The sequence below is a fragment of the Anser brachyrhynchus genome (genome assembly GCF_964034855.1).
Source record: "Anser brachyrhynchus genome assembly, chromosome: 4".
In the NCBI taxonomy this organism is placed as follows: Eukaryota; Metazoa; Chordata; class Aves; order Anseriformes; family Anatidae; genus Anser; species Anser brachyrhynchus.
Genome location: NC_137698.1, coordinates 59,626,126 through 59,770,304, shown reverse-complemented (window position 1 = coordinate 59,770,304; position 144,179 = coordinate 59,626,126). Strand labels below are relative to the sequence as shown.

General features: G+C 37.8%; 2 protein-coding genes across 8 annotated transcripts; both read left to right on the top strand.

The window, feature by feature from the left end:
• The first annotated feature begins 12,623 nt into the window (after positions 1–12,623).
• TBC1D19 (TBC1 domain family member 19) lies at positions 12,624–59,799 on the top strand. Of its 4 annotated transcripts, XR_013949959.1 has the most exons (22): positions 12,628–13,198; positions 22,135–22,207; positions 23,322–23,367; positions 24,350–24,425; positions 30,721–30,795; positions 31,722–31,785; positions 32,684–32,730; positions 35,023–35,133; positions 35,943–36,015; positions 36,764–36,802; positions 38,807–38,919; positions 44,340–44,414; positions 44,910–44,972; positions 48,958–49,042; positions 51,358–51,402; positions 52,651–52,683; positions 55,022–55,131; positions 56,321–56,412; positions 57,170–57,285; positions 58,337–58,407; positions 59,224–59,297; positions 59,413–59,799. XR_013949959.1 is itself a non-coding variant. In XM_080588875.1 (21 exons), the coding sequence occupies exons 1-21, from the start codon at positions 13,100–13,102 to the stop codon at positions 59,056–59,058; spliced, it is 1,557 nt and encodes a 518-aa protein (XP_080445001.1). In that variant the 5' UTR covers positions 12,624–13,099; the 3' UTR covers positions 59,059–59,204. The 4 variants fall into 4 exon arrangements, 3 of the variants coding, with proteins under 3 accessions (XP_080445001.1, XP_080445002.1, XP_080445000.1); XM_080588875.1 differs by lacking the exons at positions 59,224–59,297; positions 59,413–59,799 and adding an exon at positions 59,008–59,204 and having other exon boundaries at positions 12,624–13,198; XM_080588874.1 differs by lacking the exon at positions 59,224–59,297 and having other exon boundaries at positions 12,633–13,198.
• Positions 59,800–75,541: 15,742 nt separating this feature from the next.
• Positions 75,542–139,134, top strand: STIM2 (stromal interaction molecule 2). 4 transcript variants are annotated; one of them, XM_080588871.1, is made up of 14 exons: positions 75,542–75,919; positions 112,097–112,227; positions 120,882–120,996; positions 127,533–127,644; positions 128,265–128,380; positions 130,217–130,394; positions 131,320–131,497; positions 132,092–132,259; positions 132,448–132,548; positions 132,760–132,998; positions 134,648–134,737; positions 136,516–136,717; positions 136,992–137,140; positions 137,517–137,686. In XM_080588871.1, exons 1-14 carry the CDS (start codon positions 75,709–75,711, stop codon positions 137,552–137,554), a joined length of 2,028 nt encoding a protein of 675 aa, XP_080444997.1. In that variant the 5' UTR covers positions 75,542–75,708; the 3' UTR covers positions 137,555–137,686. The 4 variants fall into 4 exon arrangements, with proteins under 4 accessions (XP_080444997.1, XP_080444994.1, XP_080444995.1 ...); XM_080588868.1 differs by lacking the exon at positions 136,992–137,140 and having other exon boundaries at positions 137,517–139,134; XM_080588870.1 differs by lacking the exons at positions 75,542–75,919; positions 136,992–137,140 and adding an exon at positions 76,814–76,853 and having other exon boundaries at positions 137,517–139,134.
• Positions 139,135–144,179: the final 5,045 nt, after the last annotated feature.

Sequence of the window (144,179 nt, the reverse complement as noted above, 5' to 3'; positions counted from 1 at the left end):
TTCATTTAAGTCCATAATAGTCACTACTATTCTGCTCCTGGTCCTTTTCATTAGCAGACCTCAAAGAAGCATATGAAAGAATTTACTTATGTTATCCACGGATGCTATGAGTTTCAATTTAGGGATGAAAAAAATGAAGCACAGGAAAGTGCTTCTAAGAAGAAACCATGCTATACTCATGATGTTAAGATCAAATAGATTTTTAAGTTTCTGCAGAATTAGACAAAGAGATGTTAGGTTCACAACACTGACTAAATTATTAAAGGATTGGTTGTACGGTTAGTAGGGAAAAGCAGAGATGTTATGAAATGAAAATGGAAATAGAGAAAGTCAGATGATATATTATTAAGTGAATTGGTACCACTACGTCTGAAGCCAGAGGTCTAACTTAAGAATACAAAGTTTGTGTGTCTTACTATCTAAGGAGAGAAGTTACTCTGTGTTTCATGACATCTGATATGACATCTACGTTTTGGAGGACTATCAGTTTCTGTAAAAGATGATAAATACCTTTAAGATAATACTATTTTAATTTGTTCATTGCCATCTAAATTCCCAAAGAATCATATAACCCTTGGCTAAAGGGAATTTAAGCTATGGTTAGCAAGAGAAATATTGTTTCTATTGGAAGAATATTGAAAAATACACTTAAAGAAGAAGAATTTATTAATCAACTACAGCAGTTTTTGAAAGCTTCATTTTTTGTAAGAATCATAAGGTTTCTATGAGTAGCAGTCCTCTGAAAATTTTAGGGTATACTGCAAAATATGCCTCCTTTAGAAGGCCTCTCTACCATTACCACTGGTTACAACATATCAACTCCTCCATAAACCCCTACCAGCAATCCCTGCAAAGAAACAATGCAATCTCCCTGAAGGATCTTAACCCAAGTAGAATTTTGATCTAATAAAAAGAAAAACAAAAGATTATGTGATAGCTAGAATTTTGCTGTTTTTCCATCATCATGATTTTGCATGGTAGGGTTGGAAGGTACTCACTTGAGATAATGTGAGATAATGGTCCCATTCAAGTTCTTGGACTCCTAGGATCACAGTAAGGTGTCATGTTAGGCTCATGGTACTCTTAGGTATTTTGTTGTATACAATTTTATATTCTGACTCTTGTTCTTTTACTGTGACAATCTCAAGGCTGTTGTTTTTGGTTTTGTTGTCATTGTTTGCTTGTTTGTTTGTTTGTTTAATTCAGATAACTGGAACTCTGCTAGCTGACAATTAGCACTAATTCCTGAACCAAATAAGAGGGGATACTGGAAGACCTTCAAGAGGGAAGGCAGCTTGCACCAGCTGAAGTTCTGCTGTTGGTCTTAATTTCTGGAATTTTTATATCTATTTGCAAATTAGCCAACTTATCTTTGCATTTTTGACTTCTTTGTTAGATATAACACTGTCCAACAACTGGATGTAGAAAGCTGTCAGTTACATTTTTTTGAGAAACTGAGAGAGAGGCAGGTCATAGTGATGCCAAATACTTGCATTTATTTCAACCATTGTACTAAGTTTTTCTGGGTGTATTTGATAATATTTCCATAGAGAGTCACTTCAAAATATTATTCAAACACTGAAAATAAATAGTAATTTCCAGAGTTGCATCACAGATGGGCTGTTACAAGACAGAATTATTGGTCTTGCCATGCTTTTGTCTATATAATTCTTAAGAAAACACACTCCAAGGAACAATTGCCGTAGTTAGTTTGGACTATTTTCCCATGTTTATACAATATTACATTGTGCAGGGAGTTAATGTGACTGAAAGCATGTAAGTTTTAAATTCATTTTCATTGTTCAGCCTTTGCTTACATTACAAAACTGCTTTAAAGATGCCAAGGAGAACATTCAACTCTCAAAAGAGGAGAGAAGCAAAAGCCCAAGGACAAATTCTGCCCAGAATCCTCTATACTCACTTTTTGCTACAGCCAGCCTCAGTTAGTTGGGATGCTTAGGTATTCCCCAAATATCCAGCAGCTTATAAATCAGACAAACATATTGGAAGTTGGACTTTCGGGATGTAATCCTTATATATGGAAAATATACACTTACTTGATGTACTGTCAATTTTACTTTTACAAACATTTGAGTATTTCAAGCTAATGTGGGTGATTTATTTTAATGCTTTTTTGTGTGTCTGAAGTCATTATTTTATATATGCAATTGCACATATGCTGGTTTCATCCTTCCTGTAATCACCTTCATTGGTGTTAAGTGTGCTTTGCATAGACAAAGCAACGTAGAACAGTCACAGTTTGAATTGTGGATACTGCATTGTTTCTTGGATACCTAATTTCTCCTTGGTATTTTGCCTTTATTTTAAAGTATTCATTTTACAATCCTGCAATATGTGGAAGATGAAAAAAAAATGAGTGGGAAAGGTATTTCTGATGAAACCATTAGAAAAAGATCTGTGGCAGTTAGTATGTTATTTTTATAAGCTTTGTTTATTGAAGTTACTGGAAACAAGCAAAGGATTTTAAAATATTTATATGATAATATTCATATAAAGTGATATGCTAGTAAAATGTTCCCAGATTCTAGTCTCACTCACTCTGTTTTTAAACCTGATGGTACCAGAAGTATAGTCTTGCTCAAACCATAGTCTTACAGTGATCTTATCTCTTTAAATTTTGTTTGCAGTTCAGTGAAGAAAGCCAGAAATGTCAGCTGTAAGTTTATATCTTGTAAAGTCAGACCTCCCCAAAGTCCTCACTTAATTCTTAATGTTTGCTCATAAAAGTTGTTAGAAGTCAAATGGAGATACTGTGGCAAAATAAAGAGGAAAGCACCATTTATTTCATTAGCTGTTAAAATGAGCCGTTTCATGCTGGAAAATCTTGTTCACAAAGACCTTATATAGAGAATGCTGGAAATTTAAAATTTAATTCTGTGGGAAATGTTCAAATCAATTCTAAAAAAAATCAGATCATAATACAAATTGCTGAATATATTTTGATTTTCTGTTTTAAGTAGGAGTAGGTTGTAGGCTGTATACAACATTATCCAAACTAAAATGATTAGAAGCTTTTGTACTTCTGGTCTGTTACTAAATATTCAAGGCCTTCCAGATTTAATGGCATTTGAGAAGAAACTGGCAATATGAATTGATATTTCTTTAATGAAATCCTGCTTACTTATCAAGAAGTCCAAAAATTTCATTTCCCCAAATACCAAAAGGGAGTGAGAAACAAAACAGGATTTTTCCTTGCTTCTTTTCCCCATCACCCTGTTCATTATGTGGTGGCCGGTCTAATTAGTGACATGGTGACGACGACTTCTCCTCTGTTTCCTCTTCCATGCATCTTCATGAGTGATTCTTTAGCTATTGCCCTTTCTGTCTGTGTGCATCTTCTTCTCCTTTAAATGAACTTAACCAGAACTCTGAATTTGCAAATGGCACCTAAAGTCCTGAGTGTTTGTCCCTTGGGCCATGCAACTGAGCTGCAATCAGTACCTTGAGCAGCTACTAAATATTATTTCCACTTCTCATGAGGAAACAAATAGTTAGGCCTCCAAGATTTGCACTGCTTGTATAAAGTTATGAAAGCCAGTAGCACCTTACAGCATAAGGTACTACTTCATATATATATATCTTAAAATAGTAACTCATGTCACAGTTAAAGCTCACGGAAACTTAAAGCCATTGCATGGTTATGGATGGTTTGGGGTTTTGGTGCCCTAAACCACTCTATAACAGTGCCAGTGTTTTTCTAAGTGAGCATATGGTTATAAAGTATATACAAATATGTAAATTTACATAGAGCAGATTTGGGATGTAGTATATATGTCTGGGTCATTTTCTTCTCCAAATCCCTTACCATACCTGCTCTGTAGGCTATTTTAAGTCTTTGTCCTGTTCATATTCTTGTTGCAAACCCTCACAGATATACTTGGGGAAAAATATTAACTACTTTTTGAAAGTAGCTTCCTTCAAAGAATTGGTGTCCTCTCCTGTTATTATTTCTCTGCATGTCAGTACATATGTGGGGAGAAAGGCATCTCATTCATCTAAATCCTTATTATGCTGCCTTTATTATTCATCTAATTAAACTTAAATGAAAAGCTTCATACGTGAGTGGGTCCTCCTGCTGTTCAGCAACCCCAATGAGGATTTTTTCTGCTATATTTTAGGTTGATACTGCACACTATCCAGCAGAAATTTACTCTGCTGCAGCTCTCTGTGGGTGCAAGCCTGCATGCAGTTTCAGACAAAGACCAGAAATTATTATACACATTGGCCACTAGTGTGTAGCCACATATTTATTCAAACTGGGGAGCACCTTTTGTCCCATCTGCTCTGGAAAATATGTCTTTTGGTAAACAGTGGGTAGGAAAGTTGGCTGCAGGGATCCTTCTGATGAAGAAAAGCAATTAATGATAAAAATAATTAGGGAGAGTAGGGAGACATCCCACTGAGGAGGATGGACTATGGTAAGCTCTTGACAATCAGTGGTGTGGACTCCTGGAGCTGGATCAGGGAAAATCTGGCTGTAAAATACTCTCTGCCTTAGCTGTCTAATGTACCACAGTTATCCTTCTGACAGTAGGTATTCCTGCTCTTACACTGCTCTACTCATGGCAATAACTGACAAGCTCAGCTAGGGCAAATCTGTACAGTTTTGCTGAATTGTTTTACCAGTTTCACATCTTGTATCTTCTCTTTTTCTTTTTTTCTTTTTCTTTTTTATTTTTTCTTTTTTTTTCTTTTTCTTTTTCTTTTTTTTTCTTTTTCTTTTTCTTTTTCTTTTTCTTTTTCTTTTTCTTTTTCTTTTTCTTTTTCTTTTTCTTTTTCTTTTTCTTTTTCTTTTTCTTTTTCTTTTTCTTTTTCTTTTTCTTTTTCTTTTTCTTTTTCTTTTTCTTTTTCTTTTTCTTTTTCTTTTTCTTTTTTTCTTTTTTCTTTCTCTCTTTCTCTCTTTCTTTCTCTCTTTCTCTCTTTCTTTCTTTCCTTCTTTCTTATGAATACAAATAATTTCAAACTTCCTTCAGCCCTTCAGCATTATGGAGGGCTGCCTTCTAGTTTCCTTCCCATTGCTTCTGGGAATATGTTGAAATATAGATTGCAAGATTCAGTCTTGTATCCCACTAATTAACAAAATAACACTTTTTTTTTTTAACATAGTGCCTCTGTTTCTTTTTTCTTTTTTTCTTTTCTTTATTTCTATTATTATTATTTTTTAATTTAGCAAATCCATTGTGCATTGGAAAGATTTCTTTAATAAGCTCTAACAAATGATGCAAAACAGAAAACCAAACTGCATTTGCATATTAAAAACATTTTGCCTTCAATGTGCAGAGCTTCATTTGAAACCAAGTTGCCTGGTTTTGTTTGTGCTGAATGCTGTAAAATGCATTCAGAGCTGCATTTCATGTGTGCTTGCTCTTCCACCTCCTTGTTCCACTCTTTTCAAGTTGTTGCTTTGAATTCTTGTGCACATTCTAATTATGCACTTATTTCCACAGTAAAAACTGTTCATTTACTTCTGTTTTGTGCATGCCCAACAATTCCTGTAACAGGCAGCTCTGGTATTCAAACTTCTCAGACCATTTTCTGCTAAAATCTGTTCCTATATATAAATGGAGCAGCTGTGTATAGAAGTTAGGACACAGTTTTACATTTTGACTTAACCTTTTCTGGACTAATACAGGACAATCCTAAGTGTTTTGGCATAGGATTCTTTAGGCCTCTGCCACAGCCTGAGATCTATCAGAGGAGACTCCATTCCATAGTTGGCTAAGATATTTATTCAATCCCCTGTGCTCCCTTTCGATAGAAGAAAGCATTTTTCCATACAAGGACAGAAAAGCATCGTCAGTGGTGACGGAACTATGAGAAGCTTATGAAGGTTCCTGCTTGCTATGTTCAGTCCATTCAGCATTTCTCCTGGGTAGTTTATCTCACTGGCACTTCCAGCTGTCTTTTCAACAGCACAGATGTCAAGTTAAGGAAGCAGAAGTCAAGGTGAAGGATATCTGAACACTCCTAGATGGAAGTGAGGATCCCTGTGACCCAACTTAATGTGCTGCTTTCAACAGTTACTGTATCTGGTTATTTTCCAACCCTAACCATCAGGAAAGAATTACAAAAAACCTACAGGAGTTCTTCGCTTCTGTGTCTTCTTGGCTTATTTACTTCTGAATCTTCTATTTGAAAATGTAACGAACAAGGAAATCAATCAGCCTACTAATCCTTCCTAATGACAATTAAAAAAAAATAGAAAGAAGAGAAATCCACTTTAATCATCATCAAATCTTAATCACAGGAATAAAAAATGCCTAAAATTGATACCCAAGGAGATATCCTTGTTGTGCCACTGAAGTTTATGGGTTTGTTTCTTAATGATTAAGGAGAGGAAGGCTGTGATTTAGACACCAAGTAATACATTCAAAGTGACCTACTGGTTGTCAAAGACTGGCAACACATATGGACATGACTCTACAATAAGTTGTAATAATGATAATTCCAGGTAGTGAACAAAAATATAACAGACAACCTTAAAAAACTGATTATACTTTTCACAGAAAAAACCTCCCCTAATGTAGTAAGTAGGATATGGCGTCAAGAAGCTATTTCAGTGGAGCAATATCTAACTTTGCATAATACATAAACCGAAAATTGGAGTTTTAGATATTTTAAAATAGTACGTATAGAACTCTCCTACAAACATTTTTTTAGGCATTGTTAAAAAGAGAATACCTCTTGTCAGAAGCAAAATTCAAATTCTGACTGTGGTTATGCTATATAGGCTCACTGAAATCAATAAGCTTGAAAATCCAACACAGAATCTCGCCCTAGCATACCTATATGCTAATAAACTGTGGCCTGAAGTTGTCAACTGAAAATCTCCTGAGAGCTCTTTTCAGTTGCTTACTGGCCGATTGTTTAAAGAACCATAAAAGAAGTGGCTAAAGTAAACTAAACTTACATGCCTGATTGGATAATGTTGAAGAATGTCTTCTAAAAGGTTTGGTTATGTGCAATAATTGTGTAAATTTCCAGATAAACTTGCTGATAGGTGAATATACAATTTAAAATTAAGATACATATGCCATGTATGAAGTACATACACTACTCTGAAAATAAGCTGTATCTGTGGTTCAGGATGTGTTTTTCTTCAAAACTGATCTAGGCTAATAGGCTGTTTCTTTTGTAAGCCTAAGAAAACCTGCCTCTGCATAATTATATCTCAATAGTCTTGGTAAATGTGCACACAGGATTTTAAGAACCAGAAAATGCAGAGTGCTACTGCTCAAGCCCACGTTGCTTGATTAATAATAAAACACATGAAAAATGGACTAAAACTAATAAGATTAGAAAAATGAGAGACTTTGTGCATGTTCTATGTTTTACATGTCTGCTAACTGAATGTTGCTACTATGACTCAGCAATGCCATTAAAAAGTACCAGCAATAGATATCATGACCTGAGATACACGAACCTCTCCAGGGAGGATTATACCTATACAAAGCCAAGGTCTGGTAGGAAATTACCTAAAATCAAGAGCTGAAGCAATGTGAAACACCTAAAACTAGACTGACAATCCTTGATGTCATTGGTAGTCAAGTCTGGCTCTCAAGTTCAGCCATGTGTTAGATAAAATATATTACTTTTCATGAACAATAGTCTGCAATAAGAGATGTTTTCTGTCCTTATAAGTAAAGATACATCATCTAAGCTTCCTACATTCTTCAGATTGCATCAGTGGTATATCGACAAAAAATCTCATTACTCTATGGGAAGCAATTATTTTTAAAAAGTACTGAAACTTGTCAAAATATAGTGTCGCTCTTTGGGCAGCAATTTGAAGAAAACTTAAAATTGATGTGGGTGAGTCATTGACAGAAATTTCCTTTTTCTTGCATTTGTAGTTTTTGTTGCATCTCTCCATTATCAGCTACAAACAATATATCCTGGTTCTGATTGTATAAGAAAAGCAGTGGGCGTTGGCCAATAACTGAGATTAAAGTTTAATTTGCATTAGTCTAGTATAAGGAGTGAACACACTGAGCGAAGGACTGAATGTATTCTTCTCCGAAAGAACCTGCTTGGATGAGAAACCTAGGGAGTAGCTATTTGAACTTCATGCTTTAGTTCACGACAGAATTTCTGCTAACAATGGAGGCATGTGAACACTTCAAAAGAGATGAGACATCTAATGCCACAAAAAACTTCTGAGCCACTCAATGACAATAGTGGCAAACCTCCTGTACCCCTTAGGTTAGTGATCACAGGAGAGAAGACTATTTTAGCTATCTATTAAAAATTATTTTAGATTAAAGAGACAGAAAATATAAATGCATGAAGGCAATGTATTTTATTTTACTGTCATATATTTTGCCCTTTGTGGTATCTCCAGTAAAAATATGCAGTTAGGCAAGTTACGGTTTGTCAAAACTATGACTAGTCAGTACTGTGTGTTCATAAATCAGCACAGGTAAGGTAAGGGGGCAATGCCCCTGACCACCCCAAGACCCTTCACCTCCCTTTTCTCCCAGCAGAGAAAGCAGCCCTAGGTGGAAATTTTATGACTTGTTATTTCTAGAAGCAAGAGAATGAGAGTAAGGTGGAATCAGGGCAGCAGGAGTTATACAGTTAGCCAAATGAACTGCTTAGGGGAGGAGAATTCAGTGCTGTGAACTGCTCAGGAAGGAGCGGCTTGGGAGCGGCTGACCAAAAGAGCCAGGATTTTGTTCACTGCTGGGATCTGGGGATTAGGACTGCTGAGATTTTGTTGACCTCCCTCACCCATCACTGTGCTGTACGCGGCACCTGCCTCCTTTGGTGATACCTACAGACAGCCCTGGTTTTCATTAGGTTGACTAGCATAGTTGTGGGGAAAAAGACAAGTTTCCAGGTACTAAATGTTTCCTTTGGATGCTTTTCCTTTTCACTATCTGCTTTATATTCCAAGAAATAAAGTGGTCTTCAGAATTATGAGGAAGCGTTAAAATATATTTTGTCTCATGTGGCCTTAAAAATGACAGTATGCAATTTATGATCTGTTGCTTCAGATCCTCTCCTCTTTTCAACCTAAAATCCACCAGGGAAACAGGGAGAGACTAAGGGTGAAATATTTCAGATACCGGCTTTGCAATTTTTACTTTCCCTTGCCAAATTCTCGATGCTTTCCAGACCTACAGTGGCAGATAAATATAAGACAGTTGGGATACCAGTATCAGTTATAGCAAACTGCAGTAAGTCAACACAAAACACAGTAAAGAAAGATATTACACTGTAGATCACCGCAGCTGTAAGTGGAGGTGAGAAATGATGGGGAAGAGAGTTGGTATTCAGGCTGTAGGTCAGCGATGAAGAAAGGGAAAGATCAACAAAACAAAACAAAACAAAACAAAACAAAAACAAACCAAGCCAAACCAAGCAACCAAACAACCAAACAAAAAACAACTTGAAAACAAAGACACCTACACCAGATGTTCTGCCAAAACCAGAAAGCTGCCTCTGGTATGTGGCACTGGACATCATAAAACCATTCTATGCTGCCTGTACTGCAGTTGCTTACTTGCAATTTAAAAGTAAATCACAATGAAAAAGCAGGAACTGTCAAACACATCACATCAACAAAGTTAAACTTGTCATGGGATCCAATGGGGGTGGGCTAAAGAGAATGCCATTCACGTTGGGATTTCTGCCAATGCTTGTTATTCAAGTGATATTTTTTAACAGTGACCCTATTTTTTCTCAAGCTGCTATGCTGTAAGCTCCTTGTAAGGAAACAAAAAAGAAGCACACACTTAAGCATGAGATTTCTTAACTGGATATGGTAAGAAGACACAAGAAGCAGTTAAGAGCACTCAGTGAGATGCTGTAAGGATGATCTCTTTATATCTCCTTTCTTTTTAGCTTTGATTGGCATTTACAAGAAGCAAGTTTTCCTACCCATATTGGAGACATAACTGACAGCAGAAAAAAAAAAAAAAAACATAGGAGGAAGGAAAACAGACTGGAAATAGCCTGGAAAAACAGGGAATGAAGAATGACAGATGTGCATGTGAAGAAGGTAACAGAGGTAAATTTGGAGTGGAGGTTGTCAGCTGTAGGAAATCACTCATCTACAGCTGACCTTAGCTTTTTCGCCTGTTTTGTTGACCCATAGGACATAAAGATGGCTTTTGGAGACCTGAGAAATCTTATGCTTTACACATGATACTCATCTGTTGTATGCTTCCCATGTATTCCCCAGAAGCAGGAGAACTTGCACTTCTAACCAGCAGAATGTCATGGCTTCTGTCCTGTCCCTTGACTCTGCCATCTAGCTGGATGTGGTGCCTGCAGATCACACAGAAAACAGCCAGACACAGTGCTGTGTTACAGGTACACAAGTACCAAACCTCAGAGTCCTCACGTACCACACAGTCCTGATAAGTGACACACTTGCGAAACGCAATGGTGTTTGCAGTCCCTCCTCCATTTTCGGCCTCTGAGTTCCAAGTATGTCTTCTCACATGTGGCAGACCACAAGTTCTCTGAAAATCTAGAAAAGAAAATGCTGCCAAAGAGTGTGCCAGGGAAGGGAGTAGAGCTTCCTCTCGTACTGGCAGCTGCAGTGTAAAACCCTGGACTGGTAGACACTGAGTTACGGAGCTTGGTGGCATACCATGGTTTTCTGCATGTGCCTCTCTAACAGATAGAGTTCCTACACAAACAAATGATCCTCCTCAAAAACAAACAACAAACAAACAACAAAAAAACCAAGCAAACAAACAAACAAAAAACAATGCACAGCCTCCATGCAAACTCTGCAGAATTTTAATATGAACTAGTACATAAAGCTATTACACTCTGTATACCTCTTCAGTTGGGAATGTAGGCAAACATTTCATTATCTCCCAATACAAGAAGAAAATCAAATGTGCTCACTGTTGCCACTAACTTCATAAATGCATGCAAGCACAGAACTGACAGACAACTTGACGTAACCAGAAGAAGTATTTAAGGCGTTGGTAGACAACTGGACATTTGATTTCCCTGTTCTCTCCATTACTTCAGAGGAGAGATGTCTTCAGTCTTTTGATTTCACATAAGATATTTTTAAGCTTCTTCTACAGTTGATTAAGGAATTTAAATTCTGGCCTTCTTTTACTGTTTTCCTTTAAACTTCATTTTATCCAGAAAAGCTTGCTGAGAAGTCAAGAGGTTGCAGAGACATGAATTCAGGTGCATTTTTATACCTGTTACATCTACTGTTGTGGTTTTTTTTCTTTTATTTTTTTTTTCTAGCAAGGTAGCTGATGATATCTATCTTCATTTCCTCACTTCTGATTTACTTGCATGCAGAGTTCACAGCAATGAAAAAGTTACAACCTGATATTTCAGAATGTTACAACATTATTTTAGAGAGGTATGGTCATCCTCAGAGCTGAAAATGAATACTAATGCTTGACTTTGGAAGCCAATGATCAGTTTTTCCATGTTAACTCCTTGAAGTCTCTTAGATTATTTAATAATGATTCTGTGCTTTACAAAATTAATATTTGGGCTTAGTAAATTAGCTTACTAAGTGAGAATTTGGTTACATAGTGCTGTTACTTATGTAGATAGGAACAGGTTTCCACAGAAGCGATTAGTGTGCTGAAGCTCCTTGCTTCATACCACCCAGTGAGATATACCTGGTGCCACACAGCTGTCCTGTTTAAATGAGAACTGTATTGGCTCCTCATAATGAGCTTGAATTAATGACTTACCATGCTGAGTACACAAAATTTCAAGAGTGCAATAAAACTTTACTGGAGCGCAGGTCTACTAGTATATCCCTTGAAGCGCACAGAAAGAGGCTGTGTAGCTAAAGGCTCTTTTCAGTCCATCTGGATGTGATACCTCAGGCCCCAGACAGCAGCGTTTTAAACTCTCAAGCTTTAATGATGTGAATCCAGCTACCTCACCCTAGTGCAATGCCACTTAAACCACAGCCAAAGATTTTTTTAAGCTTCTCTTTCTGACTGCTCAAAAATGGGTTTGAAGCCCTGTCAGTTCCAGCTGAGAAGCAATTCGAGGATGCTGTATTGTAGCTGTTGATTGTAGCAGCTCAGCTGAGATGGAATCGCTGACTGTATGAGAAACCTTAGTCCTTTTCAATGCAAAGACAGACAAATTAATTAAGCCATAATTAATGATGATGTAAAATACTGTTTTGAGTAGTTATTGAGCTAAATGTGAAATGCTAATAGCCAGTTAATCCATGGGGTCCAGAGGGCAGTGACTAGTGAGCCGCAGCAGCTACAAACACCGCCTGAGGCTGCTGCCGGGAGCCTGTATCCACTAGATGAGCATTCAGGCATGCAGGTAAGGCTGACACATTCACCCTGCCTGCTGGGACGAAGACATTTTGTCTGTCAGCTCAGCCCACACAAAGAGCAGGCCATGTGTAGGAGGAAATTCTTCACTCAGAGGGTGGTGAGGCACTGGAACAGGTTGCCCAGAGAGGTTGTGGATGCCCCATCCCTGGAGGTGTTCAAGGCCAGGTTGGACGAGGCCCTGAGCAACCTGATCGAGTGGGAGGTGTCCCTGCCTATGGCAGGGGGCTTGGAACTGGGTGATCTTTGAGGTCCCTTCCAACCCAGGCCATCCTATGATTCTCTGTGCAGGACCCAACACGAGGTGGCTGGGGCTTGTCACTGGTATCTATGCCTGAGCTCAGGGGGGTGCTACCACATCCCTGGGTCCACTCGTAGGTTTTCCTTATGCTTCCATTTTCTTTCCTAGTGGGATACATTGGACAAAATCATTTAGGAAACGGGAGCAGTGTGGGTTTTTCACCAGAGTTATGTTTAAAATGCAGCCCACGGGCTGGAAGGAGCCTGCCAGGGCCCCGTGGGGAGGCGGCTGCCCCCGGGGCAGCCTGTCCGGCTGCACCCCATGAACAGGGCACTGGCTATCCGTGCTGGGGGGCGAGAGGGGCGCAGTGCCCCCCCCCCCCCCCAAAAAAAACCCCTTTGACGCCGCGGAACTCTTCAGCCGGGAACCATTTTCCACCCGGCCCCCGCGGCGGCGGCCGCCCCGCTCCCTGCGTTGCCTGGTAACGTCCCCACGGGCGGCGGTGCGTCGGCTAAAGCGCTCCGGGCCGGCCCCCGGCGCGATGCTGGACCCGGACAGCGGGCTGTCCCTCACCATAGCGCGGATCGTGCGGCGCCTGCAGGGCTCCAGCCTCCACTCCCAGCTCGAGCGACAGGCCCGGGTGAGCCCCGGCCCGGCCTCAGGCCCGGCTCCCTCCCCCGTGGCCCGGCGCTTTGTGCCCGGCCGTGGGGCGCGGCCCGGGGCCTGCCCTCCCCAACCTCCCCTTCCCCGGCCGCTCCCCGGGGCTCGCTTTGTCCCTCTGGGGACGAAGGGTTTCGAGGCGAATCTCGGGGCTGCCCTCTTCAAACCTCACCCGGTCCGAAAATGACCGGGTTTGGCTTTTGTCTGAGATTTGCAAGGCTTGGAGTGCCCCCCCCCCCGCCCTAGAGAGCCCCCTGAGAAATGAGGGGATGCTGAAAAGAGCTAAAAATAAATGAAAAACTCACTCGGAAATACGTTATTGTAGCTGGGAAAGCAGTTTGTATTTGGTAACTTGTCTGCATTTGAAACCAGCTTTTTGTATTTCAGGTGAATTCCCTTTCAGATAAATTTTATTTTAGATTTCATGCCCATGACAACATAGTAGTGCTGCTGTAGCTATCGTTGCGTGTACTGAAATCCTTTGGGTTGCGTTTTATAAAATCTTGGGGTTTTGTTAATGTTTTGCGAACAATGCTTAAAGTGGCACAGATTTGTTTTAGGATAGGATGCCCATTATCTGCCTTAGTTCTGCTGGGTTTTTAAATGAATTGCGGTTTTCTTCTCTCAGTGTCCCTAAAGCCTTCCCTAGCAAGAGGCATTGCTGTGTGCCCTTTTCAGTTTTGGTCTCCAAATGCTTTTTTTTTTTTTAAAAAAAAGTATATATATATATATATGTATATGTATCTGCCTGGCTCTTTTTCACTGACTGCTCTCAAAAAACGTGAGTAAGCAAACATGCATGACTTCAAGTAGGCTAGATTTATGAAACAATCTGGATGTTGAGTTCCTGCTACGCGTTGGGGAATTCAGCATCCCAAATAGATGGTCTGATGTGAGGCGTGGAGAGTTAAATTCAAGACCTTGTCCTTGGTAAAGGCAACGATGGGTTTTCAGAACAGGGCTCTCTTTTAACAACTCCGTTACTGATTATAATAAAATGTTTGAGCTCACCTCTGCTTTTATTCTCTTTCCTCTGTCTCCTGCAAGGCCTCGTTTCACAGCCGTTTGGTACCTAGCACGTTCATTTTAACACGCGAGGAGGTTTGGTATGGTCAGGACTTGGCAGGGTATTTTCGTGCTGCTGGTGGATGGTTATTTTGTGAGCACCGGGTGGGCAGCCTGAGGACCTTAGCGGTGCTCCTCTGCGATCTGATGCCTGAAACGGAATTTAAATGTCTGCGTCCCTCCCTGATTCTATAGCAGGTCAGCACTGACTCGATACAAGCTGAAACTGCGTAATCTGACAGCATAAGGGTAACCTGTGGAGTAAATAAATCACAGTGTAATGATTACTGCCAAATCTGTCCTGATAGCTTCAGGACAGAAGAGAAGGACTTTGAGAGAAGGAACAGAAGAGAAGAACTTTGTGCACGTATGGGTCAGAAGATTCCATCCATACGAAGGGCAGAGAGGAGAAGACATGTTCAGGTTGATTCTTACAGTAGGCATTTGAAGAATTTGTAGTAGAAGCTTAAGTAAGAGCTATAGCTCAGTATAGTAACCTGAAAGACTGGAAGGTCTTTAGATACACCAACTAAACAATTTCCCAACATTAAAAGTCATCTTTCAGAGCCTGCACTTTAGATTAATAGGGCCAAAAGTACATCTGGAATCTGTATGTTCTACTTGATCTTGATTTTTTTATAGACCTTGCATGCGTTTACGTTTTTTCTTGTACAGTATAGACTTGTTCTATTTATAACGCTCGTCATATTATCTCTGTGCTATGCAATTGCAAAGGCCCTATCAGTGTGTTCCTTATCTTTGTTCCATCCGTATTTATCTGTACGGAATTCTGAAGGTTTCCGAATTTTGCCACTGCCTGCATTAAATTAATGCTTGATTTTTCTCCCATTGCCTGGAGTGCTTCTGAAGTTGCGTTATCAAATTCAAAGTCTTTGCTGTTGCTGTGCATCGTGCCCGAACTCCAGCTGGTCAGTAGGGCATGGTGGATTTCTTTGTTTGCTGGTTACCTTTCAGTTTCTGAACAGTGCTTAGTCTCCGCTGCTTACAGTACTGAGCGGTTGGTGGTCCCTTTTTAGTTAGTTTCAAGTTACTTTCTGAAAGCCATACTGTATTTTGAGAAATCTGTTGAGGCAGTGTATCGGAGTAAAACTTACTGTTATGGATATTACTACTACAGTTATATTTTTACCTTTACAGCAATTGATGTTTATATGTCAGTGTAGAAACATGAGAGTCAGAATGTATCGTAAGGTCCGGTATAATATTGCCTGATACTTTTAAGATGTCATGTAGTCTCGCAAACTTTATTTTAACTTTCAGCAAAAACTGTTTTGTAAACTTATCTCTTCTTTAAAGTCTAGGAAGGAGAGCTCAGAATGAACAGTTTCTTTCACCAGTTAATAGAATCTGGGGGAAAACACAACTTCCTGATGTTATTTGTGAGAGATGATGGAGTAGTCCTGCGGTTATGAACTGATCGCGCCAGCGCTGCGTTGGACTGACACTGGGAGCCCGCGCCTGTGTCAAGGACTGTGATGTGCAATCTCTTTAAAATTAGTTTGGCGTGGGCACCAAATGATTTGCTGTCACAGCTCTGGCTCTGTGGGTATCAGATAATCACATTTTTGTCCCGAGGAGTGAAACAGAGGTAGGGTCATATGCTAGCTAGAGAAGATTGGCAAAAGAAATGCTAGGTTGATTTCCTGGGTTGAGTTTCGATATATTGATGATGTGCCTGCACTTAATGTCAAGAGATTAATGCAGGAAAGAGTGAGTATAGTTTTTATTTTGGGTTGTGTTTGAAAGGAAATAGTAACAGTGATAAAGTACGGAACTATTAGCTAATAGCTTTGCAACGGGTAGGAGTGCTGCTGGGGCCATTGGAGTTTTTGAAGAGAAATCTGATTGCAGTTTCTCAGGCAAAGCTTTCAGAGTGTGAGACTAACCAAATTTGTTTGATTTTGTTTTCATTCTTCCCTTTCTGGAATGTCTTTAAGGCAAAAATTAGAGGTGGTTAGGGAAACATGAATTCTTCAGTCAGAAAATGGAGTTTGAAATCAAAATTTCGTGTAAAACCTTGATTTTTTTTTGGGGGGGGGGCAGAATCTTCATCAGTGAAGTGAGAATAAAAATGGAACAATTCAGAGAGCTGAAAAAAGTGTCACCTTTTAACACAGATATTTAACGGAACATCAAAAATCTTTGCTTTCTCACGAGCCCTAACGGGAATCTGCCCGAGTTGCCTGGAACTTCTAATGGCCGGGGCAAATAACAAGTAAAGTTTTTAAAGAAAAATAAAATGAAAAAAAATAGGAATAAAAAAGCCTAAATAACTGTTCCTAAAACAGGAAGTGAGAGAAAAGTGAAAGGTAAAGGTTCTAAACTATGGTTTAAATCTAGCAAGAAATAGCCACAGAACAAGGAATCCCTCCTGGCGTTTTGGGTGTGGACATTTTCAGATCTGTGTTTCTCGTAAGATGCCCGTGGCAGGAGTGCTTTAAGGAGAAGCTACAGCAGAACAAGCTAGTAGCTGGCTGAGGAGGCTGAAAGTGGAAACGTGAGGTCTAAAGACCTAAATTATCGAGTGAGTGGTAAGGGACTTCACAAGACTTCAGCTGGGGCAAAGAAAGAGAGGAACACCAGGAATGATGCTTGTTAAAGCTGCCTGTGTGTGCTTCCAGAGGGAGTGTGGGTGAACGTTTTAGGGTACTTCATGTGGAGTGAATGATCTGCGAGATACCTGAAGGTGTGGTTTTCATGGCATTTTTTCCCAACAGTTACAAAAAAAAAAAAAAAAAGTTGATACTGATTCCTACTTAAGTAAAAGATCAAATTAAGAAAGAGAATGTTTCTGTGAAATGTAGCATTTATTTAATAAAACTTAGCAAGTAAACATAGGCTCATGAGTCATCAGAGATAATTAATGATTCCTTTTCGTGCATCGCATTTAACAAAGAGCTTGCTATCCCCTTCTGATAGAGCTCATGCTCTGGTCCAAATGGCTCAGCAGTAACATCTGCAGTATAATGAATTTTAAATTGAATGCAATTATGAATACGTTGAACAGATTATGGAGTTCAGAAACAATGCAAGCTTGATTTACAGATTTATTTTTTTTAGTAATGTGGATTGTATATGTTTTACCTTGCATTTTATTTGCAGTGCTAATATTGCATTTAAATAAAACCTAGAAAATTAATTAAAATATCAAAATTGCATTATTAAAAATGTGTCCTGTACATCTTGCGGGAGAACTTAACGTCTGAAGCTGTTGATTACTGTATGAGGCTATTTGAAACTCTGTTTCAACTACTAGATTTTTTTAACTTGTTTCTACTTGTATAGGAGAGTTGACAACACTTTCACCCTTAGTGTAATTACTGTAGGAATGTGCAAGTATTGGAAAAACGTCAGTGTACTCAGGGATCTCCACTTCCTGAAGGTTTAGTTATGCTCAGAAGTATTCGTCTTTTGCGTACAGAAATATATATAATAAACACAAATCGCTCCCTTAAATTTCTAGGATTTTTAGGTATTTAGAGGGTGTTTACACTGAAATCGTCATAATACTTGAAGTGGTTTTGAACAAGTCAGCTCGATCCTGATAAAATCAAGTTATGGCCGAATGGAGTATATGGAAAAGGGAAATATTTTTTAGCCTTCAGTTGATTTCAGTCTGCTAAAGTTGGACTACACTTGGGATAGTGTGCATTACTGTAATTTGGGAAATAATAGCTCTAAAAGCTAAAAATATTGATCACTTGTGCAAAGTCATAATGAGGACTAATAAATGCACTGTTGGTGTGCGTACTTGTCTAAAACAGAAAGGTGTTGAAAAGGGATGATGGAGTGTAGCCAGTAAAAATATTTAGTGTGTAAAGTTAGTTGCAGAACTGTTTGCATCAGGAAAAAAAAGTGCATTCGCCTGATACAATTCCACATTTCAGTATAGATGGACCAATTTTCTGTAGTATTTATTCTTGGAAAAAAAAATAGCACTGTTGTTATGCTGTGATGCTTTATTTTGTTGTACTTCCTCTCTGTAGTATGTTGCTGGTCCTCTAGCCACTTTCCTACACTGCTTTGAGTGCTGTGCCTTAGGGGCTCATCTGTCTTCTCGCATGATCGATGCTGCTTCGATCCTGATGACTGAACGCTATTTCCAAGTTTAGACACTAATTTGCAACTCAATTTGTCCCTTTGTGTTTGCTTCTCTACAAATCAATTTTCTACACCTTTTTCCAACAAGGTCTGTGCTATCCTTTTGTTTGCTTTCAGCCAGGTCAGCGTTGAGTCTCTGGATTTTCTTCCTTGCTGACATGCAAGTGCAGAATCTGTAATACATTTAGAGTATCACTTACGACGGTGACTGCCCAGACTTCAACAGGATACCTTACCAAAATCAAAGCTGTGTGCAGAATGTAAATACAAAGTCTTGCTAGTGGTACCTCATCCGCTTTGAAGAAGTTTTGGCAAATTTTCGAAGTCCAAAACTGTACTTTCTTTTCTGTACAGCTGAAGGATGAGAGTGCCAAGAAATGCCATAATGATGGCTTGGCTTCGGAAGAAATGTCCAACAGACGGTTGCTCCTTGATTTGCAAGGGCTGGCCCAAGACCTTGGTCTCTCTGTGGATGAAGGTGGACACCCAACCCTTGAACCGTGGTGTCCTAACCATAAGACAATGCCATATCCTATACTGCCTTAGACTGGAAAGGAAACCAGAAGGCATTAACATTTTTAAAAAATAATTTGTTATTGTTTGCTCTAATATGCTCCGTTCATCCCTTTCTCATTTCAGCACTCTGTCTTGGCCTGACTGAGCCTCTGGATAGCATCACTTCTTCCCTGGTCTGGCTGTTGTTTTTTGCCCTCACAAGTTTTTGATTTCTATTGCTCCTGCTCCTTTACCCTGCTTTTGATAGACCCCTGAAAGATTAAAAAATAAAAATAAAAAAGATAATATTTCATCAAGATGTGTGTATTGAAATTGGAGAGTCTGTCGTTCTGCTTGTGTGTACCCTGCATTTTGGTCATGCAGGAAATTAATTCAATTCATCAGTACATCACCTCAAGGTGTTTTTTTCCCAATAAACTGTAGGCAGGCATTTTTATCAGTGTAAATCACAGTAATGCTTTCTCTGTAAGAAAATTTTGTTAATGTGTTTTTCGTGCTACCAAAAACCCATAGTGGGTGAAAATGCAAACAGTATTTCAGCAGTACATTGTAACGAGCAGTTTACAAGCAAACAAAACCTACCAAAATACCTAAATGGTTTTCGCAGCATAATATTAAGAACTATTAAGATAATTAACTAATAGGAATAAGTTAGAATCATGGAACGGCTCAGGTTGGAAGGGACCTTAAAGACCATCTAGTTCCAACCCCCGTGCCATGGGCAGGGAAGTTAGAGCAGTTAGTCTGAGGGGAAATAAAAGAGCGGGAGACCTGCCCTAGTAATTTTGGAAGATGAGCTGTCTTCTTGACTCCTTAATTTAATGCCCACAAACACCTGTACGAATTCCAAAGAGGTGCTGTTCTCTTAAGTTACAGCAAATTCAGAGGGGATTTCCTTTGGCCTGCTAAAATAAGTATTTTTGCCTTTGGCTATGTTATGCAGACCTGGGATGTGTTCTTCTGTGTTACAGCTGTCGCAGCCCCGAGCTGGCCTGGCTGCCAGGTTCTCGGGTATCAAATCGATCAGCAATCCAGTACGCAACGAGCCCTTAGCAGCAGCAGCTCGTGTGGCGCTGTGGCTCTGTCTGGCACTGTAGGGGTCTATTGATTGTAATCAGAAGGAACAAAAGGAAAGGTAGAAAGGGGGCTTGGGAAATGGGAAGAGGCGCTAGGGATTGCACCCCAAAATGACAGGAGTGGGACAGAAGTGTCCTCTGTGGAAACGAACGTAATTTGGGGGGAAATTTTCATGTTTCTTATACAAAAATTTGTCTCACTATTTACTATTTATCTCACAGTTTATGTCTGCGGTACCCTGTGGCCGGACGGGGAAAATGGGAAGCTTTCCATACCAGCTGAGCTCCCTTTTCCCCTCTCACAACATCCTATATCAATTTCCAGGAAGCCACGCACACACACACACACACAAAAGGGGTCAGACATTGATACTGACGACCTCCTCAATGAGCCAAAAGCCCCCTGATTTTGCAGCTGTATGTGCAACAGGGAATTGAAATACTGTTCTCCTGTCTGCACGTTCGTCATTGGTACACTGCTACGCTTTCAAGGCAATCAACAAACTTGTTAGTGGATTGTACAGCTTTAACTTGTTGTGATTTATCATCTGTCAATGAATTGAGTTTCTGAGGGGTTTTTGCATATCTGGAAATGATTATTGAAGCATGTATATGCCACAGGACCCACAGATAAATGTCCCATGGACTATGACGTTAAAATTGGCACTACTTAACCCAGAAGACAAAATTTACCAAAGCGTTCAGAAAAAACTCCGAAGTAAGGCAAAAGGTGCCCGGGTTGAAGTATGTTATTTCGAATTTGTACAGGCGAGGCACTAAACTTGCTTTTAGCGATGGTCCTTTGCCGGCATTTCCATGGTGCTGAACAGAACACGTTTGTCATTTGATGTGAGAATTAAGCAACTCCCTACGTTTTATGGTTTGTCTTTACAATGACCTTTCTGTCTCAAAAAGCATGCTTGCAGCCTCTTTGCTGTTGCAGTCAATGCACCCAATATAAAAGCCTTCAGTACCTGTAATAATAAGGTGGGCTAAAAAGGCGAAAAGTTGGTGCTATCAGTGTCTGCATTCTAATCCCTTCCCCTTTTCAGCTAGCTGTGTATGAAGGAGCGAAAGCTTGCCGTGCTGTCAGCAGCGCTGTTAGTGCTGGCACACGGCTGATGAGCTGGCCGTGAGCGTTTATACGCAGCACGATTTATCATAATAGAATCAGCAGCTGATATGGCCACAGCATATTGCTGAGTAGCTTTTGGTAAGCGGTATCTCAGATTTCTAGGTAGCTGATGTGGCCATATGCTTCGAACATGCCTTGCTCTGGCAAGGCTGGGGAGTAAGTTTCACACGGATCTCCCAGTGGTATTTTCAAGTCGGCAGACAGGCTTGCTCTTCTTTCCCAACCCTCTAGATTTATCCTCCAGTGCCAATTGGCTATGGCTGCGCTTCGTGTTTAGGAAACTATGCATTACAGTCACTTCAAGAAACTCCTGGGTTTCTGACTGATGTCCTGTTGGAGCCTTTTGGTCTATTTTTCTTCTCTTCTTGGTCTGTCTACAGAAAGAGATGCTATAGCAGCTGCTTCTGCTGCTGCTGAAAAATCTGCAGCAACGTCTTCATGGTAGTGTTGTGGTAGGGCTGCGGAGCTGGTTGTTGGCTTGTGTCATGTGCATTTTGTTACAAGGGACTGTATATACCTTATAATCGGAGCTGCAGAGGAGAATGTTTGGTCCACAGCTTTTAGCTGAAGTTTGAAGATGGCGCTTGTTACCTGCCAGGTGAACTGTGGGAGGTTAAATGAAAACGTGTGGAATGTTCTCAGTTTGTTCGTTTCATGTCAGTGACCAATCCTTTAATGTGTAGAAACTGGCGTTTGTGCTATGGATGTAGGGTGATTGCTCAGAGTGTTAGGCCTGTATGTCACTGGTAGTCCCTATCCCTTTACCCACGTACAGCTTTTTTTTTTTTTTTATATCACTGATGATGTAAAAACAAAGAGACTGATTTAGGAAAACGGCTGACGTTTTTGGCTGTAGCTACCACCTTCAAGTTAGTAGGAGGCAGTTTGCTGTGTAACACTAAGCATGCATATTTCTTAATTCATAACTTAAAATACACAGATTACTTTCTTTTTAGTGAATGTTTGCTTATTAATTTATTCCTTTATGAATTTTCACATTAGGTTAGCCTACACAAACCAGAAATTAAACTGGAATCACTGAAAGAAGATATTAAAGATTTTCTGAAGACATCAGGTTTGTAATACTTCATTCTTTTTACTAGCATTCAACTAGATGACCTTTAAGGTCCCTTCCAACCCAAAACATTCTATGACTCTATGAAAAAGAAGAAGATAAAAGTTCAACAGTCTTACAAGACTCTATATTTCTACCTGATTTAGCTTACGTATCGATCGTTAGCTGTGTTTTTATATATAAGACGTGGTCAATAGAAGAAAGATTGTAGGTTGCAGAGTTCAATAAATCCAATGGAGTGAAATAACTAAAATTTACAGTAGGTTTATGCATCTGATTGAGACCTAACCCTTATTTCAGCAAGACACATCTTTGTGTGTGGAACTCGTAACAAACAATAGTTGTTATCACTTTAGGTGTGTTGTGATAAATCTAGTTTAAAATTTGAAGTTGTTTTTGAAGTTGTTAGCACTTCAACATGGAGATTGTGTTAATTCTGGACTGTGTGAGGCATTGCTAAAATATAGACAAACGGAACAGGGTTTGTGAGAACTTTATCAGATTATTAAACAGGATAGAGCAAATCAATAGGGAAGAAGTTCTTGGATTACAGCAGCATTTTGAACATGCCATGCAAAGAAGTAATTTTATCATCTTACAAAATACTGCTATTTTTTAAAAAAGTTATGAATGATACAAGAGTTTAGTCACTTTGTAAAAAGGAAAATTAGCATTCATTTTACCCCTAGGTAAATTTCCAATTTCCATTGGAAGTTGTAGGCTACATAACTATAATGTGAAGATTTGATAAGTGATACAAGATCTGTAATCACCGGTAATGCTGTGTCTATTAATATTTATAGTTGTTTTAATAATATGTTTTTGAAAAACTACCAAATAGTTCTTTAACCAAAGATGTATTGTAATTATTTGAATAGCAGTTGGAAGTAAAAAATATTCAACCTTTATACAGACTTCAACTTGTAGTTGTTCCTACCTTAATTAGGTTCATCTCTTCCTGTCTTCATCTCTTCCTGTCTGTCTGGTAGGTAGACGTGAATTGAGACAGGACAGAAAACTCTAATGATTCTAAAGCAACCTCTGATTCATATTCCATTAGTATTAATTCCTAAAGTTGTCTTCTTGATTTTTTTATTTTATTTTATTTTAACAGGTTGGGAAAAGAAGCTTCAGAATGCTGTTTATAGTGAACTCAACGTGTGAGTTTATTTAGTATTTTTATCTAATAAGTTCCATTCACATGATTTACTTTTAATTCTTTTATGTTGTCATACTGATACGTTGTTATTATCTGAAAGATCTGTCATACCAAGGGTGCCAGCCTCATTTCTATTTTAAAGGGCCATTATTTCTTATTCATCCTAGTGAAAATACTGGAGTCAAATGTACAGTTATTTTTTTGTTATTTATTCTGCAAATACAAGAGTGACCTTATCAGCTAAAACTTGGGAAAACTTTGGGAGGCTTTCCCAAAATCATATGATGGGGACTGATTGAATGCATTTAAATAAATGAAAATTCAGGCTATGACAAATGCTTTTGGTAAATTTTGTTTTCTGAAAGATGTTAGAGACAATTAAAATTAAGCCAGAGGAAATGTTTGGCAACAAGTCACTGGAAATAACGTGCATTATTGGAGGATAAGTTAGTGTTGTTTTTAGTCTTGTTCCAGCTTTTATATTTTGGCATAGAGCTGTTCATGGATTGATCCTCAACTTTACTTAGATCAACACCACAAATTTCTAATTTCTTTAGACAGCTATATGTTCACTAATGATTTTTAAAAAGGTCCTTCAAGAAATAGATGGTCACTTGAAAAAAAGAATTGTTTAATGGAAATTATAAAGTTGACATCATGTTAAGAGGACATTATGTGAGAATGTCTGATTTGTTTGTAGACTTACTTGATTTTATTTTGCAAATACTTGAAATGATGAGGTGTTAGTTTTAATATCAGAAGAACTCATGTTGTAATGTTACTAATAGTATTACACATATTTACATTCTCTGTGTCCACAGGAAAGAATGAAGAAATAATTTTTAAAATAATATTTATTTTTAGTTTTGATCGCCATGCGCAATGTTTTTACTAGTGTTCTCATGAAAGAAATTAAGTTTATAAATAATTAATTAAGCAAAATAAAGATCCGGACATTTAAAATGTACTATACTTTCTTCCAGGTTTCCTTCACCCTGTCATCCTGCAGCACCTCCTGAGCATATGAAAGAACCATTAGCTTATATGAGGAAAGCACAGGTTGGTTGTTACCAATTTTACAGTTCTTACTAGATCTTTGGTTAGGCTATTTGACATTTATTTCAATTTTAATATTATTGTACAATTTCTAGCGTTTATACCTTAGAAAAAATATGTAATTGTATGTGCGTTAAAGTTAATAATGACATTGTATATTTGATATTTTACATACATAGCAAAAATGCTCAAGTAATTCTCTAACCATGAACAAAGTAGGATATAGTGGGAGATAGATGAATATTACAGAAAACCATGTAAAACATAACAAGAAGGAGAGTTTGATTCTGTTGAGAAAAACAAGTGTAGATATTGGACATTCTACTTAGAGTTACAAAAATACTATTTTGAAAAGCTACATGTAGGCAGTTTGGCAAAGAATGTCAACAGGCTGTGCAGATCGTGAGATCTTCAGGAAGAGGTATCTTCAGTACTTAGAAATGTGAAAGTAAGGTGAAAACTATAGAGATAAGGAGTTTAAGAAATGTTGAAGGAGAATAAGAGAAACAAGACTATAAAAGATTGAGCAAGGATATTGGATGTCAGGAAAAGAATATTTTTACTTTATTGGATTTTTTTTACATGCCATTTCAAATAAATAAAAATTCCACATAAAGATTTTTTTTCTTTCCTTATTCAAGAATACGATCTAACCAGAATATCTGAGGCGAGGATAAAATTGTATTCAACTCAGCCGTGCCTAGAAATATATTACAGTATTCTCTTACAAGTTATTCAACAAATTGTGTTACTTTTTCAATCATCTTGTTGCTTATTCCAGTAAGTCTCATCTTGCTGCCCTGGGTTTTCAGTCTGTAGCATTTGGGGACAAAGATTGTATTAAACAAATTTTCTTCTGTGTTGTGGAATGTAATGCCACAATTTACTTCCCCAAAATAATCATTCGTATCAATTTACTAATGCAAAAAGCACAGTAGTGTTTATATATGTGTTTATATATTTATATGTTTGTCTGATCAAGTTTTGTTGGTTATTATTTTATAAAGGTGTATATAATACTTACATTACACAATATTTTTAGCACTGTGTGGAAACAGCAGTTCTTCTGATAGTTTAGGAATGAAAAGAAGTCCTGTGTTTACTAGTTTCAAAGTTTCGTAGACCTATTTCAGAGTATTTCAGACCTATTTCAGGCATCCCTATCTACTTTCAAACCCTTTCTTGAAATACAGCTCTTCAATAAAAACATACAAATCCTTTTTATAGGGAAATTCTGATAAATGGTGACAGTTACAAAGTTGCATAAAGACATGGTTAGGGAATTTACATGATTTTTTCTAAGAACAGCAATTTATATGTGAGAATTTGATTTTCAAGATGTACTCATTTATCACTGTAAGTAGTAGGCCCATAAGAAAACAGGGATGATTAGAGCAGTTGAATCATAACTAAATTTTATTTTGTTACTTGTTTGAATAAAGAGCAGTGAACAATATAAAATGGTTTTGAAGTCAGTTTCCTTGATTTTGTTTTTGTTTACTTAAAATATTTGAAAGTAGCGAAAATGCAATTATACAGATTGCTGATACCTCTGGGGGTAAACTAAAAATAGAAACTTACTCATTTATTTCCCCTAGGTATCAGAAATCTAATTAATGTTTTGAAGGTAGAAGACTGGTTTGGTTTTATTTGTAGGTAGATCTTTTTGACTTTACTTGTCTGTTAGGATCACAACAGTTGGAGAAGAATATTTTGATGCTAATCAACAAAACTTGTCCTAGTAGAAAAATGTTTTCCATGTACATCATATTTGACTTTTGTTATTCACAGGCATTGTTTAAAGTGCTGTTTCTATTGTTATCAGTTTGCTGGCATTTTCTTTATCCTTTTCTATCTTAATTAATTTTGGCCTACCTCAGAATTCTGGAAAGAAGGGTAATACTGGCTGAAAAGCATCTTATTTTGATGTAATTTATTGGAATTACTTTGAATGAATCAGTAATTAAAACTCTATTTGCATTTTTTTACAGTAGATATTAAAAAGTTCATAATTAACCCTTCTGAGTAACCTTTTCTGATTCTTTTGTGGTAGCCTGAAGTTTATATATTGTATTCTCTTCGTAATATCAAAAGAAAACAGCTTTCCTGAAAATGATAGAACATTAACACACTTCTTCCCACCTTGTTAAACAGCAGAATTATTTCTTAAAACTTAACACATCTTAATGCATACTAGGTGTTAGCACTGAATTCTAGGATTAAAAAATATGGACTTGGCTAACTTGCTTTACCTGCCCTGCAGAGACTGGTGTGAGTTGAAAAGTTCTCAAATCCATTAGACTCCTGTATTAACTATTTTTATCTGTATTTTCATGAGGTGAAATGATTGCAAGCCTTATCAGCTATTTGTTTCACTCTTGGAGATCACTAGGAAAGCCTTCGCTTGATTTAGGAGAACTGTGCTGCAAACAGCAACATAGAAATGAAGTGGACAACATAAAGATAAGAAAAAACAGAGCTAAAGAGAAGAATAAGAAGCTGAGTGCAAAGAAATGTTAGGAAGTGTTTCTACAGTCTGACACCTCCCATGAAGCCATATTCTGATTGTGTCATATACAGATCTTACAAAGGTCGCAATGAGCCAAACACTATAAATCTCAACAGGAACTCTTATCATGATAGTCCCATAAATATATAACTCATAAATTTGCAATACTGTGTTTTAATCCGTACAGTTCCTTTTTCCTGTTTTTTAGCTGTAAGCCAGGAGCTTGCTGTTTCAGGTTGTGTTTTGACAGAAATGTAAATCAAGTAAATGTGAAAAGGAGATAGATAGATAATAAATGATGCCCTAGCATCCAGTAACAGAGAATAAAGAGCAGGAAAACAGGAAAGGAGAAGCCCGTTCTGTGTTGGAGTAGGTCTTGCTACCCTGTTGCTTGGAAGGTGTTGCTTTCCAGATTAAGGCAACATTAAATCAATCAGCCATCTTCAAAGGAAGCTGAGATACTGTACTGGCTCTGGAGAACCCATGTAGTTAGATGCATATTTTTGTTCGCTATTCTTTAAGGTTTTATTTTGATATTTCAAAATCTGTCTCTAGTGAAAAAAAATGGCATTTTTTGTCTGACATTTGTGCAGTGAGAAATGTAACTCTGGGCGATCTTCTGCAGTACAGTATTCCTTCTTGAAAGTATGGCAGTTCTTAAAACTAGGGTATTGGAGTGCATTCACAAAAACAAGAATTCTAATAAGCTACATAAGGAAATCTTAAGGGTAACTCAGTGTTTTCCACTTGAGTAGCATCAGCTACGAAGCTAAAAGTACAGGGACCTGAAAGGATAAGTTGTCTTCCAGCGGCCTGCACTTTGGACTTCCAGGAAAATAGAAGACTATAATTGCTTATGTGCTAACCAGTTTGTTCCTTGCTCCAATGGATTCTTTACCTCCATGCTTCTAGCCTAATCTGTGAAGATCTTACTGAAGTGGAGCTATGCTAAAGCAAATCCTCCCCTCCTACTGCTCACATTTGCCTCTGTCCCTCATTGCTCATTTTCAGGTCTTGCGTTTTGAAGAAAGTCAATATATAAACAATAGACTTGATTAGAAAATTACCTTGGAGTCCATTACTATATTCGGTATAGATACTCTGGTAGGTTTTTTGCTCAATTAAGACCGGATTCCCCGTGTTGTACATGCTAAGCAGAAATAACTTTCAAAAAAGCTTTCTGACCTGTATGTTTAGAGTTACAAGACAGAGCACTCTCCAGCCGTGTTTAAAATGTGAGTAATATTACCATTGATTTCAATAAAAGCATAGGTACTAGGAACTCTCTAAAGTCTAATAGGGATGTTCCCATCCATACTCTAGTTTCTCCCAGAAGATATAAGTAATCCGTAGGGTATTTTCTTTCTTGAAACAGACTGACTGACTCTGAAAAACATTTAAATGACAATACTACATATTAAATTTTAATGTTGTGACTGCTAAAGGTCCACTTAAAACATTTTCCTTCAGTAGTCAATGCATCTTCCCTAGTTTCTAAATCTTTTTGAGAAAGCAGAGTTCATGAGCATCAGAACTAGAGCAATACTAAGATATTTGCTAGTATTTCTTCTCTTTTAGAAATCTTCAGGTTTTGATTAGAGAAAATGTAGCCAATGATATCTATGGCCAGATACCTTGAATTCTACTTGCTGAGTAGTTCTTGTTGGGTACTCTCTGAAAGAATTACATTTCTATCTAGTCTTCTAGAAGAAAGAATTTTGGGATTCATAATAGTAAGGGAAAAAAAAAGTAAGCAATACTAGCTAGTTTATGCAGTTCTGATGTATTTCTTTTTACTTTATTTGTTGTCCACCCAGTTTCGTTTAACTTAGTTCATAAATGACTTTACTACAGCATTAAGATAAATCTTTTGTAACCATAGCAATTCCAGCAATGTGTTTTCTTAGTGTTAATTTTCTTCATAAAATTATAGGAATCATCTTAAAATATATATATATATATATATATATATATATATATATATCGTTCCCCATCAGTGAAATGAATTTATGAACTCTGCCCCTGGCTTTTAGCTTAGCCCCTCGGCATACTGCATTCCGTTTCTACTCAGTGCAGGAAATTGCACTGTCCTGTGGCACTGGGGAGAGAGGAAGAGCTCTTTTCTGGAGGGGTTGTGCAACCCTCACTTTTATTTGGATTTGGTCATTTTGTTTGAATATCTTTTACTGGCCAGAATCTTGAAGGCTGGATAATGGCACAGTTTATGAGTATCCAGATAGTATTTATTACTAACGTGCTACATGTTTGATGCAATAACCCAGCTAATCTCTGGTCAGTCATACTGGGGGTATCAGCCTCCATTCCTCTTTGGCATGAGCGGGTGCTCAGTCTTGCAAAGCTGCTGTCATCCACCTCTGTGCTTCTTTTGTATTTTTTATAATTTGGCATGTCAGTGCTCTTCAGCAAAGCAGGGTTCCATAAATGCTTCGTTCCCTCCATGAGAGAGTAAACAGTTTGTGTTGTGCTGTTGTGTAATTGTAGCATTTGGAAGGCATTTAAGTACAGTAATACAGTGAAATAAAAATGATACAGAATATTATAAAATTTACTGTAATCTGGAAAACATTTGTTACAGTCAATACTCAGTCTGTTTTGTTTATGTAAGAGAAGGTAAAAGGATTACTTGATCGTGAGAAAAAAATCACTGGTAAAAGATAGCTATTGCGTTGGATGGAAAATGTCATAAGAGGATAATGTAAACGGAAGCTAAAGCGAAGCAATTATAGATAAGATGTAATCTTTTCTTTCTTTTTTTTTAACAAAAACAAAAAAAAAAACAGAACATTTGAACATCTGCCCTTCCCTTCATTTTTTTCCTGTCTAATAAACTGCAGCCCATTTTGGACAGAACTTTAAGCTTGAGGAGCATGTGGTTAGATGATATCTAACTGTTGTAGAATTTGTGTCTAGAGCTAATTACAAATAATAAATAGAGTTAAATGAAATTAACAGGAGTCTTTGCATTCGTTTGGTTGGGGCTTGACTCATCATCCACAGAAAACTAAATTAAATATAAACCCCACCAGTGCTGTTGTAATCACGGAAGCAAAATCTTAAGTCAGTTGACTAGGAAGTCAGTACTAGCTGGCATTAACTTCAGAGGAATTATCCACAGATCAGGCACCATATGGTAGGCTCAAAATCTAATGCAATAGTCAGAAGAATCTGATTGCTCTTTAAGCTGTCCACTTGCTACTGAAGTATTTTCTACTTTTGTTTTTCTCTTTGATATGTGAATTATTTCCTGAGCATTATTGTGGAACTACTACTCTTTCAGCATTACAGAACACCAAATTTCTAACTTTTTAAACTTCTGAGAATCATTATCATCTCAAATATCTTTTGTAGAGAAAGACTTGCATTCTGTTCAGGTCACAAAGTGGAGGAGGCATTCTTTATGCGTAGTTCATTGCCCTGCTCATAATCATTTTTTACTCATGAGGAATTTGTTAGATGTTGGAGGGAAGCTTGAACATTAGGCGTATGTCAAAAATCAGAAATTGTGAGATGTGTACTTTTTAGAGCTCTGAAATTTGAATAACTCACCTTCCTGATTCTATATTGTGATATAGATGATGAAATCTGTTTGCTCTGTTGTATCCATTTAAACAACCATGTAAACTTTCCCTAAATGTTTTTGCCAATGTCAATCAGTGACTCTTGCCATCCTTTCTTATATATGACTTTATAAAGCTGCATATTGTCAGTCATGGTAAAGTTGGAGGGGAAAAAAAAGAAATCATATGTAATTTTTTTAATGAATTTCAGGGAAGCTGGGAGAAGCGAATTCTAAAAAGTCTGAATAGCATGTGCACAGAACTCAGTATCCCACTAGCACAGAAGGTAATGTATTCCTAACTTTCTGTTGCCAAACTGATGTTTTTCTGGAAGTTAAGCCTGGTCTTGTATGCTTGTAACGTAGTGTTCATTTTACACATGGTTATCAAGAGCTACAAGACTGGTATCCAAATTATTTTAGTACAGAATAAATTTAAGAGATTGTGGCAGTGTATGCTTCAGCTGAATTTGAGAGAAGTCTATGGTCAGATCTTCCTCTGCTGTTGCACAAATTAGCCTCTTGAGGGAGCAGCATGTTGGAGAGCTAATTGTTAATGTTCATGGCTTTTAACAGAGCATTCCTGTGTGCAGGCTCAGCTGTATAACTTACAGCTGCATAGCCTGTGTGTAATATGGATATACTTTGTTTGCTGGCCAGCAAAGCAGCAAACTGCTAGTACTGACACATCATTACTGGTTTTATTTGTCTGCATTCTGCATTTCTTCATTTAGAAGCTTTAATTTTAAATACTACAGAACTGGATTGCAATGCCAGAATGTGTTGTTCTTTGGTTTGCTCCTGTTGCAATATGTACAATTTTTCTCTACAGTATGTAGCAAAACCTCTATGTTCGTTATAAGAGATACAGGGTGCAGCTGGCTTTGCTTTTCATGACTGTACCATGGATGGGAATTTGAGGACAAAGTCTAGCAGCTCTAGGGAATAAGCAGTAAATCCCCAGTAATATGAAACTATCAAACAGCCTAAAATTCATTAGCATACTCATAAAACTATTTAATTGCCACCTTTTTTTACCTTTAATTTGAACCTGGGACTTTCTGTGGAAAAATAAAACTTGAAGCTTGGGACTGGATTTTAGCAAAATAAGTTTGTGCTGCCAGTGCAATCTGTTTTTAAAAGTGTTACATTAATTTACATATTTTTTACTCATTCCCTTAAAAAAGAAGAGTTACTTTCTTCTGTCTTTCAGAGGCCTGCAAGTGAGCAGAAAGAACTGCTTAATAAATGGAATGAAATGGGAACTGATGAACCAGGTAAGATCAACTAAAATTACGTGCATTAATTTTTTGTACATAGAAAAACGCCATATGCATCTTATTTATCAGTCAAAGATTAATGTAATAACTGCAAGGTAAACTGATTTCAGTCTTTTTTTTCTGGTTTGTTATGTTTTATTATGCATAAATATTCACTTCATTGTTATTTTGTTTCAAGTTACTGACCTAACTCTGAGTCAACACTTAAAGGTTATGGCATAATACTCATTATGATGCTGTAGAGATTTATACAGCAAAGGAGTACCCCTTCTAGTGTAAACTCAAGCTAATAGAAAGAAAATGTTCAGAAGTATGGATGATTAAGCTCAGACAATTTATTAACAAAATATAAAAATAACACTTGCACAGAATAGTCAATCATATCATTTGGGAGAGCAAAGCTAAATACAGTTAGTTAATTCCCAAGTTCCTCAAAGGAAATGATTTTGCAAAAGTAGTAGTTTGTATCCCATGGAGTACACAGTGACCAATACATTTCATGGATTGCTGATAATAAGTCCCTATTTTTTATTTGACTATAGCACATTTCATTCAGCAATCTTCACTATTTAAAAAACAAACAAACAAAAAAACACCTCTTTTGAATATTATGTCAATCCCATGTCTGAAAGTGGTTCAGTCTAAAAACTTACGTGGAATCGATAAAAGTCTTTTTAGGACTCTTCACTTAAATACCAAGGAAAACCAAGGCATTGACTAATAGTAGCATAATCTTGGAGTGTGCGTTGTAGTTGTGATACTTGTCATGATGTTATTTTAATCTTTGCTGTAATGTGTTATTGAAATTGCTAAGTTGTGTGACAGCTATGGGAAAATTGCATGCATTTTTAATCTCTTTTGGTTTTAACGTATAATCATTGAAATCTTATTTCAGATCTAAGTCTCTTCCGGCCTGTTTATGCACCTAAAGATTTTCTTGAAGTAAGTGTCGTGAAAAAACTCAGTGATTGAATTGCATCCTTTATAGTCTTTTATGTGAGGAGGGAAAGGTAATTTTTAAGTCTCAAGGAGACTGGTAAGCAATACAATTTGCTATTATTCTAAAAAACCCCGATTGGTATGATGGAGATGATTGTAAATTGAGTGATATAATAGAAAGCTATTTATTTAATTATTTATTTATTTTACTATTATTATTATTATTTATTTTATTTATTTATTTATTTATTTTCTGGGCAATTGTCCATATGCATTTTTACACTGAGACAAAGACTAATAGTAGTACTGCCGGAGTCCTAGAACAAAGTGTGAGACCTACCCATATAATTCTCTTGCCCTACTGTGTTACAGTTTGCAAACCTTTTGCTACTAAAGGGTCCTTCTTTCATTCATGTTAGCTTTTGCAGCTTATTCAGGGTCTTTTCTCTTTGTAAGAACACCAGTGTCTGATTGGATCATTAGTTAAGGTTAATATCTTTTATAAGAGTAGCTCCATCTTATTTCTTCATTCATTTTAGATGTTAAATGCCAATACATTAAGCAATAAATAAAATAAATTGCAATGTGTGAAGCTGATAGATTGATTGAAATCAGGTTGAAAGGTTGGTTGAAATTTTAGGTCATCTGTGACGAATGTGAAAAATCAAACATAACAGAACTCTGTGGAATTTGAACTCTTTTATCTATAATCAAATGAGATCATTACAAAAATGAGATTATGTGATTACTGAATCTTTAAAGTCCAAAATGACAGTATTACTCATCATTTTGCATGGTTCAAACACGAAATGTCTTAATAAAACAGAACTTGCTTTACCAGCTATGCTTAGAATAGAAAATGACAATGGAGTAATAAGTCTTGTTGATGACGGTGAAGTTAATGATGACACAGTAGGAGGTTTGGGGTTAAAATGAGATTGAAAATAAAATTAAAAAAATCTGCATTTGTATATCTTGTCAGTTATACAGGAACCAAATCATCAAGAACATGACAGTGTAGATTTATAGAGTTAAGATGGCCTCCTCATTTGCAGAGTAAAATGTAGAAGTCTAATACTGAATCATCAGTCAGAGTTAATGTATCTTAATGTTTGATGTGATTTAGTACAAGTCTAATGGAATGTTTTTTGTAGTGGTAGAGAAAATGTATCATATTTCTGGTTTACGTATGAAATGTTTCATGGTTATGAATTGTCAGTACATTTCTGAATCCAACAATAAACTTTCTGTCCATTGTATTACATTTCTAAAGAGCGCCTCTTGTCCAATTAGCAATATCTGAAATTTTTAATTAAACAAATTTTAATTTTTGTTTTCCATCACTGTACTAACAGTCAAGTTGTGTATTTAATCTTGAGCTCACAGGTGTTTACAGATGAATCCATTTTCATTTTGGACTTAACCAGTGACCCTTAAGATCAATTTTTAAAAAATATTTTCTTTACAGAGTTTGCAGTTTATTACATTAATCTTTTAATTTACAAGTCTGATGATGAGTTTATGTGGAATTAGAATACTTAGAAGACCGAGAATTGTAGAGATAGAATGTTATAGAATTTCATAAGAGCTAGAAACTTATTTTAGAAAGAATCCTTGTCAGCTTAACATTATAATATCAAAGTATATACCCATGGAATTAGAGTGTGTAACAGACTTTATATAGTCCAGTTATCTATCTTGACATTGAGTCCTTGTCTCTTAAATTTTACCCTTACTTTAGATTTTTAATTTTGTTTAAAAAAAAATCTCAAACAGAAGGAAGTGTTTTGAGGTATTGTTACTTAGTAAGAAATGATTGTAGTAGCAAATTGTATAGTGCTTTGATTGAATGCTACATAGGATTGCCAATGTAAGAACATGAATAAAAATTCTTTCAGAAAAAAACGTAGTGCTATAGAATATTCTAGATATTGTAGCCATCAGGAGGATATTCTATGTATTCAAATGGCTTTGATGAAGTTGTTATTTTTTTTTTAAGACATCACTATGTAACCAGCACTTAAGCTCATATATGAAAAATGATTTCTGTTTTTTTATTTCATAATTTGTGCTTACTTTTTGAAGTAGAATATATTTGCATCCTGAAAATTTGGCTCCTTTGTGATTTTGAAAACATTGGTATTTAGTTTGATATAATTTGGGCCTGTATATATGATAGTTTCAGGAAATGGTCTTATGCCAAATGTACAGTTTGCAATACTAATGGTTTTGAGAACATTTCTGCATGTAAATTTCTGAATGTATGCAAGGAATGACAGAGCTACCATTTTTAAGGTACTGATGAATCTTCGAAACCCAAATTATGAAAATGGAGAACAACCTAGTTTCAGAAATCATCTGGGGCTAATTCAGGTTCCTCTAAAAGTTAAAGATATTCCAGAATTGGTAAGTATATTCTTTCTTACAAGAGGTTTCTGTAAAAATTATTTTGCCTTGCTAATGAACAAGATTCTAAACAATAAGAATATTAAAATTGAGGTAAGTTTCTCCTTTTGAAAGTGAAAATCAGTATGAACGCGTAGTGGGTCAACAGTTAAAACACAGCATAGAAAAGTCTTTTTAGAAGAAGTTTTTAATGAAAAATAAAACATAAAAAGTAAATTGTCACTTGGGAAATTTTTATTTTGTACCACACAGCTGTTGATTTGTGCCAAAAATATACTTATGTATATTTTCTCGATTTTTTTCTGTGAAAGCGAACTCTAAACACTCGTTTTATTGTAATTAATTCTACAGTTTTATTTGAGCTTGCACACGATCAAGTAAGCTGACAATCGGTGTCTGATATTCTCTTAAAGTAATTTTAGATCTTGTTATACTGTCAGACTGTAGATGGAAGGAAGCACTTGAATACAACTGTTATCACTGGAGGATAAGAGAGCTGTTCTTAAGGCTCCACTGAGAAGGTTCCTGAGGATTTTATGCTATCCTTAACCTGATCTCTCATTTCCCACTTTATTACATACAGGTGTAGTTCATAGTCAACATGAAAAATGATACTAGACTAAGCATTGATGTGAGATTTTTCTCTTTTTAAAAACCTGGGATCGTGTTTCATATATATGCATTTAAAAGAACTATGGTTTAGAAAATATTTGCATTAAACCTTTCAGAGGAAATTTCATGATTTAGAGAATTAAACACTATTAATTACTTTGTTATGGTTTTGTTTTGTTTTGTTTTGTTTTTTTCAGAAAGAAGATTTCAGTGAACTAGGCTTAAATACAGGACAGCTGGGTATTGATGATTCAGCACAAGTGCCTCCTGGTTAGCAAATGCTGTGTTTTAGTCATTTACTTAGAGAACTAATGCATGGAATGCAGTGCAAATATCAAGTAGCTTGTGTATTTTTTCCATAGTGAACCATAAATATTTATTCTGTATCTATGAATTTAGTGATTTTCTTGGTAAAATACAGCTAATAATAGGCAACATTGAAAATACAAAGGGTCATATTTGAAGATTTAAAATTATCATATTTACAGCTTGAAAATACGTTAATTTCAGGTGTTTGAACACTTCAGGATCAAGTCTGGAGCACAAAATTTTCTGTCTCCAAAGCTACAGAAAATATTGATAAATCTTAAGTCAACCCTGCAGTGTGACACTACTAGCAGATACATATAAACACAAACATCTTCTGTTATTTTTCCTTGTATACAATTATTCCAATAGAAACAGGTCTTAAAATGGTCTTTCCATATAAAAATGGAAAACACTGAAGTTATTTTTCTTTTTAAATGGAAACTTACCTATTGAAATTCTTGGCTTCTGCATCGTAGTGCTACTTTTATATTTGTGTGCTTCAGACAAGAAGAAATTCTGGTATTACCTCTTCATATTTCTTGGAAAAAAACATTGATGCTGATGCAGGTTAATTTTTTATGACTTTACATTCAGCTGATTTTTAGTGCTAGTGATGTATAGTAAAAATACAGAATGCTTTAGGTGGAGTGTCTTTTTTTTTTTTTCTAATTTATTTTTTGTAGTTCATTTCTGTTTCTTTATTTCCTAGAGTTCTTTGAAAATGAACATGTACGTGTTGGACAAAAAGGTACGGATATGTTTTCATTTGGTTAAAAGAAACAACAAATAGAAACCTATGAGTATTATGAATACAGTTTGTACTTTCATATCTCATACGCCTTTAGAATTTTAACAAGCTAGGCAGACGAGCAAAACATAGTCAGTCATACCATTGTAATTTAGACAAGGACAGAAAAGCAAGCATTGCTGTCTACCAGTAGCTGTCAGATAAATAACTCCACAAATATTTCATTACAGTGAAATAGGAAGCATAGACACATAACTTTTTGGTGATGACTTAACTTCTGCTGCTACTGAATTTCATTTTAAAATCACAAGAGTCTGGACTCCCTTCCCTGCACACACAGTTCTCATTAATGTAATGGGTTTTACGCCAGTGCGTCAGAACAAAATCTTTTTAACGGATATTTGCAATTGCAGAACTTGCTAAATATTGCAGTACTTAGTTACCATGTATACAGCTTTTTCTGAAAAAAATTAGGAGCTTCCTTGAAGGCTGAGACTTGATCCGGAAAGGAAAAAACATTTATTAGTTCCAGTTTGTTTATAGGAGTGTACGTGCAGGGAATGTTTGAAACCCATCAATATATGCAACTTACTGTTTCTTGTGATTCGTGCAAAACATTATCAAAGGAAAAAAACGGGGTGGATACCATCTCAAAAGTCCTCCATCCCTTTTTGTTGTAGTAACAAAACAATGAGCTTTCTTTGTCTTCTCCTTTTGTGGTCCTTCTGTTCATTGTCTGATCTCTGATCCAAGGGCAACTCATTAGGGTACTGTCCATCTCCCTGTTCTTTTCCTTTTTCTCCAAATAAATTCTCCACCCAAGCTTACTGAGCTATTCATTTAAATTCACAATGTAATTTTTAGTCCTCATCTTTTGTCTGTTTAGAGCAGCCTCTATTACACAGATGGTCTTTCTTTTCGTATGTGCAAAGACACAGAAACTTGCAAAACTGTAAGCTAGAGTGTTGACCATGAATATTTAGGTTCATTCAGTGGGATTTCTTTTCCATACTCTATTGGATTTTAGAACATAAAGTGTTCTTTATGTCCTTGGTTGCCATGGGTGCATTGATTTTCTTTTATGCAATACATATTACCTAGTCTGAGGAGCTACATTTTATTATAATCTAATTGGTAATTCCTTTATTGTATTGTAAAACTTAATCTTGTATGTAGCAAAACTGCTTTTTCATACTTTGTGTCTCAATAAGAAACAGTAAGGTAAACACTTGTGGACACTGAGATGAATCACAGTCTTTTTGGAAGTTTTGTGGGGAATACAGGAATGTTTTTTTCTTTTTGCCCTGTTCTTTAGGGTGAAAAAAGATCACACACCATCCGTGTTAGAGCTCTGATGGTTAAACAGAAAATTGGCGGACCAGTTATTCAATACTTCAGAAGAGAGAAAAAAAGATAAATCAGTTCAGTAGGTTTATGATTCCAAACCTCATCCTTCCAAACCTTTTAGATATTTTCCCTTTAGCTAATGCTTGCATCCTGGTAAACCAGATTGTAAGCCCTGTTCCTGAATCTTCTCATTACATGGCTAAACTACACTCCAGCTATCAGTCAGATAGGTAGCGGACTAACCTCACTCTCTTGCTTTCTATGGTGCCTGCATGTGTGTGTTTTATTTGCCAAAATACATGCTTGAATTCTCTCCGTATAACAAACAGCACTGAAAATAAATCTTTCAGAACCATTGCTTGCACACAAAACTGTAATAAGCTAAATAAGAAGAGTAAAGAAGTGCATCAAATTCTGTTGTAATACGTTTCTTGATAATACTGTCTTTTGTTACTTTTATATTTTTTTATTGGTCTAACAGACCATTATCCACTTCAAATACATGCAAATGTTGCAGAACTCTCTTACTGTCATAGGCTGTGCAGTGTGTCTCAATTTTCAGTACTCTAAAAAAATAAAAATTGAAGTACTTGATAGTTTGGTAAACTTTGGACATCTTAAACTACATCAGTTTATTACTTGCTGTTTTTCTTGCAGTTTTAGCAGAGCAAGATAGTGCCGCAGCTCAACAATATGTCCGTCAGGGATGTCCAACAGCGCTCCGAGCTGATCTGTGGGCCCTCATTCTGAATATTTCTAATCAGCCAGAGGTAAGGAGCAAAGTGAGAGTAAAATCCAGCACAAGTAGGATGTTGATACATTAGAATAGGTCCAGAGGAAGTCGATCAGAGGGCTGGAGCACCTCTTCTCTGAAGAAAGGCTGAGAGAGCTGGGGCTGTTCAGCCTTTAGGCTTCTTCAAAAGAGAAAGCTCCAGGGTGTCCTTATTGCAGCTCTTCAATACTTAAAGTGGGCTTATAAAAAAGATGGAGAGCAACTTTTTGCTCAGTCAGATAATGACAGGACAAGGGGGAATGGTTTTAAACTAAAAGAGCTGAGATGTAGGTTAGAGATTAGGAGGAAATTCTTCACTCAGAGGGTGGCGTGGCACTGGATCAGGCTGCCCAGAGAGGTTGTGGATGCCCCATCCCTGGAGGTGTTCAAGACCAGGTTGGATGAGGCCCTGAGCAACCTGATCTAGTGGGTGGCATCCCTGCCTGTGGCCAGGGGGTTAGAACTAGAGGATTTTTAAGGTCCCTTCAAACCTGAGCCGTTCTATGAAAATATAAAGGCATAAAGGCATATGTACAAACACTTTTTCTATTTTACTCAAGTCCTCAACAGTGAACTCCTTTGCAGTATCAGAAAACATATCATTATCAGTATATCTAATATATTCATACCATAGGAATTAAAATCTATAGTTAAGTCTTTGGAGAATTGTCAGTACTTTGTTACATTTATGACCAAATTTACATGTATGAAGGTTATTTTTATTTCAGTAAAAGCCTTGTATCGATTTTACTGTATTTAATGTCCTTTGAGGATGTAGTCATTTTCTCATAACACCGCAGCGTTTATTGGTGACTACATAGTACGATAAGAACTTATCCATAAAAATAAATGTGAATCTTGTTCATTGGCAACTTACCTAAGGAGCACTCATGCGAAAACAAGTTTTTAATAAAGTTATTTGGTCTTGAATTAAAATTACTTAGTTTATTCTTTTTATTTTTTTGAGAAATAGAGCAGGCTTTTTGTTTCTCGTAAGTAAAAGATGAAACTCTGTAGAAGAAAGAGCTGTTGAAATAATAATGAAATATTGTAAATCTTAATCAAGATGCTCAACACAAGATTTAAGTTCTTTTAAATTATTAGGCCAGCTTGACCTTTAGAATTCTTGCTCTTTATGAGACCATGAGTTTAATAGATATGAAATTAATGTTGTTGGTTACGCTGCATCTGTTTATATTCTGTTAAATGCTACATGCTCTAACAACATTTTTATCTTAATGTAGAAAATGAAAAAGTTGAATAAAAAAGCTGGGGATTCTGTTTTGATGACAGAAAGTCAAGAAAATGAGAAAAATAATAAAATATTTCATTTTACTTTTATGTAAAGCATGAGCTATTATGGAAATAGATTTCTTAAAATTTAATTTCTGAAATTGGCATGGACATCTTTTCTACTTCTTTTTTAAAGAGGAACAAGCTGTGTCTGTCTATTAATATATTTGTTGGCCATACTGTTACATCCTCTAAAAGTTAACTCTAGTTTTTAGTAGTTTTTAATGTGTGTTTCTATTATGCATGAAGTGTGAATATTTTAGACATTGTCCAAAGGTTAGCTTCTGCTGTGAGTGTATTAACTCAATCTACCATTAGGTAAGCTAGAGGGTAGTGCATTTGATTACATCTACTCATGGATGTGTTTTCACTTTGTAGTAATTAGTAAGGCATCTCCAACTTCTGCATGTGGACATTTCTGTTAGCACAGTTAATGCGCCCCCCCCCGACATCATATTTACCTTGTGTTAACTTTCTACACACTTAGAAAACGATGCTCATGAACTATAGAGGAGGTAGAAAAAAACAACTTCATACACATAAAGTATTCTTTGATTCAGTGCAGTAGACATTCTGCTTTAGGAGATGTTGCACGGGGTTCAGAGCCTTGAGGTAGAGACTATTTGGCTGTATGCAGGAAATTGTTAGTGAAACAGTATTTTGTGGTGAAGATGAAAAAAACTCTAGAAAGGTAAGTGGCTAGAGAATGGTAACGACAACCTGAAAGAAAAGTAAGGATGGATGAAATAATGTTGAATTGCAAATTTGTCAAGTTTGAGATTATTGAAATAAAGGATTGGAAAACAGTTAAGAAACAAACAAACAAACAAAACAAAACAAAACAAAACCACACCACCAACACATCAAAGAACAGAAGGAGTGTAGACAAGAGACACTATGGGCTCTTGTAAGGTAACGTAAAATATAATAAAATGCCTTGCTAGTTCAGAAAGGAAGAAAGGAAAAGGTTAGTGCAAAACAATGGACTAGTGATAGCATTAGCTGGACCCTTGGACCCACCGTATGTGACCTCAACAATCTAATGTGACCTCAAAATCTAGAATACCCAGAAATATTTTCATAATAAATATTTTCATCAATGAGTTGGGACACTTCTCACTGAACGTTTAACAAAACGTCCTCCAGTTAAAACCTGTTCACACACACATTCACCATCATCATCTATATTATTATTTTTTTCTTTCAAAATGTAGCAGATAAATTAGCAGATAGATGCATTTTGGTACACTTTTCACTCATAATAGCTACTCTTGGGGCATATATTATTATCTCTATATTATTCTGCAGTTCAGTTGTCACCATGAGGTAAATTAGCTAGTTATTCAGTAAAATAAATTGTGGCTATATCTCTCTCTTCTATAGCTGTTGGTTCAATTTTATTTTTGTTTAAATTTCTAGACATACTTTACAGAATATTATATATGGTTTAAGATATCTTAATTATAAAATAGAAAGCTGAGAGCATTCCTTAAAATGCTATAAACAAAGCCTATAGTGTTTGTATATATTTATCTTGTGAGATACTTAATTTTCAGAAATATTTCATATTCAGAAATATTTTTCATTCTTTTCTAAAAGGATTGAATGATTTGATTCTTTGATTTTGTTGCAAAAAGCAAATACAGTGATTGCTACTTACTGTCATATTTGAATGCCAACGTGTACATTTATTCTTCTGGTGTTTTCTTGACATCCACGTGAGCTCTGCTTATGACTGAAATTGCCTCTAACCTTCACTTGTACAGAGTCTAGTTCAGGTGGATTTAACATTACATTTGTTTTTGATTCTGTACTTACTGCTGGGTGTTTATTATGTAAGATTTCCTGAGAAACTGACCCATCCATCTGGTATTGCTAAATTAACTCTTTTCAATGCATTCAGTGAAAGGTTTAACATTGTTTTCTTCATTAAGAGAACAAAAGCACGAAGGAAAAAAGTGCAGCCTAGTGATATACAAACACCTTTTAAAATGAGTCCTTACTGTTTTCTAAACAATTGATTATTGTTTTGGCATTGGGAGATGTGGTAGCAGGACTTACTTCATACAAATAAAATGCAGAGATTTGGTACTGTATTTGACTTACCTTAAAAAAAATAACTTAAGAGCTCGAACTGATCTATGAGCATAAATTCATGAAGCTTCATGGATCTATGCATAGTAGAAAAACATTATTATCCCTGTTCTACAAATTAGTAGCCAATGTAATGTGACAGAAAACTTTGTTCTAACGTGCCAGTGTTGGAACTGATCCTCAGGAGTTCCAGAGCTCATCAGGTTGCTGCCTTGTGGATCTGTATTTGAGAATCTTGTTGAATAATTAGGTTTTAAAGGAAAGGTGTCACTCGCAGACAACCTCTCTCATCCTCTTCCCATTCTGTCTTAGTATTTTTTCATAGTTAAAAATGCTTTTCTTATCTTGCTGTGCATATATGAGGAATAGGCTAGTTGTTTGACAAAGGATTCACACACTGCCTTGATTGTAGACTCTGTCAAGTGATGTATCAACCACATTAGTGCTAGTGGAATTGGCAATACCTATAAGGCATCTTGCGTACATATACAACAGAAACAGTTACTCATGCAGTATGGCTAGCATGAAAAAGAAGGTTTTGGGTTTTTTTTGCTAGTTCCTGTCATAATAGGTACGGTTATTTGAGATAGGAAAAACAAAACAAGCAAAAAAAAACACCTTTGTAGATTATTCATTTGACAGTGCTGCACTTAAATATACTACAGTATTGATGGTTTAAAACTATAACTTGAATATTAAGGTAGTTTTCTGTAGCTTTTAAGAACAGTTTTACATCCAGACTGCTATTAGTTTTTATTTAGTAAATTTTGTCTCACCCTTTGTAAAGTGTTAGTGTATTAATTATACCTCCTTTTTTTTTCCCCTCTAAAAGAAAAATTAAAATATTTTCCCTGTGGTAGTTAGCATTACTTAAGGAATACTGTATTTGTCCTCATTTCAAACTAAGTCTAATAATCTATTAGTTTTAAGAGATTTCTAAGTGTATGCTATTCACTACTTTTCAGTTTTTGATCAATGCAAAGAACAGTTGCAGTGTTCCCTAGTCTTCTCTTTACTTCTATTCTCTCCCTTTAAAATGGTTTTTTGAAATTTCATCTTTTTTCCCATTATTTTGTGAAATCCTTACTCCAAGCATACATCTGTTGCAAAGAAATCAGCAATAAATATTATGTAAAGCTTGCAATATACAAGCATTTGTATGGTGTCTGGAGAGACACTGAAATAAAAAAAAATTGTAAAGTGAGAAGGAGCTTTGGGACTGATGATTTAGTGTATAAATTATAACAATTCCATCGAAAACAATTGAAACAGTAATATTCAATTGCAGGCATAATGGCAGAGTGGTATTTGGGGATTTAGGAATTACATGATAGTGGAACATGTAAATTTTTTTTCCTTTGCAAGATCTTTCTTAGAAGAAAGGCATAAAATAAGCAAAAGTAAAATAGTGTTTGTTCTGTTACTTTCCAGTTGTTTCCCCTTTGTGTATCTTTTTTAGACGCTCAGGAAGTAACTGAAGTTTAAAAAAAAGTCCTGAGTTTTTTGTATTCTCCACAAGATTTTTGATATCTTTTCATCATTTTGATATCATTTCATCTTTTCAACATTTTTTTAGGTTTGTATTATATTAACATTAAATATTTGCAGCAGCTCACTAATGCTAGAAGATATGACAGAACTCATTACTGAAGAGGATCATGAAAGTAAAGGATAACAAAGAAGAAAGTCATAGTGATTTTGAGCATTGAAAAACTTTTGACTGTATGGATACCCAGAGGTTGGAAGATAAGAATCTTTGGTTTGAATTAGTTCCCTTATTCTCACTTGTATTAATTACCTGATACATGAATAAATATGAAGGGGAGGTCTTTTTATAAAGTCTCGAGTATCTACCTGATTACTGAGACAGAAGAAGCAGTGATAGAATACTTTCTAAATTATGCAGTGGGTATTTGAGTTTAATAAACGCTGTTATTTTATTTTTTTATTATTATTAAAAATTAGCTTCCGTAACTTCAATACAGATTGAATTTTGTCTCATAGTGATGATGATAATATTTTTAATTTTAGGATATCTTGTACTATGAACAACTTAAGTCAAATGTGATTCAGTACGACCTTTTAGTGGACAGCCTGATTTACAAAGTAAGTAATTCATTAACCAGTGATTAAGAGATGTATATATTCATCACACCAATATCTTGTTTTTATGTTGTTGTAGTTTTTTTAAACAAAGAAAATGTTTGATGGTTTGATTTTAAGGAGTGTCAGAATAATTAGTGTCGATTCGTTATTGTAAATTCTCTCCTTGTGCCTGTGTTGGCTCTTGCATAAGATATTTGTTTGAGTTGAAGTGTTAAACAGTCGTAAAGAAATGGTAACTTCATTTGAAGGAATAACTGGTTTTGGAAGGAAGGAAAGCACTGGCATTCAAGTATTCCAAGTTTCAATTCTAAATACTTTAATAATCAAGTTAATATTATGTTTATGCATTTTAAAATACGGAGTATGTGCTTAACCACAGCTGTTTCATTATTAAATGGTGAAATGGTGTCTTCTACCACTTTGTTAAGCTTAGCTTCTGTAGGGAGTCTGAAAAGATGTCTTCCAGCTTCAAAGTGCTGTATTTTTTGATTTCAGGATGTAAAGCTAACAGCAAGCAATGATGACTACTATTTTGTATTTGAGGATTATTTATATCAGGTATGTAACTCTTTTTTTTTCTTGGAAAAGCTAGAAAGTATATTGCTGAGACAGAATGCAGTGAGACCCTAGCCAGATGCATGTGCTGCATTACATATATTGTCCCTTCGGAATATCAATACTCTAAGTTAATCTTGTACATTTAGATAGATGAAGCATGACAGGCTTCTTAAAAACTGAAGAACCCTACAAGTTGTCTCTCCAATACAGAAAATATGAAGTCTGCCATTTTCTTCCTCTTTCTAGCTTTGTAGTATTGAAATGATAAACGGGAGCTATGGAGTACAGAGAAATTAAGATAGGACCAGTATGTTCGGATTTCCAGTTTAGAAACAAAAATATTGCTTTAGAGCTATTTCAGTGACCTGCTACAGTAAGTATCAAGATATTTTACTGATGTATTTTCACACTGAAGACTTTGATTCTGCATGTTTATGGTTCCTTTTAAGATTGCTGCCGTTCCAAAGCTGCTTCTAGCAATGGAGAACCCAGCTAATTTGTAAAGAATTATCTACATTGCTGCCTGTCAGATGCCCTTAAATAGAAGGAGATTACATTTATGAATTTCCTAATTTGTGGTTGATTGCAGTGTCAACATAAATGTCATGCAGCAAACTTACCATTTCCACAGTTCTTTCAATTTCATTAGTCACACCTGTTAGGTTAGGCTCGCTTAATTTTTTGTTTTAGAGCTATGTGAAATGAAATGAGTTTTTCTTTCATGATAAAACTGCTAGTAGTCTGGAGAATAAACAAAGGAAGGAGCTGTCCTTAACATTGTTTAGCCCATAGAAGTATAAGAATGTTAGTATTTAAACATACTATTCAATTATGTCATTATATTTTTAGCATAGTAAGGATTTCAATATTAACACTTAAAATGCTAAATTCAAGAAATTATAGCCTGTTTTTTTAACTTAAAACGCTTACAATATTAAGATCTGCATCTGAATTTGTTTCTAAATTAAAATCTGTAAAGTGACTACATGATGACAACTCAAGCAACAGTGTTTTTTTCAGTGAAATATTTGCATGTAGATTTTTATTTGACACTTAAATCGAGAACCTTCATTATTGTTATATTGGAAACATCATGGGATGTAAAAATCTCATCTTTTTCTGTTTCATTCATTATATAGGCAACTAAGGCATAACAACTAGTCATTAGCTGAGAGTTCTAAGGGACACAATTAAAATCTGTAAATGAATTTAAGCAAGTGTACAGTATAATCTTTTGTTTTAAGACTCTCGTAAATATTTTTTTCATTGGTCTCAATATAAAGCACAATTGAAAATTTTATTTTTGTATATATCTCTATTGACTAAAGGAATTATTACAGAATGGAAATCATTAAAATTCCCAACCTAACCTTAGTAATTTGAAGGGAGAGTCAACCAAAAATCTTTGAAAAATTATGTGGCTAATTTTACTTCCAGGCTTTTAGGCAAAGAATACCTTAAGCATCTAGTTATTAGTTGCTCTTGTTTTCTTTGGTATGTTGTGGCATTCCTTACGTTTGTTGTTTTTTTTTTTCTAGTAGAAGGTTAACCATTTTCCTTGATCATTTTCTCTTCCAACCTATTTTGCAAATGCGTCATGAATTTGCAAATGCATCACTATCAGATGATTTTATTCTGTAGGACCTAAAAACTTTGCAGTATAGGCATCTCTCTGATATGGAATATTATTTACTGATTTCATATAGTAACTGGAATTCAATATTAGCTAAATAAAGGAGGTAATGTAAGCTTTAGTTTAAACCAATTAAATTATTTCTACGTTTGCATTGTTTTTTGTTTTTTGTTTTTTGCATTGTTGTTTTAGCTTTCTTGTAGCTCATTAGCGCCTCAAAGTTTTTCAAGTCTTTAAGCAGAGTGTGACATTTGTCTGTGAATTGTTTAACAGAAAAAGTATCCATCAAAACCAGAACATTTGGCCATAAAATAATATCGAGGATGTTCAGTTGCATTGTTGGTACCTCTTTAATAGCATGCATTCCTTCCTAGGAAGAACATTGTGAAATGATGTAATTTATTTGCTTTACTGTGCTTTCTTTATCCCAAGTTAACATTTGTTTATTACTTCTTTATAACTATTGAAATAGAGTACAGTTACATTCATTATAGTCTTTTTTTTTTTTTAATAAAAGCTTTGGCTTTGTTTTTTGTTTTTCTCAGTCCTTTGAATTCACTGGTTTTCTGATTGTGACTGTATTGCTGGTAAAAATATCCAATGGTTTATCAAACATCTCTATACCTAAAAAGAGGTTGTATTAGTTTCCATTAGCAGTAGCACTTTTGTGAATGAGAAGAATAATACATAAATCAAAAATTCATGATTTAATGTCAGATGTTTAATTTCAATACTGTAGTTTTACATCCTGCATAATGAATACATGCAAGGAACCTTACCCAGCAGCTTTTAGGTGTTGTCGGAACTTGTGTTTGAGAGTCTGCCTCATATAAAGATACATAGTCTTAAAGACTTCCAGATACTGGTACTGGACACTGTGTTCAAAAAAAAAAAAAAAAGGAAGGAAAAAAGGTGGTGGGTGTTCGAGGCCTCAAATTAAGGTTACATTCTTTCCCCTATGAGAGAACGCAATTTATGTCCTTTTAAAATTAGTTCATCTTCTCTCACCTCAGTTAACATATACAGAGAATTACATTTGCCTGTGTATTGTTATTGTCAGTTGTATTTTGGCAGCTATGAAAATGATTGTGTATTGCGCAAAAATAATATTTAGCTTCAACCGTTGAAGATAAAGAAGCTATTTATTTTTTAAAAGATGTTTGTTATCTGAGAAGTAATTTTGAAATTCAGAAGAGGGAAATGTCTCAAAATAATAATAATAAAAAAAATGCAGTGGTGTTCAGGTGTCACAGTTTTGCAATGTTCCTTTTAATAAATGCTGATTTCTGGAAAATGTTTGGAATAGTTAGTTGAAGGAAAAATCTATTAATTTTATTTATAATAAATTATGTGGTAAAACACCATATAAAACATCTCCACATTTTAAACCTTGGCTACAATTTGAAGAAAAACTTTTAAAGCCTGAAAGAGGAGAGGGTTTAAGATACACAAAAATCAGCATCAAGTTGAAGAGTGTGTTACTTCTGCCCTCTTGTGTCCGTTGTTGATACTGCAGCCTTTCATTGCATCCACAACATGAAAATTTCCAAGTATAATAATTATTACATTTTTTACAACTGTATGTGGGATGAGTTTCTTTATTATTTTTTTCTAGGAATGCTTTTAATATTTAATTTTATACTCAGTTGTTCTAGATTGTTCCTTTATGTTAGCAATGAGAAATACAGATATATTTTACAAAATACAGTATACATTTAAGAAATTATGGATATGAGGTGAATGTTCTCATCTGTTCTTTTGGAAAGAATTGAACGTAGTGCAAGCATTCTGCAAAGATTTTTGGAACGAGAGACAATAAGAGGATCGGTCTTCTGGAAATGCAGACATGTTAAAATGTAAATGTTTCATTTGCTTATTCACTTACTAGGACTTCCCTGAGTCATAGTAACCGATTAGGAAAATGACCTGATAAGCATCACAGCAGTGAGTTGCATTCACAGAGCAAGCTGTTAAAGACTTAGTTGTTAAAACTAAGATGTCTAAGCAAAAAGTTAGAATACTTACGAAGCATTCCAAAATGTTCCAGTGAGCTGATTATTCAGGTGTAGGTCAATATGACATGACAGAAGGGTTTAAATTCATGCTTAGAGGCAAACAGGAAGATTGGAGAGTGTGGATATTTTATTGACAATAAGTGAATGTGAAGATGGTATCGTAACAAGTTCAAAGTGAGCCTGGAAATTTTAACAGGAAAGTGAATTAAGTTGGTCAATAGCTTTCAACCATATTAGCTCTTTTTAGGAAAGTATAATAGGTGCTAATTAGGGCAGGTGCTTAAATCTCTGTTTGACATTGCTTTGTTGATTGTCAGTTTATTTTTGTCTTCTACAGGTATTACTCTGTTTTTCCCGAGATACATCAGTATTGGAGCACTTTACTTACAGTAGTGCAACCCCACCAAAATCATACATACGAGGTAAAGGGAGTTGTTTTAAAAAAATAATAGTAATGCACAGACTTTTGTTGACTGCTACAGTAATGCAGTATGTGAATTTCCTTTATGTTCATTACACCCGATAGACTATGTTTAAAAGAACATTAATAAATCTTCATGTATCCAGCTGACATATGGACAGATTCTATTATCACAGTTTAGAAACTGATCACATAAAGACCAGGTTGCAATGATGTTATTTTATGGTAGTTTTATGTGTGTAATTCTCCAGTGTTTTACCAAAATAAATTCAAAACACAACTATGACAATATGGTAGAATCTGGATATCTATCGTCATCACGGTTAGAAATTTAAATACGTGACATAGTCCTCTGCAACTTCAACAAATTTACCAACTGGAAGTGGGGATAGGATGTTATCTTCCCGAAGTAGAGAGTTTCTTAGATATTTGTAGACAGGAGCAGAACAAGTTGCTGAAGAATCTTGGGCTCTGTTCCAAGGTCTGGGAGAGTAGAGCTCTACCATGCAGGTAGAGCACAGATTTTTTTTTTTATTGTTATTATTATTTTCAAAGCACTGTGTCATCTAGAGTTTTACCCTACCTTTGGCTTTATTTCCCTCTGTGAGTCTTATTTTTCGTAACCTAACAGTCTTAAATTTATCACTTCACGCTTGCCTTCTCTGCCAGCTTCTACTGCTATGGGCTCTTCCTGGCTTCTTAGATCATCATCTGCCTTGGCTTTACCCTAATTTTGTCTTTCACCTTGAACCCTTCAACCATCCAATGCTTTTTATTTTTTCATTCTACCTTTACCTTCTGCATTCCAGTTTTCTTCCTTGGTCCCTAGTTCCAGTGTATTTAGCCTAATATGATTCCTGTACCAGGATCTCTGCTGACTTTGCCTTCTGCTGCTACTTTTCTCACTAGAGACAACGATTATTTTGTTGGGTTTTTTTCTTCCTTTTTTATTGCTTTGTAGGTCTTTTCTCTCTCTTTACCTGAATTAGGCAGTTTTTTTAATTTACTGTCTGAAAGCAGCAAGGGGCTCACCTGAGGGCAGAACAGGAGAGGGACCTGTGTCTCACCTCAGGCCATAGCAGCCCAGAAACACAGCTATAGGACTATTCCACTTATTCAGAAACAAATCCGAGGAATGAAGTTGCTGAAATCTAAGTCTCTGCTGAACCTGTGCAGTATAAATCCGAAAGGCTCGTAGGTCCTATTTTTGGCTAATTAGCCAAGAGAAATGCTTCATGCTAAAAATACTGTCCTTCCAGATTACAACTCCCTGCTGCATGGCAAGCAAACAATTGAAAGGGAAAGTAAAATTATTCTTTCAGTTTAAGGAAACAAGTAACTTCTGTTATTCAAAAATACTGCTTTTTATTTTTGTAGGGTACTGGGCAAGAGCTTCACAAAGTAATTTTGAACTTAATTCAGTTGATTCATACTACAGGAAAATATTTAAGTCCAAACCTGACAAAAGCTGTGTGTGCTAATTTTTTATGTATAGAGGAAACAAAATGCACAGAGGTCTAGAGAATCTCTGCATATCTGTACATTTTCACATAGTTTATTATAATTTCTAGTTAAATTTCTCATCTTAAAACAGAGAAATAATTTAAGTTTTCAAATAGTTGTGCTTAAAAATTTTTTGATTGCTATATTGTTAAGATTTTAATTGAGAAAGTTCTATAGTTAAGATACTGTTAACTGATGTAACATGTTCATTTTGCAAGGAAGAGAAACAGTTGTATGTTCAGTTTGTACTGTTAAAGTTTGTCTTTACTTAATTAGCCTTTTGTATCCAATAAATTACTTAATTTCTGTTGTTGTTGTTATATCACAGCTGTACCATCCATCTTCCTCTCTGTTGCAGGCTTAATGAAGCCTTGGATGTTTTTTTTTATCCAGTGTTCTTCTGTCTTTTTAAATGTCTTTCCTGTCCCTAGGTCAGTCTGCCACAGCATGACAGACTTATCCCTTTAACCTTATCTCCTCAGAGAGCTTCACTGTCTTCAAGGACGCAGCAAACACCTTTAGAGCTCCTAATATACACCCAAATCAAATCTCATTGGTACAGCGTTGCTGAAATGCTTTTTTTTTTTCCTTTTGTTTTTTTCCTGTTTGTCATCCTCCCTTGTTGGTGCTGCATTTTTGTTTTATATTTTAGAGTGTATCTGAATTCCTTACATACTTTTGGACAATATCAAATGGTCAATGGTATTGGTAGTTATCATTTTTGTAAGTGTCACTTATAGATTAAAAATGTAAATTTTATCTGTACAAATTTTAACAGTTTAATCTTTTTAATTGTGGTTTGATGATTCACAGGAAAACTTGGAATAGAAGAATATGCTGTTTTCTATCCACCAAATGGTAAGAGTTATACTATTGCCTCCTCTAGTGGTAGATTGGAAAGATACAGGATTTTTTTTTCCTGAATACATGATAACCTCTTTTTCTATAACAAACTGTGTTTTACTGTTATTCTGCCAAATTAATTAATTTAAAGGAGTAAGATGGATTGAAGCTACTGCAGAACCATGTTCAGCCTGGTGTTAATAGTCACATACGGAGTTTGTCTACATGTGTGGGAAGGAGATGGAAAACAACTTCTGGTGCAGCAGCTTGTACTTCAGTGACAGGATGCTCCACTTAGAGGATCTGAAAGCTGTGTGCTGAAACCATCTGACCCCCAGCTTTTCGGAACTCTACAAACCACACCTGACAGTCTCATTTCTTCTGAAACGTGTCCATTTTCGAAATTCCGTTATAACTATTCTATATAATTTTAAGTCAATATCATTCCTGCTGTTACTTCAGTTGTTAAAATTCTTTTTTCAGCTCTTATTTTGACCATTTAAATCCCTGTCTGTTGAATTCTTACCTTGTTTTTGCCCCACATTTTTATTTAAAGTTCAAGCTCTTTGCTCTTGCTTTCAGAGCCTCACGTCACCAATCTTAAATCTGTATCTCTGACCTTGCCTTTTGTGACTTCTCCCTTCCAGTGGTGTCAGTGATAGCAGATATGTTTGTTCCCCTTCTTCCATTTTTGCTTCCACGTTTATTTGCAGCTTAATAGCCATGAAACATTGTCCTTATGACCTTTTGCCAAAGCAGCTCCTTCTTACTGGTCCTATCGGAAAATTAATGAATGGGAGCTGAGATCAGTTGGAAAAGAGGAGACAACTGTCATGTTACCACTGCCAAGTCCTCTAAATGTTTTGTCTGAGTACTACATGAGTTACTGGAGGTCTTGGCCTCCTTTTTCTCCTGCTCCCTCCTTGTTAGTGCATGACATTTACTGGTTGTCATTTATCTGAAATTGGGTTCTGATTTCAGCAAAGCTTATACTTCATGGAAACAGAGCTTTACATGGCTTTCTAGGAAATACAGCATGTGTTACAGCACACTGTTGGTCATAGTGAAGTAAATTATATAATTCCTGTACTTAAATATTTACAAGCTTTAAATCTAAGACTGCAGGTGCTAATAGAAGGAAATATTTTATTCCTGTAGCAGGCAGAATTCAATTTAGAAACTTGGGGAAAAAAATACATTTCTTGCATGGGTAAAAATAAATACAAAAGAACGACAACAAAAAAATAAATCTTTGTTTTGTAGGTGTAATTCCTTTTCATGGCTTTTCTATGTATGGTAAGTGTGACTCATAAACTCTATCAGTTTGGGATTTCTTTTTATTGTGTTGTAGTTAAAAACTGTATGTACTTTTCTGCAAGTTTTAAACTTCTATATGTTCTGTTTCTGTGTGCATGAAAACTGTTGTATATAATTTTTAAAATTCCAACAACTTCATATCATATACCCCTTGAGAGCTAATCGCTACGCAGATGGTCTGGTCAGAGGCTGCATCTTAATGTGTATGAGTAGAGGGAGGAAGTTTATCGACAGCCTGCTCTTTTCTGTTGCCTCATTTCTTTTGGGTAGACTAAGTTAGCTGTTAGTCTTAAAAACATGAATTATGTAAAAGGCCTGTTTCTGTATCCATCCAAAAGTAGGTGTTAAAGGAGTATTACGTGATAGAATGGTTGCTACTACTTTGCACAGACGAAAGATTAAACATCAACAAGATTTCTAGGAAAACAGCAGAAAAATCTCCCCAGTTTCAGATGTAACAAAGCAGCTAGTGCAGAGAGATGCTGAAATAATGCGAGGGAATATTTGTTACAGGTTTCAAGTTTTTTCTTTTGATTTGTCAAAGGTATTTATGGTATTTGGGCAAGCAGATTTCAAGGTTGTACTTAAAATGCTATGTTTTGCTGATAATAAATGTTTGATTCTTAGAAATAAAATGTAATATAAATATGAAATGGAAATTTGAACCTGGGTGGGGAGTCTAAGTCTTCTGAAGTAAGGAACAGCTTAGTTACAAACTCTTCCTTAAGTGTTCACTAGGAGGCTTTCAACTTGTGTGTGAAATGTATTCTTTTCAAAATGTTTGGATTTGACTCTGCCCTTTAGAACAGCACCTCTCAAACTGGGTGGGAGCTTCTTCCATCCCTCCTTTCCCCTTTTGCTTGGAAAGGGCACAAAACAGGCTGGCTGTGAGAAGGAGGGAGGCTGAAAAACAAGGTGGTAGAAATGCTAGTGTGAATCCAAGCAGAGCATCCTGTGTCTTGCATGCTGTGCTGCTCTAGGAGGAAGTACCCGGGACCTTATGTAAATCCTATATATTTTTGCATGCTCGCATGCATACGCTCGTACAGTGCCAGCTGTCAGGCACTGTCCTGTTATCTTCCTGGCCTTTATGTACATACGCACCCTGCCAGCTCTTCCATCTTCAATCCTTACACATACACACTGGTAACACCCTCTGCTTTTCTCAGCGCAACGTAAATACACATTTCTGTGAACATCTCACCCTACCTTAGTGCCCCACCTGTCATACACAAGTGCCATTATTTTCTATAAAGCCACCTTCCTGATATATATACACATATATGAATGAATTCACGCACACATCCACATATATCTATAAATATGCACATAGATATATGTACATGTATAGATTTTTATGCAGACGTGTGTCACTATCCCTATTTTGTGTAGAAGAGAAGTGGAGGGGAGGGTGAATGTAGAGAAACTGTGAGTGTATTCAAATGCAAGCTGCATGAATGTATCTGCAAAATGAAGTAATAGTTGAGTGATGATGACTGAGTGGAGAGATTAAAGAAAAGCTGTGAAATGCATGCAGAACAACTGTCTGTGAAATGTGCGTTGAATGAATGGAGTAAAAATCAGGGGTATCTGATTATGTTTAGGCACCATATACATGAAACAGACCTATCTATATGCCAGACTTAAAAAAAAAAAAAAAAAAAAAAGAGGTTTGAGAATCACTGCTTTACAAATGTAGCCAACTCTTATTTTGAATCAGGTATATTAAAAAACTTATAAACAGTAAACTACCAAATGGCCATGCTTTTCAGATCTTACAAGACAGAAACAGGTCTCTCCTGATCAGTCATACTTATGGGACATTAATATGGCAACCAAGAGCTATTTTTAATACTTTACTTTTCAAAACACCTGTCTTCAAATAGTAAAATTATGCCTGCCTTAAAAACGGGGAACCAATTTGGAGATGGTCAGTGTCCAAAAAGCACATTGGAAGTTACAGACGGTTAAATCAAAAACTCGTACATATCATTGCCCTAACTCCCAAAGAAGCTGTCTTTAAAGTGTATTTCTTATTCTTAGGAAGCCAGCACCGTGAAAAGCAGGTTCTAAGTAGTTTAGGTTCTTGAAATGTGTAGAAATGTAAGCTAGAATGTATTGTACTCCCTTGCTTAACTTTTTACTTCTAATGGTAGATTCTATTATAAAAATCTTTCTGAATAATTTATATAGTATAATTTTTGTAAATCGTGCCAGTATAAATTACTTGTTTTTCACCATACTTCATGCTTTTAATCATTGAACTCTTTTAGCAGTTTACAGTGTTGGGTCAATTATAATTCTTTTATCCTTTCAGTTGCTCCACTTTGTTTTCTGTACCATGAACCTTCCAAATTGTATCAGATATTCCGTGAGATGTATGTGCGTTTTTTCTTCAGACTCCATTCCATCTCTTCTCATCCCTCTGTAAGTTCATTAGGAATTAAAACCCACTCACTAAATACTCTGATTGCTATGAAACAATAATATACGGTGACATGATTTTCTAGACAACTGAAAGACGTCCTTTTAAATATAATGAAATATTTCAGCAAACTTGGAAAGAGTATCGGATATTTTTTTCTACCTCAATTTTAGTCTCTGCTATAAAATGTCATGTACTTCATGTAATCTTGTATTTTATGTAATAGGCTTCTCGATTCAAGCAGTTATGTAAATGCATACTCGGTCTCATTTTAATTGATGACGTAATTGCTCACAAGTGTTTTCTGGGGTAGAGGGACTACAATATAGCCAAAGATATACAGCTGTCTTTTCAGTGATAGCAAGTTAATGTCTCTTTCTTTAACTCAACTGTTTTTGTGTGACAGTACATGCTTTTTGGCATTTCTAGATGCTGGAGGTATAATTAAATAACTTGGTGATGTTGGTGGCCAGCTGTCTCAAGTGTAAGACAATTGTAGACGTTTTTGCTTATCTTCCATTTTTGAAGAATAGAGCATAGTAAATATTTTCCTTTTCTCCCTCACAAAGTGCTGAATAGCTGTATTATATCTTGAAAACATTTCCTGGTTAAAAAAAAAAATCCTTTCCTTAATATACTGTTTCAAGGCTGGGCATTGTGCTTTCAGTCATTAATAGCAGGGAAACCGGTCAGACAGGAATCTATTCATTTTCATGGTAATTTAAAAAAGAAATTTTAAAATGTATTTACATTTAACTTCGTTGAAATTATCCCTATTGCTGTTTGTTTCTAGTTATCAGACAGATTATTTCTCACATCCTCCATTTTTTATTATATATATAGTGTAACTGGGTCTGTTTCATCGAAGAGGAAATATTTCAAGTAGGTCATACTGTAATAACCCACGGAGTACTTAGACCGTGACATGCAAATATTATAAGTAACTTAGAGGTGAAAGGGGCTATCACAACATATTATGTTGCTAATACATACACAGAATTGTAGGAGCAAGGCTTGAGTGACTGGAAGCATCAGAGTTGTCTGTGCCCTGCTTACCTGAGCTGTATATTACATCATTAATGGTGTTTTATTTCTTGAATTAAAAATTTATGAATACTTACGTGCCAATACTGTTTTCTCAGATTTGACAGAATGAGTGTTAGTATTCAGGATATGATCTTGTTTCATTAGGGCATTGTGTCATTGTGTTTGCTATTTGAGACTCTTCTACAAACTCATCTGCCCCAGCTTTTTTATCACCTTCGAGAAATTGGGGCGCAGCCGTAAGTACTTCTTTCTGACTTGCTACAAATATTATGGATTAATTGTTCTGAAAATGCTGGCCGTCCTGTAGTATTTTAATTTAAAAGCCAAGAGAAATTATTCCAAAGTGCAACCATCAATGTGCCAGTTTTCCTTGAAATTCAGTTGGAGTCCTTTGTCTAACCTGTGTATCTGTGCATGGTGCATTTCCTTCTGTACGTTCTGTGAAAAAGAAAGGAAAATTGCTCTTTGTGTTCATATGAGAAAAAGAATTACTGAAACTTAGCTGAATAATGCAGCAGGTTAGATCTGATGGAGTAAATGATTTATTTCCTGGGGGACAGGAGACTTTTTTTTTTCACTGTGATATGTTCATTACAGCAGAAGCCATTGGAGGAAGGGGAAAGAGCAGGAGACTCTCATTCTCAATAGTGTATTCATGGCACCAAGTGCAATAGAACTTGAAAATCTTCCTGTATTATAACTGATATTCATAATAGTAGCAGAAATGGATGAAACATTTGAGGTGATAAAAGCTGAGGGTCCCTTTAATGTAATTGTTTGGTCAGAATATTGTAATGATATTAGTTGTTTATCAAATGAGATGCTTAATATTTTTCTGATGGCTGTTACAAAGGAAAATGCTGATTATTAATGCAGCAAGAGAAAATGACCATTCTTCCTGGAGGAGAAATGCAGAAGAATTTATAGACCATCGGTCTAATCATTACGGGAGAGAGAAAAATGTAACTACTACTGTTTATCACTTGTTTGCAGGCTACGAATTTCATTTAAATGGATGGTACGAGCATTTTCTGGTTATTTAGCTACAGATCAGCTCTTGCTTCTGTGGGACAGAATCCTAGGATACAACTCTCTAGAAATTCTTGCTGGTAATGGAATTATTTTTACAAAATGTGTTGAGTCCATGTGGTAGTAAGGCAAATACATGTTAGCTCAAGTCTATTTTGTGACAAGAAGAAAACTTAGTTGCTCTTTGAATGCTGAAAGTAGATTGCATACAAGTCAAAGAGAATAACTTTTAGAAAAATAGAATTGCATAAACACTGCATCTCTAACACAAATGTGAAGTAACTTTTTTTTTTTTTAACGATATTTCTTCTTTATCATTGTTTGCTGTGATAGTGCTCCAGAGATGATAAGTGCGCTCTGAAAAAGAGCGTAGGATGTCTTCCCAGCTTCAGTGGTACCATTTGATTTGGTAATGATTAAGATTTGAGTTCACCGCCTTTCACAAAATACAATATTTGTCTTATTCACATATGGGAAGTACTTCAGCACTTCGCACAACTGAGAATTTCCCTGGTTTTGCTGTATATCTTTATTCAAAGCCCCGTCTTTTAATAAATGTTGAAAGTTTTGTACTTACAGAGGAAATTCTGTCCAAAGATTTATGCAAGGTTCAAGATGGGTGTTCTAAAGAAGATAAGTATCTTCAGTTGGAACACATTTTAAATGCAAAGTAGATGAACAGAAGAGGAAAGGTTTTAGTTCTATTTGTACATGTAAGACAGCTAGGTAGATATATATAACTGTACAAGAGATAACTACGAATTATTTTTTCATGTTACATAATGCTCACAATTGAAATGTTGCCACTTAAGTAAATCCAAATTTTTGGCTTAGAAATTAACTATTTGTAAATTACCTTACCCTTTGTAATTAGAAGCTTGTCACATTAAATGTAAGCATTTTCACTCAAACTTTTCTAAAAGAAAATTGCATGTGCCCTATCAGTTTTAATGAATAGCCAAAGAAATTCAAACACTGACATCCACTGTATATTATTATTCAGCATCAAAGTAATTACTCTGGGGAGTGAAAATTGCTATTTTAAATCAAGATTAATTCTAATCACTAATTAACAAGTCAGCAACTTAAATACTGGGCTTCTTTTCTTTTCTTTTTTTTTTTCCTTTCCAGTGCTGGCAGCTGCTGTGTTTGCTTTCCGAGCAGTCAACCTGATGGAGGTGACATCACTGGCTGCAGCTGAAGTAAGGATAAGTTTCAGTTAGGGGAGATTGAAATAGTTTCTGATGCTTTGCCAACAACAGTAACTTAAGCTTCACATGGCACGTGGTACATAGTGCAAATCTTTCTGCCCAAATTCTTACCTTAGATAAAAACTAGACTAATTATGAACATGCAGTACATAATACTGCTTTTCTGGGGGATAAGTATGTAAAAGAGTATATTTGTTACAAAAATGAAGAGTTATCAAACTATGCTGTATAATTAGATTTTTTTTTCTATTTAAATATGTAATTATGTTTGTAGGATATATTGTTTTTTAAGATATTATGGACGTTTATACTTTTTCTCAGTATATTTTAATGTTGCTGCTTCTGTGCTTTTTGATATCACAAAGATTTTACAAAGTTACTTTTGTCATTTTTGATTCTGAAATTTTGCTGCAAGTATTGTCATTTTACAGGTAGGAAATGAAGAAAAATCTTTAAGATGAAGATTATTATTGTTTATCTCTACTACTGTGTTAAAATGTATATTTTTTTCAAAGCTCTGGTGACGTATTTTTTTCAAACGTTGAGAACTTGTGATGGCTCTTTTTTTTTTTTTTTAACATACTTCATCAGAAGACGTTGACTGTTTCAGTCATTACATTGGACTTACTTCACAAGTACTAGCCAAGCCACAGGATAAGGATTCTTAATTCCCAATTATTTTTAGAAGCAAGTTGAAATGTTAGACCTCTTATACCCTCATGATGCCACGTATATTTGAAGTAAGTCTAAAGGCTAAAATAAAGTTACTTGGTTTTCTATATGTAAACATATGCTTTTTCTTTGAAGTGTTAGAATGAAAAAAAAAGGCAAGAGAAGCTTTTGCACAATAACATAAAACAGCGTGATTTGTTTCTATTCAGGTAACCTAACTATTGTTACTAGTCAGTACCAAATCTTTTTCTGACTTCTTTAGCTGCTTTAAAGAAATTTGATTCAAATGTCAAGTTTAACACGCCTTTTGGGTTTTTATCCTAGGCTGTACTTGCTGACCTTTCAACCCTGAAGGTTATGCCTCTTCTTCAAATCTTCTTGTTTGCTACTGTCACTTGATTTGCTTCAACTATACTGATACCACCCTTCCAGTCTTTCATGAGAAGCTGATAATTAACTATGCAATGTCTGCATAAAACCAAAATTAAACTGTATGTATAATATTCATTTAGAAATCATGACCTTAATTGAATTTTGTAACTAAAAACAGGAACTTTGCGCACAGATGTGTGTAATGCATGCTACTGAATTTCCCTGTAACAATGGTTATTATGTGTACATTAAGAATGACTACTTGTGCAAAAACAAAGCATGAATCAGTGTCTAAAATGCATGTAATATTAAATTAAATAAATGTAATGTGATTCTTCATCTGAGTTGTGACGTTAATGTTTCAGAATTATGAACACTTTTCATATTAAATAACTTTTTCAAGCTCACAGCTTAGAGGATATCAACTCAAATACCGTAAGTGGAGAAAGTAAAGATACTTTAGCTTACAATATTTTTTTCTTATTTTCTAAGAATGCAGTTGGACAATACATCAGTTCTGCTATCTCTGTTTTACTTATTCTTCCCACAGAAGTTTTCTCTGTCTTCTCATGTTAGTTACTTATGTTTATTTTTTCATACAGAGAGTTGTAGTCGTCCTTTCCTCATTCACCAACATGCCCTCCCAGGAGTCTTCTAAACACCTACCCAGAGTCTCATCAAAGGTCCCATGTTGTAAAATATGTTCCCCTGCAGAGAAGGCCTGAGCATAGCTTCCTTCTGAACTTGTTGAAGCCAGTCCTCACATGAGCCAAAATATTCCCCTGAGAATGATGCCAAGAGTTCTTTCACGGTGCCCCACACCCTCTTTGGGAGAGCAGCGTTGTGCTTTTGCCAGTTTTCCAGCCCTGGTGATTCAACAGCTCAGGCTTCAGTTCAGAATCCAAACTCGTATCGATGTGTGACGGATTTTCACTACGCTATCAGGCTGGCTCATTGTCTGTTAGCGAGTACTATTTTGTGAGGTCTTCCAGCTTTTTCCACTGGCTTGTTTAATACCAAAGTGGGAATCACTAATCTGGTTTGATTTATGTCTTAATACCTGGAAAAGAATCAAAGTCAAAAGGATATAATGGGGAATATAGCCACTGAGGTTGCCACAGGACTTTTATCTTCATCATGTATGTTACATATATGTAGTTGTCATGCATGAATGTACATACATTCAGTATGTATGACAATAAAATACAAACCATAATTTGCTCAAAAGATATCTGAAAAGTGATCTAAGCGATAATCTCAGATAGGATAATGAGCTTTATGTCTGTGATTCTTGTTACCTCTGTCTAGATAATATAATAAGAAACTTACTGATCGTGTATAGATTTTTTTACTAAATTTATAAGGCTAACTTAAAAAAAAAAAGGTAAAGTTTTGGCTTCAGCATGATCACTTCTTACATGAAGAACTAAACTGCTTAATAGGTATGACATTGAATAATATTTTGGGCAATTTTATTCTGGATAACCAAGGAAATAGATCTTTTAGTATTTGACAGAAATGGTTTTAACACTTTAACTAGAGGCTTTTCTAGACATATAGTTTTTAAAAAAAGGACACACATGACAGCTTTTATCTTTACAGAAAGTATTACCCTATTTTACATATGGGCAATGGAGGCATAGAAAGATTAAGAGATTTGCTAAAGATTACAGAGTAAATTCCTAAGAGATGAGCAGTCTCTCCTGAATTCCTGTTTATACTTCAGGAAGCTTGGTTTATGTATTAACCACAAGACCTTACTTCATCTTTGGGACAGCACATCATCACATCTACTTCTAAAAATGGAGCATTTTGCAGTTTTAAAATCCGTAAGACTGGGTACCAACTTAGAAATTATAATGTTACAAAGCAGTCACAAGGACTGTGGCTCAATAAGGTCATTACAAGGTTACCATGGCTTTTAGGGAATTAAAAGTATTTACTAAATATCAAATTAGATCCCTGGGAGCCCTGCTGGACCCGCTAATTCTTCCCACTGCTCTATGCAAGTGCATGGTGCAGAATCTGACCATTACTCTAACCCATTCCTTGATGGGATTTTTGAGCAATTCTTTTTTCTCTTTTTTAAAATTTTTTAATAGTTTTGAAAGGGTATTGATAGGTAGAGATTAGAGACTGATGGGTGATTTTTTGAACAAGTAGTTCTGTGAATAAGAGATGTGGTGTGTTCTCTTGTGACTTGGCATCTCCTCATTCATTCTAACCATCTCGCTTCTCCCTCGTGTCTCTCTTCCTTCCCCACTGGAGTACTTACTTTTCCTCCTGTCCTTTACCTCTGTTTCTCCTGGTGGCTGGACAATCATAGAATCATAGAATATCCCGAGTTGGAAGGGACCCGTAAGGATCATCGAGTCCAACAACAGGGACCTTATGCTTGCAGCTAGCATGCATCATTAGCCAGACCACTCGTGCTGGCTGCCCAGGCTGGCTGCTCCGTCAGCCTGAGGTGATGCTGTGCCTCTTGCTTCAGGGCTGGCTGGAAAAAGGCTTCACGGGCTACATGCAGCCCTTGAACCATCTGTTGTATTGACCAGCTGCAACAGGGAATCTCCTGAAGGCCTCTGCTGAGTTTTGTCAGATGTTTAAGTTGACTTCTCTGGGGCACAAAAAGGTACACACAGATATGTGTACAGGAATGATGAGTACAATTGCTTTATAATAAGATTAAGATTAAAAATTAACTGGATCCTCTCCTTAGACTTGCAATTGTACTCTGTTAGAACTTTTTTGAAATCTATTTTAAAAATTGCTTTTACTGAAGTTTTATTGTTTTCATGTTCCCATCAGTTTCTCATTTTGGTTCCAACAAAATATTGTGTTTCAGTTTCTGGCTGATATATGTTTTTTAATCTCTTGTTTAAATAATACTCTTCCATTTTTCACTAAACAGATTGGTTTCTGTCTCACAGCTAGATACTTCTCTTGTACTCCTCGGTAGTGTCAATTGCTTAAGTGTTAATTCTTCAACTCTGGAGAGCAGTTCAAACCTGTTAAAGGCCATAGTCTGTCACAGGGCTTCCTAAACCCTAAAACTCGTCTTTCATTTATACTGTTATAAATCACAGCCAAATTTTGACAGTAAAATCATAAATAAAGATGCTTATATTGATTTAAATAGATATAGCTGAACCTTAAATGGCTCAGTTTAGCCAAATTGTTTTTCTTGGTCTGTTCCTCTCTGTATGAAATCGATACAAACAAATGTTTGAGTGCAAGAACCAATTGTTTCCATATTTCTAGAGAAAGATCAATTTTTGCTGCTTACCTTTGGGATTCTGGCTATGACCTGTCAAAAATTCTGTGTAATGTTAGAGACTGTTTAAAAAAAAAAATGTAAGTTCAAATAGCCTTTTCTAAAAACGTACCCAAGTTATCTTATTTCAGTCCTCCAAAAAGTATATTGAAACTTTAGTCCTGATGGCTTGGTAATAGAACAGTTTCTACTTTTTACTGGATTTTTTTGGTCATAGTAACAAATTTTACTATGAGAAATGCAGGGAATTTAGAGGTTGTAAAACAGTTAGGTATCCCAGTAAAGGGAAAGGCTGGAAAGTCATCACTGCAAGACAAATTTCTGTGTTTCCAGAAACCAGCAGAAAAATGATGCCCAAGTCTCTCTTTTACTCCCTTCCAATAAAAAGAAATCGAATGAATTTTATACAGTTCTTCCAACAAGACTAAAGGGATTTCACTGAATAAATTGCTGTGTGAAGATTAAATAGGGGAAAGTCATTTAGTGAGTGGCTTATTAACCCTAAATAAGAATTCATTTAGAGCTACTGAAACACAGCGTGAAACTGCGGTAGTGTATTTTCGGTTGGGAAGGAGAAGAGCCTTTCCACCTTTTTTAACAAATCGGAAAAATACTTCTCAGCTCTTCTGTCAAGCATTTTATGTTAGGAAGCGGGGGAGGGAGGGGAGGATGCAGGAGTGGCTGGAGCTGCTGGGCTCTTCCTTTTCCCTCCTTTCTTACAGCCTTTTCCTGTTCACGCCTGGCCGCTGGCAGACGGTGCTGCGCTGGCCGCTTTCATCCCTAAAGCGGACACAGGAAAGGCAATCAGCCGAAGCCAGTGTTTGAGATCAACAGAGCTTTGTATCTGGCGTGGCCGGCTACGGCCCGCTTCCTCCGGCCCCAGAAACCCGCTTGGGGCGCAGCCGCTGGGCCGCGGGTGCAGCAGGGCCAGGCCCAGGCCCAGGGCCAAAGCTGGGACAGGGACAGGGACAGGGACAGGGACAGCACCTGGCAGGGAAACTGCCCCAGAAACCAATTCCCCTTCGAGAGTTAGCCATGCTGTGTTTTAGAAGAGGGGCTCGACGACAACTGTGCTGTTCTTTTTAGAGCTTTAGGACCCAGTATAACAGGGGATAAAAAAAAAAAATCCCCTTTTTCTGGTGGCGGCTTGCAGAGGTTTGGGCTTTTCACCCAAGGCCGCGCTTGTTGAGGGGCTGCATGCCTGTGAGCGGTTCTGTGGGAGCCGTGTGTTGCTGTAAACAGCCACAGAAAGTGGGAGCTCTGAGGTCTGCTGAAACCAGCGAAAGGTTTTATTTTATTTTTTTCCTGCACGCTTCATGCTTAGCTTTTTCGACACCTTCACAAAAACATTGAAGCAGGGAAAATCAGTTTGATCCAGCCATGGAGCGGTTGTGCTCTGCTTTAAAACAGTGTTAAAATGTCTCATCTTCGTATTTTTTTAATTAGTCAATGAATAATTTAATACCGAATGACTACCATACAGACCAATCATGTTTCTGGGAAGCGTCTCAGGATGCTTATGTCTGCTGCAGATGACAGGTAGTGCAACGGCATCCAGCAGACGTTAATGGGGACAGGACGAATGCATGCTTAGAAAATGATGTTTGCCTTGGATTGGTGAGCTTTGCAAAACTGCAGTGCATAAACTGCTGTAATACAATCCAGCTGTGCTAAATACTGACTGGGGATCAGTCCTAAAATGATTACAGGGTGGGTAATGCTGCTTTATGGCAAAGCTTTTTTTTTTTTTTTTGAGTCAGCACGCAAACCCGAGGAGATTCACCTGATTCTGCATCGTATCAGACGTTACTGCCTGCAGAAGCTGAGCTTCGGGTTCTGTGATGGAGGGTGGAGCAGGGCCTCTATTCGTCCACATTTCCAAATCAGTGTGTTGTTTTAGATGTTAGGCTACTGATAGCTAGCAATTATCTCTAGAGAATTGGCTGTATAGACGACCATGGTGCTTAGCCAAGTGACATTGTGGTTGGCTGAACAGTTTGAACAAATTGTTTCTTTTGGGATTATGACCAAAATAAATGGAATATTTAACAAAGAAGTTAAATCCCACAGTTTATGCAAGACAAAGCATGCAACCAATTTCTGTGCGGTGTTTTAAACAACAAAAATTGGAATTGGATTGTCAAAGACAAAATATGTTATAGCCACCTAATGTATTTTAGTAGGTATCTGATAGCTCACTTTATTCAGCAGTGGTTTATTCAATGAATAGTACATTCTGTATTTTTTTTCTGAAAAGTACTATTTAGGGTTAAGTTACGCAGTTAATGAGTCCAGTAATGAATATGAAATCACCACAAATATATGTTGTAAAAAGTAATAGTATTTAATGTTCTATCTGTTCAGAATTATGATCTAAAATTGTTTGATTATTTGTCTAGTGTCACAAGATTTTCCCTTTTCTCTCTCTCTCTCTTTTTTTTTTTCTAGTGCTTCTGGGTTACAAAAACACAGGCATTGCTTTGAAGCCCAATTCTGGTTCATTAACACTGACATCAAACTCTGACTGGAAAATTGGCAGTGTTACAGCTTGTGAAGGAAGTTCCAGTTGCTTTCAGCATTCATGTTAGTGGTGACGTTTGCTCTACAGTTTCCAACATAAGGACATATTTAGAGATTTAATTTTAGTTTGTGATACACTGGAGACGTTCTGACCACCACATCTTGCCATAACCAGTTTCCAAAGATGTACAGTTAAGTGACAGACATGGGAAAGCAGTAGTATTGGTATTAACAGCCCTCACCCTGAGCATAGAGGCAGGAGAGCCTGTCTTCAACTTCTACTTCACCATCACACAAGTGGAAAGTGATTCTTGAAATGAAAGGCTTGTGGAAAAAAGTGTGCAAACTCTGCAGAATGTCTCTCTGCAGCACAGAAAGGGACTATTCATGATTTGTATGTTTAACAAAGCACACTTTCTTCTACTGACTTCAGATTGCATCTTCATGCAGCATGAATATCAACAAAAAGGTGAAAAGGTGTTCCTGAATTCTTTTTTTAATTTAAAAGCTGGAGTAAATGTTGTTGAATCATATGAAAGAGAAAATATATTTTTGACATATTTGTATAGATTTTGGAATTCAAGCTTTTACCACTTGATATTTTCTCCTCTAGAGCTTTACCTTCTCTTCTCCTTTTTACAGCATTTTTACAGCATACTTACATAGTTTTGTATAATCTGGCTTTCTTGCCACTGTGAATTACATTTTACAGCTTAAAAAAAACACACACATTTCTGATTAGGACTTATCTTTCCATTAGAAAGATATTATTTCTAATCAGTTATGAAGAAATGCTGGAAAGACTTTAAAGATTCGATATCAGTCTATTCCTGCATTAGGTAGTGATATGGATAAGGGTGAGTATTATACTGGAGAGTCGGTTTACAGCAGGTATTTATTTAGGCAGGTAATCAGTATTCAGACCTGCAAACACAGCATGAAAAGATGAAAGTAGTAGATGTTTGGGCTTTATAGCAGTCTAGGTTAATAAAGATCAAGAGGTTTGAAATGTTAGAAAGTCAAATCCATCAAAGACCTTCCTGTCAGTGCTGTCATCCTGAAACAGCGGGGTCTGCTGCCCAGGATGTTTTCTTGATAATCCTGTGTCACATTTCTGGATGTAAACTTGGAGAAACAGTATGGAGAAAGGATGTACTGCGTTTCTGTCAGGTTTTCCATCAGGAGGAGAGAGAGAGAGAGAAGCAATGAAGTTACAGGCACAATAAACACTGCAAATTGTCTCAAGCTGGATGTTAGCCTATGTGTTCACTCAAAGTTGGAAAAAAACCTGTCTGAGATCATATTCAGTAGCATGGCTTTAAAACAAATCACACACAATGGTGTATGTACTAACTTTCAAGCAGGTAATTGAAATATTCCCATTATTATGCTATTCGTAAAACTCATTCATATTACTTATGTAAAATGAAGGGTCAGGATGCTAGTTCCTACAAATAAACTGTTTTGGGTACAGTAGATGTTTACGCAATATTCTAGAACATAAGGAAAGGACAAAATAAAAGTATCTTTTCCAGAGAACCAATGGAGAACTGTGAAATCTGGATAAATAATAAAACAAAGATCATCTTACATGGCATGTACAATAGCAATTTGTGATGTTAGGAGCTATAGACGTTTTTCTACTTTGTCAGATACTTCCTGGTCTCTGGTAATGGTGACATTCTTCCTTGAAGACTGATCAGACTCTTGATGTTCTTAAATAATTTTTTTTTTTTTTTTAATAAGGAGTAAGACTTTATAGAGAGATAGGTTTCTTGTTCCCAAGTTCCAAACAGTTCAATCAAGACTATTCTCAGCTGAACTAGCCTTAAGTTTTTGTTCTTTTTGTAGAATTTCCTGTAGATCTCTCAGAAAACTGGAGCCAGCCCAACTGAAATGAGTGCATTCTCAATGCAAATGTAAGTCATCTTTTCAATTGTCTCTTGACTGAAATTTTGCCCCTTTTTAGAAATCAGTGTAGTGAGATTATTAAATAGCAAGTGCAGGGTGAATATCTCTTTCCTGACTTCAGTCCAGACATTTAGACAGGGAGATGGTTATTGATACTGCTGGGGAAATTGTTCCAGTGCAAACAGGTCAATGCTGTATGCTCTGCTTTCAGTGGGACTGGGCCATTCAAAGGGAGGGCTATTATGGGACAGAGACATTACTTAAAGACCCAGTGCTGTATTAAGATTTTAGTGAGGATTAAAGCTAGACATTTTGGCTTTTTATTTCCTTCATAGTATTTCTTTTAAAAATTTACTGCTCCCTTTATTTCAGTGTGGTGACTTTACAGGCCATTTATTAGATCTAAAAGGGGGTGCTGTTAGGATTTAAGAAGTGCACCTCATATCATGCTCTTCTGTCCAGCTTAAAGACTCCCAGGACAAGGCAACTGTCCTGCTTTAAGGAACAACACCCACCGTCATAGTTTGTGGATTGCTGCCACGTCTCTCCAGTAACTCTGGACAGGTTCCACAACTACCTCAAGTCTTCCTAATTGAGGGGGCATTAGATACCTAATTTTTTTGTTTGGTAGCTGTTTCTTGAGCTTGCCCTTCTTTGTCAGATTACAAAAATATCAAGACTGCATAGAAGGCATCAGTCCTGGCATGATACTGAACCCTTAGTTCTGAAGGACCACAAATCCTAGTTCCTGATGAACACATTGCTGGTGTTAGCACAGCTAATCCCATTGGGAATGCATCTCTGGAGCCAAATGCTTCTCTGAGTCTCTCTTTAGTCCTTCAGGATTGGTTCTGAATATATCTTCTGAACTAACTGAGGTGTAAATATGATGACAAATAGGAAATCATCAGAACAGATTTACTCATTGCTACTGGATGTGTAAGTAAGCTGTAAGCATTCATCCTTGTTGTTTTCCAGGTATATCAGTAAGTAACAGTAATAAGTAGTAATACTTCAGTAAGACCTAAAGGCATTGATTCCTCTCCTCTCCTTCCCTCCCCTCCCTTTCTCTCTTCTCCCCTCTCCTCTCTTCTCTACAAAGTGCAGCAGTTAAATTACTAGATAGTTTTTCAAGGTTCCCTTTATTGCCAGTAGAGTGAAACAAGTATTTCAAAAGAAAATTTATCTTAGACATTTGTTTTAGTGTGAAATGAACAACCTTCTGGAAGTTCCAGTCTCTCTCTATTGATTCTAAAGTGATCAGGATTTGACTGTCTCTATGGTGGTTTCACACTGCTGGGCAGCTGAACTCCACCACACCGCTCCCTCACTCCCTGTCCTCAAATGAAGAGGGGGAAAAATATGATGGAAAAGGGCTCAAGGGCTGATACAAGGACAGGGAGATCACTCACCAGTTATCATCATGGGCAAAACTGACTCAGTGTAGTGAGATTAATTTATTTTATTGCCTATTACTAATAGGCTAGACCAGTGAGAAACTAAAAGCAAACTAAAAACACCTATCCCCCCGTCCAACTCCTCCCCCTGAGTGGTGCAGGTGAATGGGGAATGGAGGCTGCAATCAGTCCCCAAAGTTTTATCTCCGCTGCTCCTTCACGGTCACTCTCTGCCCCTGCTCCCCATGGGGTCCCTCCCACGGGATGCCGTCCTTCCCCAACTGATCCTGCGGGGTCTGCCCACAGGCAGCAGCTCTTCAAGAACTGTATGTAGTCTTTGTGAAGATGTAAGTTACAGATGAAATTTTGCTCTCACTTTTTTTTTTTTTCCTGAGAAATACAGCTGTTTGTAGTGAGTCATAATGCCAAACGCCCAAGGTTGCATTTGAAAGTAGGAAGTCAATCCGTTTCCAGTGTTCTTGTAACTGAGGATACAGCCTTCAATGCTTTTTTTCCTATTACCTAAACCAAAGAATTAAAAAATAAAAATAAAGCAAGACAAAGACAAAATGTCTGTCATTTGATTTTCTCAGCAGTAGTTTCCATATCACCTTCAACTTTCTGAGTGATTTGAGAATAGCTGTCTCTGCCTCTGCAGAGTGATCGTATTTGTTATGTGACACATCACTCGTGGTACCTGGCCGCACACGCCATAGCAGTCTGATGGATCTAGGGAGAGCTTCTGTTTACAGGATGTGCGGCTTGCCTTCAGAAATTCCAGGAAATAATCTGATTGCTGTGACCTCAGAGCAGCCATTTCAATTTACTACAAAACAACTGATAATTGTATTTACAAACAATGTACACATTCACTAGGCTTTTTATCTTCCAGTCATAGATCATGAGAATACAATCTCCTCCTCACTCAAGTTCTGGCCACCGAATGAGTGGTTGCTTGTTCCACCTTTCAATCAACAGCTGCTAAAACTACCAGAACCACATTTGAAGCAAATCTCTGATCACTTCCTTCTTGCCTGCTCATGAGGTCATATATATTCTTTGTTCTTATCCCAAATATTTACTTAAAGGGGTGAAAGATTTCCATTTTAAACAACTGAGCTGACAGCATTTTCTTAGACCCCGCTCAGTAAGATAAAGAACACCTCTCTGCATTAGAAGCTAGCAGGGCTCTGGCTCTTTATTTAGACAGACAAAAATAATGAAAGTTACTAAACACGTTAGTTTTAATGCAGCAGTTCCCTTGGTTACAGCCAGTTCCCCAGAACACCTCTACCAGCCAGAACAGGCAGACTCCATCCCAAACAGCTCCTGCTACAAGTGAGTAGGAACTTTTTCTCCTAATGAAAACATCCCCAAACATGCCCCAAGAGGCTGTCTTCACTACTTGCTGTGAACATATGAGCACATGCTAAATTAGTATGCCCAAATTCCTTTTTTTTTTTTTTTTTAATTTATTGTGTCTTTTACTCTAATTTTTTGGTGGTGGTGGTGCTGGTCGGCATGCTTAATTTAAAATAAAAGCTAGTCCTGTTCGGTAGCAACTCTATCATCTCCTGGTTGTACTTTTTTCCCTTGTTTGCTGCCTAGCAGGAAGGAATTGGCAGACACAAAGTACTTTCTGTCTCAGCTCCCGGTATGTGTAGATTTAGAGATTTACTGAGATTTAGAGAAAGTGAAAGATTATGTACATACTGGGATTCTTTTTTATATGGCAATTAAATCATTTGTACACCCTTCCCTCTGAGATAGCCTTTTTTAGTAAGTCATCTCAATAAAGAGTGAGAAGCTACCACTTCTGTCTTGAAATGGGCTGCATTCATACATAGCTTGAAAACAGAAAGATGGCCAGCACGTTATTTTAGTATGTAGATTGGTTGTGTAATATTACCTATGATTAAACATTAAGAATAGTTATATTCATTATTTAAAGACGGGTTTGCAAATGAACTGATTATGACTTTATTGGGGATGCAAAATTGCCACAATCAAAGCCCTCTTAAAAAAATTAATAAAATGTCTGGACTTTTACAGTCTGGCACCCAATTTTGGGAAAAAAATGAAGAAAAAAGAGTAGAGTGAGGTGCATGCTTTTAGTATATCAGATGAAGAGAGGGACTTAATCATATCTAGCTAGCTCTCCAAGGTTGTCCCTTGGCAGATAAGCATACTTCTGACCACCCTAAGCTGTAATATGCTAATTTCCACAACTGTTTTTGTGTTATTTTTGAATGTTCCTGTAGCTGTCAAAACATATAACAACCCATCATTTTGTTGTAATCTAACTGTCACGCCACATAATATTCAGTCAGATAGGAAGATTCCTGCTCCTCCATTGCTAATACGGTTGTGTCCTGGCAAGCTGCTTGGCTCCTACTACAGATTCCAGAAATTAAAGTGCTGCCTCAGATATTTTAGTCACTTGTTCTGCCATTGTTTTCCTTCAGATTTGGTATCTCCGGATATGCCTCAAGGTATTGCATAAACAGATTGAGTCTTTGTTTGTTTTTGAACTAAACAAAATTCAACCACAGTCTGCCTAGCCTACATCTAGTAGCTGGAATGGCATCTTTGCTCCCATAAAGAACTCAACAGATTGAAAAAAACAAACATAAGCAAAGCTTCCATGCTAATGGGAGATTCAGCCGCAACAAGCATTTGCTGAACATTCTGGGTTCTTCAAGATTTTTTTGTACTTATTGTACTCTTTAAGTGTTAGAGAAAAGAATCTGCAATACTGCTGATAACGCTATAATTGGGGAAAAAAATAAAATGAGGAGACATAATCAACAATTTCTCACAGAACTATAGCCCTAGCTTGCACTTAATGACTGTTCCTTCTCACTGATTGAAAGAGATTTTGTCATTTTAGCAGCATTTTAGGTTATTACCAGGCAATTTGCTCATTTGAGAGATGCCTAGCTCCCTTGATAAGAAGATCATAAGGGCTAATATGCTCAACAGATGAGAACGTTTAATTTACTTCCATTCTCTCAGTTCCAATTTCATTATTGGAACTTGATAATATCTATGGCCCATAATTTCTTAGTCCATTAAGGGCTGGGAATACAGGACCATTTAAAATACTTACTATAGTTTTCTCTGCAGTTAACAGCCTTCCTTCCCCAAAATATAAACTTCAGTAACTGAGCAACAACTGAGAATGGGGTCCTAAACTAATCCTCTCATCCTGGCAAATATAAAGACTATAAAATTCCATCTTTGCTCAAGGTTTTATCAGTACACGAAATCAGAGAACTTGGAGGCGTGATTTTGTATAATTTGGGTAAAGATATGAATAACTTCTCTAGTCAAGAAGATGGCTGAATTTCACTCTCAAAACTGAAAGTCATTGTTTCCTTTCATGGCATCTGTGGAATTAAATGCTCTTTAGACAATTTATCAGTAATCTGGTGGTCATAATTTATTTGAATACACATGAATTTACTGTCAGTTTTTATGTGCAATGTTTTAATAAGTAAATCTGATTGCCTTCATTTCTACCTAAGCATTTGCTTTAAGTCTTTTCTGTTATCTGACCTTCCTCTTCCCCTTTTTTTTTTTTTCAGTCTGTGATTTGCTTCCATTTTGTCCCCCAGGTTTCTTTGTTTCTCATCTCTTATTCTCAGTCTGTTTCTATATATGGTTAATATTTTTCCTTTTGAGTCCTCAGATATACCCAGAGCATTCTCATCTAGTTGGCTGGAGAGACCGTAAATAGCAACGAATAGCAGAAAAAGTATTTAGTTTTTTGCTCTGTTGTTCAAGCCTGCTTCCTGGGTCTTTTAGGACTGGCCAAATGTAGCTATTGGAAAGCACTGTGGGCATTAAGCAACTCTGAAGATGATTTCCTTTCCCTTATTCTATTCAGATAAATCAATGTGTGCAAGTAAGCAAGGTGGATAAAATTTGCTGACTGCAAATTGTTAATGGAAATGACAACTCAGAGCAGTAAGATATAGACTATGAAACAAAAAAAGAAAAAGATTAGCTTTCTGCTCTGAAGATCAATGAAAGAATGGGAGACAGGACTCAAAAAGAATCCTGGGTTATCCATACAGCAAAGCACATTCAGAACATTTGACCAAGACTATACAAGTCCAATATTGATCAAGACTAAAGACTCTAAGTAACATAAATGGCTTAACTCTAGACCTTGAGATGATGAGTTTGCTCTTTGCAAAAAGAGAAAATTGTCATGGTGGGAAATACCGTTGGTGGGAAATACCGTTGCAACACTGTACCAGCATTGTACCACATATCAGTGTTGGAACGGTTTGAGAGGAAGATGGTTTTATTTAAAACAGAATTTGCAGTGAAACACCTTTAATTCACATCCTCACAGTTTCATGCTCAGGAGCACCAGGACATGTGTGTTTGGGAAGTCTGTACAGCCATGTGGCACCAAGGCAGAGATGCTCAAGCTAACTGTCCAGCCCTATGGCACTGTCATGCCTGGGTCCAGCATCCCTTGCAATTACATACAGGACAAATGACACCAGCTTTGAAGTCCTCGTGTCTCCTGGGTTATTATGAGGTTGGCAACCGTGTGGAGATTTTGGAAATGACTCTGTGGAGTCTTTAGGAGCTGATAGTGATAGCATCTCTATTCTGTCTCACCTCTGTGAGTCATCAGGATTTGTTCATTGCTCTTTTTCTCCAGATCTGGGTGTCCTGTAAAACTGCACATAGATGTGCTGTGGACTTGATAATCTGCTAACATGGTTGCCATTAGCGCAGGCCCTGTTGTTGCTGTGTGCTCAATCTGTTGCCTGGACAGGAGGTGCACGTGAAGGTGCTGAGGAAGCTGACTAATGAAATTGTGCTGGTCCTATCATCTCTGAAAAGCTGTGGCAATCAGATGTGATTGCCAGGTACTGGAAAAAAAAGCCTTGTGCAGCCGCTCTCTTAGAGAAGATGATGAAGGAAATCTTTCTGGAAGCCATTTCCAGGCTGATGAAGGACGAGAAGTTGATTTGGAGAAAACAGCACAGAGCTACCAACATGTTTGTTTTCTATGATGAGATGATTGGCTCTGTAGATGATGTGATCAGAGCAGCATACCCCGATTTTAGCAATACTTTTCACATAGCACCTGCTAACTCCAAAGAGGGTGAAAAAGAGCCAGAATCACTTTACACAAAGAGTAGTGATCAACAGTCCAGAATCAAATTGGCACATGGTCATAGGTGTTTCTTTGGGTTGAGTGGGTGGGTTAGACTAGGTAACCTCTAGAGGTCGTAAATTACTCTGTGATCCTGTGATCAAGGACACTCAGCCGTATTTGGGTCCTCACACTGAAATCACGAGGCACTTAAGTTTCTGTGGATTAACGGGTCAGGCTGCAGCCCGGTGCCGGTACCTTCCCTCGCTCTGACCTGGTGTGGCTGAATCCATGTGAGGTGAAGCAGGAGGGCCCCTGGAGATGTTCCCACTCAACGTGCCCCTCACCATCAGGTGCCTACCAGCACCGGGCTCCCCCAGCTCCCAAATGTGCTCCTTGAAGATAATTCATCCCAGGCTTCCTGGTCTGAGGACCCTGTAGCTGAAATCAACAGGTGAAAACAAACCAATTTTGCAAGATTTTTAAGGAGAATCGTTTTCAGCTTCATACCCGCAGCATTTCAGTGAAGCTCACAGCTATTCTGATGCATGGCACTTCTCTGCAGGACTCCTGCGGTCCGTAGCCTTTGACTCCAGCGGCTCTCAGTTACAGCAGCTCACATTCATCCAAGAAACTTCCCTGTTTCGTGTACCCTTTATGAATACGACTCTTTTTGTATTTTAAAATTACCTAATTAATTAAAATAACAGCTGGTTTCTTTGTTTCCTTCTGGGGAATTTACTCTGCTCCAGCTCCCCTCCCTAAAGTCAAACAACGCCGAGTGAGCTTTCGTAAGATGCGGGCGTTTCATTGTTCTCTCTGCACCAGATCTGCTCAGATACTGCTGGTCTTTAAAGGCTGCTGCGTGCTAAGGCTACGAAGTCACTGTTAGATGCATTTTCCAACTCTTCATATGCTATATGACTAAAGTGTTTGTGTGTGTTTTTTTGTTTTTATTGAAACGTTTTGGCTGAAATGGGTGTGCAAGCTGACTGTGTCGCTGAGAAGTTATTTCCTGCTGTATGTGACTGCTCTATAAGGCAGCACAGTGAGCTTTTGGGATTGTGCTTTTGGGATTGCGAGGCATGCGATGCCTCCATCTCCTGCTGGGCTCGCGTGGCAGGTCAAGGCTTTTCTGAAGAACCTTTAAAAAATACTTCTGCTGTTACTTCTTAGTTGGTTGCACTAGTTAATTTTATAGTGAGGGTAAGGTTTATATAGCTTTTGCCATCCATGCTGCATTGTTTGATGTTGTGTATCTGCGGTATTACATGGGATGCAGGCTTTAAAGGCCTTGTTATTCGTCGTTGAACGGATCAAGACAGAGGGGTTGATAATCCCATGGATTTGGACAGCACAAGGCACAACACAGATTTTATTCCTGTGCAGCGGCTTGATGGAAATGACTTGAGTAAAAGTGTTTTTGTTTTTGATTTTTTTGCCAAGGCCCTAAGCACAGTTAAATCGGGGTTTAGCCTTCACGAGGGCTTGGTGTTCCTGATTTAAGTTGCTCGGGACCAGACTCCAAACCCCTTTCTGTGGCTGCCCTGAGGAGGCCGTGCGTGCCATGCTAGGTTTTCTCTCACACCTTCGTGTCTCTTGGAGAACCCTCCTCAGGCGGCCGCTCTTCGGGCAGCGCCGATGTGGTTAGGGCAACTTTCCGGGACTCAATTTTTTCTTTCTTCCTGCGGTTAACCGAACTGTTTCAAAACACCGCGCCCCGCCTCGCTTCACCTCAGCAGCCCAGCCCGACGTGAGGCACTCGGGGCAGCGACCCCGGGGCTCCCCTCAGCCCCCCCCCCCGCCATGTCGCCCCCGCTCGGCGCCAGCCCGCCCTGGCACCGCCCCCCGGGTGACGTCACGGCGCGGTGACGTGTCGCCCGGGCGGCTCGGCGGCGGTGGCGGCGGCCGCCGGAAGCGGCGCGGGGCCGGCGGCTGCAGCGCGGTGCGGCGGAGCGGCTCCGGAGCCACTCCGGATCGACTCCGGCTCCTTCCCTCTTCCCTCGCCGCGGCCGGCCGTCACGATGAGCGGGCTCCGAGCGCTGCGCGGCGCGGCGGGGACGCCGCTGCCGACCTGCCTGCTCCTGCTGGGGCTGCTCCTGCCGGGGCTGCTCCTGGCCGCTGCGGGCGGCGAGCAGGAGGCGGCGGCGGGCGGGCGGCGGGGGTCGCGGGCGGGCGGTTCTGCCTCCTCCTCCTCCTCCTCCTCTGCGGCGGACACCGCGGCGGTTGTGGCAGGTAACGGGGGCAGCGCGTCCCGGGGCCGGGGGGGCACAGCCGCCAGTCTGCGCTCCGTTACCGGGCGTCCCGTCCCTTCCCTTCCCTTCCCTTCCCTTCCCTTCCCTTCCCTTCCCTTCCCTTCCCTTCCCTTCCCTTCCCTTCCCTTCCCTTCCCTTCCCTTCCCTTCCCTTCCCCTGCCCTCGGGTTGCGGCAGGCTCCGGTGGCCCCGAGCCGCCCGCCCGCCGTCCGGAGCCGCCCCGTAACGGAGCTCGCGGTCCGCAGGCTCGGGGAGAGGGGGCTGGGGAGCCGCCGGAGGGGGCTGCGAGTTGGCCGGGTCCCTTAGCGCGTGTTTTGGGGAGCCCCGCGGCTGGAGCCGGGAGGGGGAGCGGCAAACCCCACAGCCCCTGCGAAGCAAAGCAGGCTGCGTTTCCTGCCGGGGCAAAACCCGGTGCTGCCTGAGCCAGCGCCCTGAGCCGAAATTGCTGCTTTTCACTAGATGTTCCCTTAGCCTCGTGTGAGGCTCTGAGATCGCCGTTGCCTGATTTTTGTTTGGCTCGCCGCAGAAACTGAGGAAGTTGGAACATCCGCAGTCTGAAGCAGGAGTCGCACCTCCCAAGGGTGTTGGGGAAATGCCGTGTTAGATCAGCTTTTTTTTTTTTTTTTCCCAGAGCATAATTAATCTGGTTGTAGGTGGCATTAAGTGGTTCTCGCTATGTGTAGCGCTGATGCTGTCTGCGTTTCACGCTCAGTCACTCTTGAAATGTCAATTTGTAGGGAGAAGTATTTAAAAAATATTTTTGGACTGTAAAACCGCTGCGATGCTTGTCAGCTGCTGTGGTGCCTCCCTCCCCCACCCCCATGCACTGGATCTGGTGAGAAAATCCATTTGAGAAATCTAACACATCACAAGTGGATTTACTATGTTACATGTGTGAGCGTGGTCTGGAGAAAGGTATGTTTAAGAGCCATCACAGAATCAGTTTTAATCTTTCAGAGGTTTTTAACACGGTTCTGCGTTCATCCACTTGCTGGATTTGGTGTTGATAGTGTGAATTGGCTGCCTGTCTGGTAGCTAACCCAAACAGTTCTAAGTTACTCTTTGCAAAGTCGGAAGGAAGAAGCCTTGAAAGCTGGGGGAGAACCAGATGACTGTGCAGGGAGTGATTGTAGTTATATTATCTCTCATTCTTTCCTCCGAAGATTAAAATCTGCAGATGTGACAGCAAGTTAGGAGGGACTGCAAGCGCTCTGCTGGGTGAAAATAGAACGAAAATCAAATTCCATAGGCTTGAGAGGTAAAATCCAGAAGATGAGTCTGTTAAGTATAAAATGCTGTGCCCAGAAGACTCGCAGATGCTCAAATACAATGTAGGTGTGTAGTCAGCACAGCTGTAGGAAATAATCCAGGGGTGATGGTTGCAAATTGGTCTGAACAAGCATCATAATGCAGCTGGCAAAAGCGGATGCTGTCCTGGGATGTGTTGATCTGGCTTAAATTACAGAAAGCTCTTAATTTATTGTTCTTCATTGCTCTTTTGTGCATCGTCTCGAGTATTAAACAAGCCAAAAAAGTCAGAAAAGTAGCAATGTGGATGGAGAGGCTTAGCGTCTGACTAATGTATTACTTTATTTGGGGGGATGGAAAAGGCTGTGGGAGGGGTGTGTCACTATCTAAGAAATCAGTTCACGAGAGGATATTGATTTAATTTTTTTTTTTCCATCTGCTGTGGTTAAGAGGTGGGTTAAGAGGAAGTGAATTGTACGGGGGAAGATTGAGGTTAAATATCAACTGGAAAGTTTTTACCAATAACATTCAAATTACAGAAATGGTTCAACAAATCCCATCATTAAAGGGTTTTTAATGGGTTAGAGAAGCAGCTGGCAAAGGTAATCTAGAGAGATACTGACATGACAGAAAAGTGACGTGCAACTAATTTTATGACTTTATGATTTTATAAACAGCCATATTTTATCAGATATTCAGGGACTTAATTGTTACTATTGTCTACTTGCGTGAGTGCGCCTTTTTAATCGTAACTTGTAAATGATAACTCTACATATGTTACATCTGAAGATGTTTAGTCACAGTTATAAAAATCAGATCAATGAAACTGTTTCCACTGATTGGAATAGGAATACTGCGAGGTTATTTTCTCTTCATTCTGACCCTGCTTGTTTAGTGGAAATTTTTTGGTGGAAAGTTTTAAGGAATCATCTATCCAGACCTTGAAGATAAGTCTGGGTTATCATATTCTGTTTATTCTGTTATTATCTGCTTCACAGTTCTGGAGGATTGTGGTTTTTTATGTCTAAATTTAATCAATGATCAGAAAATCTGGCCGTCTTTCAGGCGAGACAGAGAACCTGGAACTGTATCTGGCTAATAAAATTCTCTCAAATAGTAGCTTATAATATTTAGCTAGGCCATTCTTAACTGTAGCTCTACATTGTATTTACTGCAGAAACAGTGGATGCCACCATGTAACCGTTTTCTCAAAGTGAAAGATGTGTCTTATTCACTGAGCTTCCATTTTGGAACTGCCCCATCATGTTGTGTCAGTGCTCTGTGATCCTCAAATTTCTGTCGCTGGCACTAGAGAAGTGAAGGTTTGTGTAAAACACTGTTTTTTTTTCTGGAACTTCATAACGGATTGAAGCCATTTTAATGCGGGTGGCTGTCGAAGGGTGGCTTTTCTCTTTGGAAGCTGACCCCAGCTGGCCGTGCTAGCAGGATCAGTGCGAGAGAGCAAGCAGGAGGACATCCTGGTACTGGGAGGGAGGGAGTTTCCTGCTCTTTCTGCTTTGTGCTTTTTTTTTTTGTCCCCAGTGCTGTGGTGAGCACTGCTGCGTTAGCTTGCAGGAATGTGAGAGGGGCAACAAAAAGTGATGGTTTTCTTATCAGACTCTTTCCTGGCATGCTCTGAGCACCAGCAGCAGTGCAAGGAAGAGGGAGGATGGGGCTGCGTGGGTGGGGTCAGCGGTTGGTGATGGCAGTGAGTGAATAAATGAGCCTCCCTGCCCATGTAATTGCATCTGAAGGTGACTGAAACTGCTCTGGTGACCTTTTTTAGCTAGAATAATCTGTTAGGAAGTTGGCGTGGTCACGTGTGAGACTTTACGCTTTCTATCACTCCACCGTGTGTGTAGTGATTTTAATCGTGCAGCAAAACAATCTTTGATTACGTGTGCATGCACTGGCCTTGTACGACTGAGCTCCATGACTGGTCACTTCCCTAGCAGACTGCTTTTTAAGGCCAGTAGATTTTTCTAGTGACAAAAATTGAGTACCTCAAGCTTGTTTTGTTCTATTACTTCTATTTGTATGCCTGTAGCTAAGCTCTTTGTGATCTGCTCCTATCATTTAGGTTGAGAGGACAGAAATATGGGTCCTTTCCCCACTAAATGATGCCGACCTGAAGCTGTTGGTCGCTTCCCGGCTGCGTTTCAGCGTAGTTACATGAAGTTCTTTGACTCAGTATCATCCCTCCATCAGCAGGTTTTCGCATTGCTCTTTCAGCTGTAAGCATTCTGAAGCAATCTCTGCTTTTCTGGGGACCTCCTACTAGGCTCTGGCTAGCTACTCCTACGCAACTTGGGCATGACTCATTTTCTTCTAACTAACAACCTATCCTAAGTAGGTTGAGCTGCCATGCATCTGTCAAAAGAGAACTGGACCCAATGGCAGAGGCAGCGGATCACGTTAAGATTTCTCATGATGATACTATCGCTACGGAAAACACCTAAAAATGCAGTTTCCTTTTTAAAAAAGTTTGTATGAAGTAAACCAATTTGATATCCTTTTAATTGTTTTTTTTTTTTTAGCATGTGTGCTGCACTTTTTATGTCCTTTTGTATTTAATATGGTCTCAATCAGCACCAGGGGAGAAGAACATATTGTCAAGAGCTGTGATGCTGTGGGAAAGCTAGGAAGATTACAGGTTTAATCTTTTTGTAGCTTTTAATGCACTGTCTAAAACTTCTCAGAAGTCAAGTGTGGTATTTTATGTAAGAGTTGAGTCTGAAACTTGCTGCAGAAACCCTGATGCACAAGCCTTCAGTGGGATTAGTCTGCATCATATCTGTGAAACGCTTTTTAAAATACAGGAACTTGAGATGTTTATCTTGACCGCACATGGTATGTGTTAGGAGTAAATAATCATTACGAGTGTTGTCCTAAAATAAGCACCTGTGCGTTTTCCAAACAAAGGTGAGTTTCGAGCTGTTACATAAGTTGGTGTTATTCTGCCTTGGTGGATGCTCCCAAGTCTCCCGTGTTGCTATGGAAACTATCTTTGCATCTCTGCAAGGGGGAGGGTGCGTAAAACAAAATGCATATTTATAATTGAGAACCAGCATAAATGGAATGGGATGATTGCCTGGGTACTCTACAACTTGCGTCTGTTTACTTGATTTCTGCCAGCACTTCAGACTTAACTGAAGGATGTTTGTTCCTGTTTCTTTAATGCTTTTTTCCTCCTGTTGGACCTTGCTCCTTTGCCTTCCAATCACAAAAGCAGGCACCTTTCAGAGGCCCGTTAGAGGGATCCTTAATTCTGTATAATGAGAAGTAGTCCAGAATTTTAACTAAAATTCATCGTGGAAATTGCGTATAAGGTGCTTGCCAGGACAGTTACAAACTTGGGTTAACGCTAACATTAACAGAAGCGTTGACTCAGCAGAATCTGAATTAACAGGTAGGAACCACCGCCTTTTTTAAAAAAAAAATAATAAAAATCTCATCCTTGCCGTCTCTAGCAACGATTTTTAGGTACCTCATGAGGAAACATCCTCTGTATGCAGACGGTGTTACACTCCTGCAGGTGAATCGTGCTTCTCCGGGGATCCCTGGGTGCAGGGGTGGAAGGCAGTGTCACTGGCTGTTGCGGCTTGTACTGCAAACCACAGGCAGCACCACAGAAACTTGGGTAAACTGGAACAGTTGTCGAGGCTACCGGGACTGTGTGAAGCTTTAACTTCTGCTGTAGCTTAGAGTTTATAGGAATGCAAAGACAGCTTTGACCCTTTTCCTCTAGGCCATGCTTTCTGTCCCCTACTTCTGCATCGTGAAGCAACTCTCAACTGATGAGGGCCCAGCCCTATGGTACTGTGTCCAGTTACAATTTTAATACATGATCTTTTTGTGTACTTTGTTTTTGTGGTTAAGTCTTAAGTTGTAAGAAGCTGACGTGTGCTCAGCTTCCAAAACTGAGATCAGCAAAAACCATCAGTTTGTCTGAAACGATTTAAAGCTGTGTTTAAAAGCAAACAGCCTTTGGTAGAGTATAAATTCAAGCAAGTTTTTTGTTGAATAAAAATTTGGTGAAGACATTTTGGGTTTCTAAACTCTGGGTACTTTCTCCTTAAAATTGGGAACTTTGCATACAAGGTGTGGTATGAATGTTCTTTCTTGCTTTGTGGCTTAGAATAAAGGAAGGGGTTAGTCTTATGTAAATTATTCAGCGCATGTAATAACGCTACACAGAAAAAGGAATAGGTTTTCCTCCGTTCCATCAGGTCACTGTGTGAACTGAATTACTTAAAATTTGGAATTTTTCGCAAGTTCGGGGAATTTTCACAATAACATTATTTTGTTCTTGATATCAAATAACTCCACTAGATGACCATTGAGGTTTGTCATCAGTAACTCCTGACCACTTCATCTTTTTTCCAGCATGTGTGGTACTTCATGAATGAGGGAATGGCTCAGCAAGCGTGTTTTATTTTTACGCTACCGTCTCTGTTTATGTGTAGAAGTGTTTGGTGAGTTTTGCTGGGAAGTTATCAATGTAACTTTTGTCAGTGTGCTGACACTTTGTTCCAACCATAGCATTTTATTTGAAACTCGTTCTTCCCACGTATACCCTCGCTAACTTCATTAAGCAGGTGAATTTGCAGGTTGTGTGCCCAACCTAAAGCAGATTAAGATAATTTTATGTTGCTTCTCTATAGTTATAGCCTGAAATGACCAACTTGGTTTGCTTTTGCCTGAATTTGCAATGCTGCCTAGTATTTGAAGAACAGCAAGCAAGAAATATTATACTGTTAACAAACAAAACCACCCAAACTTTGTGGTCTTTGAGATGATTTTGAAACAAATACTGAAGTTAATCATTCTTAGTAGGATACTTCCTTCTAGTGTGGTTTTAATTCTAGATTGCTATATATAGAAGGCTGCGAGATAACTTCTTACTGTAGCGTTGTGTGCCTGTATGAAAAATACTGTTGGCTTAAGTTAGTTTTTGTTGCCTGGACTCAAATGATTTTGAAGTGAAAATGAAGCAGTTCGCTTTTTCAGTGCTAAGTATGGTGTACTCTTTTGTTAAATATGAAAATTAGACTGTAATATCATGTAGCTCTGATACTTACATAAAGATGTGACGTGAAGGAAAAAATATCTATATTCTCGTCTACTTGTATTTTTTTAGGTGCAATCGAAATGCATCAAGGCAGCTCTGTCTTCCCCCATGTATGTATGTTTGACTTACGAGGGGGGAGACTTAACTGTTGTCAGTGCTTTTTGGGAACATCTGTCTCACTTTCCTTTCTCCTGTCTGGTTTGTGTTCCCTGAAGACATCTCCTGAAACACTGCTGGCATAGCCACAAAGGGTATTGTGGTTAAACTTCTAACAACTGAATAATATGTCAGTTTGTAGATGAGAGACAAAGGCATTATTTTGCTATAGGAACCTGTGTACTCTATTCTCTGGGACTACATTCTAACACTGCATTTTAAATGAATGTTTTCATTTTGGTCTTATGAAACTGCAGTGCCTGTAATTGGCCTTCCTTTGGTTGCATTGCAGGCAAATGACAGAGTCACGCTGCAGTCTTTGAAGGATGTGGCTTTGTTATCAATTTAAACTGACCTCAGTGCAGGCTCTTGCTGCAGAAGAGGATATTCCCTTGTGCCTGTTGCGTTCTCTTCCTCCCTGCCTGTTCTGTCTGTCCGAAATTCTTCCTTAATATTGTTGTGGCTGAGGTAGTCTGGGGGAATGCACTGAGCTGGAAGTTGTCACTCGTGTTTTAGCAGGGTCAGGTCCTTGCTTCATTTCACTGCACTGCTGCACAAGAGCATCTGTGAGAAGACAACAGTGCTGGAGGGAAGGTAGTGTTGGCCGTTTCAGTAGAAGCCCATGCATGCCAAGTAGAAATTTTTGTCTTCAAATGAAAACTTCCAGGAGCCAACTCAGTTTTTACCAGTTGATTGTAAGAGAGCTTATCTCAAAAGCCAAATCACTTGCTTGGCATAACTATTTAATCACATAAAGCAAACTAATGAAATATGATTTTTATTAATACGGGATAAGGAAGGCATCTTCTGATTGAGCTGTAAATGTTTATCAGCTTGAAAGGAAAAAAAAAAAGAGCCAATCTGAACTCTAAATTCATCTGATTACTGCTTTTAATCTTTGTCATAAAGGAATCTGAGTATAACTGGTTTGTTTCCTGTATTAAGTAAACATCTTTGCTAAGAAACTACATCTGTGGTGTTTCCTTTTTTGTCACAAAAGCACTCAGATACTTGTGTTATGCTGCCTCATGTCTGTGTGTTTATGGTATCCTGAGATCAGTAGTCAAGGCTCTAATTTCTCTCCGTGTTGAAGAGTGGTAAGATTTCCTTACTTCAACAAAATGGAGGCTCTATACACAACCTGGCCTGTTACGAGATCCACAGAAACTGCTATTTCCTTACAGATGAGTGATAAGCAATCACAGCTAATGTGTGACCTTAATGGGAAGAAAAGTTATGCATCTTCAAAGTACTGGATGATGACAAATGGAGCGTTATCCTAATTAGCTTAAGGGTGAGTGGAAGTTTGACGCATGGCGGGATGATGAAGGGGGCCCTGACATAAACTGCTGTTGACTGCACAGATATCTGAAGGTATTGCATGATACTGTGTGATAGGGTAATGAAATGGTAGCTGAGATTGTCTCAGTGCAGAAAACAAAATAACAAAAGCGAACAAAACACTTGGGGAGGAAGGAATTGGATATTTTCATACTCTAAAGTAAAAGCTTGTATTGAATTTAACTGTATAACTGGGGCTTGGTTGACTGTTACAGTTTTGATTTTGGAAGTAATTGTGGATTGTCCTTTGGAAAAAGGCCGGTATTTCTTCAGGAATAAATATTACAAATTATGAAGAAAGGAGGATAGCATACATACAGTTATCATTTGAAAAGGACATGAAAAACTAGAAAAGGTCTGGATAAAGCTGGCTGAACTTCTTGTATATATGCTTTTGTGTATGAAGAGGCATTAGGACCCCTTGCTTTTAAAAGACCTGCCCTGTGGCCATGGTTATTTGAAAGCTGAAGCCAATACATGTTAACAGCTGGGGTTTAGGCCTTCAGCCTGCGCTCTTCTTCATGCTGAGCGATTTCAGTTAAGTAAACTGACATTTTCTACTACAATAATTCACTGAAACTGGTTAAGTGAAGGTCATATGAGCCCCAGGCTGGGTCAGGGAAGGAAGGAGGGATGTGTGGCGCTGTGGCAGCCAGGTGGGTTTTGAGTGGTAGGGATTGGTGGTGAGGATGTAGTAGACCTGTTTGAAAACATGAATATTTTAAAGGAGGTAACTGTAGGAAGACTGGTAGTTTTTTTTTCATATGGGACCTAGGGGCATTGATTGAAAATCAGAAGGTTTAAAATAGGCATCCCACCTGCCCCGCACTTCCTTGGAGGGAGCGGACCTCTGTGAACAGCTGGAATTAAACTGGGAAACTCGTTGCAGTTGTGTTTGAAACAAGACAGTTTGGCAGATGCTGTTTTCCATTAGCTCTTCATTTTTGGTTTTGTGCAAATGTTTAAAGTGATTGCTACTGCAGAAAGAATAAGATTAAAATGCTCGAAGGAGAATGTCATAGTGTTGTAGTAGGCTGCATCGTGATTTATACAGTAAGTTTTTTTGGGAGATGTTACTAAATGAAGGTTTTCAATTGAGGGCTTGCAGAATACTTGCTGGCACCAACTTTGTAAATTGATTTTATTGAACTGTTTTCCTTCCATTGATTTGCATTGGTTTGCAGGCTCCTAAGTGGTATCTTAAAGCTGAAATTTCTTTCCTGACAGAAGTTAATAAAATTACAATGACTTTTTGTTTTTGATTTTTTTTCTACCGTTCTTAGTTTTCTATGCCCAAAATGCTGTCAGCAGCAGATTAACATTCTTGCAGAAGCCAAGAACAAGACAACCATTGTCTCGTAACCCAAATTATTGCTTTAAATATTCTTTAAATATGACCCTGCCACTCTTACTTGCAGGGTGATGAGGGAAATTAACTTTTCAGAGCTTGTGGTTTCTTCTTTTTTTCCCCTCCAAAAAAAGGTTTCAAAGGCTTATCAGAATAAAAGTGACCATTTCACTGCTTCTTGTGCAGTTGAGAACATTTTAAGTGAAATTATCTGGTCTTGGCATGGGTTCTGGTCTGAAAACTGACTCTACATAAACATTTCATGAATATGTCTAGTTCAGTTTGCCTCTTTCAGAATTGTTTACTGTGCACACTAAAAATGAAAATGGAAGTGAAACTCTCCTCTAGTAACTGGGACGCTTTGCAGATGGAAACTAACAAAAATCTGGTGTTTAAAGCAATGAAAGTTCAGCTTACTTTTCCACATCTGTGCTGTGCTCTCAGTATTCATAAGGAGAAGCTTAATTCTGGCCTGTTTATTAGGAGTGTGGTAAGAGACTTGCTAGAAGCAGGAAGGAGCATGTATTGCACCATCAGGACAGAGCTCTAATTGTTTTCCTTGGCAAGTGTTGTAGTCAGAATTTTGGAGAAGACAGTCTTCAATACGAAGTTCTTTGGCACTTTTTGCATACAGATGAGTTAGAAACATCAGCTCTGAACTGCTGTAGAAATCGGTGACATACATATGTCCTGAGATCACCGTGGAGGCTGCCGTTTGCACGAGTGTTGGGAAATCTCAAAGAGCTCCTTATGTGAGGCCCGATAGTGAGCTGAAGATCGGAAGTTGAATATATAGGGCATTCTGTATCCTGTGGAACTAAAACAGAGCATTTCTCTAAAGTACTTACTGGATACGTAATGGAGAGGAATATTTCCTGGATATTTTCTTAATGTCAGTATGTGAAGTAAGTGTAAGTTAGAAATATGGTATAAGGTGAATTGCAACATTCATACAGGTGCCAAGTACCAACGCTAATAATGAAGTGTTCAAAGTATTGCAGTTTTAAGTGTTGGGCTGAAGTGAATACTGTACTTTCGTAATGCACATTGTCCAAGAGTTGTAAGTAGCCTGTTATATTTGCATGAATAACAAACCTTTGGCTCTGACATATTTGCTTGTTTTATGAAATAGCCTCACCTGATGATCTCAAGTTTCTCATTTACTTAGAAATATTTTGAAACTTGCTTCCTCTTTGTTTAAGAGAAGTTTGAGATAGGCCACATTACTTCAAAGGGCAAGTTCTCATTAGCTGGTTTGTTAAACAGGCAAAAACCCTTGATTTTACTGATTGTGCATTAGTCATTTTCTATTTACTAATTCAAATGGATATGAAGTGTAGTTGTAACGATGATGTCAACCTCAATTATTTTTTTTACTGACCTGAAAGATTTTAGATATCTTGAGTTATCTAGGTATAACCAATTTTTCTATGATCAGAGATTGTATGTAAGATGTCATCCAAAGGATGACGTTCGGGAATCCTCCAGCTTTTATCCGGTTGCCATTTCTGTCAGAGGATGTAGGCAAATAACGATTTGCATTTGTTGGAGCAGGCAGAAAGCTTTGCTGTCAGTCCCTGTGCTGTTCCCAGACGGGGCTGGAAGCGTGTGGGATGGTTCTTGGTGGCGTACGGGCCCCAGCAGCGGTGCGTCCCGCCCGGCTGTTCCAGCAGGAAGCCTGCCTCCATCCCCCTGGCTTCTCTGCCTGGCCGCTGGTCGTGCCAAGGTGGTTGGTGTCATACCCGACCTGGAGAATGCCCTCATGTTGAGAATGAGCTGCTGTTTCAGACCATGCAGATTTTAGCATATTGGTGAAGAAACATACTCGGGTACCAATTACTCTGCACTGTTTCCTGCTTAATTATTTTCATTTGTTTTTTTTTAAACATGGTTAAATTAGTAGGGCTCAGACATCTTTAAGTGCTTAGTAGGGCTCAGACATCTTTAAGTGCTTACCTGTGATGTTACTGATCAGAAACTTTAAGGATTGGATTCCTCTTGCAGTTCTTGAGGTGTTCGTGTCTTAGCTAGGAATCTGGGCTCCTTCTCTAACACCGTACAGAGAGCAAACATGCTACCCTGAGGTAGCCCCGGCTCGGACATGTGGATCACACCACTGACTCTATTCACTGTCAGTTATATTCATGTTGAATGTAAAGAGGACACTTCAGATGCAGGCAAAAAATGTGTGCTCCCAGCTCTGTGTGAAAACTCTTCCAGGAGCAGTGCCTCAACCTGTTTAAGGAGCCTCCAACCTGTTGAAGGTGATATCTGACCTTAAACCATAATCATATATCTAACATTAGACACCTTTTGAGTCATGCAAAAAAAAATTACCTGCCTTTAAGTTTTTGAATACTGCAGACTGAATAATTACTGCTTGGGTTAGATATTAATTTGATATTTACATTCATAGTGCAGCTTAAGTGTGCTAAAGTCTTGTTTCCTGTCATTTAGCTTCAAAATGCTGCAGGATTAGGTTTCAGCCAATCAGTAATACTAGCTAGGAAGCTATAATTAATGTCTTAGGGAAGGGGGGGGAGGTGTTAACTCCTTCTCATCTTTGATATCCTTGTTAGCCATAATTTATTACTTTGAGAAGGTTTGGGAGTTCTCGGTAGATGACTTGGTAGAGAAGATCTATCTATGCGTGAAGTCACTTCAGCTTTTGCGCTGCTTTACAAACTTGATTTGAATGGTTGGATTGCACTGCAAGGCCTATTTGCGTGCGCTCAGCTGGTTTTGGACCTACATGCCTGTGTTCATAAGGAATACCAGAAGACTACGCTGCCATCAGCTCATGTGGCTCTGAAAGTCTTTAACATAAATGTTTCAGATCTGCAGATAAGAGAGAAGCACAGCTATGAAAAAAGGGAAAGAACAATTCCACCTCTGCATTAATTGCATCTGGGAACTCGAAGTAACACTTTGTACTTCAGAGCAGAATGTTGTGCTAAATTGGAAATGGCGATATTCTCGCCCACAATTGTTCGGTCTCATGCAACTGTGATTGGTTTAGTCACAAGCAGAATATTGGTCTGCCTACTCTGTCTTTGCAAGCTACCACGGCACTGGAGTTGCTGTTCGTGGTTCATTAGTATTCATAGGAGCTGTGCCGTAGGAAGGATGAGAGTTGTGGGCAGTGTCTTTTAATGGCATAGATTAGTCTCTGAGAGATAGCAGAGAGCTGGAGAAAAACTGAAATCTTCAAGCATGGCTGGGGACGATTATAGCTCATTTGGAGGCTACATTTGTCTTGTATTGGAGGACCGTTTAGTAGTTCTTCAGAATATCTGTTACTGTGCTTTTCTTGGGCTAATGTTGGAACCTGCAGAGAACTTATAGCTGTTCTATTTGACTAGTGAAAATTGTAATAAATCAGCATTTATGCTGAAATTTTGTAAAGTACTTTGAGCACAGTTGGATTTGCTTCACATGTAATCAAGACATCCAGAAAACTGCAGGCTAACTCCTCAGATGCAATCTTCCAAATATATACTTACTAACAGCAGCAATTTGTCTAGTATATGGTGACTTCTGTCATGTAATTTTCAAATTATTTTTTTTTCTTCTGGCTTTGGGTGCCTGTCCACAATTACCCTCACTTCTGCTCACACTCGTTACTTGCCTCAGTTGAGCGTCCAGTGGAATTTTTGAAGTATTGTGTTTAAAAGAAAAGCAAAAGCTGCACAGAAATCTACTTTTGTATTTTTTGGTGTTTATAAGCTGATTCAGTGAAGGGGTGAATGAAGTGAGAGTGAATATTTGAGGAATCTGGAGTTTGTATTCTAAATAAACATGATGCCAATCCATTTAGATTAGTTGAGGCCTTGTAACTGTCTGAATTTACTTAGACTTTTTGTAATTTCTGCTCAACTTATGACCACCTGTAAAATTTGTGCTTTTATTCTGTTCTGTTATTGCATTTAGAGTTGATGGTTGACTCATCACCTAATGTGAGGAGTAGCTTTTATGTCTAACGTGAGGAATAGTTTTGCATTCAGTCTAACACAATATACGCAGAAGGATTTAGCATGTGATATAGCGATAACATCCCCTCTGAACTAGGACTCTACTTGTGTATAGTGATTCTAGTAAATAGCAAGTGAACTGTTCCATATGAAGTAAGGAAGTCAGCTTTCAGCAGAAGGTGACTCAAAATCAATTCCTCCATTCTGTCCACGCACCTGCTTGGCTTTAATGTTTAATATGCCAACCAGCTGTCACTATTGCCCAACCAGATTGTCGAAAGAGGAGATGAAATAAGAAAATTGGAGGAAAATAAGAATAACGAGAGGTTCTCAGCATGGCCTTCTGAATGTTCATCAGAAGATCGATGATGGCAGAACATGGTTAGAGAGACTAAATAGAAGTTGCTAGTGAAATGTGGGCTGGGTGAGGGTAAAGCTACATCAGGGGAGGGGGGTGAGGATTGTGGATGCTGGAAAGGTGAAAACTCTGAATCTTTCTGAAGAAATACTGTGGTGTTAGTGGTGTTGGAACATACAAGTCATTAGGATAGCCGTGGTGACAGACTGCTTTTGTATAGCATTTAAAGGGTTGCATGCACAGCTCCCGGGAGCGAATGAGTTGGCGAGGCTGGGAAATGCTGCTTCAGTTTATTCCTTGCCTCTTATTTTCTTTGTGCCTTCATGTAAGTATGTAGCGTTTTGTCCTACGTGTTTAAGAAGCAAGCATAAAGCAAAGCAGAAATAGTAAGCTAATAGTTTCATGACTGTGTGGTTCATATTTGTATAAGAAATATGGTGATTATGAAATTTTCTACTTTGAGGGTGCTTGGCATGGTATAGTGTTTATTCTTCGCTCGTGGCAGAATATTTTGCATATGTCTTGTGACTGAAAGTTGTTAGCTAATTCACTGATTAGGGTCGGGTTTAGTAATCAGTTTACTAAAAACCACCACCCCTGGCTTAGTGGAATTTGAGTCTGTGTACTCACCACTGATTGTTTGAAAATTAGTACTGCTGAAATTATCCTGCAAGAAACCCCAAGGTCGTTTTTTCACTTTTCCTGTCAATAATCTAGTCTTACTGATGGTACTTGTACACTGCTAAAGACTTGGATAACGAACAAGAAGGACTGTATGCATGGGTCACGTTCTTGTTACTAACTTTTTAAAAGAATTAATGGAATTGAACTTTGAATGTGACTGTAGATTTATACAGATCACTGAAGTGTTTTTTGAGTTAAGTGATCTCAGGCAATGTTTTTCTTTCTTTTATAAAAGAGTAAAGTTACTTGCATTTCTGCAGGCCATCTATCACTCTCACCTGTTACCCAGAACCATTTTGCTAAAAAATTTCACTCACTGATATAGGAGAAGATTCAATTCCTGTGGCATCGGCTTTTATTAGAACATTGGTGTCTGCTTCTTTAAGAGGAAAAAACATGTGTATTCCTTATGGTTTAATATGGAAATACATGGGGTTGTTTAGAAATACTGGAATTGTAGTGGTTTTTTTCACAGACAGCTCTTACAGGGAACAACTGACACTTACTCTTCCATAAATATTATCTTTAGGTATATCATCATGGGCTTTTTTCTCCCCCTTGTTGATCCAGAAGTGGATTAAAAGGTTAAAACCTTGTTTAAGAACATAGTCATCTTACAAAATCAGGGAAGTAGCTTATCTGAAGTCTTGAATTAACTGTCTACCTGCGGCTTGAGAAGAGGATATGGAGAGAAGTCTTAGCATGTGGTTGCAGCACGTGGTCTTCAGGAAGACTCTTCCTAACAAAAAACATTCATGGGTTGCCTGATGTCCTAGTGAAGACTTGTTCCAGACTGCTTGTTTTTAATTATCTAAAAAAAAAAAAAAATGGTTCCATCACATAGACCTTGCTTTGGAAGGAGTTCTTGGTGTCTTGAACATGATGTTTATCAGTAAACTCAGTGTAATAATTGAGCATCACATCATGTAAAGGCAAACTTTTTTTAAACTAGTAACTTTTCAAAATACTATCAATTGGTTAAAACATAAATAAATTCAATGTCTGGCTTATTTTCTCTGCTTTTTCTCACATTGCTTGTAAGCCCTTTGCATGTGAAAATCTCCCCCCTTATTTTCCTTTGGAATTAGGTTCAGTCTATTTTGAGATGAGCAGAACCAAGCAGCGTACCCGGGCAAGGGAGGTATAATTACCTCTGCATTGCTCTGTTTAGTAACTCCTAACAGCTGCTTATTAAGCAAATGACTTAATTGACTTAATACCTATTAGCGATCTTTCTGGTGAGAAATTTTCTGCTAAAACAAATTCCAGTGCGTATAATTACCTCAGGTGACTTACTGTGCAGATCAGCAATGGTCTGTTTTAAACTTCCGTGCCTTCCCCTCCACTTCTCCCTCTCTGCAGCTCTGGCTTGGATTCCTCCTGAAAGCATCGTAGGTGGGATTTGCTGTTGACGTACCTGATCAGCAGCAATATTCAGGAGGAAGAAGATTGTTATGCTTGGTATCGGTTCTGCAATTGAACTTGTAGCTACTCAGCGTTGATGAGGGGAAAGAGGAAGTCCTTAGCTTTGTTTTGGGCATAAACTGAGAAATCCTTCAAGTAGAAAAGATTGGTTCTATACCTGCTGTTCAGTATTTCTCTGCTGTGTTTATAACCTGCCTCTGAACAGTTGTCATTTGTCTGGTTTTACAAGTCACACCATCTCTTCTGCTGAGTGCAACAACTTACAAAAAGGATTGGGTACCAGTTTATAGGCTGTTGAATTAAACTTCAGGTAAATTGCTAGATTTCCCCTAAGGAGCAAAGGCAGCATTTCCCAGACAGATCTGAATGTAGCTGTTTTCTCCTAGAATGTATTTATGCAGCGTTTATTGTATTGATAAGGGAAGACAAAAATAGAGGCACTCTGGTAGGCTGATTACAAGGAAGATATTAAGGGGAAGTGTAGCTTTTCCTTCTTTGGTAAATGTTTTATGTTAAAAAAGCAAACAATTGGAGAACATGCTGTCAGGGACCAATCGGCTCTGTGCAGCCAAGCACAACTGTGGATCCAAATTGAAACAAAGGAGAAAAAAATCTTAATTTCTACTAATAAATTGTTTTACCTACCAAATGATGAACACTAACATCTGTGTTTGGAATAACTCCTGCTAAGAAATGGCCTTTTTATTTACGTGCTGCATAACTTCATATTTTGTGTATATTTTTGCACAAGCCTTTGATAAAGTTGATTACATTCTAGTTAATTAGTTTCTCCTATTCTGTATATGGTTAGGGCAACGTTGTTTCTTCTAGCGTCATACTTCTTCTCTTGATTCTGTTCCCTAGTAGAAGGGAAAATCTCCTTTTTTTTTTTTAAAAAAAAAGGCATATAAACTTTCATCGTGCAAAAAGTGAAATTCTGTTGCTTTTTCGGGGAAACAAGAGCAAAGGGAAGCTGGGACACTTGCAGCCTTTTTTCCCACACTGTGATCTAGCTCAGTGGAGGAAAACTCTAGGTGTGCTAAACGTAAGTGTTGAGATTTTCTGGTGTCTGTCTTCTAACAATAGTCCTTCTAGCATCGTTATGCAGAAATACTAATATGGAATGGAAGAACGCAACCACTGTTCCTGGGTGAAAAAGAGGTGCACAATGGCCCAAGTTTTATTGTTTGAGGGAGTTCTTTGCTGAGACCTCTGAGTCTGAACCTTACCTGGGAATCTGCACAGCACCAGGCAGTCCTAACAGCCGACGCTCTGAGTTTGAAAGGCAGGGCTTTTTGGTTCACGCATGGAATTTCTTAAACAGATGAACTATTTTAGTACCACAGCAAGACATCTGAAGGTGTTTCTGCCCTGATGTTCTCTGCATATGGAATAAGGACGCTCCTGTATGAGCATTGTTGTCATGCTTACGCTGACTTACGGTGATCTTCCCTTACAGTGGCTGGCAGTCATCTTTGTACCTCCGGAAGACTTGTCTTTTTTAGTTAATCCAGCCTGCCTGTAAATCACGGTTTCTTAAAGCTTAAGCCCTGAAGTGGCAGGGGAGAAGCGAATAGTTATGGATTTATGACCGTAAGACTTTTGACTGAAGCTTAGAGAAGACACGATTAAATTTAGCAGGTCACATTAAAATAAAAAGGCATGCAAGTAAATTTTATGAAGGGTTCTCACAATTGCTCTGTGGCCATCTTTGTTCTCCTTCACCTTAAATAAGCTAAACTCTTGAGATGAAAAGACACTGAAGAGGCTACAAGTGAAGGAAGATGTTTAAAATTTAGCACTGTTGTGGTGTTAACAAAGACGTATAATATAGAACTTTGTACCTCAAAGTCTGTATTTGCTTTTGGTGGCATTTGAGAAGATTCGTTTTCCCTTGCATGTAAATAACATCGCTATTCAAGTGCATCTTTAAGATAAGTGTATGCTTTGTGCAAGTTTAGGGAAGGATGACATTCTGGATAGGGGTCTCATCTTTGCTATTTCCAGGCAGTGCTGTTACTCCGGAGTTGCTCCCTTGCTGGGTTGGAGTAGCTTGTTATTACTGGGATTAAATTGTCCTCATCCGTGTAATGATACTGCCTTTGTTCTCTTCTGCAATGTCCAATTTGAACAATTAGATTTCAGAATTTTTCCAATTAAAAATTAGTTCTTAACGCTGTTTGGAGAAGTGTATGTATGCACATGTGCAAAAATTCCTTTGTCTGGTTCAGTGAAAAAGAACACCTGATCAATAGTGTTTAGTTACACATTTCTCATTCTGTTGTTAAAATGAGAAACTAACCAGAATGAGTCACTCTACCATTGCCAGCCAGTGGGAAGGATACAGCGGAAAGACATCTTATAATGTGAGGAACTGAATTTTTAGAAGGAGGGGCAGAAGTTAGAAGGTCTTTATAATCAACTAAGAGCTGATAGGTCACCATATGAGACATACGTGATTTTTTTTTTTTGTTTTTAAGTACAGTACGATGATGAATTTGGTACCAGCATATCAAAACTAGCTGGCAGGGAATCTTAATACTTCTTACACAGATAAGGAGACTGAGAAACTGGCATGAAAACCCTGTGACACTTGGAATGAACTGGGAGAGGTGGCATTGAGAAGACCTGGAAAAGAAAGAGGAAAATATGAGCAAAGCAGGGAGGGAATATGTGTGTGTGTGTGAAGGTTGGAGGGAGAAGGGGCACAATCTAATTTGTTATAGGAACCGATGGCATTGAAAGTAGGACGTAACAAGTTACAGTTGGCTTTCTATTCATTTTTAAATATTAAGCCTGTTTATAGTAGGAATAAGCACGATGTGTTTCTCCTGTCGCCTTGTTACACACTACAGTATGTGTTGGTAGCCCTAGCTATCTGGCAGTGTGCGTAGCATCTTGTAAACTTGTTTTTGTGCTAGATAACAAGTTGAGTGTTTGGAGCACTAGATATTTTTGTAGCTTGTTCCAATAATGCTGCTTCCTGGCTGTGAACTGAGCACGCAAAACCACAGGCTGGTGGTTCTAGCCATAGACTGCTCAGTGATGTGCTAAAAGCGACTGTTTGCTTTGCAAGTCCTGCCTGAGGCATATGCAAGCAGACTTAAATGTTTGCATCCATACAGAAAATCTTGATACTGATTTCCTACATCAGTTTTCTATTGTCCTGGCTGGTTAATGGCATGGCGGAGGCTGAGGTTTGTTCTTCCGCCTCGTGCTCATGCGACGTGCTTGGGCAATGGAGCTTTGACTGGGGAAGAAAAGGAGCTGATGAGAAGCTTTTTTTTTTTTTTTAAGCCAGTTCATAGCTGGTCTACAGAAACTGCTGGCCGAGCCAAGTGCACCTGTGATGTGCCAGCAGAGCTTTGGTGGTACCGTGAGGTTTGGGCTGACTGAACAAATTCTGGACCCGGGCAGTATTCCTAAGGAAAACACAACACGAAAGTCTTGCCCTGGCCTGCTGTCTCTATATTGTCATCAGGCTTAATTTGGACAAGGTTGAAAACTGTTCTTGAATTCTTCACCTGTCTCTGTTTTGACTGTGCTGCAGCAGGTGGTTTCTTAAGTAGGTCAATGGGCATGTGCTTGGCTACTGGTATGCGAAGCTGGCATGGATTCACGTGGCGTGTAGCAATACCTGTGGGATTTGAAAAAACCACACGTATTCATGTGGCATGTAGCAATACCTGTGGGATTAAAGAAAAGTATTAGAGAAAAGGTAAGCCTTCAAGAGACGTTTGTGTCAAGATGTCCCTGTGGAAAAACTAGCTAAGATCCTGCTTGTCTTTGTTTTAATTTTATCTAGTTGCTGGCTTTTTGTTGCCTAGCATATCTTTTATTTAGCAGTTACGTACATGGTTATTTTCCCTTGTGAGTGTACTGACTTTTGTGCATACATAAAAATGAACAATTCTGACAAATGGCCATCTAATCCAAAGAGTGCTAGTGGGTGTTTAAGTGTATAAAAATATCATCTTTTTTATGACAGTCCACACTCTTGCTATCACTTTTGCAAGTCATTTCAAATTAGGCTGCAGGTAGAAAGTAAGAAAACACTGTGCTTGCATTCCTTCAAGGATTTTTTTATTAAAAAGTAGATATAGAGTTGCATATTACAGGGTGGGCACAAATTTTTACTTGTTTTTAGAAAAAACGGGATGCATGCTTTTAGACTAAAAGTATGGGGACGATGTATGCTCTGGAGCTGGGTCTTTTGTCAACTTAGTGGTCTGAATTTGTGATTTTGTTCCATTCGTTTGACCTCTTATATGGAAAGGCACACTTAAGTGTTGGTGAGAGGGATTTTGAACAGTGTAGATTTCTTGGTCTTTACTGATGCTTGTAGAATTGTCATTGTTTGAAAGATTGAACGTAGGTCTGAACTTTCCTGATATCAAATATTTTGTAGTTTAATTGCTGCAACTTTTTGACATTCTGTACTTGAAATAATAGGTACTTAATTTTTACTTTGGTATTGTAGTCTTGCAGTCATGTCTGTAACTTCAAAATAGTAGTGTATTATTTTAATTGGCAAGCTCAAAGAATTCTTTTTAATTGGGTTTTACTAAAACAGATGATCCTTTGTAAGGGATCAGTAAACCAATAGCCCGTGTGATCTCATATGAAACAAGGGAATTTAAAGAACTCAAGTGTTTAATTTTTTTATTAAAACTTGGGTGGAAGTACTTGCTGTTTTAAAAAATGAACAAATAATCCTTTATGCAATGCAGAGATTCAGCTGTACCGTAACTTACATAATCTATTCACTTTGGTATTCTCAAAATCTGTAGATTAAAAACAAACAAACAACGAACCTTCCAGTTCACGTTAATAAATTCAGTTAACGTTAATGTTTGATACGTTATTTTTTGTCAGCTTGCTGTTTGAGACTGATTAAATACTGTTACTTAAAAATGTTAATAGCTTTATTCTCTTTACTACGTAAGCTATTCCTGGCAAGCCTTAGAGAAAAGGTTTTAAGTGCATTAAAGCCCACCTTCCAATAAATAATGCTCAAGCTCACAGCTTGTGCAGTTGCATGGAACAGCTGATGCTGTTCAGAAATGGTTGGAATTAATTCTTATCATAAACCCTGAATTGGCTTCCTCTCTAAGGTGCTGCTGCTGCAGGTAGTTACAAATGAGCTCTCAGCTCACTCTTTATCCTGTTGAGGTGGAACTTCTTTCAATTTTTGGGAATAGATTTGGGTATTTTTTTCAGGGTGTTGGTTGCATTAATTCTGCAGATCTCCTTAACTTCCCTTCAATTTATTTAATTTTGGTTGTTTTTCTGCTTTAGTGCATTTCATTTACAATTGTTTTTAAACCTTTCTGATCAAAAACTATGAAGTCTTAAGGTTACAAATTCTTATTTCTATGAATATATTAAATGTTTTAACCTGTTTTTGTTACTTCTCTAAATCAGTACAATTTAGTTCACTGTATTTCTTTTTCTACTGTTTGCACACACTTCTTTCCTCTCCTCCTTCTGTTGGCTGCAAGTTAGCTAACAGCATCTTGAATCTTATTTTTGATCGAGATTGCAGTTCTAGTGCAGTAAGTTATGTAACGCTTTTTCATAAATTACGTTTTCTGCTTATAGAAACAGCGATAGGATTTTGAAACAACCCTGTTTTTTTCCTCTGCTTCCCTTCTACTTCTGCCAACGAAGTTAACCCTTCTCAAAGTCTTTAGCTTAAAAACTGTTGTGTGAGTTGTGAAAAACTGCTGTGTTGTGTGAACAAAGCCATTAAACCTTTTTTTTGTCTTCATGCCTAGAGAGTCTTAGATCAGTTGGTGAAAGGAAAGGTGATGTTTCTTGTATATCAGGTACCGAAATATCACTGAATCCCATTGGAGCTTTAGACAACTTAGTGTCAGAAACTCTTTGCTTTTAATCATGGCAGTAGGCTGTAGACTTCTGCAATAGAAATTTCATTTTAAGAGTACATGCCCCCATTTCTTTGGGGCTAGACATGGCCATGACTAAGTAGAATTTTAGCTTTCTTTTCACAAGGATGTGTGCATAAAGTGTCTCCTCATACAAGGTAGTTTTTATGGAATTATAAGATGCAAATCAATGTTATACAATATACTTTGTTTTTCTTTTCCCTTAAAAAAAAAAAGCTATTAATGAGCGAACATGCCTACTCATGCCTTCATTTGTGATGAATTCTTTCTTCTGAATGGTTATTACCCTGTTCTCAAGCTCTGGGCTTTTACAGGCATGCTAATTCTATCATCCTGTTCTCATTATTGTCTTTTTAGCCTGTCTTAAGTTCTGCTGAAACTCATTTCTCTTCATTAGATGCAATGATGTGATGGTGAAGACCTGCAGATGTTGTGAAGGCATTCCTACGCAGAGTTCATATGTGTGCATGAGTACACACATTCTTTGCCCAGGCATGAGGAATACACACGCATGCTTAAAGGCCGTAAAACCCATGCACAAATGTCAACGCTGTAAGGTCTGGTTTGGGATTTGTTCAGGATTTTGCAACAATTTCTTCACAGGCATGCCTTGTTCTTTTCCTGTTTGTAATCATTAGGTATCTACTTAATATTTCAGGTTGTAAATGCGGTGGATCAACAACTTCTTTATAACAGCGTGCTTCTTAGGAGTGTCCTAAGAACACATAGAGAGAAAGATACAACTAACACTTCAAAAATAAGAATGATTACTGCTGTTACACCTTTATTTATATTTGTGAAGTGGAGCCGTCCATTTTGGGGGCAGTCATAGAATCACAGACTCATAGAATCACAGAGGTTGGAAAAGACCTCCAAGATCATCTGGTCCAACCATCTCCCTACTACCAATGCCATCCACTAAATGGTCCAACCATCCCCCTACCACCAATGTCACCCACTAAACCATGTCCCTAAGCACCATGTCCAACCTTTTCCTTGAATGCCCCCAGAGACAGTGACTTCACTGCTTCCCTGGGCAACCCGTCCCAATGCCTGACTGCTCTTTCTGAGAAGAAATGTCTCCTAGTTTCCAATCTAAATCTCCCCTAGCATGATTTGATGCCATTCCATCTAGTCCTATCACTAGTCCTCCTAGAATCTGCCTTTCAAAGGAGATGACAGATGCTGGTTGAAAGGGAGCACTGGAATTCAGACTTGTGCTCTGAGCCAGAATGTCACCCTGACCCGACAACAGCAGGTCATCCATAGCTCTCTGGCTAATTCATGGAAGTCTTCAAGAATGGAGTTTCTAAATCTTCTGGATAGCCTGTTGTAGTGCTGCAGTGGCCTTCAGGGGTGGGGAGAAGCTTTTCCTGATGTCCAACCTGATCTTCCCAATGCATAGTTTGACTGTTGGTCCATGTTTCATGGTCTGCCAGTGCTGAAGAGGCTTTGCCATCTGCTGTGAAGTGGTTGCAGGTGACTGTTAGATCACCTTAGCTTCCTTTTCAGAAGACTAAGCAAGCCTAGTTTCCTGAAAATAAGTGGCCTTCTTGAATTTATGTAGGATTGAAACTTTGTTTTCTTAAGCCTAATAAGGTTGAAGTTCATTAAACACAAGATTTGGAAAATCAGTATTACCACACATTATTATAACTTTTGATTAAAAATGAATCTCAAAAAAAAAAAAAGGCTGTAACTAGCTGCATGATGCAAGTTTGCGTTCATGTGTATACATAGTCAAACAATGCAATATTTTAGTTAAAGGACACCAACAACAGGGGGTTACTTGGAAATATTAGAATGTCATTTGGCTTATTGCAAAATCTTTTTGTGTAGAGGATACCCAACTTTAGTCCAAGTACTTCAGAATGTACATTCTTGAGACAACCTAGACTATTGGATATGAATAATGTAATAAACCAGTAAGGTGCGGGGAGAGATCAGATGAAATCAATATGTAGAAAGGTTGTTTCAGCTGAATTTAAGATGATGTGTAAGCAGAAAATCGGATAACTTTACTCAGTGAGAAAAAAGAGCGATGGAAAGTTTAGCACTCAAAACATCAGAATGGCTTCAAACTGTTTCTTGAATATTATTTTGCACAAGAGATGGAATTAGTAGCTCAGAGAAGTAAATGTGTAGAGTTATTTAAAAGATGAATTGTTTTAATTGAGATGCCTAGGTGGAAGATTCTTTTAATGCGTTGATGCTTTCGGCCTTAAATAGATCATAAGTTTTTGGTTAAGCAAAATTAAAAAAAAAAAAGGCAGAAATTGAAGTTACATGATGATCACTAAGCTAGTAGGGTAGTAGGCCACTGCTGTAGTCTGATGTAGGCTGTTTGTAACATAGGTATTGGAAGTGAGAAAATTCTGTTAGATAGTTGTTTGCTTAGGATATGGCAAGCTTTAAATTTGTGATGCTGCCACTTCAAAGCAAGAAGTGAAAGCCGTGCTTTTAAACTCAGGTTCACTTCTCTTGTGATAGCCCCATCTCTGCTACACAGGCAAATGTTGCCATTCTTTGGTCTGTCTCCAGCACGTCTAGGACTTCTGCTTTGTGTATTGCAGAATACCTGTAGATTTTTTTTCTGAGCGTATCCTCCCAGTTTGAAAACTTTTTATTAATTTCTTGATAAAGGTAACTGAGGAGGGAACCTAACTTTGGTTTGGTATTGGTAGTACAACTTCACTTGTGTGGAGAGAACTTCAGTAAACAGTTTAAATGTTGGTAGTTTTTTTTATTATTTTCATGTTAACTGGCAACTCCTTCATGTGTTAATATGTGCTAATTTAAGTATTACTAAAGAAATGAGACTTAATGAAAAGTAGATACTGTTTCCTTGCATTTTAATAAAATAAATGAGAAACTTGCTATAACCCAGAGCTACAAAGGCATGTTTTTTGTACCTATTTTCTGATATCTACTATATGTTGGTTGTGCTCTGTATTCAGAAATGCAGAATTGACAAACGTTGTCCTTCCCTGCCTCCTGCAGATGACAGTATAAAAACTGCTTTGAAGTCTTTACAGACAAAAGCAGGTTCAAAGCAAAGACTTGTATTATGTGAATCATTGTGCTAATACACAAAGGATGAAAACATTTGTACTGGTTGTTACATGTGACTGAAGTGGAGTAGTTGGTTTTCAGGTGTCAGCTTTGGCAGGTGTTGCATTTAAGGCATCAGAATAGATCTTGAAAAGGAAGTAAAATCCCTTGTATTTGATTAAACCTGAGAGAAACTACAAGGTGTTACAAAACATGCATCTATTTGAGATATGAATGATGAACTTCAGATGTGTTTTATTATATATAACAGCAATAGGACACCCGATGAAACAAGACAAGCTCCAACATTTTTAAAACAATCTTAATTTAGTGTTTTTATATGTTCTATTTGTGTTATATTTCTGTTTCTGTGGGAGACAGAAGGCCTTGTGTGAAATTCATTTCCTAGGGTTTTTGAAAATGGGACCTAATTGAACATACCGAATTAGAATTCATCTTTCATGTCTCTGGCTTGCTTTTGCTTATGTTTAATGAAAGTCAGGTTGCTTTCTATCTTCCAGGAGTTATTTCCTTTTTGATAATTGGAAATGTTGGACCACCTGTACTTTTTGATATTTGGTATATTTTTATAAAAAAGTTAATGTAGCAGAAACACTTCTATTGGAATTTGTTTGGCTCTGGGCCTGTTTTTGTATTTCTGTGCATTGCAGGGAGCAAGGAGCAGCAGAAGCATTGGTAATGCAGTGCACAGGGGATCCAATTCCAGTATGTGTCCAGCAGAGTTGAGGAAAAAAAATCTAGTATGTCGTTTGTCATGCTTCAGTCTTTTCAAATCTGACAGATGCAAATGACTATTAGTGTTTAAAGTCTCTTTTAAGACTCTTAAAATTTTAGTAAGCTTTACTTATGGTTGTCATGAAGCACCTGTAATTACTCTTGTAAGAATAGTTATTATCTGGAAAAAGCTTACTGTCCTTTGTTTCATCTTGATTTTTTTTCACCACTGCAAGTCAGGAACAAAGGCAATCACAAGTGAGGACTTAAGAAATATGGATGTATCTCTGAAAGTAACCAAAGACATTAAATTGTATTTTATACTAATAATCTTTTGCAGATGGTTGTAGCCTCAGTTGCCACAGTGTTAAATGTAAAGAAAAAACACACTTTAAAAAAGCACACTTTCTTGTGCTTTCCCTTGAGATCTTTGTAAATATCTGCCTGTTTCTTCTCTTCAGAAAACTTAAAAAAACAAACAAACAAAAAAACCTTAATATTGGTATCACAACCAAACAGAGATGATGAGAACAAAAACACACGCCCACTTGGCTTTGTGTAGCCAGGTGTTGCATTGTGTAGGCTTTGGGAGAGACCTGTGTGTGTTCAGGTCTTGCATTTTGAAATCTTACTGCATATTCTGGCTCCTAGGTTTTGGAAAGCAATCAAAACAACTGGAGCTTGACTTATGGAGCTACATAAACTAAACACAACGTGGACCTCTGTATTGCTATAAAGCTCAGCCATGCCATCAGCTTGCAGTTAACTACGTATGCCACGTCTCCTCTGCTTGGTAGTTGTCAGCTGCAACAAGTCTTCCAGGGCACAGTAGGGAGGGCAAGGATTTAAGATCTGGAGCTGCGGTTCCCCACTCAGGTAGAAGCATAGATGTTGTTCCACTGCATTAATTCCGTTTTTGTTTATTTTGCTCACTTGCTGCATTGGTGGCCAGGTTCAGAGGACGCCACAGGACCAGCGTTTAGAAGCAGTGCTGTCTGTGAAGTGCTGTTCTGCTCGCCCTCCTGCCCCCCTTCCTCTGCTGTCGCAAGTCTTTGTGCAGGAATATAGAGAACCAATTCAGGCTGAATCAGTTTCCTGAGCCTTCCTCTGCAGCACGACAGCACAAATGTGCTTCTGTTGTTACAAGGAAGGGGATAGTACAGGGGTAGGAACAAACGGTGGGGGTACGAACAGTTAGGGATCCTTTTGGCACCAGACTTCGGCTTGTTCTGCCTCAGAGCATATGTGAAATTATTGCCTTGGCTCTTCCTTGCATCCTGGATGTGTTCGTGCTGTTGGGGAGCAACTGATGTTATTTGAAGCTGCACAAGTAGTGTTTGGCAATGTGCGGTGCTCAGGCAAATGTAGAGTACTCAGGAGCTTTACGCTTTGCTTTTGTGAACAGTTTCTCAAAATTTGTCCAGAGGTGTAAGCCTACCGCTTTAAGCTTGTGTACAAATTATATCTGTGTGCGATGGGAAGAGCTGTGTGTTTTCAAGTATGCACCATTTAACTGTCAGCTTGAGCTAATCCTAACTGATGTTATGGAACTTACTCTGAGTTTTGGAGTCTTTAATTGAACCAAGTTTCCCCTTTTCTCCTCTGCATGACTGCAGTGCATGATGTTAGGCACATGATGTTTGGTGTATGCTCATTGTGTAAGAACTGGATTCTTTTTTAATGCCCATTTTAACAGCCAAGGGAGTAGATGTCGGAAGACAATACCCTTCAATACCCTTTGCTATTACTTCCATGGGCTCCAAAATACATTTATTAAAACCCTGTCATCCAAGAAGAATCTGAGATATGTGCATCTAGAGTTTATTCTGACTTAATTGCAAAATCAATATCTGTGGTAAGCTTGAGCAGTAGCATAATGGTGGTATGTTACACAGATATGTGAATCTCTTTTTTTTTTTTTTTTTTACATTCTGAAAACTTAAAAAGAAAATGTGGAAAGGAGAGGGCTGTTTGGATCTTATCAGCATCAAATAAGCCAAGGTGAACTGGGACAGCATCAGTAGGTTTGTCAGCCCAGTTTAACACTTGGCAAAATTTGTCATGAGAAAAATATTTAGCAGCATATTAGTTAGGAGCAAAACTGCCAGTTGTGCAATCTGGATGTGAGTGCTAACTGCGGGGCAGTTCATGTAAGCTTCTGGAAGTAGGATAGTCCTCTACTAGCCAGCAATCTGCACCACTAAATCTTCACATAAGCTAATGCGACTATTTAAAGAAACTATGATATTTGTACTTGCTCAATTACTTATGTGTTGAATGGTGCTGAAAGGAAATGTTTAATTATGGTCTTATCAGTTAAATAAAATGAATCTCTGCAGTCAGCACGTTTGTATTTCTAAAGCATAGACACTGTACAGGCTGACAGATTTAATGCTCAAATGCAAGAATCCTAACAGATTGTGTGTAATAAAAAAAACGTGCCTTGATGCTAAGGGCACACTGTATTGTAAGTATAATGTTACTGTTTTTTAAATTTAGGTTTCAGTTGTATAATTCTGATATGCTCTTTTAAAGTATAAATACATTCTGACAACATGTTGTTACAGGAACTCTAAGGGAGCTGATGATGCTACAGATGGTGCTCATAGAGGATTAAATTTGATTCCTTCGTAAGAACAGTTAATATACGTACTGGATCGGATGGTGTAAAAGACTTGACGTGAGATTGAGTAATGTCAGCAATGTCATGCTTACTTGTCTGATTCATGGATATAGGATATGATATGAATCACATGTGAAAATAAATATCAGCAAAACTAGTGTAGTTAAATGTCTAAGTGTAAAGATGTAGTTTATATGAAAGTAGCTCATGACCTTAAAACTTCTCTAACATGTAGCTTTCACATGCTCTATTATAATTGCCTGAAAGTGTAATGATTTAGGTCTTAAAAGATACACTTTTAAATCTTAAAACCACACTTATAAAACTTATGTCTCTTACTAAACTTTTCTTTCAAAAATGTTTAAGATGGGAATCCTTTCTGAAGTGCTTTTGCTCCCTCATTTTCATTATAAGAAGTTTTTAAACTACAATTCCAACATGGAAAAAATTTGAACATTTCAGTTGTCAGCCACGCTAGAGCCATGAGGTTGTTCTGTTCTGCAAATCACTCTCCTCTGGAGAGAGGTTCAGTGGCCCATGCTCTGCCTAGCTTGTGAACTATATGTGAATGGAAATCGGTACACATCTTCTGTACGTTTTCACCAGAAAACCTGGGTATGAGATTAATGCATAGCAGAGGTGTTAGTAAGTATGGAGTTCTAAGCCAGAAGATGAGCTTTTATCTAGGAAGTAGTTACTAGGAAGTTTGCTGCAGAAATTACAAATAACAGTAGTTAAGCATTTATGGGTCATCTTTAATCATCTTTAAATCTGATTTCCTGACCAAAGAAAGCGGCTTAAATGCTGTGCTGCTTATCTTTCTTCTGAGTTGACAAGCTATGTGGGTTCAGGTAGATGATCAGGGATATACCGCATCTTTTCTAGCTTCCTGCTGTTGGAAAAGGTAGAAAGTTACAACAGGAGAAAATGACTAGTTAGACCTAGAATATGTAGAAAGCTTAGCTGTCTGGTATATGCTTAGATGTGTTGTGCCCTGACAGTCACTTAATTTATATGAATATGCACCTATAGTTTGTTTAATCAGCTCAATTGATGTTCTGTTGACAAAAAGTAGATTCACAGTCCTGGTTCTATGATAGCTGTAGCTTCTAAGAGGTATGGAATATAAGGCAAAAAGAGCAACGGTTTTGTTCATTTTGTCTGAGTTGAGGTTTTTCTTTTAGGTTAAAAGATAACCTATGTACATTATACCTTCATCTATGTGAATGTTTTTTCTTGGAGCTATTCTAACTTCAGATGTCAGAGATTACTATAATGTGTGAGGGGTATATCATACACTTTTTTATGGGTATATTAAGTAATTTTCATGACAAAATCAAGATACATGAATGAAAATTTCAATGTAAACTGAATTAAATATTTCCCTTCTCGGTCTTGTGATAAAGAGTAGTAAAGTGAGACGTTTTGTATTGCTAAGAGGAGATATCAGACATCTTTTTTACTGTTCTTACAGGTTTTCACAGTAAGTGTTGATACCTTATAGGTAAGGTTGGTAAGAGGGAAAATGGGGAATTTTCAATGGGTGGCATAAGGTAACATCTCCATCCCCCAGTTAGCTCTCATACTGCTTTGTTAGGTTGGCCAGAGTTTCTCTTCTAAGTCAGCTGTCTTTAACCATTTTATACACATTGTTCAGCTTCCCCCCCTCAGACTGACACGGGCTCAGAGGGGTTGTGCAAAGGAGATGGAGGCGTGAATCCATCATCTTGACTTTTGTCTAGACATAGAGAAGAGTTGTAATTTGCTAATTAACTTCCTAACAATCTGAATGTTTGTACTGATATCTTGTTTTGTCAGAGTAATCCATGAAATGATTAATGTATTCAAAACCCTTTATGTAACTTCCTCTTCAAACAAGCATTGCTGATTTGGGCTAGTTGGAAGATGCTTGCTTTGAATTCTGTTTAATTAAAGCAAAATTAGATTTGACATCAAATTTAATTCTCTAGAGAATTCCTTTCATGTCTTTTCAGTTGGTGCTGAAAAGTTCTTAAATTATGTGAGATGCTTTGAATGTCTTAATAGGTGATCAGAAAGTTAATCATATCTGCTGTTGTTTTTCACAGCTTTTTATCTGACAAAGATTAGAGAAGTGCCAATCGAAACCTGCCTTAACACTTGGGTTTGCTAGTGGCATTATCTGATTGAATTTCTGCTTTAAATAATGTACTGTTACTTCACTGTTTTCTTGTATATAAAAAAAGAAATTTAAATTCACAGTTAAAGAGCTTTTTTGTGGGTGTGGTGAAAGCAGAGAGAAATTGATGGCGATTTTGGGAAAAAGTCTTTCTTGCTTCATCAAGTGTATGTGTAGATATAATCAATTTGCATATACTGAAGATAAACAGAATAAATGGGCACTTCTCAATAGTTAAAGAAACAGGTTTGAAACTTGCACTTAAGCATCACTTACATACACATTGAAGGGGTATTGATTTATTTTAAGGTTGTTTTAGGTGTTTATGGGAGGGATATTTAGTGGATTTTTAAGAACTGTGGCAGTTTTTATGGAGCTGAACTGCAAATAGCGTAGTTTTTTCCCCTCAGTGGAGTGTTACTAATCACTAAACTTTATATGTACTCAGAAACAAGTCTTTCAGGTACCAGGTTTTGCAGTCAAGAGTTTCATTGTTGAGTCTTATCGGCTATTGTACGAGTTTGTAAGCATCCTTTCAGAAATTACCTGATTTCTAATATACAGTGGCTGAAAAGCCTAGTGTGAAGCTTTGCATATCTTTAATTCAGAGACAACAGGACATTGTTGTGTCCTCTCCTTTTGCATTACACCCCTTCCCCTTTCCCTGCTGTCATTAGTATTATTGTATGTTCCTTTTCAAGAAGCTCATTTAAGTAACATGAGTGTTTTGATTAGAAGATAAGTGTGTTCTGCCCTTTTTGTCAAAATTTTGTCTGTTGCTTTAACATCTTTTTTAGTAGAAAGATGTGCTGCAGTGATGAACTTTTTTCTCTCTCATCATTTAAATAAATGTCACAAATGACATTGTCAAGTTAACTGTTATCCTGCTCAGCCTACTTGCCATATGGAGGAGTTTAATTATTAAGAGTAGGAGTGATTTGCTTTGGGAGTTGTTAATTGAAAGATTAAATGAAGCTCACTGAGGATCTCTCTTCAAGCATTTGAAGGTTTTAATGACACCTTATGTAAGCATTTAAGATAAAAGCTACATGTTTGTTGCTTTTATTGTGAATAGGCGTTTTGAACATCTGGTGAAATTTCTGAAAACACTTGCTTTCCAGTAATTCAAATAATCCCCACTGTATCGTTCAGAGTTGTACTCATGTCTTTAAAAATCATCATTCTCTTACAGTTTTTTTGTCTTAAATAATTTTGAACTGATGGAGAAACTGTAGTATATTAAAGAAGGGTGTAAAACTAAAACACAAAAGAAATGTAGCTGTAAGGAGTAGGAAATCCTAGTGAGATGAAGATGCATTTGGTGGTGGGGGGAGGCAGGAGGGGATCTTGTGGTCACCTGCTTTGGCTCTGGAAAATGCGAAGAAATCCTACTTCTGTCGTCAAGGCTTGCTGAAACATAGTTATTTTAAGCTCAGAGTATGTGCTTAAGAAGCTGATGCTTGCCTGTGAGGTTTCCCTTTATTCCAGATGGCTTCTTAGGAGTGAGGAATCATAAAACTAGCAGAACGTGGCACACTCCTGAGTTTGTCAGGAAAAGGACAGTCACGGAAACATCATAGGCTTCCATGGAACTAGTGCTTGTCAGCTCTCCCTCTTGGTGGGCGCTCAACAGAAGCGATGTGTAGTTGCCCATCTCTCCAAGCAACTCCCAACAGTCAAGTTCCACTCAGCAAACTAATTGGGAACCTGATTCCAGGTACTTCGGAAAATCTTGAAGGTTTTGCGTGTTCTCGTATTCTTTTAAAAAAAAAAAAAAACTTCTCAAGGCACTGAAAGCCTTGGGGATGCTTTGAAGTCTAGCTGGGAGCTGCAGGCACCTGGCAGGAGTCCCTCTGTCACACTTAGGCACAGTTGCAGCACTTACGCACCAGTGTCCATATGCAAAAGGGGGGTAAATAACTGCAGGGTTATCTATTTGTGGGACTGTTGGGCCTTTTCATTCTGAGATCTGCTATGTTCCCAACACTTTAAGGAAAAGCAAATGCAGGATAGATAAGCCTGTGCGATGATCATATACCCTCCTGCTTTGGAGCCACGTGCATTCCTAAAATAAATGTCAAGGGCTTTGCTGACATGAATGCTTGAAGATACGGGTAATTAATTTTCCTTACTGGCTTGTGTTGACAGTGTCGCTCTGCAAGCTTAACATCCTGTTACCGTCAGGAAGCGGGATGAAAAAGCTGTGATCCCGCAGTTCAGGAGAACTTCTAACTGGACTTTTTCTTGTAGCCTTGCCTTATTTTAGCTCCCTTTTAAAATGAAAGGGGGGGGGGGAAGCCAAGTGTTACTTTCCCCTTATTTGTGTTCAAAACAAACAATCAGCTTCCTGTGTACTATACTGGATAACTCTGAACTCGGTTCATTATCATCATCTCCTACAAGAAGGGTCAGTAATCATGGCTTTGAGCAGCTCTCTGGCCAGGCACAGATGCTTTCTCCTGCTCTCAGAGCTAGGAGGCGGTTCCTGACCTGCTCAAGGCAGGAGGAAGGCTTCCTTCCAAAGCCTCCACCAAGTTTGAGCCATAAATTTCACATTTAATATTTCAGTGACAAATTTCCCTCGTTATCATGACCCTAAGGTGTGAAATCCCCTCACTTCTGACCAATGCCCAAAGTGATGCTGTGTAACTCCGGCATGTCCTGACAGCATGGTGTGCTTGTAGGCACATGGTATGTGTGCTGTGCTATTGCCAGCCTCAGCTGAACATCTTTTACTTTGGTTTGCTTTGCTCATTTCTCAGTGATGCTTGTTAAAGGAAGCACCAAATCTGAAATCATCAGGTTCACTTAGTGAATGATATCACCTCTATTCTTTTCGGTGATGACGATTTTGGACCGTGCTTATTTATGTATGACAACACACCAGACCAGGGCAGACATAGTGGTCCAGGCCTAAAAATTAGCTTTGTCCTTAAAGTATAATAAAAGTTTTTGAATCCCAGACACCTTTGGCAGCGTGGATTCAAAGTGAGATATGAATTGCCAAGAATTATCAAGTGTTACTTGTTGCTGAGTCTTAGGCTTTTGATGATGGTACTTGCTGTATATTAAGATGTTTCCCCCTTGACTTATTCTAACAGACTGGACATTTGAGAAGTTTTTAATAGTACTTCATTTAGTATTAATTTAAATTGCTCCTGCCTTGCAAATGAGGCAAAATGCAATGTTTTAAAACCTTCTGCAGAGTTACAAATGATCACGTTTCTATCAGTTGTTTTTTGGATTTGGTAGGGGTCTGTAGGTATTCCTGTGAAATGCTTTTCGCTTATTCTGTAGGTTGTGGCTTTCTAATTTTTTTTTTAAATTGTTCTGTGAAGAAAGGGATGACCAAGTGTTGTCAGTCTGGGAACGTTATTTTTTAACTTCACTGCATGAAAATTAGGTTGGAGTAAATCTGGATTCTGTTTAAAGTGGATTAATTTTTATTGCAGTCAAGATGTCCTGCTGGATGTTTCTCAGTCCAAAAAGGAGCAAACTGGAACTCAGTCTGTTCTTCGAGAGAGATTAAGTGTTTCTGGGGCCAGGGCATGGGGCATTTGAACCATAAGTAGCCTATTTACTCCTTTTAAGAAGAGCTATAGCTCTTTCAAGTGCTTTCATGTTTAAATAACCAAAAAAGGCTTGGGGAGGTTCAGGCTGGGCTTCAGGAAAAATTTATTTCCCGCAAGGGTGGTCAAACACGTGAACAGCCTTCCTAGAGAGGTGCCTGTTGTCCCATGCCCCTTGGTGGTCAAGAGGCATTTGCAGAATGCCATCTCGTTAATATGCTTTAACTTTGGGTTAACCCTGAAGTTGTCAGGCAGGTGGATTCAACCTTTGGGGGTCCCTTCCAACTGAACCACTCTATTCTAACACATATTTATAAGTACTCATTAAGATTAAGAAACTGATCAACCTCAATGTTGAGAAAGCGTAGCCCGAGGAAAAGTTGTGACTTGAAAAGCGGGCCTTTCAGCTGAACAAAATGGAAAAGCATTTGAGTGGGTGCTTGCAAACTGTGAACTCCATTTATCTGATGTATTCCACTATGTAAGAGTAGGACTAAATGCAAATTAAACAAGTTGGGTGTGTTGGAGGGACCAGTTTATGTTCTAACAATTGGGCTTTCTTCTAACTTAAAGTGTATGTAATCTTGCAGTACAAATATGTTATGATTCCGATATATTACTGTTTTTAAGTAGTGCCATACTCCTTGGCTACTGGAATTCAATAATTAGCAGAATGGTGTGGTAATTCATTACCATTGCAAAGGAAGCCTTTCTATACCAGCCACTGTATTCCAGCGATAAGTCCTTAAATCCCCCAGCGATCGTAAATTTCTCATTGCAAGATAAAAATGTAAATGCCATCTAATATGCAAATTAAACATTTTCTAATGAAACAAAGATGGATAAATAACTGATTTTTCTAATGTTAAAACAAAACCCTACAACCTTAGAAGAGCTTCAGTTTATTTCAAGGTCTTCTGATTGCATTCCACAGCTGAAAACTGTTTGTGATAGGCCTGGTTTAGTATTTAGTAATTTGTCTTTCTGAGTTATATGAAGTAGTTGTGAAACAGATAACATTTCCATCTCTGTGACTGTGTCGTTGTGGTTTTTGATTGATATGTGGACACAGATGGAACTGTTAACTTCTGTGTAATAAAACTGATATAGAAAGTAAGAGTGCATTGACTCACGTCTGTCTGTAGGGATCAGTCCTGTTAATGTCCGAGATCCCAGCTGTGACTTGGTTGCCAGCTTTATTATACTTCTGCTTTGTAGCAAGTGGAGTTGTGTCAGCATCTCTTATTGTTATAAATTAAAAAAAATAATCAACTGAAGTCAGAAAAGCAGAATCATGCCAATTCAATTAGTATGGAATACTAAAGCAATAAATTTTTCTGTGCAAACTCAATCCTATCAATTTCTGTATGTTTCTTTTTCATTACTTGTGCAAATGAGCCTTTAATAACTTCAGTAGTAGCAAGAAAGCTCAGTCTCTTGATAGACTAGAAGAAGAAAAAAATAATCGTGCCTCCTCAAACTATATTTTTAATGATATGACTGAAGCTGAGTGTACCTAATTGTAGTTTATGGGAATAGTGTATTTTTATAATGATTATTATGTTGGGAAATCATCTCAGTAATGAACTTAGAAAAAATGATTTCTGTATCCTTTTCCACCTCCTATTCTTTGAAGGGTTTGGATGCATCAGAACAAATGAAAGTTAGCTACTAGTTGATGCAAAGGTCTGTGAAAGGCAAGTCTTTGATGATGGGTTGATCATCGTGCATTATAGAATTTAGCAGCATTTGGCATGTGTATTGTGGCAAGGAAAGAAAAATGGTATACCAAATCCTGACACGGGGGAAGCAGAGCCATCAAATGGGCACAAATCATGAGCCTTCAGTAACAAATATGGTTGAACACGTGCTATTTGTGACCTGGGTTCCCGCTCTGTGGTGACTGCTGTTTTTTATCAGAGCATTCAGGGCTGTTGGGGTATCATATATTCTTGTCAGCTGAATTTTCTTTGCGGTGTGCTTTCTTCTCTTGCAGTCCTTCTTGAGTATTTTGTGTTCAGTAGTACTGCCTAAGGTACTACTGCGCTGTGGGTATCGTTCCTTTATCTGCTTACGAAGCTGTGATTGCAGGGCATTATAATCTATTGTTTTTATCATCCTCATCTGCTTTCTGTTTTCCTCCGGCTTCCAGAAAGGAGGTTGGAAACAACAGTGACTTTATTTGCTGTTGCAATGATGTATCATGCGAGGTGGTTGACAGATAGGAGAAGAGGTGGAGATTGTAGTTATAGGGTGGGGGGAGTGAGGGCAGAATTGCAGGAGTCAAACTATACCAGTGTCTTCTGAGAGCTTTCTTACTGCATGAAAAGAGGGTGTGCTTTCACTTTTTTGTAAGAATTCTTCTTTTATGGCTAAATTTGTCATCTATGAACTGGAGGCTATGTGCCTCAAATCAAACAAATCTTAAGTTCTGTGTTATGCTTTGGGACTTTTGTATTCTAGAGTGACAGTAGCTGATATTTCTGTTCTGATTTGTTTTCCCCCCTTTAGATCCCTGCAGTTCTCTCAGCCCACCGTGCTTTACTGAGGAGGACCGATTCAGCCTAGAAGCTCTCCGCATGATACATAAGCAAATGGATGACGACAAAGATGGTGGTATTGAAGTAGATGAAAGCGATGAGGTAAGAATATAAAAAGCCTTCACTTGTGCATACCTATCCTTTTCTGTCTGTTTTACATAGCTGCTCTTTATGTTCCAGAAACTGAGTAGTTGTTTCTTTTTAAATTCAGCCCTTTCTGCATCAAAATGCAGAAAGTAAGTCAGAAATGGAAAATTGTTGTCCACTGTTACAGCCTAAAAGAAAAAAAAAAAAAGACTATGTATAAAAGCTGTTATTTTTGAGATTAGCGTAAAAGGTCTTGGTTTGGCTTGCAATGATGGTTACTAAGTGTTGATATAATCTACCAACTGTTATTTTAGTTTCTTCGCTTTAAGATTTTCTTGATTAAGGCATCACCGGGCTTTCCTGTTTACCTCACATTTGTTCCAGGCACTTCATGGTGCAAAACAGTACCTGTGAAAGACAGTAGTCTAAATGCTTTCTTATCTTTTTTTGCTCCCATCTTATGGGCAAGTAGTAAGCACCTCCTGCTAAAGGTTAATGGTAGATTGAGGTCTATGAGCTAAGGAATGTTATTCAGACCTGCCTGAAGCATCTTGTGATTGTGCTTGAATGAGTTCAGTAGGCAAGCTCCTGGTGGCCCTGACAAGGGACTTGCTCTTGTACTTATGCAACTCTACCATCTGAATTCTCAGAATTACTGGGGAGGAAAGGAAATATATCCATGTAGTTTCACTGTTCTTGCTTCTCCTGCTTTCTGGCAGGAGAAAGGAGGGGCTGGGAGGGAGGAGTGAAGATGTCCCCTGATCTCCTGTCCGCTAAAAATGAGGGGTACTGCCATGTGGTTCTGAAACCCATTCTCATTGAAGGTGAGTGGGAGAAGAATCTAGCCCTGGCTTCTCATCCCTTTTTTTGTAACATCTCTGGGTAGATTTGTTTTCACTGAAGGAAGGAAGTTGTGAATTATCATGGTCAAGTCTAATGTGATGCCACTTTGAGTTCTGTGTGACTATGTACAAAACAGCAATGATGCTTTCTGAAGGAATACAATAGAATACAGAAGACGTTCCAGAGTAAAATAATGTATTCCTGAGGAAAAAATCTGCCCTGTACCTTTAGGCGTGTCATGGTGCAGCAGTTCAGGCACTGAAAATATTCAGTAACATCAGAGCTAGAGTGTCTGTTACCACGAATATTTGGGAGAGGCACAATCCAGTCTGCAAACTGAAACGTTACTGACTGTGAGCTTTCTGAGCAGCTTTTCAACATTGCACTGTATTTGTTACACGTGAAAGTTAAGAAAGTTAAAAGAAAATGCTTGCACATTGAAAAGTTTCTAGTTGTATTCAAAAGTCCTGTCCTTGCTTGCAATGGACCTCTTCAACTTCATCTCTGAGATTAAGTTTCTTCCTGTTGCAGAGGAGTGTCAAGGTGAATCAAAGCAGCAGAAGTTACTCGTAAATTTGTTAAAGTGACTGAAGTTTGAATAGTTCATGAGGGATGCGATTATAGGTAGGGTATGAGAGATGAGTGAAGCTATATATTCAAAGTACTCACCATACATAAAGCAAGACAACTGAAATGTAGCCCTTTCTCTGTGCTTCGTTTTTAAATGTTGGTGTGTTTAGTAAGTGCTAAATTAGCTTTTTTCTGTATTTCGTATCTTGCAGATCAGTGAATACATATTTGCACAGATGTACTAAGACGTTACAAGCAAACCTAAAATTAGTGAAAACTGTAATTTAATTGAAAGATAAACTAGTAATCTATATGTTTCTGTTCTGTTTTAACTAGTTTTTATCTTAATCTTCAAAAATCTGACATTTTAACAATAAAGTTATCTAATTACCTTATTACTTACTGTTCTGAATATATATTAAACATGTTGCAATAGACACTGCTTCCAAAACAGCTGTCTTCTCTAACTGTCAGTGTGGATAATACTGCTTGTCTTGATTAAAGATGAGAATAGATAATAAACCATGTAATTATAAATAAAGCTTACGTGAGATACAGGAATCTTTCTTAACAGCAAGGCAATGGATTTCTTACTGTTTTCATGCTGCGTGGCTTTTGTTTACAACAAGACTCCTGGAAGAGCAGTATATTGATATTCACCAGCTCTTTTTAATTATTTGGCAGGAAAAATGACAAGATATATTAACTTTCTGCTGTTATACCACTAGTAAAACAGTGTTATGGATTGCAAGCCTATATTTACACTGAGGAAGGAAGTTCTTGTAAATAGGTTATTTTGAGAAAGGAAAGGTGACAAGAAATAAAGATGTTGAACTACTTTAGCTATTTTAATTTGTTAATCTAGTTGAGAACCCCTGGCAGTGATTCCAGAGATCTTGCTTGCATACATCTCTTCTTTTTTGTAAAGCTTCTCATGCCCTGTTTTTGTTGTAGTTTTTTTTTTTTAATGTAAAATAGAAGTCTCACATAACTGTTCCTTAGAGAACGAATTTTTTTTAGGAAGTAGGAAAACTTGAACTTTTATAAGAAACTTTGTTTCCTCAAAAATTAGTAAAGAATTAGTATTAGAATTAGAAGAACTAGAAGAATTAGAAGAATTAGAGTAAAGAATTAGCAAAATATTTTAGGGGAAAAGTGCATCTCTGTGTTTAACGTGTTGGAAAAATGAGGGGCGGGTAGATAGTGCATATGTATAGGCAGTTGATGGAATAAATGGACATGACAGACTTCTAGCTTCTGCAAACGTTTTAGAAGATAGGGAGGCAGAGAAGTTACAACCTCCCTAAATTTAGCCAGAGACTCCTGAGGAAATACATCAAAATGTTCTTAAACTGACACGTGTTTTTTAAACTGTCACTTGTGTGACGTAGTTGGAGAGCTTGATCTGCCTTTGTTAGTGCCTCTTGGGACCTCGTTAAACTTCAGGAGCTCACCCCAGGTGTTGTAACTTCAGCTGGGAGGAGATCTACTGTGAGCTCTTGCTTCTTCTTGTTGCCTGCAAATATACACTCAGCAAGATGCGAAATGTCCTTGAAGGTTCCCTTAGTGTTCCCTTAATGCTTTGGCATTATCACTTTTATAATAAATGTCCTTAAAGTGGTGTTTGTAGTCGTGCAAGGTAGTTAATGCTTCAGAGTCAGACTGCTGGGCAAAATTGTGTGTTGTAGGGAAATGCCTACTGCAGTGGCTCAGAAACAGTACAACTGTTTTGCATCATCCCGGATATCTCCTGAGCGCGTTTTACATCTCGCTGTGCGAGAACACTATGTGAAGAACATTGATCTTTCAGATGAGTACGCTGAGTGTCCTACCCAGTGCGACAGCCCTCTTCCCCCAAAGCTATCTGCTTACTCTAAAATTCCATTAGTTTTAGTAATCAGCTACATTTCAGCTGCAGACGTTTTAGTAGAGGTCTTGCTTTTATTGAATTTTATCATTCAGCTGCTAATGCATTTGTCCCTGATGGTTAAAAGGCAAACTCTTCTATCCTCCTGAAGTTTTGCAGCAACTCAGCATGTCTACAGAGTCTGTGCTTTTCAGAGCCTGCTAGGTGGGAGGCAGCCCTGCCCTGAAAGCACGATGGCAGTGCTAGTCTGTGGCTTTATCTGTGCAAAGAAGTCCAGTGGAGCGGCAGCGTCTGTTATCATGGGTACGGTTGCATAGAAACTCGTGCAGACGTGTTTTGGATCAGACCTGCCTCATGCCTTGCCTCCTCGGAGGTGCTTAAGCTAATGTGTAGCTGTCTGCACCTGTTACGTAGCATTGCAGGCAGTTAGTCCTGCTGCAATTAAATGCTCTCTTGGAAATTAATTCCAGCTTCCCTTTGAAGGCATTGCACAGTTTACAGTACGTTTACTGAAAACTTGTTTTAAGCCACAATGTTTTTTTCCCCAGTAGAACTTGTAGATTACTTAAGATACACTTACTTCCACTTTCATTAGCTATGGACTTTGTTTTTTTGGTGACATTTACTTTATGCTTGAATAAATTGCCTTATTTTACTCTGTAACACCTTTAGAAGCTATTTCTATGGAGGGAAATGGTGAATGCTGTTGTACCTCAATTGCAGCGTGTTGCCTGTTTAAAAGCACACTTGCCATCATAACATGGTAAAGCTTGACAGTGCAATAGATGGAGTAAATCTGGTAGCACGGGATGGGACAGCTTTGTAAAAGGCCGTTTAAGGGTGACTGCTGTTAGGACTGCCTGTATACTAAGGTAGGGTTGAAGGAAAATAGAGGTTTTGACTTTTTGCAGGTTTTCTTCAGAAGAATTAAAGCCAGAGGAAATAATAAAACCGAAAGGAATAACACTGTAGAAAGGAATGGTTGCTCAAGGGAGGATGGTAACACTTAGCCAGGAGATGTTACTAATTGCTCTTAAAGTAAACTTGTCAGTTGGAGGGTCTATTTTAAGTTTGTGAAACTGAAAATCATAAACTTGTGTCTTTATCCAGAACGAGGAATAAACATAGCATGAGTGCTTCCTTCTGTAGTTAGTGAATGTGGTTAATTTTACTTTTCCACTGTTTAGCAAAAGTATGCAATTGTTCATTTGCTCCTCAAGGAGCAAGGATGTTTTGCAATTTTGCATCTTCCATATTTTTCTGCCCTGCATGCATCTTTGTCATGGATGGCTTTAGTATGTCAGTGCTTCCTTGGTGTCAGACCTGTATTGCATTTTGGTGTCTTTTTTCCTCTTTGGAAGGGTCAGAAGTTTGTGGTTCTTGCTTCAGGCTGGTTTTTAGTTGAATTGGCTGGTTTTTGGTGAATGTTACAGAACTAAAGGCTCTGTGGAGAGGAAGGTGGTGGCTCACCTGACCTTGCCTTGAGCTGTTCCGGAGCTCCAGCTTCTGTTGGTGCCAGGAAGAAAGTTTTTCTTCTCCTCCACTTTATTACACTGAATCCTGGGCTCTGGGATGTGATTTTTTTTTTGTAGGAGCACAGTTGTTAATGTTACTTCTGGGATCAGAACTCCGGGTTTGATTTTAGGTGTGTGGCTTTCTTTAAAGTAATTTTTACTTGTTTTTGAATTACCTACCTCAACTAATGGCTATTTTACACTTCTTTTTACGTAACTCATCTGCTTTCTTGGTTTCAAATTTGTAGCCTTTAAAAGGCCTTCTCCCTGTTGAATAATTATGTTGGCTAAGATAATACTTAGATGTGTTTTGTCAGAGCTAATTCTTTTAACCTCCCAATTTAGAGTTATTTTTCTAACCTCTTCTTTGTGTACTTAATGGCCAGGGCAACAGAAGAGAGATTAGCTGCCATGAGAAGGAACAGAAAATTCCTCTTTCTACCAGAGTTGTTCTGTTTTTATGGCTTTCTTCAATTTAGGATGCAATTCCTTTTCTTAACAAAGAACTTCCATATTAGGTCAGCTCTTAAATAAAGGTATTTTAAGCAAAAGAGATGTTTGTTGACTGTCTCATCTCTTCATTAGTGAATGCATTTCTTCTTTGTTTTCTTATCCAGCTGTACACTCTAATTTTGCCGTTGTGGCTGTCCTGTGTTGTGACTGTCTCAGACCTTAGAGCAATATAGGTGGCATTGAACAGGAGACAGGCACTTTTTTTCATGGAGAAATCCTCAAACACAGGACTGCTCCTGTGGAGTTACTGCAAACTGATTATTAAATGCAAGTTGCTCGAGGTGTTTGTGTGTGGACACCTTGTTTAAAAACAGCTCAAATGGGAAAAAAAATATATTTAGTCAAATACCCTAACAGTCTTTCAGTGTAAATTAGATCTTTTCCACTGTTCTTCTCTCCTTCTGGAAAATTTTGTACTGTGAACTTGGATTTTTCTGTATTTGTGGTGAAATTTGAAATTAGGCTTTCTATCTTTCCCCTCAAGCTTGCATAGCTGTGTTCCCATCAGTGCTGAGTGTGAATGCATCTGTTAACTCCTGCTCCCTCTGCTGGCTTTGTAGCCCAACAACACGAAACCTTGAAAGTTTTCCATTCATTCTTTGTGTTGCTTAACTGGTTGTTGGGGTAACCCATGTTGCATTTTAAAAATTAGAACGCTTTCCTATATAACCTTACAGGGCTTTTGTGTGATATGTAACACCCTGAAGCTTTTCTGTGTATCAGTTGGCATCTGTCATCTCTTTGTTCCTGGCCCTGTCTGTAGCATGATTTTCTTAACAGCAATTCAGACTTTTCCTTGACAGCACCTGTAACTGTTCAGATGTTCCTGTCGTGAAATATTTTGCTTTTGCTGTCAACTAGCAATAGATGGAAGCAAATTGAAAACTCTGAGGTATGAGCTTTAGCTGAGGAGGTGCAAAATGTGCTGAAACCTTTAGCTACAGCGTGTATTCCGTTCTGTTCCCCTTCAGAAACCACATTGGCCTTTTTAAAACAAATGTCTGTGCCTGTCATAGACACCTTCGATTGTACATCGTGTGCTGGTTGTGGGAATTGCCAGCTTCAGAGTAGTTGTGCCAGTCTGGGAAGTACTCAGAGTTCACGCTTGGACTGTGGAATATGCAGCAGAGGTTATGCAGCAGATATGTTTCCATATAGTTGCAGCAATCACTCCTTTCTGTGCTTACTGTACTTTTTTTTTTTTTTTTTACTACTGTTGGACCAGGGTGTTTGAGAAGTTCTGCAAATGGCTCTGCCCCAACAGGCAGCATTCTCAATTTTCTCATTTAGTACATTTCTCAGATATTTCTCATATGCATGCGTGTGTAAACATGAGCATCTCTGCCTTCTTATACATGTACGTAGTAGTAGTTCAAGTGCACATGAAATTATTATTGGCTAAACAAATATTTGAGTAATCAAACTGCTTTAGAAAGCTATTGTCTGTCAGTCAAAAATGCTCTGAGGTGGTAGATGAAAGAGGGTTTGCACCCAACCTGTATTTGGAACCAAAAGATAAGTATGGTATTTATGATTGGATTCAGGAAGGCAATTACTATTTTATCTGAAGTAGCAGTTAGAGGAGAGGCTTGAATCCCTTCCTGTATTTTAAGACTTCTTATTTTCTTGTAAGAATGAAGATTTTTAATAAGGGGATTTTGGTGTTAGTTTCTTCTTGCATATTTCTGCTATCATACATTGACTGCTTCTCCATCTCCTGCAACTTGAATTAAATCATACCTAGATTTTTTAGGAATGTGGGAAGATCTGCAGATACTTTACTCCAGGAGTAAACTTTAAGTGGGGCATTTAGCAGTTCACCACTTGCGTGGCATTCTTTATCACCTTTGTTTGAAGTGGAGATGGCGCATGGACCTGCCACATAAAAAGCTGTTTTTTGTTAGCTGTCTTGACTACCTATAGCAGGTTTTGGTTGGGCTGGGTTATTATTTGGTTGGGTTATTCTTCAGGGAACAAGGAAAGCAAGTAATCTCCTGTGAGATTACTTTGCTCTCATGCTAGTTTTCTGGTACTGCTGATAATAAGGTGTCCACCCACAGGTGTGTCTGATGGTGTGCTTTTTAGGGTCTGATACCAATGCAAGGTTAAAGGGAGATGGCTTTGCTAACCAGCATTCCAACTTTTCTAGGCTCTCTGTGAAACAAAAAATAAGCCCGGCACCTATTTGTTATGTTCTGTTTTATTCTTCTGTTGTCTTGCTCGCTTTGTCCACTAGGAAAGCTTCATTCATACCTGCAGTAAGTTTTTTCAGTCTCTCCCTCTCATAATTTCCCCTACTTCAATTCTGACCTGCAGCTGAAGAAATTTCAGTTATGTTGAAACTTGGAAAAAGAATGGGAAGCAGTAGACGGGAGAAGAATTTAGGGGTTTCTCTCTGGCACAGTGCTGTACTACACTGCAGGAATAGTATGGTTTTATGCACACCCAATAATGAATGCAGTATAAGAGCTAAGATTGTTGACTAATGGATATTTAGCACTCCTCAGCTTTTGGGGGAGGGAGGAAGGTCTTCATGGTTGTGGTATCCATTTTTCCTGACAGTGGCCCTACCTAAGAGGATATATGCTAGGGTCTTGCACTTCCATGCTTTTTCTCGCTCTATGTATAAAGAGAAACCATTTGCAATGACTTGTGAAATATTGATACAACACTGTTGTATAATGAGATTGCAGGATCTGTTTTGTTATGCTTACTAACATGCAAAGCTTAGTATTTTGACATAGGCTTTCTATTAATTATTGTAAATGAAATGCCATGTGTAATACTTCTGTGCTTGGAGTGTAGCCACTGAGGCATCATTATTAAGAAGAAAATTGTCCCTAAGATGGCTTCTGTTTTTAATTTGAAATGGAACTAAATTTTGTTACCTACTCAAAAGACTAATATTAGTTAACACCTTTCTATCATTCCACAAGCAGTTGCTTTTAACTGCTGTAGCAGGATTCAGGTATTACTCCTCATCCTTAAAGGTCTGGTGTGTTTTCAATTATTACATAGTCATCTTCATCTATTGAAGGTAAGACCAAATGTATTCAGAATGGAAAAGTATGCAGTATGATTTGTGTGGTGCATACTCGGAATCACTAAGTCTAAGGTATATGAATAATGTTGGTAAACGTTGTATACTAGCAATTGCAAATTCAGTTTTCCTAGAGTTTAATAATTGCAGAATCAAGTCTTGTAAGAGTGTTAAACTTCCTTTTTGAGTCTTTGACATAGTCAGCTTACATGAATCGTGTGCTGCTTGCTTGGGGAAGAGATAGTAAAGAATTTTTTTGCCCTGATATACTTGCAGCTTCTGTTTAGAAAGTGATGTTATTTAATTTGTTTTCCTTCTTCAGTTTTTAAGGGAAGATATGCAGTATAAGGATGCCTCTAATAAACATAGCCACCTACACAGAGAAGACAAGCATATTACCATTGAGGATCTATGGAGACGCTGGAAAACATCTGAAGGTAGGTTAAAAAAAAGTGGTTATTGAAATAGACGCAACCAATTTTCCACCAAGTTGTTTAGAGTAGTAAGTGGATGACCTCTTCTTCAGCATCTTTATGAATCTGTATCAGTACCCTGATTCACAGGGGTGGGTGTATAAACCCAAATCAAAGCTTGCTCAGTCCAGCTAGTGTTAATTTCTTCTGGACGTGCTGGGTGTGTCGTGAGTATGTTAGGATAGCTTTCACACTCGTTGGTGTGAGGTTGTAATTTATGGAAGTGACTGTTGCAACCACTGAATTCCAGATGTGTTTTTATTTAGTGAGCAAACCCTAGGGATTGCTATCAAGGTGTTTTTTAACATTAATTATACACTGTACTAAGTGGAAAATCCAATGTACTTCTACTGTGTAAATTGTCTTTAGGCTACAAAGAGCCAAAATTCTTTTAGGACTAAGTATTTTGTAAAAATCTTTTGAAACTTGGAATACAGGACAATGCAATGATGACCCAACGTGCATTCCTTGATTTGAATGAAATTATAAGCCACATACTCCAAATATCAAAACACGTACTTGATGAATGGTATACTGTTCATTGCTGAGTATGTTCCAGGATTTAGCGATTAAAAAGTAAATTTGTAGAGGTCAGGAATGTTGGTCAGAGTTAAGAGTAAATTTTAACATTCATAAGCTATTGCGCTAATGATGTGCGCTTAAAGATCTATAAATTAGTATCAGTTGAACAACCAAAGGTTGGACAGAAGAGAAACGAAACTAGGAAGATGACATTCATTCAGCTAATGTAGGCACCTATTTAAGTGCAGTCTGAGGTTATACATTGCAAGTGTTTGCTGTGTAGTAAACCAGTTGTATTTTAACCAGTGGATGTTTTTTGCCTCATCTCTTGCAAGTATTCTTTAGGTACTTGCTCACAGAAGATTTTGTGCAATGAAAACATTGCAACTAAATTCTCTAAGAAGGTTCTCTCTACAATTTTGTCTGACCTACAGTAACTCTTCAAAAATGTAGGCTGTAGTATTATCAGAAGTATCTGTATATAACTTTGTTCTAGGTCTCTTGAGTACAGTGAGCAGTGTGAATAAGACTCAGATTTTGAAAGGACTGTCTGGTCTTCCTGCGTCTGCTTGCAGTGGCTTTGCTCTGCACTGTTCAGGACCATTATAGATACTGAAGTTCTACCACAGGGAAGCCCTTAGAATGAGTCTCCCTAACAGTCATATAAAGGGTGCTTTAGGAAAAGTGGAGTTTATGCTAACAATATTTAAATTTTATGTTGCTAATTGAAATATAACTGTTAGATGCTTGATTATTTTCTTTTTTTTCTGTCTTTTAATTGTACACTAAGAAGTAAAGTTGTTTGTTTTTTTCAACTTCTCACTTAAGCTGCCTAAATTCTGAGATTTCCAAACTCATGTTTTGGTGATTAATAACCTCCTAAGTATTTAGCTTTTTATGTGATGTTCCTCTTTACTGCTTTTTGAACTTAGAAGCAAAGCTATGTGGTCTTGAAATGTCTTTTTTTTCCTCCAATACAGAACTTTTCAAAGTTGCCTCTGAATTTTTTATATGTATATGCACGCTTGGTTTTGGTAATGGTTAGAAAGCATGAAGCCTCTCAAATCTTAAACTATTTTCATTTAACTTTAAGAAACACGTAAGATATTGCTTTTCCTTCCTAGATGTTTTAGGAATACTGATTTAAATGCTGCTAGTTTATAGTGCCAGTTTAATGCAATTTGACAGCATGAAGCAAGAGTGTGGACAGTAGTGTAAATGGTGGTATCAGTAATTTGAAACTTCGTTAAGTAGTCTGTTGAAGTATCTGTGAGAGTTACAAGCTCTAAATAGTGCCCTTGACAGTGCCTATTACTGCTTATGCAGGAATGTCTCCTGGATTTAGTGCTTCTTATTTTATGCTGAGTAGAATTGTCCTTTCTTCCCCATAAAGATAATTTTCTCCAGATGTTTGTCTTTTTGTTTGATACAAGGTGGACAAGATTTGAGGGAAGAAAAAAAAAATACTGCTTTTTCGTTGTTTCTGTCACGAGGCCTGCTTTTGGTATCCCCCCCCCCGGCTTAAAATCCATAACTAATAGTCTGTACTGGTGCACGTTAAAGGGATTTCAAGGCTGCTCTGAGTTTTGCCTGCATGAAAGGAATCACAGCACAGTTTAAATCAGCACCCAGCTTATTGTTGCTCTGTTGCCGCACAGTTTCGAGGAGTCTTTTAGTACAAAACAACTGGCATTTAGTTTAGTTGATGCAACTGACCACTCAAACTTTTAAATCTTTTGATCTAATTCTGTAGAGACAGAACTCTTTAGAGGATTGGCTAGGAACTGGCATAATGTGTAAAGCATAGAAAACCCTGCTTCCTAAAACTCCTCTGTTTTCTGTTACTGTGTCTGTTCTTATGTATGCCTGTTCCTTATGTTCCATATGCTTGTTGTATGGTGTTTGACTGTCTTTTTAACTAACCAGTATTTATTTATACATGTACAGAGTCTGTCAGCTATTCTCAAGTATCAACCTTAGTTATTGTCGAGTTAAAGTCCAAGTGCAGAGTCGGTATTTATTCTGCCTTGAAGAGGTGGGAGTTGGGAGTTCACAAAGGTGATGGATGAACGCTTGCTTTGATGTCTAAAAGGTGATTGAGCAGAAACTGGCATTCAAAGTCTGGTCTCGAGCACCTGTGGCCCTGGCCCTTGTATTCTGCACCCCTTACACCACCCAGATCAAGTCTGCATGAATTGACTGCTATTAGAAGAGAGATGTTTAAGTATTTAGTATCAGTAGTAAGGCAGTCTGTAAAATCGGGGTAGGAGCCTTCAGCTGGATAGCGCCCTGACCTGTCTGGGTGAATAGGGCAGGGAGCTGTATTCTTGGCAATGTAGCATTGTCCCATACAACTTAATTGTTGTGGCAAAACAAAACTGTAGTGGTCAAACCTGAAATTCTTGAGTTGTTTACTTTTGTCAGGCTAACTGTCAGTCTTACCAAAAGCTAGTTTCTACAAACTGTTTTTTTAAAGAAAAAGTGACTATTGTTCTTTGCCATTATGGCTTATTTGACATTTAATGTCATACAACCTGTAGTCTGTGGACTGTTCTGTAATACAAAATAGCTTGTATTATATTTTTTGTATTTGTCTTGTATTTTTTCTTTCACTTATCTGGGGAAAGCAGAAGGTGACCTGAATTCTACCTTCTTTTGTAGTGGATAAAGATTTTTTTTAAAGGGTTTGTTTGTATATGTGATTACCTGTTTTAATCTGAGGTAATATTTCATAAGTATTCTTGCAGCAGCTAGGACTAAACTGCATGCCATGGAGATGTTATGGTTGTCTTGCGCTTTGTTAATCACTTACTGTCTCAGTTTTTAAATATCGGAGATTGGAAACACACATAGGGCTTGGCTAAGGACGTGTTACCTAAGGCTGTGTGCCATTTGGAGCAGGATGAGTACAGTACTGCAGACCGGCTGTCCTGCATGAGGTGAAAAAAGACATGCACTTGGAGTGTTGTACTGTTGAAAAGATAGAGAGGAAGGTAAACGCTGACCCTGACTCTTAGTTTTTCATGCTATTTAAAACTTGTAAAAACCAGTAGCAGCATATTTTTGTACTAATGCTTTTGAATCCTTCCATGTGTTTGATAGAGAATCATATTGTTTGTCCGTTTTTCTGTATTGCCTGGTCAGCCTGTTTTCAACTTTAAGCCCAGAATATGGCTATCATTCACTTTTTGCCAATGCTGACATTTTTTGAAATAATGCTGTTGAATGTAGTCTGATTTCTGAAAGGTGCAGGAGGTCCAAACGAGTACTGTAGCTAATACTATAATGTTTTTATTTTGCAGCCCCCTGTGCTATGTGATAAATTTAACATGATATATATAGCCTGATCTTCCAATCAGTTGTGAATAGGGGTTAACAAGGAGCAGTTTTCATGGAGGGCCAATCCTGTATACTCCCTTCACCTTCAAGTATGTTATAGCTGTTTTTAAAAAACAGCCACATTGGGATACAGACTGTAACAGCTGATGCAAGCCTACAGACTGAGTGCTGCATTGGGGCGTAAATGTTGTGGCTTTTATACCTGCCTGCCCAAAGCATACTGCTGACATTCTCAATCTCAAGATAGCTATTTGTGAAAATCAGTGTGAGAGGGAAGGATATAATGATACTTCTTTTAATGCTCTATGCTTTTAACTTACAGTAGTTGTCAGTTGCTACTCCACTATCTGAAGGACTATGCTCCTTTTGGGTGATTAAAATATGGAAAAGTCACTACCTCAGCTTGCTTATTGGAGCTGTCACATTTGAATTGCCAATGCTGATCAAGATGAATTTCAGCTGGCCAGCTTGACTTTCAGTATGCTCCTGTCATCAGTGCTCTTGTGTTATGCTTCAGTAGGCTATAAATGCTTCTGCAGGGAAAAAAAAGCCCAGTTTACTTCTCACTGTTGTATACTGTTGTAGAATAAATTCATACGCTGGTCATAAGGTCTTGCTGGAGACAAGTCAAGCAATACTTCTGGCCAGTATATGCCATGTAGAAAACGCAAATGGAAAGAAACAGTTTGAAAGCTTTCACTGATTCCAGTCTCCCAGAGCTCCGCTGTGGTGCTGCAGGAAAGGGAGGACAGGGCTCCACCTGGAAAATGTGGGGATTTGTGGGCCTAGCACTAGAAATTCACTCATGCAGAAGCAGATTACAAGTGTCCGAGCAGTGTCAATAACCTACAGAAAAGTCTTCTGCAGAATAAAGCTTCCTGATGAATTAAGCACCTGTTGTGCAACCTCATTTTGGGACCTGGAGCAAATTGCCTGGCTTGAAGGTTGGCTTTATAAACTGACAGGTTAAACTGCAGGTTTCTCTTGCAGTTTTTGTTTCTGTATTATCATGGTCTCAGACCCTCAAACAGTACGGATATCTAAATGAATCCCTTAAGTTGAAGGAAGCTTCTGTGGTGATAAGAGGAAGCTTCAATGGACCATTATTGTTGTATGGAATGCTTGTGTTCAGTTTCCCCTGAGAGTCCCCTGGTCTACTTCCACACCCTGATCAGTGCTCTAGTTGAAAAGTGATTTTCTGTGTATTTCAAATAAAACATAGGTGAAAAAGCAATCAGTTATTGCATAAAGTCAAAATCTAATGGTTTCTACAAAGAACTAGTATACTTTAAAAATAAATTCTAAATGTAGAAATTGTGCTTCATGTAAATTCAAGTGTATTTCATTAGAGCCCAGATGATATTTCTTAGGTGAAAAGTTTAAAATTACTGCTGAGTTTTGTGTGTGTGTGTGTATATGTGTATATATATAAAAGCAATTTCACCGAAGTCTTGACAGTGTGACTACCAGGTATTTTCATCAGAAGTGAAATTTCTCAAATTTTCCATTTATCAACTCAGGGAATTGTGTTACTTCCAAAATTGCATGTTGTACTGTCAGTGAAGTCTGTAGTGTGCAGTAGCTATTTTAGATAACTTTTTGTATGTCAAATCAAATTGGTGCATTTGCTTTGAATCAGTTTGTGAATCTGATGCTTGCAGGATGCAATTAAGGATGATCTGGATGATCGTAGTCACCGTTTTTGAAATGCTTAGAATCAGTTGTGAAACTGATCTTTCCATATTCAAGAAACATTTAAGAATCTTTGCAATGTGCAAATGATCTGTTTACAAATAGCTGAGACATCTTTTATCAAAGCTTAGAGTATTATGACAAAACTGTCTGCTGTAAGATCAACACCTGGACAACAGCTTGTGGTGCTAAAGCAGAGGAAGAAATGAAAATAGCGTGCTGAGGAGGAGTAATACTCTACCTATACGAATGGCTGCAAGCAGTTTGTATTGTGAGTGTATTTCAAAAGCTTGTAAGTGGGTCTGAAAGGTGTTCTATTTCTAGTTATCTGAATTGATCAAAACCTGAAATGTTTAAGCTTGTTTTTCAGCTGTCCTGATTGTACGTGTAAGATGCTGTCTCTGCCCAGCTTTGTCACGTGCGAGTAGTTCTAGAGAGCAGATTTTCTTTCTTCTACTCTCTGCTCTTCTCTCCTTCTCTCCCCTTTTGTGGTCAGTAGGCACAAGCATCTAAAGATTCTGGTGAAAATGGGTCCCTGGGAGAGATCTTGGTACCTTGCCTTAAATGGTTACAGCACCTGCCGACAGACATATGCTTAGTACAGCAAGAGTAGCAAGGACAAAATGATTGAGGCTGAGATCATTAAGTGGATTTGTCACAAGATGCAGTCCTGATTTAAATATATCAGTAAAATTATTCTGTGGATTTTTAATAAAGAAATATTGGTTCCATGCTTGTTTGTTTATCATGTGCTTCTCAGAGGAAGCTTAGGCAAATAAGGAAAATGCAAAATGCCAGAAACACATCGGTTAGTGTGAATGCTAATGTATCTGCAATTCTATTTGGCTAAAGCCTTATGCTCACTAACTTCCTTTTCTACTGCTTGTCTTCTATGTCTTGCTATTGATTTTTGTGAAAATTAAGTTAATCAAACACTTTTCTTCTAGTTCATAACTGGACTCAAGAGGACACCCTTCAGTGGCTGTCAGAATTTGTTGAACTGCCCCAATACGAAAAGAATTTTAGAGACAGCAATGTCAATGGAACAACGCTTCCCAGGTGAATTTCTTCTGAATTAGTTTCAAATGATTCCCTGTAAGTTCTGCTGATTTAGTCAGTATGAGAGGCCAACTATGTGAACTTGAAGTCTAACAAGACATGGTTGAATGCAAGAAAAGAGAAATGCCCTTGTGCTTCCAAAGAGCTGGCTGTTTTTTTCTGCCAAAATAATTCCAAATATAATTTGCATCCAGCCGTTCCTTTCATTTTAGCCTTGTTTCTTCCTGTTGAAATTTCTATCAATGATCACACAATTCTGTACGTTAGCTCACTTTCTTTTGGACAACTTCCAATATATTGCATGGGTATATATCAGAACTATCTGCAGAATCCCTCTTCTTGAGCATAGTTACCAAATCTGAGTATTGTGTATATTTTCTGGAGTTGGTTTCACAAATTTATAGATCAACTATTGCCTTTAGCTGTGCCAGATGGATTAATGATTATTCCAGAAAAAGTGGAACAGGGAAATGTGGAACAGGTCAATCTATTGTATCTTTTAATTTAATTTCATGACTATAATCCATGTAACCAGAAAATTCCATACATTGTGGGTTTATTTTTTCATGGACTGGTTTGAATATAGCTTGTGAAGTAGGTAATGTTTTTGTCATTAACAGGATAGCAGTAAATGAACATGCTTTCATGATCTCTCACCTCAAAATAATTGACCGGAGTCATAGGCAGAAACTTCAGCTTAAAGCCTTGGATGTTGTTTTATTTGGACCTCTCACACGTTAGTATTTTTTTGTATTTTTTCTTATATTTTAATTGTAGGAGTTCAACAGAAAATACTTCTAGTGAGGTTTGATGCTGTAGGTAGGATGGCTTATTTTATATTGTGGTTGCACTGCTGGATTGCTTGGCATATGCTATGGAACTGGACAATGAATTAAAGCTTGTAAGGATGCTGGAATCACTACAAAGGCCCACGTGTGTTTAAGACTAGAATTGTAGAATTTTAGAATGTAATAATTTTGGTGTATCCCCACTAGGCTGCATGTTGGCTTTTGTGTTGCAATAAGTACATTCTAAATGTTTCTATGTTTAAGTTACACTTCTAGCTAATGTTACGTTCACCTCCAAGATATCTTGGACAGTGCAAGCTGGGATGTTGAAATGAGAGGGGGTGACTCCTCACTCCCTGTCCCAAACAGGAGGAGATTGTGATTCAAATCCAATGCCAATGTCTTTTGTGCACACTCGAGCTTCAGTGCAGTTAAATACAGTACTGCAGTTCTGCATCTAACACATTTTTAGCAGACATTTCCTTACCCCATCAGCAGTGGTCTACACGCTTACATGTACACAGTTACCGTTCTGTTGTGTTTGTGTGTGTGTTGCGTGCTCCCAAACTAGGAAGCCCTTCCAGAGCTGGTAGTCAGTTAGGAGGCTAATGAATGACTTTGCAAAAGACAGATCAGATCTGAGCTGGGGATCTAGGGGGAAAAAAACACTAATACAGCACCTTTAATGCTTACTGGTCCATTGGAGCAGTCTTGAAGCGCTTTGTTTTGCACGTAGGAGGCTTAGCTGTGAAAATAATGCAAAACTATTTTTCTGTTCTCTAGAAGCCGCCAAAACTGCTCATGTAACTTAAATAGCCCTGATATTAATACAGTTTTTACAGTGTTTTACCTCAACACACTTGGCACACACCCATTGCGATATTAAACAGTGGCCCATCTGAAGTGTTTTTTTGACATCAAGATACTTGATTCTTAACCCTTGTTCTCCAGGATGCCTGTCCTCATGATATGCTGTTAGATTAGTCAGCATAGTTTGGGTGAGGTCCTGTTTTTTGTCTGAATTCTGGAGAGAAAAAGGCTGGGTCTGGCAAAGTCTACCATCAAAATGACTTCTTAACCAAACAAACTTGAGAAAAAATGATGCTGGCCAAGCATGGACTCTGTGCTGCATAAGCTATATTGGAGCATTTTAACCACATGTTCTGTTTGGGAAACAGTTTTGTGGTTAAAATTATTTTAAAAGTTTGTGTTACAAAAAGTTTTTGTTTTTTATAGTTCAAGTAACTATAAAAGTTGTGCTAACAAAGTAAAGTAGCATATGTGAATCTTGGATATAATACTTTGACAATTGAGATTTTGCTTTGGAAAAGTGCTGCTACTAGCTAGTTGCCTTCTAAAAATCCATTTTGTACAAGAAAACTTTTAATTTAGCATTAGGGTATTTCAGAGGGCACAAATGGAGGAGAACTTACTGAAATATAACTTAAAGTTCTTCCCAGGGTGATAAAGTGTAATTGGGAAAGCTCTCTTAACTCACTGAAATATATCGACCATGTAATTTAAAAATTAGTAAGTTTTCCTCAATGTAAGACATGTTTTAGTATAGACTGTAGATTGTATTAGAACAGAATGGCTTATGTTGCATGAGAAATGCTCTGGAATGAGAGACAGTTGTTGAAGATAGTTTGAGATAAATGAGTTGGAATTTTGTTTAGCATCAGGTTCCATCACCTTTTAGGCTGCGCAGGAAAAACAAAAAAAAACTCTGCAGTGTATTCTGTGTATCCATGAAATGGTTAGTGATCATGTTATTCTCTGCACAGGTCCCCCTCACAACTGGATGAAAGATTTTGTATTAACAGTTTCTATAGTTATTGGTTTTGGAGGCTGCTGGTTTGCATATACCCAGAACAGAACCTCCAAAGAACACATCACAAAAATGATGAAGGACTTGGAAAGTCTCCAAACAGCAGAACAAAGTCTTCTTGACTTGCAGGAAAGGTATGAAAACAAAGCTTAACGTTTAGTTGTCCTTGACTTCATTTTGTGGTGAAATATAAATACAGACCATTCATGCTCATAAATACTGTGCCTTAAAGCTTCCTTTGGATTTTGTTAATCTTTTTACATGGAAATTGTGATGTCAGTGATGAAGGGTTTTTGGGTAGATATTGCTCCTGGATGTTTTAGAATGTAATAATAATGGTGAGAGTAGAGAATACATGTTCAGCCTTTTTAATCTATTGATTTAGAAGTACGTGTTGTTATATTCATATAATTAGTTTATTTTGGAATCTCTATTTTCTTTACGTACATTGAAATGAGAACATGGAACTATCTTTTTCCTGTTTTAAGCTTTTAAGTTTGAAATAGACTTTGGCTGATTACTTTGTATTGCTTATTTAGCATTATGATAGTTCATAGGCTTCTCTGGTACATACATAACTCAATTTTCTATGAAGACTGCTATTTTGATCTTATTAAACTTTTAATGAAGGTTCAACTGAAAGTTGGCATATTTTGTCTGACACTGGACATTTCATTGTGATGCTGCACATTCATGCAGCTTGTACAGTCTTGATTATTACAGAATTGCAGAATGGTTGAGGTTGGAAGGGACTTCTGGAAGTCATCTGGTCCAACCTTCCTGCTCAAGAAGGGACACCTAGAGCAGGTTGCTCAAGATCATGTCCAGGTGGCTTTTGAAGATCTCCAAGGAGGGAGACTGCTTACTGGGCAACCTGTGCCAGTGCTCGGTCACCCGTACAGTAGAGTAGTATCTCCTGATGTTCAGAGGGAAACTCTTGTGTTCCAGTTTGTGCTAACTGCCTGTTGTCCTCGCGCTGGACACAATTTCTTCTCAAGAGGGTGGCAATTTTTAACAAACATGCTGTGTATTTTCTCATTTTTCTGTTCGATTGTGAAGGCTTGAGAAGGCACAGGAGGAGAACAGAAATGTAGCTGTGGAAAAGCAAAATCTGGAGCGCAAAATGATGGATGAGATCAATGATGCAAAACGAGAAGCTCATCGCCTAAGGGAGTTGAGGGAGGGAGCTGAATGTGAGCTCAGCAGACTCAAATATGCAGAGGAAGAGCTAGTACAGGTACCTGCAAACTGTATGTATTTTAATGTTGACTTTAATTTGGTCCTTTATTAGATCTTTAGGGTTTAAAGCAGCCTTTCTCTGACACTAGATTTGAATGGAAAATTCTGAAAGTACTAAAAGCAAAAGTCTGTCAATCATGTCATAGCTTCAGGAGTATTTTGCAACATAAAAGGACATCACTATATATTAGTGTGTTATCATAATGTAACTGGATTCATGGAACAGGATATAAGAGAGCTTGTTTTCTATCTTGTTACCACATGAGAAGTAGTAGCTTTGTATCACTCTTGAGTAGTAATAGAGGATTTATAGTGCTAAATCAGTGTGTTGTCTTACAAATACTTGTAAGCTTCAAGTGAGTGACTATATATCACCAGAGAAAATCTGAGTGTAATATAGTACATGGAAATTCACATGCCTTAATTTCAGAAATGCCTCGTCTGCCTTCCTGACAGATGGGCACTTGCCAAAGCTTGGTGTAAAGCCTTAATACGTTGCTCTGGGTTTAAAAAGGTGTTTATATTTTATTGTCTTCTGCTGTCAGTTCTAATGAGAATCTTGGTGATGCTTTTATTTCTTTTTGAATGCTAGGTTCGCATGGCTCTGAAAAAGGCTGAGAAGGAATTTGAGCTGAGAAGTAATTGGTCTGTTCCTGAAGCTTTACAGAAGTGGCTTCAGTTAACACATGAAGTTGAAGTACAATATTACAATATCAAAAGACAGCACGCAGAAATGCAATTAGCAATCGCCAAAGATGAGGTACTAATTTTTACTCTTTGGTTACTTAAGAGCAATATCTTGCTAGGTAAATGAAAACAGTAAATGCAAATCATTCAGATAAGCGTATGGATATTTTTCTGCTCTGAGATGATGTATGCTGCCTATCAATATTGCTAATGTTTTGCTGTCTGCAGTAAATATATAACATAAGCATTTCTGCTTTATAGGCAGAAAAGATAAAAAAGAAGAGAAGTACTGTATTTGGAACATTACATGTTGCACACAGCTCCTCACTGGATGAAGTGGACCATAAAATCCTTGAAGCAAAGTAAGACTAATAGCAGGATGCATGTTTTTTTTCTGACTGTATTCCTGAAATTTGAACTTACTATCTTAGTGTTTTTGCACTTTTATGTGGAACAGCTTAAAAGACATTAAAGTGGGAATATTTGCAGTCTTAATGGGCCTAGAATGACTGCACTGGTGTTGCTTTGCTATTAAGAACAGAATAAGTAATTTTAATGCTTGCTTTTCTTCAGGAAGGCGCTCTCTGAGTTGACAACCTGTTTACGAGAGCGTCTTTATCGATGGCAACAGATTGAGAAGATTTGTGGTTTTCAAATTGCACACAACTCTGGGCTACCGAGCTTGACCTCCTCTCTGTACTCTGATCACAGCTGGGTAGTTATGCCTCGAGTTTCCATTCCTCCTTATCCAATTGCAGGGGGAGTTGATGACTTAGATGAAGATACTCCTCCAATAGTTTCACAGTTTCATGGTAAGTGTTAAGTTCGGTAGAAATGATGGGAAAGCTTTGGAACATGGGATTTTAAAATTAGGTGGGAGGAGCATCCTAAAATCATATAGGGTTGGATGAAAGTTAGAAGCAACAAAATTCTGTGTAACTTTTCAGATCTCTTTTGGGACTTGCATAAATTGAAAATAAGGTTTTGCAATAAAGATGAAGGAGAAAAAGCCTTTGTTCACCCAGGTGGGGGTGGGAGGCACCAAGGGTACAGAGTCAGCTAAGGTTTCTAAAGTCTGCTTGTCATGCTTGGTTTTCCACTAAAACAAAAACTTATCTGTAGTGCTGATTTTTTTTTCTTCTTAGCACGTTTATTCTTTCAGATGGAAGGGATGGAGTTTGCCTAGGGTTCCTTGTGCTACATAGCTTTTCAAACGTTCTTCAAATCCTGTTGTTGTCCGAGTGAAGCTTTCAGGGAGAATGTTTGTGTTGGGATACATTGGGTGGTTTGAGTGTGAAGCACAGAGGCCAAATGCTGGAGGGAGGGAAATCCAGCTTTGGTTAAACTATGATGAAAGTATATACACTGGGGATTCAGACCACCCTGGTATCTTGAGTCATTACGTCAATACAAGAGCCTGTTTCATGGAAGTTTTGATTAACTGGACTCTGGAGGCATATCAAAAGATGAGCTTCCATGTAGCTTTTTAAACAAGCAATATCAAGCTGGGGAATAAGTAGGGAAGAAATCTTTGTTATGTGTGTACATTTTTCTTCCAGGGCTGGAATTCTTAGAATCAATTAGAATTTTAAAAGCACACAAGGAGAATGCCATTTTGCTGGCTTTGTTTCATGTGCTTGGGGCATGTTTTCATTCTAAATATACCAGTGTTTTTGCATGTATTCCGTGGAGCCCTTTGAAAAGTTTAATACCAATGCAATGCTATTTTTTCTGCAAGTTATGGTTACTTTTAAAGAATACTATAGCCTTCTCTATAAGGGCTTTGATTTAAAGCTTAGTAACAAATTCCTTGGATGACCCAGTAAGATGTGGATTCCAATGTCCAAAATTCCAAGCAAGAATATGGAGTAACCTGTGATGTGATTTTAAAACAGAGCTCCATTCACCATCGTGACCTTCCAGATAGTCTAAAATGGCAAACCACTGAAATGTGTATGTAAGACTTCAGACGTGATTTTAGTCTGTCTTCTTGTTCAGGTCTTGCATGAAAGTGAAGCCAGAGAGCAACAAAGTGCAGCTGGTTCAGAGGAACTAAGATTAGAAGGACTGTATAGTTTCGAAGAGCACATGTAGTTGAAACTTCTGTTTTTGTTAAAATTTAGTTTGTCTTTTTGGAAGTGTTTAGCTAATGAGTGGTACCTCAGTGAATCGGTGATGAAAGTTACCTAAACCATAATAACATTACAGGAACTTTAACTGTGTTTTCTGAGTTTTGATGAAGCATAAGTGTCTGCTTTTTGTACAAGTGATTGCATGAGAGAAGTAACTTTTTAGTTTACTAGCTTTTACAGTTTGTGCTATTTTCAAAAACAAACAAACTGGAAATGTTTGGGACTGGGGAAACAGAAAATATGTTCAGTGATGTTCCTGAAATCCATTCAGGAAGAGTCAAATTATCATGTGATACGTTGGTAACTGCTAAATTATTCCCATCCTTTAGAGAAAAATGACAAATGCATACGAGGAAGGACAGAAGCAAAATGGCTTGTCTCACTCATGAGGCTTCAGGCAAAAGGCAGTATGCAGACAGGTCAGTTACAAGCAAGACTTTCAGCATCTGGACATAACTGAACTGTCTGGTCTAGGCTGTTACCTGGCCTTAGCATCCTTTGATATCTACTTAAGGTTGGCATAGTTGGCAGTCAGATGGACAGACTTCTTTGCGCTTCGGCAAGAAATATGATAGGCTAAAATGGTGTGAAGTAATGGATCTGTTTATTCCTGAGCTGAAGAACAGCAGGAGGAGATAAAGTAGATGAACAAGGCTGAAACGAAGTCATTACAAGAAAGGGATAGTGAAATTTTCTACTTTCCATTGACTGGCTAGGGTTCAGCTGACTCCTTGATCATTTGCACTATAAAACTGATTCTAAGTTGTCATAGCTGAATCCTTCATAATCCTGCATATATGCACCTATGAGGAAACAAAATGCTTATAATTTCTCTTAAAAGTCAGTGGTGGTCTTGTTTTTTACACCAGCAAGTAGGATGGCATCTTATTTACCTGGACACACAGTACAAATTTCCTAAACGGATTCTGTATTCTTCAGTAAACATTTGTTTTTTTTAGGAATTTCATTAGTGACACAGGCTTATTTTTTAGCTACCAAAACCTGCTTCTCCAAGTCAATAGGGAATCCATCAAAGTAAAATCAAAAGTTTGATTTATGTGATGACTGTCATGTTGGGACTTGGAAGCCACTGTTTATCGCTCAGCCCAGCAGGACACAAAGTCTATGTGCCGGTGAAGGTGCAGTTATTTGCAGTTTTGTGAACGTTACGGCTTCCTGCACTGAAAACAGGAACTGAACCTTTCCTGAGATTCCAGGAAGGGAGACTGTAATCTACCTGATTAACTGGCATCTCAGAAAATAAGATGCACTTTGTGTCAGGCTAGAAATCTTTGTCTACAGTAAATGTTGAATTCTGTTGGTGTGCTAGGTAAACATCTTGAGCAGCAGTAAAGGTGTGGTCTGTGTTATGTTAAGCAAAGTGATGCATTCTGTTGGACAGTGTTAAGAGATACACGAGAAGTCCTGAGGCATAACAGCTATCCTGAAAATAGATCTGTAGGTTTCTTTCTGTAAAAGCATTGATGCCTAATCAGTTTCCGAATGAGGAATTGTATGAGAAAGATCATAGTTTGTCACTTCCTGTTAGGTGCTTGAATGGTCAACTCTTGTGTTGCTGTCTCCACCCATTATTTTTTTCCTGAAATTCTTAGCATGGAAAATTAAAACATCAGATAAGAAATTTTTGAGCTTGAAATAAGGTTGAATTATGTATTTGCTATTTTGTTATACATAATATGATTTAGTCTTCCATGTCTAATGTAATTTTCAACTAATGCAGTGTATTTCAGTGCTTGGTTAGGTATCACCTACATTACAAAACTTTTGTGTGTGGTGATATGGAGCTTAAAGAATACAAGTAAAATACAGGATGTTGTGTAATATGCTAACTTGAGTACTGCTATTTTTAGTTTATAAGGGTTTGCAAGTCTCATTAGTCTCTTCCCTCCCAAGGGAGGGTAGTGAGGCAGTGCTGCACATGGTCGGAGTAGTATTTGGCAGGCACAAAACTGCTGCAGTTGGTTAGCTGCTTCATCTAATGGTAGAATGTGTAAGGTGCTGTTGGTCTGCCTTCTCTCTTAACAATAGAGCAAAGGTCCTCTAAATAATCGAGCAATGTCAAAGCTGTTTTAGAATCACTGTGACTGAAGTAGACACCTGCTATTTAGTCTTTAGAGTAGATTTTATTAACATCAATGTCACATGGGGGGTTTGGTTTGCTTTTTCTTTGCCTCAGGGTCCATTGTAAAACCTCCCAGCACACTGGCAAGAAGCAGTAGCTTGTGTCGATCAAGACGCAATGTTGTGCCATCATCTCCACAGTCTCAGCATGCTTTGCACTCCCCTGACCCTGACATCCTTTCTGTGTCGAGCTGCCCAGCTCTTTATCGAACTGAAGAGGAGGAGGAAGCCATTTACTTCTCTGCTGATAAACAATGGTACGGGGACTAGTAAACAGCACTTGGGAATTTGATAGGAGTGTTTGAGGCTATCAGTTTAGAATTAGAGGTTGAACCAAGATGAAAGTTAAAGTAATTTGTAGGATAATATAAATGAATGTAGCCAAAAGGAGCAGAAAGTGTTCATGTCTGGTATGTGTATGTAAATAGCTAGCATGTCATATACAGTTAAGTAATGTTACAATCCAGGGTGCACTGAACTAACCCTGATTCTCCATTACAATATGTTACTGGCTTTTACATCTGAAACTAGGATCAAAAGCAATGTCAGCTACTGGGCGAAGAGAAGATGGATGGTAACACAATTCTTACAGCATGTTGAGCGTGTACCTACTCTTGTTACATGGCCTCATAGGAAAAGGTTAAATTCCTTTTGGAAGGAGCAAATGAGCTTGTTGAAAGGTAGGGACACTTGTCCTGAAGAAACTTTTTGTATATGATAGACTTAAATCTCCTCCTTTCATTTCATAACTTTTCTGACTTCACGTGCCAGAAAGATAGTTTTTGTTCTTTGAAGTGAGATGCAAATGACTGATTCTGGGCAGATCCTGCTGCCCACAAAAATGAAATTGCAGAAAGTAATTATTTTAAGTTTAGGTAATGAAATGATATAATGCAAGTTGTAAGTTAAAATGTTGGACTTAATGTTTTTGTTAATTAACTACTAAGGAAAAGTGGGTGGTGCTTTTAGACTGATATTATTGATTCTAAATTTCCTTTTAATTGCACGGTGGAAATAATAGTTTCATTCTTTTCTCCTTTGTTTGCTCTGACTCAGGGAAGTACAGGAAGCAGGTTCAGAATGTGACTCCTTAAATTCATCCGTTGGAAGGAAGCAGTCTCCTCCATCTAGTCTTGAGATGTACCAGACGCTTTCTCCTCAGAAAGTATCCCGGGAAGAACTCTCACTGGAGGAATCATCTACAGGAGACTCCTCTTCTCTAACTGCAGATATATCCAGGGGTTCTCCTGACTGTGTAGGCATGGCAGAAACTAAGAGCATGATTTTTAGTCCTGCAAGCAAAGTTTATAATGGAATCCTGGAGAAGTCCTGCAGCATGAACCAGCTTTCAAGTGGGATCCCAGTCGTAAAGCCTCGGCACACCTCATGTTCTTCAGCCAGTAGTGACAGTAAACCCAGCCACGAAGCTTCTTCTGTCCCTAGGATAAGTAGCATCCCGCAGGACCTGTACCAAAACGGTGAAAAAAACAAAAAGCCATCAAAAATAAAAAGCCTCTTTAAGAAGAAGTGTAAGTGAGGTGGGCAGAAGAAGCCTTGTAGTAATGTTATAAGTACTGTTTTTTAAATCTTTAGGAATGTAATTCCATTTGAGCCTTCCAGACTGGGTGCGCTAATGGAATACTCTGTAGGTGGATTCTATTTAACTGACTCTGCTGTCAAAGTTTGTGCCAGCTGTCAATGAGAAATCATTAAAAATTTCAGACAGTTTACATTCATTTCTGCCTATTTATTTCTCTTTTTTTAGTTTATTCATAAACCTTTTTTAAGCCACTTTGGACTTCCAAGCTTTAATGAACTAGTAAGCCCTCCTGGGCTTGCCAAAGTTTCTTGTTTACCAGAGCATCTTCCTATCTTTCCATAGAGCTACAACATTTACCTACTGGACTTCAAGAAAAATAAAAGAACTAATTGAATTGCACTACTGTTTTACAGACTGGAAAAGTCTCTCTGCAAGTGAAACTGAAAGACTTGTATTTGAGAAGATGAATCTTTTCACTTTTAGATCTTTGGGGTTTTTAAGTAGAACCTAGAATTTCTAATTGACTTGATTTCTGGAAATGGAAATGCCACGCTTTTATTATGGGAAGCTTTGTTAGATGCATTTATTATTAGAATGGTTCAAGTCCTGCTGTAAAGATCATGTTTTTCCCAGGACTTTCACTGTGATTTCACTTCACTGCAGGCTGTATGATAAATATATATATATATATATATATATAAAATGTAATTTAACAAGAGAAGAGGCTCTTGATTCCTTATGCAAGTGATGGATATGAAACTTGACTGAGGACTAAAAATATTCACTCTCTTAAAACGAGGAGGTGGGGGTAGTAGCTTTTGTTTACAGACTGACAGACAACGGACATTCGGTTTGTGAAAGTTTGTACTGTGGTAAAGATAATAAATTGGAAACATTATTGTGCTTGGGAATGTTCCAATTTTAGCTGATGCTTGTTTCAGAAGTCCTGTTTATTGAAAGCTGTTGTAGGCTACATTGCTTATGCTTACTGCTGTGTATAAGTTATTGTTATATTTTTTGGATTAGCTATTAATGTCTTAATGTCCTCCTTTTGTAAGATTTCATACACTTTATTTTTGTATAGTTTGAAGATTTAGCTGTTCAGACATGTCTGAAGTAAATGGTATAATTTTATAATGCATACTGTTATACTAACTCATAATTTTAGATATAAAGATAGCTATAAAGGTGAGACTCGACATGCTTCGGAAAAAAACAGTTTTTGTTGAGCTTTTATATGGAGAGATGAAATTACTAAGAGATAATAAGGAAGCCTTCTTAGGGCAACAGTTGCTAGTTGCTTGAAAACCATTTTTTTTCCAACAGTTGGAGACAACAAATGTACTGCTTGAGTAACAGTGCCTTTTATTCAGTTTGTCTGAAAATGTTAATACTGAGCAGGAATTTATTTTGAGGTACATTCCAAAGAAATACTTCTTGCTCTAACGAACACAAGCAATTTACCCAGCGATGACTAAATAGTTTCAGCTCTTCCATAGGGGTATGCTAGTTGCCTCAGTAACAGGTGCCACTGCCAGCAGCCTGTGATCAGGGGCTCATTCCTCGCCAATATGTACATGCTGTACTGTATGAAAGAATTAATTCACTGATTGCCTAATCTTTTTTTGCTAGTAAGGAGCCTTCAACAAAACCTGTAGCTAATTGAAATTTAAATGATACATGTTTTTCTATAATTTTCTATTTAGGTTCCATTGTACATAAACGATGTGTCAGTTCTGTCCTCAATAAGTGGTGGTGATGTTAACAGAAGCATTTACTGTGGCTAGTAAATGGTTAGAGGAGGAGGGTTAGAAGAAGAGATGGAGACGCTACCTATGCAAGTACCTTAAAAGTCCTGGAACATTGGATTCTTCCTGTTCTCTTACAGAATTAATCAGTTTTTTTTACTGTATGAAAATAAATGAGCGTCATCTATATAAATAAGCATAGGGCAAATAAAAGATTTGCTAAAGTTTGGAGAAGAGACAAATTGGTGGAATAGTAAGTAATGAAATTATATTGTCCCATTCTCTGAATCATCATTGAACAACTGTGGCTGCGGAAGTAGTGATCACAAGGTAGCAATGGTGTCTATAAACTAAGATTGTGCACTCTGTACATGTTAGACTGTCCAAAGGCAGCTATGCAAAAAGGCTTGTGCCAGAGAACCACCTCACTGCTGAGACTTCAGAGTTGTAGTTAAAAGCCTGATGAAGTACTTTAAACCTGTACAAAGGGGAAATGCATAAAACTAAGGCACTTCTTTTGGCTCCACAACAGCACAGAAAAGAATACTACCAAAAATGTTCAATTTTGATGTCTGCACTTAAGAAGGCTATAGCAATAATTGAGTTTAAGGTCTGGGGCTGGATAGTAGATCTTGCGGTGTAACATTTGAGGAGTTCTGTCTCTATCATTACCAAAGAAGATAAAGCAGCTTTTTGATACTGGAGAGTAAATATGTACACATGGGGGGGGAAAAAAAAGATTGGTACTGAGGAGAGGGAGGACAGCACTTTCTTAATCCTGACATCAAAGTCATGCAAGCTCAAATACAGAGAAGCCAAAACAGACAAATCCAGTGTTCTGTAGTAACAAAAACTGAAACAGAGGCAGTGGTAAGTTCTTCATTAGCTGTGAATTTTTAAAGTGTTAAGTATCTTTTGTGAAATACACAATTTAACCAGCTTCTAGAGAAAAAAGATGGCATTGTACAAACAAATGAAATTATCATAGTGATAGGTTTTGGCTTTATAGTGGCAAACTTTTGGAGCACAGACTGCTCTCAACACTCAGTTTATCACCAGCTGTCCTGTAACTTTATAGCTGCTACTTAATAAATACAATAGAACTAAAAGCTTAAGTTAATATGATCAGAAGTGGTGAGTAGTGGATGTTGGAGCATAAACTGTAATTGGTTTTAAGTTCAAAGAGCTTTTTTCATTATTTTAATAGAATCCTTATACATTTTGCCACCTTAATTTGTCCACAATCTAAGTGACTTGCATTGCTGCTATTATGGCTACTGTAGAAGTGTTTGTCTTCAAACCTTTAGCATCTTCCTTGTCTACTAAAAAAAAAAATAAAATCATTTGGCTTCTACCCATTTTTGGTAAGGTAGAGAAAGGAAATAAGAAGGAAATGTATGTAGAGATCACTGATACCAGGATAGATCCTCACTGGTAGACATCAACTCCAGCATTAATGCTGAAGTACCTGGCATATGTCAGCATCTCAGGAGATGATGTGCTTTATAAGGTCCTCCAAGTTTTTCCTCTGTTTGCTTAATGCAAGTTGAACCAGTTGGCAGTCACTGTCCACAAGGATTTCTGTAAGATGTTAATCTGAGACGATCTAGTGTTGTCATTGCTTAGCAGCTCAGGACTTCCTAAGCCCTAAACTCAGAATGGTTGTGGTCAGAGTACTTTTTTTGAGCTTTTATAGCCAAAATACATGTTTTATTTTAAATTCTTCAGTACATTTTCAGAAGATAAGGATCTTTCTTTAAATATATTGTTAAAGAATCATTTGTCAGCACAGGGGCCCCTTTGTAGACACTGCCTAAATGGTAACCTCTTCAGGGAAAATCCTCTTAAGTCTTTAAGTCTTTCACCTGAAAGAGGAAGAAATGTCAAGAATGTGATTCTATATCAAGAAGCGTACCGACAATTAAAAAAAGGGGCAAAACCCAACGAACTCCCAACCTTCTAGAACCAAACTTTTCCCTAGTTCTTTCTGAAGACTGGGATTTTTCTCTTCCCTAATAATACGAAAAAATGTAGGAAAGTTATTCCTGATTGTGTGGGGAATGCTTTTGACTAGACTATTGTGAACCTTGAGATTAAAGCAGTTGATTCATTTTCTGTGGTCAGTGATGGAATTTAAAGCTGCATATGTGCAGTTCCAGGCATATCAGTACATTTTTCTTTCCCCACTTCACTGATACCTAGGCAGCAGATTGCTTTCTGATGGACAATTTGCTGAAACAGGGAAGCTTCTCCATCATAGTCAAGGTTATAATGATCCTTCCTCATCTGGAAGCCTTGGAGATGGTGAACCCAAGAAGACTTCGGTTTGTGATATGTATGGATGCAAGCTTGAGTTAGGCATTAATTTTGTGACTGACTAAAAGCCTACAAAGACAATTAGAAATTAAGCTTACAGTATTTTGCCCTTTTGCTTCTCAACATGTGGGAAAGGAATGTGCAGAGGAGAGAGAACCCTAATTAGCATTTCTCATACCTCCAGCTTTTAGAGCTTCAGGATAGTTTTATTCCATTTCCAAGATACATTACTGAAGAAGGATTACTACCTTAATTTTATAATGTATGCAAAGAAGCATTTATTTTCCATTTACTTACAAGAAAGGGAGAAGAATGTAAATAAACCTGAGTGTTTAACTTTTTTTTGAAGCTAAATAGAGGAATCACTGGTTCTTGGACCTCTTTACTACTTGCTTATCTCCTTGTACAATATGTTAAGTATGATGAACGAGGTTTTCTCATCTGTTCCGGTTGCACTGACTGAAGTGATGTGTGTTTGAAACACAACTTGCTCAGAATTTCTCTAAGCATTTTAATCCTGGGTATTGCATCTCCATTGAATAATGGTTAAGCCTGCTAAGGCTGTTTGATTTCAAGTGCTGGTAAACTTTTCTGCTAGTAACTCTTAAACACTGACTTTTTGGTATAACCAATAACCAAAAAAGGCTTTTGCCTGTAGTGTTTGTGTGCTTGATAGCATGTAAATGTTTAGGTAACAGTTCTTTTGAGGCTATAGTGCCAATTCAACAGTGTCGTACACATTTTCAGTAGATGGCTTTCCCTTCAAGCCCTTTTTGAGATGGTGCTGGTCTGAAATTCCACTTAGTCCTTTCTTGCATAAACAGAATGTAATGATTCGTATAAATTAAAACAACTTTAAACTGTTATTCCCAGTTGCTCTTGCATCTGACATCGCTTAAGCGAGATGGCAGCACTCACCAATCTGCTGTCTCTCAGCAATAAAACGGATGCATTCCATTTTTTGCTCTCTAACTGCGAGTCCCATGCTTACCAAATCTGGAGTGTGTGCTCTGTGTATTCGATGCCTCTCTGAAATGAAAAATGGTTAGGTTGGCCTCAGATGTTAAGGGCAGCACAGGGGGAAAAAAATTCCTTTTGCTCATTGCATAGGATGAAAAAGAGTGCCAAGGTATATCACCTGCTTCTAAGTCAGAAGAGTAAAGAATGCTCACAATTTATATTGCTGGAGATGAGAGGTACATTCAATCTCAAAACTTTTGGATCAGTGACTTTGTCCAAGAATTAACCTTTCTTCTGTAGAAATTTGCAGGGCATTGACTTGACATTTCCATTCTATTTTCAATCCAGCATTAAATTTGGTAGTTATAGCACTAACTTGTGATTGCCAGAGCTCAGAGCTGTTTCAGATAATGATTTCAGTAGTGTGTCTTAAAGCTGATTTTGGTTTAGTATGTGTTGAAGAAATCTGAATTAACTCTTTCTCCTTTACATTCCTTTTACTTTAATTCAGCTCAGTTCTTTGTGATCCCTCTACTGTTACAAAATAAATACAGGTACTGATACTTGATTAATGTTTGTTTAGAATACATTTTTTTAATTAGTAATTGTTAATTACTAATAGATAAGTGATAGAATAGATACTGCTTTTAAAGACTAAGTCATGGTTGGATATAGTTGTAAAAATGCTGCTGTACTTCAGTTGAGCTAGGTACGGCATTGACCGGTGCAATTTCTATATGAGTGGTGAAGTTATCCTTCTTAAATTCTCCTTTGTTTTGTATATTAACTTGAAGCTGCCCAATTATTTTCAGACTTGAATTTGTTTAAGGTCAGTATGTCTAGTCCTGACAAAGGTTGGCCAGTTGTCAGCCATCAGCCCGTTCTTACTGGAATTAATTAAAAGTGGTCTTCTGCAGAAACAATCATCTTGAATATTTGTACTAGCTTGTTAGATGGTAGAACAGGTTCCTGGAGGTCTTCAGGTGGAAGGCAGAGAACTGGAGTGAACCGGGTAACCTGTGTTCTTTTCTCAGCTTTGAAATCCATCTCCCAATAGGACTGAGTCTCCCCAGGGGAGTGTAGATGTACTTACTGCTTGAAACTCTGTAGTTAATTATATTTGGCTAATTCTAATAACTTGCATGTGCGCTTTGC

Bases quoted from the DNA above. Each gene is read 5' to 3' on its own strand.
- TBC1D19 (XM_080588874.1), top strand. From the start codon at position 13,100: ATGCTGGACCCGGACAGCGGGCTGTCCCTCACCATAGCGCGGATCGTG. The intron at 44,973-48,957 runs GTATGTAACTCT...TGTCTTCTACAG, and splicing joins TTGAGGATTATTTATATCAG to GTATTACTCTGTTTTTCCCG. The intron at 57,286-58,336 runs GTAATGGAATTA...TTTCCTTTCCAG, and splicing joins CTCTCTAGAAATTCTTGCTG to TGCTGGCAGCTGCTGTGTTT.
- STIM2 (XM_080588868.1), top strand. From the start codon at position 75,709: ATGAGCGGGCTCCGAGCGCTGCGCGGCGCGGCGGGGACGCCGCTGCCG. The intron at 75,920-112,096 runs GTAACGGGGGCA...TCCCCCCTTTAG, and splicing joins CACCGCGGCGGTTGTGGCAG to ATCCCTGCAGTTCTCTCAGC. The intron at 112,228-120,881 runs GTAAGAATATAA...TTCCTTCTTCAG, and splicing joins AAGTAGATGAAAGCGATGAG to TTTTTAAGGGAAGATATGCA.